Below are 144,179 nucleotides of genomic sequence, written 5' to 3' on the forward strand. Positions count from 1 at the left end.
AATATGTTAAAGGTTGATCTAGTGGGATAGATTGTGATTCTTCATTTTAACCACAAACCTAGGATCTTTACCTTTTAATGTTCACTATTTGAGTATCTCCTCTAGAGAAAGTGATGACTGGAGATTAGAGAGAGGAAAAAAAGAATCAAACTGACAGCATGTTTAGACTTGCAAAGCTACTGACTTTAAATGGAAAGGGAGCAGAAGGTGCATTCAAGCTTCTGTTGTTAAAGACAGGAGAAGTGCAGCAGCATGGTTATCCCAGCAGCACGCCTGCAGCTCGCAGCAAGCGCTGGAGAAGTATCAGGATGGCAGCCTGGACCATGCTAACTAGCTAGATAAGAGCAATGAGGAATTGCGAAGTCCAGAAGAGGAGCTTAACACTGTCTCAGTGGGGCTTGAAAAGAAACGCTGTTTAAAGTCTAACTTATCTCTGCTGACTTACATCTAGAAACTTGTCATCTGTACCTAGTAGTTTCAGAGCTTGTCATGAGAAGGTTTTGTATAGCAAGCTTTACTGGTCTTTTGCTTTGGTATGGCTGAGACAAAATCTGCTTCCTCAGATGGCTGCGCTTCCTATGGTAGACATGACCAAAATACCTCAGCTTCCTTTGCAATGGTATATTGATTTTTTTTCCCCTCAGTCTCTTTTTCCCTTAGGAATTGACTGCACTCGATCAAATTAAGAACAACATAAGCATTTAATAGGACTCCTTCAATAGAATGATGTTTGATTGCTTGAAGTTGAAGTTCATGATAATTATTTATACTGACAGCACCCTCAAAGGCAATAGACTGACCCTTTCCTGAAGGCATCAGCCTCTCCACGAGGAAATGGTTTGGTTCTGCTGCACTTATACATGACCACATATACTGTCAATTATTAAATATGAGGATGGTGATCATAAAATAAAGTATACCAAATATATAAGCAATTCTCTCTGCTAATTTAACAAGCCCCGTTATGGAAAATGCACCTTAGTTGGGCATAATGAAAACAATCCTCCAAGTCAGCATGTAGTTGTCGGTGCACATACAAATCTTGTAATTCCAGTTGCCTTTTTTCCTGTGGGTGCTTGTCAGTGTACAAAACACTACCATGTTTTCACCCATGTATAGAATGCACAAGGACTACACTACTAATGCTCCTGAGTCCTACAAAGGAGGCCTGTGTTGCATCTCCTTGAAGCCCTTGTCTTTCCCTTGAACGAGCAGTCCAGAAACGCCACTGTGACCATTCACACTTTCTTTTTATTCCAGGCAACTCTCTTCATCAACATTTGTAGACTTTCTGTATTACAGCTTTAAAATGCAGGAACAGTTAACTTGTGTTACTTAGTAATGCTCCAGTCAAGAGGCAAAGCAGAAAGTTTAGTCTCTTGTCTAAATTTAAAAAATGGTGTTATTAATGAAAGACTTTATACCAATTTAAAAAAAAAAAGTTGAGATTAAGATGTCTGAAGTCAGCGGGTCCTTCCCTGGATGGTGCTCACTTTCACAGAGTAGTAGCATATGCATTGGAACAGCATAACTTCATACCTACTTTGGATGGAAAGAAATGAAGCTGTTTAAGGCTGGCAGCTGATCAAGTTGGGAAAGGCTTATTTGAAGTAGTACCTTAGGCAATTCGGGTCTGTTCTTGGTTTGGCTTTCATTTATTAATAATGGTAACTTGTCCCTATCTTGGTTTACACAGTTCAGAAAGTCTGCAAAAATGCAACTTGTCTCAATGAGCTGCTCTGAAATGTAACACAGGATTGTTCCTAGATACCCCCAAATTGCCAGTCAAATAAAAAGGGAGCTCTTGCCATAGTACTGGACAGGGTTTGTAGCTGGGGAGAGGGTTCGTTATTTGGAGTGAGTTGGCATTTTTTCCTTTTGTTATTAAAGGAAAGGTTTCAAACCTGCTTCTCAAAAATGAAGTGCTCTGTTTCTTTAAACGAGGGACTCAGCCCAGGCTGCTCAGCAATTCATACCAGCACTGTAGTTTTTCAGTAATACTGAACTTTTCGTGACCCTCACAGACAATAATTGCTTTAGCATAGGTTTGACAACAACAGCAAGAAACTCTAAAAATAAGCACACGCTTAAAATAAATTTCAACCCTAGAGACCTGCACATGTAAAGAATCCAGTACATCTCCAGTGTTATTCTTGATTAACAACACAGTTCTTGGCAGTTGGAGAAATGACAGTTTTCAAAAGAGTTCAAATGTCTCATGCTCCAGTTTCTGAACTGGCAAAAAGCCAGCCAGCCACTGAAAATGGATGGCCCTTAAAGGGCCAGGACCTGCATTCATTTAGCCCCATAGCTAGCTTGTTTAAAGATGGAACATAGAATAAATCCAGGCTACTATAGTGAGGAAAATAAATGTATTTACTTGCTTTTTTGTTTCACCATTTAATTATGTTCAATACAACATTTAAATGTGTTCAGTTAAAATGTGTGCATCATAATGAGCAATGTGGAGTGCCCAATACAGCCACCTTTGTAGTGGATGGATGAATTGACTTACAGTCCATCAGTGCAAAAATGGCATCATTTACAAATTGCTATATTGATAAAGTGATGGATTAAAGTGCCACCAAAGAGATTTTTCAGATGTTCCTGGTAAGCTTAACATACGTAAAAATGTAGCCCTTTCCTTAATAGAAACATGAATCAAACTGAACATAAACCACCTGAATTTCATTTTTAAACTCATTTTGTGTATCTAGTATGATCAGGTATGAATAAGTTTATGTATTTTGTAGTTTAAGTCTACAGTAAATTCATATACTTTCTGTTTGAAGTTGCTCTGTTGATTAAAAGATCCTAGTCAACACAGTTTAGCTTGTCTTAGGAATTGCTACTCTCACAGTCCGAGCTGGGCTTCAGACAGATGTCTTGTAGTGTCAATACAATGGTCAAATATGCTGTCTCCACAATTCTCTATGAACCTCGTAACACCAAGCCAATAATGGCATGGTGTTACTGATAGAGCTGCAGACTGTATCTCACAGTAACATGAAGGAAGATTTTGTACCACCTTCAGGGCTTTTAAAGAATCTGTGCTAGTTCAACCTCTCTAAAGATCACAACTAAGTGTTTGCTTGATGAATAAAAAATATTTGAACACTTTAAGAGGATTGATAAAGGTGTATCTGTAATACAGCTTGCTTGTTCTTTTACTGAAAGAGTCTGATTTTATCTGTTTATCTCACTCTATTTTAACCTAATTAAAAATGCAGGAATTGTTCTCAGTCTAGCTGAAATTATCACCTATCATGAGCCAGTCTGTTCTAGGTTCTAGGGCTGATTTTCATGTCAGCTGTTTTGGGGGATAGAAAGGAATTAGTTGCTCCACTCATTTGCAGAACAAGTGTACAAAATGGGAAATTGTAATTAAAGAGCTAGGAGATGCAGGTTCAGTTTCTAGCATTGTGAGTTCTCTTGTGTACTTGGGCACTCCTCCTTCTCCTCTCCTTTTCATGATCCTGTTCCTTTAGGATTCAGCTGTATAGTGTGGTCATATAGGCTAATCAGATCTATGCTGACTTTGGGCAATACTATCTATATGATCATGTAACAAAAACAACAAAAAATGTTCTTCTCTTTCCCCCAACTGCAGAGTGACTCTCTGCTGACAGTAAAAATATTTCACTAAAATACTCAGTACAGTGAACACCGAGAAGGTTTGTGTATAAACTTGCATCAGTTTTTTGCTAAAAACTTAAAATTTGCCCATTAAATGGGTGAAATAGAAATGTGAGATGGAGAAAAATAAAATCTTTGACTGAAAACAGATTCAGTACACTAAAACTCACTCTGATTTCACTTGCATTTTCTCATGATGAAATTGAAAAATGTTTAAACTCACCTTTAGTCTTTGATGTTGCGTCTAGACCACACTGCTTTCTCAGAATCCTCTTCTTGGTGCTCCTGTAGGTCACATAGTTCTTTGGTGGCTGGGACGTGGCAAAAGCATGCATACGGTCTGGCTCCTATGAGGATTAACAGCTGGCTAAATGGTTGTGCAAGCCTAAATCATAAAGCAATTTTATCTGAGTCTCAGGGGAATGTAAATTAGCATCAGTACCGCTGTATTTATGTTTTTTTTTGCAAATGTAGGATGCTAGGATCTATAGCTCAAAATAAAGGAAGATTGTTGCAGCCTTCTTGTATCCAAATACTGCATTTTTCTTTTTATAAAAAGAACTTTATAATGTCAGGTAGGGAAAAAAGTGATTGTAAAGCGAGTAAATACGAAAAAAAAAAAAAAAAAAAAAAAAAGGAAAAAATCCAGGAGTATAATTCAGTGAGATGTGGTCAAAGTAAGGTCTCAGGAAAAGCCCTTGGGTAAATTTAGCACCCATATGGAAGGACTGCAGAGTCTAGAAGTCTCCCTGTGACCTAAATTATGGATGATTTCCAGGAGTTTCCTTAATAAAATTTGTCTAGGGAGAAAATATTGGTGTCAGTGAGAGGAAAAAAATCTGATTCATGGAAAATGGAAAAGAGAAAGGCAGTTTCAACCAGGAGTTAGTCATCAATCTATTTCTTAGACACCAGCTTGGCAAAACCCATTCTCCTGGTAGAACTTGCCTGCAGTAGACCAGATTGATTTGACAGTCTCTTAGCCTAATAAATGCTTGACCTCAAGGTCTGCTGAATTCACTAAATTGAGTATGCACAGAGAATTGGGAACCAATCACTTCTGAGGAACATTCTGTTCTGCAGTCCTCCCTTGATAAAGGCCTTGACTGCTTTCAGCCTTATCGAGACGACTAGATGAAAGCTGCTCTCGGAAGAAGAAAGGTTAATCGACTACACTACTGTTAATCAATCACTTGGAAAGATTCAGCACTTACAATAGGTAGGGCCTTCTTCCTGCCAAGAGTTTGTGCATGTTAACCAGGAACCATCTCCTCCAGCCTAAAGGATGAGTAATAGACAGAAACACGATCCAGATGCCAGGTGTCTGATCCAAAGCCAACTGAAGTCAATAGAAAGATTCCCAGTGAGTTCAGTGGGCTTGGAGCAGACGCCAGAGAAAGAATTATTATCTGGGGCTTACTCTGCATACAAATACTGAGCAATTTTAGCAGGGAAAGATCCTTGAGAAGCAGCAGATTCACCATGGTTTTGTCTCGCTGTGAAATCAAAGTTCTTCGAATCGTACCGCGTGTGGCTTGCACTACTTGTCAGATACAGCTGACATCTGGCAAAGGAAAAGTAACCACCTCTGACAGCAAGCAAAGCCGTGTTAAAACATTTCAAGACCTCTAAACAGTACAAAACCAAAACAAAACAAGAATGCAAAGCTTGCTCTGCTATACATCAAAATGCATACGCAGCAGACCGCTAACTTACCTCCTTAGAACTCTGTTCAAAGTTCTTAATGTTTTGTTCATATCTGTATTCTTTGTATCAAAATAGAATCAGTATCTCATTTTCATTTCAAGTAAGTTTAATTTAAGATGTCTGATTTTCTCAAGCATACAGCAGTAAGCCAACAGGTTTTACATTAGAAATGCATCTTTATAGTAGGAAAGAGAGTTAAGAATTCTCAAAAATATAGAAAAATATGGAATTTTTACAGGAGGATGATTCTGTAATATATTGTAATGGCTGAGCTAATTTTAAAAATATTTCCCATTATGTGGCATTTTTTATATGTTATAAAAAAAATCAGTATAGCATAACAATGACATTTCAGTATTATCAAGAAAATTTACAACTTGCTAAGATAAAGGGGTACAAGTTGGGGCTCTTGAGTTTTTGTTTCATGTTAGTATAGATCCATGAAAACACTGATTTCATGGCAATGTAGATCTTTCTGTGTTTCTGTAGATCTGTAGATAAAAGCCATATATAAGGCCGTAAGGTTTTTTGTTTTGATTTTTTTTAAGGGAATTACTGTTATTAAACACTGGACTGTAACCATGTGCCATTTTCTTGCCAGTAGTGGATTCTCTTTAGCCACAGAATTGATAATAGAACCAAATAAAATGTGATGTATTTCATCTATGATTACTAATTTCTTAACCTACAGTGGATGAGCATAAAGCACTTGTAGCTCAGTACTAATGAACAATTAAGGAAGTACAAAGGTTGCTCCTAATCAATTTTTTCTCACATCCTCTTGAACAGTACCCTACGAGGCATAAATGCACAAACTTGGCTGCACTGAATTTTAACATCTAAAGACCTCTTCTCTCTGAAAGGAATGGAAAGATAGATGGCAGAAAAGCGGAAGGAAAAGACTTGAGTGCTTTATCGACCCAACTGACATCCCTTGAATGGTAAGCAATAAAAACTTAATAAGAATTAGAAAAGAGGTTTCTTTTTGCTACCCTCCCTTCTCATATTGTTAATGCCATAGAAAAAAGCAAAATTCCCTTAAACCACATATTTAAAAATCTTGCAATTTTATTTGCATATAAAGGCCGCTAGATATAATATCACAATAAATTTAAAGAAACAACTGCTTTTCTAAATTCCATTAACAAGGTAACATAAAACAGAACAAAGCTCAATAGCATTTACAGTGGTGGAACAGAAATAACTATTTGCAACAATATTTGTGCTAGCAAGATTGCATTTACATACAGTGCAAAATAAGAAAAGGAAGTAAGACAAGAAGAATATTTAAATATAAAGGACAACTAAGCCTTATTTCAGCTAGGCTTGATTGTATCCATTTGACTCTATACATGTCTGAACTACAACAAAGATTTAACTCAGGCTCTTGAAGGCCTTGAGCACTTGGAAAATGTGTCACATCCTTCATAATTTAGATGTGCTGTACAGCATAGTTTTGCAAATGCTATACTGGCAATATTAAATTCCCAGTTTAGTTATAATGCACAAAAAATACATATATATATAAATTCATATTTAAAAGGAGTCCGCATTTACATTTTTTTTTACTGTGTGAAATACCTGCTCTTTGCAGCTTTCATCCCCAGTTTTTAAAGCTAAAATAATTTAAAAAAAAGGAAAAAAAAAAAAGTAGCTATGACATACAGGCTGCGGCTATCAAGTCTTTAACATATAAAAGTAGACAAACAGCTAAGAAGTTTATTCTCCCCTTGCTGCATATTACTGTTAACAGGAAGAATTTTAAGTACATGCACACATATCAAGAGGTAAATAGACCCCTAAATCATGTTTGTGCTACTAAGAAAGTTTGATATAAATGGAGAGATGAAAAGCTAACATTTAGACCTAGGGAAAACAAAGACACTTGAAAAACCCCGACAATAACAAGTTGTGCAAATTTGGGTGTTTTTAAACGCTGCTTATTTTTTAGCTTAAAATATAATATTAAAATAAGGTCTCTCAATTATTAAAAGAAAGCTTGGCTGTCCTTTTGAGAATACTATAACAATTTACAATGGCAAGTTATTGAAAAACAAAATTCATTTTACAAATCCACAATGCTTTATCAATTATAAATGAATGCTGCATTTCCAAAAAGCACAACCTCTAACTTCTTCCCGTTTTTCTTTTGTACCAGTAATTTACAAAAAACAAAACAAAACAAAACAACACCACACCCTCCCCAGACCCTCAAACAATGCCCCTACATAATTTTGAAATAAACAGGTAAGAGAATGCAAGTTTTATAATTAGAAAATGGCAGTTTATAGACCTTCCCAGTTCCAAATGTGCAGTGGTGCTTCATGATCCTTGTGGGGTTGGAAGGTCAAATATAATTGGCGGGTTGGTTGGTTGAAAGCTGACTGTACATGTTGAGGCATTGATGTACGTTGTGTAACCGTCTGTCATAATGCCATAACCTGTAGGGAGAAAATGTCACATTTACTGTAAAATAAACAAACGATGCTGCCCCTGGGCAGCTGCACTGGAAACTTGTTGTGGGATCAATGCTTTGGAATAAAATTAAATTAATCCCTTCAAAATGACATGCTGAAAGCTGAGAGAAAGACCTGTTTGAAAAAATACAATATACTGTATTTGAACCTAGAATAAATGGATGCAGATAGTCCTCTACTGCAACTGGATAAAGCAAAAAGAGACAAAATCACACATGTGCCTTTTGTAATTATGTAATTAGTTACTTGTAGTTTGGCCTTTCATTACCTGACTGACATTACAGCCCAGACAGAAAAATGGATGAAGTTAAATAGATGACTGCTTTTTATTGTTAAAGACAACTCCTACCCAAATAAAAGCAGCAGCATTGAATATCAATCACGGGTTACTATCAGAAGCTTTTCCAACAGGCCAAGAATTGGCCTCTCCAATAGCACCAAGGACTCAATTTCAGGATGATGAAGCCTGTTCTCAACCTAAACTTCTGATGAGCCTTTCTCACTCAGAGCAAATGTAAGTCGCTGTAAGGCCATTTCTGCTCTAGCTGCTGCCTTTTCTCCTACTTGCCATCAGAAATAGGATGGGAGAAGAAAAAGGGCTGTTTACTTCAACAAGTCTGGGCAGGGGGAGCATAGCATAGTAGCCCATGAAGTGAGTCATAGTTAACTCCAGGATGGAAGAAAAAGAATGATAATAAAAGCACAGAATTTATGGAGAAGGCATTTCTCAGAAACATTTCTTCAAGAAAGACAAGGAGATAGGGCTCCAATTCTGTGCAAATCTTTGCTGGTGTTTTCAGCTGACATCCACGGAAAGCTCGTGAAGAGTCCAGAAAAGTCCAGGAAAAACTGTGGCACCAAATCCTGTTGTTATTATTAAGAGTTTCATGAGGGAAGAGAACTTTCCTTTGCTAACAACCCACAGGAAAAAGATGTTTTTCTTTTAAACCATTATGATAAAGTACAGATCACTGCTGTCTGAAAGCTCAAATAAATACAGCTACCCACAGTGTCCACCAAAGAACAATCATTTCAGCACTGCTGCACTGTTTGCTTGTATTACTCTATTTAAACTGGCAATTTTGATTTAGATCATCTGACAGTGCAAAGACCTTGCTCTCCTTGTTTTTACTTATAAGCTGAGAAGAAAAGCTGCATGACCAATATGCGTGTATCACATCCGCTGATTTATGAGAACGTAGTGCATGCTCATTTAAGCTGGATGAGAATTAATTGTCCTATCATAAGATAATGTTTTTAAGAGAAACATTTGGCTATTTCTTTCTTGATGAAGAGAACCATTTCTTGGTCATCAGCGTAAGAGCCTGATCAGCATTCAGAATTTTTTTTTTTTGGTATTCTTGTAAGATTAGTTTTATGTGATCATTCTCTTTCAGTATGTGCGTCTCTCTCTGTAAGAGATTTAAATACAAACATGGCTGCAAATGGTTCCCCAGTACCTTCTTATATGGATCCTGTACATTAAAATACTTTTCTCACCCATGAATTTGACACTTTTAAGGCTAAATGCTTTGGCATCCAATGCGCCTACAAAAGCTATGGCCAATTTGTATGATTTAGATATAAATAAGTGAATACAGCAAGACACCCAGCTAAAGGATTAATATTCATACAAAATAATATTTTCCTGGATGCACTGAAGTGCTGCTATTCACGTCCTTGTACTTAAGGTTGTGTCATTATTTCCATTATAAACTCCTTACTTACAGATCTTTATAATGCAGACATAAAGTTCATTGCATGAAGTCATGAGGGTTTTGGAAAAAACAATACTAGTTGAGAAAGCTGGGCTTTTTTTTCTTTTTCTTGTACAAAGTTCTCCAAATCTGTGAGCCTATGGAGAACCTAATTAGAGTCAATGGAGAAACCTCCGGGGGGGAAATATAAAGCACTTAATGTATAATTTTGAGTTCTAAGGTCACAAAGTCTTGCTCTCTTTCAGGCAAAACTCCAAGTATTTTTCTCTTAAGCAAAATGAAAGCTGCAAAATTGTATTAAATATTTAAGTATTTCTAAAATATATTCAATCTTTCATTTCCTTCCACTAGCACAAACTGAGCTTATTTTTTCTGAAGTTTCACATTCTGCCCAATTTGGAACTGACACTGGGGAACTGACATCTGTTCTAAAATGAGACTGCTGGAAGCTACCCCACCACACACAGTAAGGAGCGTGTTACCGAATGCTTCCAGAAACGTATGCAAAGCGAGCTGTGGCAATCTCTCCTCCTGGCCTCTAACTCAAGATGCCCTCCATTATATATGGAGGGAGGTGAGATGAGACAGTAAGTCTCCCATTTTTTTTTTTTTTTCCTTCTAACACATTTCTTGGCTCCAGCATTTGGAATAATTTTCAATTTGGCAAGCAAGTGCTAGCAATCTCTGAACAAGTTTGTCAAAATTTGAATTGCTTTCAAATAACCTGTACAGAACAACCTTTGCCCAGTGAAAGATGTAGGTGGCTAAAAGTAGCACACACTCCTGATGCAGTCTGTCTTAATTCTGGCATAAATTTGCAAAGTGCTGTGCATGCAGTAGCCTCCCTCCATTCCCTCTCTGCTTCAGTCCAATATGCCATTATCAATTCACACCCTGAACACTGGAATGCTCCATCAAAATGCTCTTCCTTTGCCGAGCGGCTCCGATCAGAGGGGAGTAGCCTTGCTCCTTACCTTCGTGAATGCCACCAAAGACGTGGAGCTTGGGCCTTACTCGTCTCTGCACTGTGTTTAGCAGTTCCACACAACCAACTCGCTGCAGCTCCTTTGGGACCCAATCCCGAAAACCTGAGGGCAAAAGGTAATCAATACTCTTAATTTTCTCTATTCAGGTAAGATTTTCACATAGTCTTTCAGGAAGTCATAATTTACGGAAGGCTTATTACATTATCTCTTGTAGTAACCTCTCCATTAAAGCACCCACTGGCTTTTAAGAAACTTCTCACTGTCACCTTGTCTTCTGTAAGATTGCCCTCTTCCCACCTTACCTTGCATTAATATTTTTCTCTGTGTGATTTGGTTTTTAAATTATAGGCTCAAACTCATCTTCCACCTTGAAACCCTGCAAACTGCTGCTGCAGAACTTCCCTTTATCCTGGCATTCCGCTTCCCAAGTGAGCTAGGTACATACTCCAGAAACAAAATATATCAGGGCAGGATCAGCTGTTGCCTCTCCTGATAGCCCAAAGATTTAAAACACAGTTGTCAAAAGGACGATGGTCTGTAAGCAGAGGGGCTATTTCCATGCCCTCAGTCCGCAATAGGCAATACAGCTAAATAGCTCTCAGCAGGGTTGTGTTAATTGACTACCTTTAAAATAAAAGCCATTTAGTTCTGCAGATAATACAGAAAAATCCATAAAGCTTGACATCAGTTATTACAGAAATCTGACGTCTGGCCTAATGTGGAGAGGAGCAGAAGGGCAATAAGAAGAGTAGTATAAGGGAAATCAGGGACCAATCTACCTGTGAAATCATTCTTCTAACTTCAAATCAATTAAACCTTATGCCAGGTTCATCCCACGAAGTTAACATGTCAGGACATGAACTTGACTAAATTTTGGAGAGTACAAATAATTCAATATATAAAAATGTTAAGAGCTCTACTCCTGTAAATGTTTACGTTTGTGTGTGTATGTAAATATCAGCATGCAGGCTGAGATCCTGATTTTAGGCACAATACTAACACCTCACCTGTGTCTGTAGTTGAAAACATGAGGTTTTGAAGCTGAACTTAATAATCTCAACCAAAATCAAGACATACACTTATTCAATTAAAGCATACATTAGTGTCTGCAGCATCACAGTATTTCTGTATGAACCCAAACTGAGAGTGAATGGATTGGTAAAATGGAATTAGACCCATTTAAATTATATCTGTGAAACAATAAATATACTTGTTGTCACAGAAGTAATATGGGGATCAGTGGAGTTACTTATAAGGCAAGTAGAATCTAAATAAATAAAAAACTTCCAAGTAACTCATGAAAAAACATATACTTGCACTCATCTGTCATTAGTTTTGAGTAAGGAACACATTATCGAAGGGCATAATTTTATTCCTTCACAAACTTATTATAAGATAGTTAAACATTTAACAGTATTTCTAAAGGGAAAAAATTACGTAGTTTTTAAAATACTAAAACCTTAAAGAAATACACTATGGCAGAGGAAAAATGTTTTAGTCAATCTCTGAAAAATCACATGGGCTTGGAAACTGTTTGTAAGATGAATATGGTTCTTACATAAAATGTCAGAGTCTAATGGCTGTGGAATCGCCCTGTTTGGTTTTCCCTGGCTTGACTAAAACAGAAAATGTTAAAATTAAAAATACCTGGAAGTTCAGCAGATCTGCTAAGCCTAATCAACACCTTAGACTTCTGTCAGCCAGATCTTTTAATTCACAGTTTTGAGTTACTTCACTATGCAAATATTATACCCCTTATAGCATTACCAGCTTTCCTTATTTTGAAAGTAAAGCCCTTATGCAAAAACCACACGTAGTTTTCACTTAACTTACCAAGGGGAGGTCCGTGTGTCATGAGTATATCAATACCCTCAGGGATAAGGTTCCACTTGTCCAGCAAAGACTGACCTCTGGGTAGGTTAAAGCCCCATCCATTAAACCATGGTGTCCTTCCAGGGAAAAGACGACAAGAACCATATCATTCTAAATCAAAAAATCACTTCCCTTCTTTCATTTTATGAATTAAAATAATTTCTGCACTTCAGAAGCAGCATTTCTGAAAAGGATGTCTCCAAAACAAACTGGTTCAAATACATACATACACTACTCTGTATGTCTGAATTCCAGTTAGGATCCTCTCCTCTCTGTATTTCAAGAGTATTAGCCCCTGGGGCATTATCCATAACAGAGGAAAGGAAAAGCCAAAGTAAACCAGTCTAAATCCATAGTCGTTTTCAAAGATTGGGATTGTTCTAACATAAGAAACTGGGGGGAAGAGGGGGTAGAAGTAAAGGAGGGAGGAAAAAAAAAGGGGGGGACGGAAAGGGAAAATCAGGCAGGAAACAGAGCAGAAAGCATCTAACAGATCACAGTTTAACAGAAAAGTTGTATAATGCTGTCATTGTAAGCACTGTCTGTACCATGACATTTCAGTAGTTCTAATATCACAGCATTTTCATATGGCTTGGCCTTGAGTTCTTGAGCCTCCTAGAGGCATTAGATCATACACAGTTTGATCCTACTGTTAAAGGTTCTCAGTTCCCTCCAACATAGCAGAGCACTGTTCTGAGACATTTGTTTGTCCATTAACACAGACACATAGAGATGAAAACTAGTATGTTTTATAGGAATACTTTTACTAAGAGATTTTTGTTTCAGTGCTTAACAGCAAAAATGAGCAGTTCTTGATACAGGTATAATATAATAAAGCCTTTATAACCTATGACCTCTAGAGAGCAACCATTTCTAAAGAGATAACATAATATTTACACTTGTTATTGTAATATTTTTAACACTTTCCATCCATGTGTGTGTGTGTTTTCAAGAAGCTGGGCAAGAGAGTTAGGCTAGGTTGTTTAAAATGCTATGTAGTGTACTCCCTTTCTAGCCCTCGTTTTTAGTCTTCTCTGTCTCCTGCACCCTATAAGTCATGCATACGTGCAGCCGCAAGTAGACATTAAGTGAAAACATGTAAGTGAGAACACATCTTTTTCTTTTTTTCTTCTCCAATTACAGTATTTTCGTCATGGGAGACAATATGTGCAATGAAGACTTAACCCAGAGCTGTGTATATTCTAAATTCCTGACAACCATCAGTATGTGAAAGCAAAAGGCTCTATTAATAGGTGCAGTAAGGTCACTGGTGCTTCAGTAACAAATAATAAGCATACCATTCTTCTGTGCAGCCCCACAGAACTGGCACTACACGTACACGGGATCCCTTCAACTTATTAAATGTTCTGAATACTGGATAATGCTACCAAAATTGAGGAAAACAAAAATTCAGTATCAAACATTTTATCTAAGTATAGGTTGCATAAACATGATGAATAAAATTCAGCTCCTACTGTTGGCTTCCTTCTGAATTCACCGAAATATCTTTCAAAATAAAATCTTATGCTATAAAATAAGGCCAGTGATCCTCAGAGGAGGCTTAAATGTAACTGTATTAACACTGAAGCATGTGCCTTAACTTTACCTAAATCACAAGTGTTTTTGCTGTTCCCTAGTTCAACTTTCTGAAACACAGCTAGATTAGATACCAACTTCTCCCTTACAGTAATGTTCCTGGGTTTTAACATATCCAGATTGCTGTAATTCTCAGGGCTCCAGCTAAAAGCTAAAAAATGTTTTGGCTAAATATTCAGCTGCTTTAAAAAAACAAACACACAGCACATAGGCTGAACTTTTCACTATCAATTACTGATTCTTTCCCCACTTGCATTTCTCCTGCAAATAAGACTGTAGCTATTATACTGTAGTTAAACCTGAAATATGAAACCCCATCTATGATCTCACAGGAGCTCTTTGGAGACCACAGAGAGCCTGGACTTGTCTACAAGTTTTTTGTTTTATTCTTTAGCACTGAGAGAGAAGGGCAGGAATGTGAATTCCAATGTAGTCTTCATTTGCCGGCCTCACTAATTAGCTGTGACTAACAGAGACCATATGGGAATCCACTTGTGAGAAAACTTCAACAAAAAAACACTCATGTGTGTAGTACAGCATGTGCACAAGCACACACACAAAACAGTAAAATATTTTTTAATATACTAAATATAGTCACAAGAAATAAATTAATACTGTACACAGGGAGGAAAAGAGGATGTGGAATGAAAGAGCACCTGGAGTACAGATTGAGATTTCACTCTCTGAAACAGATATTTCAGTGTGAACCCATGGCAGGTATTCAAAGAGACAACTGCCCGCTGAGGGGAAAGGTGCATAGTTGAATGCCTTCTATATCACGTTCTTGAAGGAAGTGTCTATAGTCAGCTTTTGCCAAACCCACCGATCCCAAACTGCAATCCAGTGCAAAGGATTAGTGACGGCTACTAAGCCTGATGCGTTTTTTTCTTTTCCTGTAAATACTAATCCTGAAGGTTCTAAGTAAAATAGTTTAGAAAAAAAATGAAAATATTAAGAGCATAATTCATTTTTAACTACCTGACAAGAAAAGAAACAAATTGTTGAGTAATGCCAGAATGAAGACCTAGATATAAAAAAAATCACAAGGACAGGTGAGATGACAAATTATTTTGTCATTCTGTATTTGATGGACCAGCCCACTTCCTCACACATCATGTATAGCCTGCTGTGAGTCCTGCATGTCAGCCTACGGCCAAGAGATGCTAATTCAGGCCCTGCTAGCCAGAATCACACCGCACATGCCAGTGTCTTTCACATCCACGAAACTGCCCTGAGAGTTCCTGATCCGTGGCTCACCTGACAGCTCAACCTCCCACAACTTATCATTTCGGCAGAGCAGTCATCCTGGCACCAGATGTGGCACACACAATGCCCTACCAAACACAGACACCTGGCCAATTTTTACTCTCTACAGTTCCTCATTTCTACACAGGAATTCCCACTGATTCCCTTCCACCTGGCATTTTGGAAGATGCATTTTCTACAATTAAAAGAAGGCTTATGCAGTAAGCCACATGTTACCTTCACACCTCGTGCTGCAAGAGCTGCACACGTCACTCGACATGCTGCCGAGGAGGAGATCTTAAGCTTCATGACAACACGTGCCTCCCTGTGCAGGTGCATTATAAGATCTGAGTGACAAGAAAATTAAATCCATCACCTTTAATCAAAGACAGCACTGACTTCGACGGGGCATCAGACTTCCCTTTCTCCAGGTATCTTTACAGTGTATTTTTAATATGACACTTTTTTTTTTTAAGAAAGCGGAATAGCAGAACATTATTTTATGACACAAACGTCACAGTACAAAGGTCACAAGGGCTCGCTGGTGTAGGCATCTAAAAGCAACAGTCACATGGCTAAATAGAAGATACAAAACCACAGTCAAGTTCACCCAACTGACAGGAGAATTTCAACTTCATCTGGAACTTCAACATTTTTTTGAAAGACTGTCTGTCTCCTACCATCTGTTTGCCTTCTCTTTTTCGGACAAGCAGCTCGTGCATTTAATTACAGTGAAGTTCAGCATTCTGAATTCAGGTTTTCCTTTTATTTCCACTAGTTTCAGCTAGGAATAAATCCATTTGTGCTGATGGAATTACTTCTAAACAAAATTAGAATATATTCTCTATTTTTAGTCATGTGTATTTATTAATTTTCACTTATTTCAGGAAAGCCTCAGGTTTACCTTTAATCCAGCAAGTGCACAGGAGGCAGGAGTCTCCGTGTGTTCCCTTCTACAGGATAATGCTAGAGGGAATGCCCAGAATGTATCACAGCAGAAAGCACTTGCACACGACTAGCAACATCAAGGAAATGCTCTGTATTTTTGCCAGCATTTAAAGCATTCCCTGGAATGCTGGGGAAAAGGACAGTTCTGTCAGCAGAACAGCAATGGCAGGACACTAAATCCGTATTCCTGCAATCGTTCCGTTACACGACTAGCCTACAAACGTAGCCCCAGAGTATCTATTCAAGTAGCAGCACAGGGGACCTGGCACTGCACAAACTGCAAAGGAGGGAAGTGACCTCTGTGCACAGCAAAGCCTTTCAGGACAGCCCCTCAGCGCCAGCGCCGTGCCCCAGGGCTGGCCAGGCGGGAAGCACACGCGCCCGCCGCTCACTGAGCAGAGCTGCCGGCTGGGAAGGCACAAAAGGGACTGCAGCGTGGGGTGCGGGGCGAGGAGGAAACACTGTGTCATCATGGAATCAAGAGGTTGAGTAGGGCAAGTGCAGGATGGATTAAGTAAGCACATTTTACAAGCTAAAAGCTCTGTATAAAGGCTTTGAAACTTGCTTCCAGCTCAAAAGGCAATTTTGATTAAGTTCTTTCTTAAACTGAAACACTATTAAGACAAAGTTATATAAACTTATACAGTTATATTATAAACGTACAGTTTCTAATGTAACAAGAACAATGGAAACTTAAAGTCTAAATATATTTCCTAAATGTTCTTGTTACAGGTAATCCGCTGATACCGGTAAAGAACATGAGCAAGTGGTCCTACCTCTGTTTCATGTGCACCAGCATGTAGCTGCTGTGCCTCAGTGCCCCACTAGGGAAGCGACGGTAACAGTGCACAGCCTAAAGCAGCCTTGCAGGCGAGCTCCTTGAGGTTTTCTCTTACCCTGCATCTTCAAACAAGCTCTCAAGGGGAAGCTGTTGTGAGACGTGGGTGATGGGCACCAGGACTGTGCCAGCCATGTTACTTGTCGAAATCTGCCTATTACCCAAGTACAGAGAATCCAGGCCCATATGTAAGTCTCTAAAACAGAGTTCTGCTGTTTGCGTAACATTATGAAGAGCTGAGGCCTCAACAGCTAGTAATTTTTTGCAGGTATTAGCTGTGTCTTTCAACCTACATACTACAATCTCAAATTAAAAAATTTTATTTAGTACAAATAAAAAAAGCATTCAAGAAATCTAACTGCACCTTCGCTCTACAACAGTCCTCCACAGTGAAAGGTCTCATCTCTTACTCTCTGCACATCTCTGAATTTGCTGTCCCCAAACTGTCCCAAATTTTACTGATAGATGATCAACTTCTATTCCTCCATCTAGAGCCTCCTACTTCTGTCTCATTTGGCCTCTCAAATAACCCAGAGAGCCACCAGTGTTGGCTTTTCCATGTGAAGAACAGCAAAAGAAGCCCTCCACAGGAGGAGGGCAAAACACCTGGTGCTCCACTCACATGTTCTGTGTTAACAAGACCAGAGCACAAAAAAAAGTGTTGAGGACAACTATCTTCTTCAGCAAAGCATCTTCGGTGATGCTGAACATGTTTTCAAAAACCAAAAAGGAAGAAGAAAGAAGCTGTATACAGATTTCAGGAGCAAACAGGAGATTAAGATGTCCACAGTTGCATGGAGAAGGTCAACAGAAAGGGCCCCTGAAGACAGGAGGAAAGAACAGAGGAGACAATTATACGAAGCACACGGCTACTGGGAGGTGGAGGAAAGGAGAAGGAGGCTTTTTCAAGTTTGTGACTCAGGAAACCTTTGGTTAAGGTAAAGTGCTCATCACAGAAGAAACCCCTCATACCCGCACACTTGTGCTTACCCAGAAGAAGAAAGAAAAAAGGGTGAGCCCTTTGGCGTGGTTGAGCAGGCTGCACCAGATCATGGTTGGGTGAGGAGTGTGAAGAGGAGGAGGGCTGGCTGCCACAGCAGAGGGAAGGGAGCACCGCCTGCACAGACGACATACCCACAGCTGGGCTCCCCCATCTTGCCAAAGCTCAGCCTGAGGTCTGAATCCTTCACTGGTTTCATGTATTCATGCTGACTTCAACAGAAGGCCCAGGGGACAAGAAGTCTCCAGGATCATGCATGACTATATGAATAAAATTAACTCTGATTAACTTTATTTCTTCCCAAGAGCCCTGTCAATACAAGCTTTTGGGGAGAAAAAAAAAAAAAAGTCTGGAAAATTGTAAACACTGTGAGGCACTGGATGGTGCACACAGACATCTGTAAGGAGAGAGCAGTGAGACTTCTAGGGATCACTGATGAGGCATGTTCCTGGTGCCCTAGAAATGAGAGGTATTTTAAAAGTACGGAAGATCCGGGGCAACATGCTGGCTGACTGTAACAGAGGGAAGGAGCCACCTGCTAAAGACAGGGAACAGAGGGGTTCTGATGGATCAGCTGCTGTCCACACTAACATTTTATTTTATCCAGCAACCAATCAGTTTCCTCATTAAGCACATACCTGCATCACACAAACTCCAAGTCTTTACAACCTCTTTTCGAATGCCTTATAAATAATACAGACTTAAGCTTCAGAATGTTTTAGGTAGAATACTTCTTTAAAGATGTAAATCTAGGCTGAATGCAGCATAAAAACACCAGAATATGCTCCTAAATGACTTTAAAAGTGAATCAGGTGGGACAGATAGAATGTGCCCCTCTCCCCTTTTTTCACTATTAGTCTCTAGCAGTAAGTTGAGGATTCTTATCCAAGACTTTAAAATGCAATGCTGCAATTGCCTATTGCCAGATGGTTTACCTATAAATATAATGCCTTTTCCCCATCTCCTTGCCCAAATGCCACTTAGCATTCTTCCAAAGGAAACTGAAGCTTTCCAGAATGCTTGGTAGGAAAACCAATGCTTACATTAATTAGTCTTCAATGCACATATAACCACAGTACTGCACTGTAGAAACTCCTAACAAAATCTTCCAAACCTTTTTCAGAAAACAACTGAACCTGGCAGTTATCACTAGGCACCAGACACTACCAGTATTTTTGTTTCCCTTAAGTTTGCACTACCTTCCCTTTCAGCTTATTTAACCTGGATGTAAAGTTGCTCATCCATTCTAAGCAGATGATAATGACCAAAACCATCAGCAAGCTTCCAGCATCACAGGTTTAACTGGCATTTAGGTACTGCATGAAATAACACGACTAGTCTTTAAGCCGTAATATTGGATTACCATCCTAAATACAAGTGCTAGGAGATGGCATCTATTTCAAAGAACTATACAGATCTCCTTCATCTTACTGTTTTCTTGCAGTCTTTAATTTATAGTAAGTATCTGACCTATTCAAAATTTTATCTTTACAGAAAACTGCCATCCATCCAATTGGGAGCCTGCAGGAAGCAAAAGCCACCAGCTCCTGACTCATCTTTGTCCAAAAACACTGCTGTCTAATTTGGCAAATTGTGTCAACCGAAAAACTGCAAGAAGAGTTATCTGGAGAAATTAGTGTTTATGCATCTCTGCATGCGTATCTCATCCGCTCTCAACTCGGAGAACCTCCTGAAACTTGTAAGCAAGCAAAGTACACATGTTAAAAATCCTATGCTTGAAATTATATACTTATAGTATGTATTTTACACACACATACAGACACATATATATTAAAATGTATGTATCCTCTTGCTCTTAGGTCTGTGACCATGAGTCCAACAAATCACTTAAAGAAACACACAGGGTACCCCCAAACAATGAAAACAGCAACTCGTGCACCACTCAAGCACGAGCCCAGGAATATAAGCTAACACGTACAGGTTATTACCTGGAGGAGCTGCTTTATGTGTGAGCCAATTCAGCAAGTCAATTAAAATAACAGTTACCTGATCAACAGATGAGCACAAAAGAGAAAAAATATGACAAAAGAGGGCAAGAATAAAGCATATGTGGATCACAAAAGAGGCAGGAGCTGCTGCAAAGCCGTATGAACATTCAGCAATGCAGAGGTAAGAGGTTACTGTAATGGCAAAGGAGCTGGTTGAGCACGGCTTAATTCACCTGTGTTGGCTTCAACACCATTAAATGAAAAGCTTAGATTGTACATGGATGAATTTAGACAGCATTTAATTTTAGGCTCACCCACCCTTTTGATGCCCCTTCCAAGAGGTCTTTGGGAGACCCAGATTACTGCAGAATGAACAAGAATCAATTTGATTCTTCTAGCTAACATGGAAACTTGAATTAGAAAGCAATGTAGTAAAATTTTTAGAACAAGTTAACTCACTCCACTGGACAAAATGCTACTCATGCTCTATCCTGTTGTCACCTTAAGTGTGAGAGGAATTTGATTCCTTTCTTTCCAAGGCAACATGTAATTCTCTTCCAAAGGTGTGTTAATAGCCCTTAATTAAGTGCAAGCAAGGACCAGAAGCAGAGGGAAGATCTTCCAAATCGACCAAATAAAAACTCCAGGTGTTATAAAATGCCTCAGAGTTGCTGTAACCCTAGTTGGGATATATGGTAATTCAGTTTTTCTGGGTCTGTTTTCAAAATGTTTGTCCATGTGAGTGACCAAATGGCTCCTTGTCACATAGACCGGGTCGGGGCACAGCACGGCTGCTTGCGTGTTGGCATCATTGCGCCTCTGGACTGCTGTATTCACGATGATGTCAGGGAAGCCGGTCACACCACTTATTTTTCATTTATAGCACAAACCTAGCCTCACTTCAGTGGATAAGAGTAAGATTAAATCCTGAAACTTAGTATTTGTTGCTCTGGACCACATACACTGAATATTTTGAGGTAATACCACAAGCAAGTGAAGTTGTGAGCTTATATTCTAAGTTTCCATCTGCTGTAAATTTTTACTGATGAGTTACCAGCCTCTGCACTGGTGGTTTATAGCAGAAAAGCAGGCTGACATTTAAACACTGTGGCTCTGCAATAATGGCTTTACATTAGTATTTTATGGGAGGCTGAGTAACCACAGGGTTAACATACTGTAGTTTCTGGCAATAAAAAAAGTCGTTGAAAACAAAAGGTCATTTCATCTGATAACGTAAATGAACTAGATTTGTACTGTATGGTCAAGACCGTAGAGGAAAGATTAATCCTTAAGAGGAGAAGTCAATATATCAGGATGGCCAAGATTGTTTTGTTTTTAATTCTTTAACCATGTTGTAAAGCCTGCAGTTCGTAACCCACAGTCAAATACTGCTGTACCCTGTAGATTTTCATACAGGCCCGGACTTCAGTCTGATCTGATAAAATCTGAAGCTTACAGTAGGCCATTATGTGGGCAAACTATTCATTTTATATTCACCTCCTTGTTGTGTCAGTGCAGAGGTCATCGGAAGAGGGGGCCTAATTAATCAAGCTGTCAGAGCCAATGAGGAGGAGCATGTTAATAGGACTTTTATTTCACCCAGGAATGCAGCGCTCTGACAGCAACCAGGAAATATGGCCTTGGTGTTGCTGTTTATTAGCAATGCTGAGACCAGTAGTAATAGGTGCCAAGCAGCTTATGTTTGATAAAGTGCCGAATGTCAAGAAGCTGCAGCAACCAGAAATTAGACTGACAAGAGGCAAGATCCTCAGCATATTGATAGCTGGTGAAGCAAAGATAGGCTTTGGGTGTGACCACACAACTACAACCTGCACAGGCCACATACGTCTTTCTACAGATGTGAAGCAACAAAAGGAAAAAAAGAAACAGCCCTGCATGGTTATTTCTCCACATTTAATGATAAGTCTTCTCCATATTTAACTATTTGGCATCTATAAGCAAACACAGCCACACTGGCAGAGGAAATGTCTCTGTTATCCTATGACTGGCAGGATTTAAGAGTCAAACCAGTGGATTCACATAAAACTAAAGTGATCCAGACTGATGCAGGGGCTGCACCAGATCAAGGCAGGATACCATACATAGGCAGCAGTTAGGGCTTGCCCAGATTAGACTGGGCATTCGCCGAGTTAGATCCTGATAATGCTAAAATAAACATGATGAAGATTTCTTACCCAAAGCCCTTCTGCCAAATGAATGTTCTAACACAGACTGCATGCCCATAATAAAGAATACATGCATACCTAAGAGGGAGTGAGTGGGAGATACAAATGATGCTCACAGCTTTTGAAGGGCACTGGACACATTTCAGCAGCAGTCATGGTTATTTGCTACATGGGTGTTATGTATAAAATTTTAAATTATTTTAGTAATGCACCCTTATGTGTTTCTCAATCTGTAGTGTTTTATACTTCAGTACTTCAGGCTATAGTAGTTTTTATAATTAATTGCTTTCTGAAGCCATTTTAATTATGTTTATTTATTTATTTTTTTAACAAGCCCATTATTTCCAAATGAAGAGACAGCTAACTTTAGCCTCCGAACAACAAGCTGCAAGAATCTACTCTTGTGTAAGATAAAGTGCTCAGAATCATGCTGCTGCTAAAGGTTTTCCCGATGGGAAGGTTTAAGCAGAGAATGGAGCAGTGGAAAAGAAAAGCACTGCCAAAGGTGAACCTCAGACCTTCCTGGGACATAAAAGTAAGACTGGGAAAAGGAGCTAGCTCAGTTTAAATCTTTCTTGGTGAAAGAGGAAGGTTGTTGTATTTATGGCTGCTACCATGGATCCAAATATCCTCATCCTGAATGATCTTGGCTTTTTTCCCTGACAATATTGTCTGCATCTTCCTCTTAAAGCCAGCAACACTAAAATTGGAATCAAAGGAAGCAGAAGTGGAATCTGCAGGCTCACACTCTCGTGCGTCAACCTCATCAGCAGCTGCGCTCAACCCTTGAGCTCTCATGAGTCTGTCAAAGGGTCCAAGCCCCTGCCCAGCCTTGCCTGCGCTGCCGCAAACGGCTCTCCACGTGAAGCAGCACTGTTCCCGCAGCAAACACCAGAGCCATCAGCGGCAAGAAGGTTAGCTCTGGAGTCTGGATGTCTTAGCTTCAAGGTATAACACAATGTTTTAACATACTTCTTAAAAACTTATTTCACATACAATATTTTAACATATGTATAGTTAACAATCTTTTCTCAAGTGACAAAATCATTTCCAAAACTTCCTGCTTCTCTCCTTAGCCCTCCTTGCTGCTCTGCACCACCAGCACTGTTCCCTATTGCTGCACTGATGGGTTAGATTTTGGTTTGAGTCACTGATACAATCCAGGCTTTAAAACGGGAAGATCTTTATCACGATAAGAAGTGGCGCAAAAATCAGGAATCACATTAACTATGTACCTTGTCTAAAACTACTGAAGTGTTTTATTATTATTATTATTATTTTTCTGTTAATAACTTGTTTTTACTAGTGTTTAGTATTTTATTACCAAGCCAGTAGTGTCACTTTTGGGGGTCCTCTCTGCTTTTCTATAGTATCACTCTTTCATTTACTATCACTGTCTAGTCTGAGTGTGACCAAGCAACAGGTTCTTCAAAGGTTTTGTGAAAACTGCTTTCTTCAGCCAGCCTACCCAACGTCAGAGATATTGCTGTTACTCTGAAACAAAGGGAGATCTGCACGTTAATCCCAATGACATTGCTACAGGAACCTTATTTACAGTACGATAAAAAAAAGTTCCTTTCTTATAGCCTCATTAAATCCAAGCCTCATTTAACTAGTGGGACATTTTTACAATGGGTTTACTGACATCCCGTGATAAATGTCTGTGCAACATCCTTCAACAATAGCCAACGACTCTAGCCATAACCACAATGTGTATAAACACTGCATTAGTTTTAACAATGTGCCGTCCTGAATAGTAGGAAGTGAAGTAACACTGAGCACAGTTTTACTAACCCCCACATGTTCAAACCTGCTTTTTGCATTAGGTTTTTTGGTTGCTTTCTGTCTTGCTTTGGTAGGTTCTCTCATTTTGTCTTCTCAGTGAGAACAGAAACATTTTCCTTAAAATTGTGAGCATTAAAAAGTAAAATTTTATAAGTCTTACAGGATCTCTTTGAAATTCTGACCTAGGCGGAAAGGTTTCCTGAAATTTGATTCTTTAGAGATAAAAGGGCTGGCAGCAGGATGAAAGCAGCCCTACCCTTTTTTCCATGTCACAGAAATAAATGGTGTAGTTTATGAATACATGCAACTCAGCCACTCAGGAGTCATGCTGCTGCCTATCTATCCTGAAGTACCAGGGTTTTGGTTACTGTGCAAATCAAAACAACCTTGATCCTCAAGAGCGACAGAACCAGAACAAGAGTTTTAAAGAGTCTTAATGAACTTTTCAAAGGTAATGCAAGACTTAAAAGACAGTTCTATGGGAGGGTGCTTCCAAAACACCAGGCACCTTCACAGATCCTTTCCTGCTATAACCTACTTTAGGAAGAGGTCAGGAATACCAGAATGGTCCTATGAACTCAAGTTTAGCAGGCTCAGGTGCTTTCTCGTTCATGGCTGGCCTCTGATTTAATTTCACATAAAATGATATCGCAAAGCTGGACATGGTAAAGCTACAGTATGCACACTGGAGACTGAGGTCTGACATTCTGTCTAAATGAAATTTCCCAGTTGTCCCAAACACTTTTTATCTTGTTTCCATGCTAGTGGTTTGAAATGTCACTACATATTGCCACAATGACAGATGAGCAGAAGCAAAAGAGAGCAACATAGCTGGTTCCCCCACTGAACTATGCCTGGCAAATGAAAAAATTTATTTTTGTCCCCGGCTCCTGCTCCACACCCAGATAATGTTAATAGTAATGCATTAAAGGTCTAAAATGGGACTTCATACAGACTGGATTACAGATCAGTGGTTAAGAAAACTTCATACATGCATGCATGTGTTCACATGCATATGCATATACACACATAATTTCAAAAAGCACCACTAATGGCCACAAGTTGCAAGTACATTTTACCTTACTCCCCTGCCTTATCTCAGGTTAATGTGAGACTTACAGTAATAAAATCCTGTACTATAAGGATTGAGACACGTGGCCAGAATACATGTTTTATGCAGATTAACAGACTGAGGTTCGGATGGTAATAATGAGGAAAGAAAACTTCCTTCAGGAACCTTCTGCTTAAGGACTGGATGCATCCATTCACTGAGATTTTAGGACCAACAGACTTCCCTGTCAGTGCCAGAAGGGTGAAGCCCCATGGTGACCTTATCACAACCAACACACAGATGGCTTCAAGATTGATTTCTGAACTTGGATTTTGCATTTTCAAACCTCTTTTCCATGTCATACAGAAAGAATCCTCTACTGCCTTGCAAAAAACAGTCTGGCTGCATAGGTTTCTACTTATCATAGAGGTAGTAACCGCTAGAAGAAACATAGATGTGTTAATTTTGCTAATTAATACCTCAATACTACTTAATCTCTCCCTCCCAATTGAGGAGCTACTCTTTCTCTGAGTAAACTCCAGTTTACTACAAAGGGACAGGGAGACTTGATATTTACAGCCATAACTTTTTGTGAGCGATCTTTAAAAAAGGATCAGTGAACACTTATATGCAGCAGCCTCCACCTAGAAACATCCAGCAACTGTATCAGAATGCGTGAAATGGGGGTCTCCTGGAAATTAAGTTCAGGATTTCATCCACGGTCTGTTTTTTCACTAGGTCACCTCTCAATGTTATGCTCTTATATACTGCTTTCTTTCTGAAAATACCAAAGATAAGAAAAGGGGCATTCCTAATAGCAACATTCACTTTAAAAGCTTCACATTTCACCCTCTTTATAAGGCTATGCTGCCATCTGCTCTCCAATACTGTAACAAGCTGTTACTTGGCTTTTATCTGCCTGTATCCTAACAATAAATCAATTTGCCTATCGCAGTATCTCCTTTGTAAAAACAAAAAAACAACTAAACCACAGGTCATAGTGGTCTCTCTTTATAAGCAATAGGAAATTTATAACTTTCATAGCTTATAAAAAGTTATAATTTATAACTTTATAACAAAAAAATAACTTTTGAGTGGAACAGGCATGGTAGAAAATATATCATATTCTTGATAAAAACTCCTGAAAAGGTAAATCCATACAACTATTCACTTCACCAGTGTATAAGGGAAACCCCAAAGGAGAGAAAGCTTCCATGAGCGAGATACAACATGACTGAGACATACCGTATTTTTGGGATATATTTTCAGAGCTTAATTTTAGAATGCATCTGCATTCCATTCTTTCTGACATGCAGGAGTCTACCTACCCCCACGAGATCCACAGTCTGAAATAATTCTCTTCACTTAGTGAATGAGCCACTCCTCTGCTACGGTTGAGAGAAGGGAGGAAGGAGGAACAAAGCCTAGGCATGATGCTGTCAACTTATGTAATACTCCTAGAACAAACCAACCACCAAAGCCAAACCAGAAGAGCCCCAAGACCCTACAGTGCGACTAGCCTCGTCACCCCTCTACAGACGAAGTCACTAAGTCTGTAGCGTGCATGCGCACACGCACATTAAGCTATGCTGTGTTATATGTTAGCCATGTATGATCAAGAAAAAAAGGACAGGGGAAATGAATAGGATTTTCCATGTTAAAGCATATTACTGTTAAAAGAGAGAAGCCTTTACAGTTTTTGGTTCATGAAACATTAGTACAACTTCAGCCTGTAATACTATGCGCTCTCACCAAAATCATAGTTCCTGTTTAAATGAACAATTTCCCTTACTGCAGCCTGTTCTTCTGAGATCAATTTGCAAAATGATTAAAACACCAGCTATAGTTGGCTGTCATCAGGAAGGAGTTTCCTAGAATTCCTAATGCTCTTCAGCTCCTGAATCACTTACATGATATACTTACTAAGTTTATCCCTGCTGTGCCTTTCTTCCAGCATAGCAGAACAAGCATGACCTGTTATTATTACGTAAAACAAATGCCCTCTTACTAAGCTACACTTCCACTCAGGCCGAAGTTAAACACTCCGGCCACACAAGTTTCCTGCAATCCTCTGTGGACAACAGGCAAAGCCAGGCAAGCACATTTCAGCCTGGTGCACGCTGATGTTTAAGGCAACTGGGATGGGTCTAAGTGCCACCTTCTCTCTCCATCAACTATATAAGAGCAGCCGAACCGATCAGCTTAGCATACACTTTGAGCTTTAAAATACCAAAATCACTCATCTGCTATACCTTAAGGAACATCATGCATATATAAGCAAAATTTTGTGGGGGAAAAAGTGATGAGAAAAAGTGTTTATTCCCATCAGAGTGCATGCATATACACAATACCTAAAATTTGACAAAAAAAAATATATACAACTTCTGGCAATTCTGCAAACCCTTCAGCATGTTTCTTCTTTGAAAGTGTGCAATGCTTGTAAGTAGGCAACCATGATGCTTTTAAGCTATTTTAGTAAGAGCCCTTGACAAGATTCACATAAAATATTCAGCACTGATGCTTTCAAGTCTACATGAATTTAACTTTAAAAGCTGTCTTCAGTTCACATTATAGAGGGTAAGTACAAAGGTGGTATGTGGATTAGATGTTTTCCCCAGCCCTTCCCATCTGCCTTTCTGAATCATGATAGCATTGGACTGCATCACAAACACAAGATAACAGAGAAAACAAGTTTATTTACTAAAAATCGTAGTAGCTTTTAAGAAAATTTAGAAGAATTGTTTCAAATACACACTGTGTTTATATCTTTAACACAGAAATGGTAGAACTGAAAAAGAGCAGGAGGCGTATAATGGATTTATTTGGTCCTCTAGTATCAAACCTTTTTGGCAAAGTCTTTCATGGCAAAGGCTTTTGTTGTTCAAACTGACTTCTGAAATGAAGCCCTGGCTTCACAGGACTAAGAAGTCAGTGCTGCTTATTTCAGAGGGACTAGGATTTCATCCCTCATCTCGTGTTATCTGTATAATGAACTGGCTATTTACTCTATGTAAAGAACTTTCCAGTTCTCGGAACTGAAATATTGGGAAATAACCCACATTTCTGTATGTATTTGATTTTTTTTTCCACACTACAGTTGCAATGAAGGACTCTGTAGGCAGAAAATGAATGGCAATCAAATTGTTATGAGTTTTGGAGACTTCACTGCATTTCTGCAGATAGTGATAACTGTATTTTCAGTGAGTGTTTTCAGCATGGGTTTCAAGAACAGATTCTCAGCTGAACTGCTCCAATGTTAGTAGCTCAGTATCAAAGCTCTTTTTCTTCACAATCATGTTAATCCTATGAACTTTTCTACATTCACATTTCAAACTACAGCACTTTGGTATTTCTTTATTCTTTGTCTCTTTGGAAATCTGGTGCCTCTTTTTTGCCTTTTCCTTTCTTTTTGTACACTTTCCTTTCTGTTTGTACACTAGAGAATTTTCTCCTTGGCAGTGGAACTTTATGATAAGAAACAGAAACTAGTAACACATTTAACTTCTATTTGTGCTATGCAAAGCTATTTTAACTTTTGTTGAACTCAAGTTATAGGAAATGGTGACTTTAAACTGGACTCGACACATGATATGGCCACTAAAGTATTTCCTATATTCAAATGGTAATTCTATTCTTTCTAAAGAGAAAATGACTCAATTGCCAGAGTCTTTTACTAATTCATGAAAACAGATACGCTTTTGTAGCATATTTAAAGGTATCAAATTATGGAAATCAATTCCCACAGGGTAACTATCAGAGATAATTATTTGACAGTTCATTGTCATGGCTTTATATATATATATAAATTTAATATAAAATTTAAATTTATTTATAGGTGCTGTATGTTAAAATGACATATCAAAAGCAGATACTTCTTCCTTTATATCAAAGTCTATTTTGTTGCTAGGAGGTTAAAAATCACTATAACTCTGCCAGCCATGATCGTACAGATATATGGTTAAAAACAGACACTTTTCTTTGCTGCATCAATATTGCACTTCCACTGGCTTAACCTGCTGATTTACAAGAGCTATGCCTTCCTCTATGTAAATACAATTTGTGATTTTTTCTCCTTATATTCTACAATTTATCCTTTAAGCATAAGGTTGCCAAGAACCCCTTCAAGCCCCAAGTTCAGCTGGAGAGCACAGGGCAAGCTCTCTACATAGTAACTTCAGCTTGGCTACAAAGTACGTTTGTGCCAGTGAATCCACCCTGGGAGGTACAATGGGTGCTCAGAGGCACAGAAGCACCCACAGGGGGACCTGCCTCTTCTCATCACAGATCTGGCACTCATTACAGCAAGTCAAACCCTGGCCCCACTGTAGTTAGGAAAATTAAGCCACTTGATTTCAACTGCATCAGAACTTAGCTCCAGCTGGCTGCTGCTGACATGCACGTTGCATTTCTTTGTGTTCATCTATGTACAGACTAGGCACAATCATTTACTGCAGAATTACTGTAAAACATGTTTTATTACTGTTAATAAAATATTTGAAATCAATGAAAGAGCAATTGAAAGGAGCAGAACAAAGCTCTGAATCACACCATGATTCTTTGCAAATAACAGAATTTTAAATATAAAATCAGATGCATGTTACCTGATCATAAACATAAAATCCCTACAGAATAAAGCGTAAATGAGAAGATCTGCAAAAATCTCAGTTTCTGGAACAGAGTATCAAGAACAAGCCGTTTCTATACATTTACTGAGTTTGCCCTTTCTTGTCAGCATTTACTGGATTAAAAAGAATTCACCTGAAGCATCACCATCAGGGTGGGATGAAAGTGCAATGTAATTTCAAGTGAAAGCCTTACCTGAAAGTTATGATGTGAAACACACACACATCTCCTCCCCAGCACACTTTATTGCGACTAGAATAACATCCTTCTGTCTTTCACTCACACCGCGATTTACCTCCTAATCATTTAAGGAGGAAAAAAATGCTGTCAGATGCACTTTTAATCACCTCACCAACTAAGCCACTAGAAATGACTACTTCTTCAAGGAATAGCTCAAACAGCAACAGAAGAAAATCCTGGGCCACTGTAACTATGCACATTTCTCCTAGAGCTGTACTGCAATCAGCTCAAGCCCCAAGCAGCAAGATTTAGTTACCCTTGATGTAAGGCATATTGCTACAAAAATGCAATTATCTAAGATTTTTACCACACAATTCAGCATGAGGCCTCTCTACAACCAGGCTGAAAAACACGAAAAAATTCCAATACAGTAACAACAAGAACAAAAGCCAATAAGAGCTAGCTGCAGTTAGGCGTAAGCTCACCAACTTCAACTTGAGTTTTGTTAGGTATATTTGGCAAAGCATCTCACAAGTCAACACCTACACATCTGCCCCAACCCCCTGGGAATACTGATATTTAGCTTATTGGCTATATAACCTGTTTTAGGTTGCAATGAGTGGGATGATTTCTAATTATTTGTTGCTATTTCTCACTATTTATGACAGGAAGATGTTGATGCTTTAAAGGTCTTTCATGACTTGCAAAAGGCATTCAGTTTTCCAAAACTGATTACTGATTAATTTTCCATGGGAAAGGATATTTTTGAATAAAAAATTTGAATAAACAACTAAAATTAAAATAAAAAGTGGAATGCAATTCAGGCTTCAAAAACACTGTAAGCATAAAGCTTTTCTCCTGTCATGTACCTGGACATAAACCTAGATATGATAAAGCAGCTGCATCTCAGTTCCATGGAGAAAGGAAAACAAGACTCTACTAAACCAGCAAGATCTTGCCAACATGTTTGGCGGCTTCTCTCCAGTAAGCTTATCACAAACAAACTTGCAGTAGAAAGTGCTAGAATCCAACAAACGAAATTTAAAATTAAGTTTTATTCTGTTATTTTAAATGGAGTTTTAATTTATATTAAAAACATTACTGCTATTTTACACAGGTAATTATTTTAAACATTTATGCTCAATCTATAACTACATGAGGTCTATGCTTAAAATGAAATATTAAAATAATGAATGTCCTAAGAGGTAGGCAATATTTAATTACTCCAAAAGTTACAAATCTCAGAATTGGAAAAACCCAGATGCCTTTTGCAGTCTGAATAAAAACCAAAGGTGGAGACAAGGTCTATTATCGCTATGATCTTGAACAACTAGCTCCTCTAGGAACAAGAGCTCCCTTTAGAAACTACAGGTAATATTTTGTCTAAGCCATGAGCAAAATTGGTTGTGGTAAACTTACCTGTTCTTTGTGTATCTAGCATGCAAGGTAGTTTAACTCTACTAAGAAATGAAAAATGTGCAGCGTATTCATTAAAGAATTCTCATATCCAGGGACTGCTTGTCATAAACCTCCAATGTGAGTAAAGAATGTAATTTTTTATTTCATAAACAGAAAATTTAACAATTAAGAGCCTAATGTTTAGTAAGCTATCCTGCTATTTAAGCAAGAGTAAATAGTATTTGGTCACAAGTTAGCAAAATTGAATACTGCCAATCAATGAAAATCAAAGACTCAAAGATTATTACAAAGTACAACAGTAAAATAAGATTAAAGCTAATTATAAAAATCACTTAGACATAATTCAGCCCACTCTAAGGGAAACAAACACTTCCTTTTGCCAGGAGATATTTCTGCTATCGTTTATTTTTCATCTGCTCCCCAGGCTTTCCCGTCAGTAAGACCGCCTGCCTAATCTTTCTCCAGCTCCTCTGCAGGGCCATGCAGTGCTCTACTTTTCAGCACCTGCCCCCTTTCTACACCTTGCCACTGTTTATCTACCTTATCAGCTCAGGAAGAAATTTCAGCAAAACTCTTCCTCTGGTCACTGATATCTCTGGGAACCAAATCCATTAAGATATTTCTGACCCCACTCATGCTATTTTAACTGTCTGCTGTACAGGAAGGAACTGATAAAAATAGGATTACAATGGCCTCACAGACAAACTAGCAGAAGGCTTGATTGTGATTGATGCCTGAATAAATATACAGTCACAGGCCCTACATTTCAACAGTGCTTTTGAGAGAAGGTAAGAAGAAGGGTCAATTTTCACTACTTCAATTGCAGCATTCTTTTTTGAAATATCTGGGAAATGCCCATCCACGAAGGGATCTTCTATGTTATAGCTATATCTTGAACAGCTGGGCATGGCTAGCAAGGAGTGGATATCAGTATCATTTTGTGAAGTATAAAGGTTAATTCTTCCTGCAGATGTCTGTTGCCTCCTTCAAGCTCTGTACCAAGGTCTTAATTCCTCGGAAGACTTAAATTCTTCTGCTGCTGCTTGGAGTCAAGGAGAGTCTACCAGAAAAATAAGCTACAGGTCTGTGAAAACAAGTGGGTTGGACCAAACGCTTGGGGTTCAGAGAGCAAGATTAAGATATATTTTTTTGCTAATTGATGAAGCCTTTTGGAAAGAAGTTCTCAGTGGACACGTGGGGTCTGTCGCTCCTCTGGGCAGCAGCTCAGAAGACAGCAGCAGCCTGCAACACCCACCAGCTCCGTCCTTTTGAATTAATTATTTTTGCATGTAACACCCCACATGGAAACTTCGGGAGGTCAGTGCACTTCTTTTATTCACTTTCGTTTTTTTGGAGCAGAGTGATTCAAGTACCCTGAAATCAGGACCATTACGAGGTCCCACTTCAAGTACAACACCTATACAGCCCACTCGACAGCATCTCAAACGGACCTTTTCTTATCCTGCAAAAACAGGCATCTAGGAAGCTATGCAGCTTTCCAATTCCGTGACCCAGCAGAGTACACAAACTTCTACTACGCAAATATCATGCCTGGCTCCTTCAAAGTCATTCATGAAAACAGCAGTGCAATACTTGGCACACTACTTCACATGTTGAAACTATTGTCCTCATGACAAGTAGTTAATTAACCTCATAATATCCCCATGAGGTAAGTACCTAACTACGATAACCTCATTTTGCAGATGAGGAAATGAAGGCAAAGAAACAAGTACCTCAGGTTAGTCATGCAGTGAGACAGAGTCAGAGCGGGGGCTTCCTTTCAGCATTTCCTTATCCATGTGCTCCATCCTCCCGCCATCTGATGGCTTTTTAAATGGACACCCAGTTAGCATATGTAAAAGCTGCCTGGCAATATGCAATTGTACAAATAAACTTTAGAAATTCTGTATCATTGATTACCACCATTTGCAACAGTTAATATAGATCAAATACTGAAAATCTGGATTAATATAGATCAAATCTGAAAAATAAGTCATCATTAAAATGTAATCCATTTCAACATGGCATTGTTAAAGAAACAGTCTTTTAAAATGTGTCCTTTTACTGCACTAATTTATTTTCAGAGGCATTTCAAGAATTTTGTAGGTTGCAAAAGTTTCTCGTATGGTTGTGGCAGCACCAGAGCCAGGATACCACCATTTAAACCTGCAATATGTGGATGCTGAGTGCTATTAACTCACCACAGCATAAACCCAAATATTTTGCTAAAACAACATACGTCTATTTCCTGGAAAACATCCTGGTTCCCAGCACTGCAGGAACCATGAGGTCCTGAACTGAGCTCTGAGACGACTTTGCACAAATTACTGACCCCATTCTAAAGCTGTCTCTGTTCTCTACACCAAGAACCTACGACCTGACAGTTTACCTCCTGAATAAACCAACGTGCTGAATCTCCTTTTCCTCTTACCTTTCTGAAAACTCTGTGAATTAAAATTATTTCATAGAGCGACCTATGTGAAATTGGCTTCCAGGTACAATTCTTTGTGGGGGATGCAGTACTCCCAGCCCAGCACCAACAAGTGCTTGGGGTTTATGTTACTCTAGTTCTGGATTAGCACAGCCATAAATCAGGGCTATGATCCAAATTGTAATACCCTTTCTTCTCCTCATTATTATGATTCAGCTATGATTTGAAGAGCACGCCATTCCACCAAGCTATGATAAACTCTCCACACCACACTTTATAATGTAAAAATCAATATTTGCATTGAGCTTGTAAAAATCACACCTAACGTACACAAGAGGAAGCTGAACTTCCCCAAGACTGTTCTTATTCAACTCTTGATGACAGAGTTTGCTACTGAAGTTCATACAAATACATGCACTGTAAATGGGAAAAGTTAGGAAGCAAAAGATTTTCTTACTGAAATTTAAAATATCTTTTGAATTCAAAAGGAACATGAATTCAGTGGACTACTAACCAAGTGATTCTCCCACAAGCTCCAGAGTAAGAAAGTACTTAAGCAAACACGTGAAGCCTACAAATTTCATAAGGATAATTCAAAATGCACCTTATACTAAGGCAGGAACTTTTACTCAGCATGAACAGATACTTCCTTATCACTACCTGTCAGTTTTTTTGCCAAGTATTTCTGGCAAATCTGATTGAAACTCAGGAATAGTTCGGGGACAACCCACTATTTTTCAGCAGATCACCAGTCCCCTCTGAAGAAAGAGAAGATACAAATACTAACATGCTTTAGTTACTGAGCTGTTTTTCCAAGCAGGTGAATGAAAACTCAGATCAACTTACAAAATAACAAAACTCTGGCCATCATTAACTGCTGTTAAACAGTTACAGTAAATTTGGGAGAGTCAGTAAATCCTGTATAATCAACATACTGTTCAATACTTTAAATATCGGCCTTTTTTTTTCCTAAACGAGAGTACTTTATTTTCTTAAAAATGACATCCCGGAGAAGTGAGAAATGTGATGCAGATTCATACACTGTGAATTAAAGAATAGTACCAAGAATTATCTTCAGTAAGTCTAAATCCAACAATGAATAAAATTATGGTGCAAACTAGGCAGGGAAGAGGGAGAAAGAAGGAGTCGGAATTGCTGTAAGAAAGGCGAATTATAGATAGTCTACAACTAAGATTGCGAAGTGCTCAAAAAACACTAACTTTATTTCATTACTTCTTAGTTTTTGTAAATATAGTACACATTCAGTCAGTGAATGGAAAGAATTCAGTAGACTGTGTGATCCCAGACTTTGGCAAAATGTGACAAATCTCTTAAAAACTAACTCCCCTTGGCTTGCCTGTGGGAGCTGTCACACCGGCTGAACAGTGGCTGAAGGGCTCTAAGCAAATAGAGGCAGTTGCACAAGGGAGAAGCTAGTAGATTGCTACAGGGACTGGTATTAAGATCAGCTTTATTTAACATCTTTATTAATTATCTGGAAGAAGACGTAAACAGTACATTAATTAAATTCACTGATTTCAGTATAATGAGGTGTTATAAACATGACAGTGGGAAAGAAATTATTCAAAGGGTGGTTAGAAACACAGAAAGAAAGCGAGATTCAATCTGGAAAAAGACAAGTTAAACATCTAAGAAGAACAGAATAAAATGTAAATAATAAGCAAGATGAAGGAACCTGAAAGCTGTTAAGCAAAAAGAAAATACCTTAGGGCAGTAGTTGACAGCAAATTACATATGAGTTTGCAGTATGAATAGGAAAAAATAGAATGATTTGGGCTACAGATATGGAAGCATTGTATCAAAAGACGTCATGCAAGCCTAGAGTTCCCACAGACGCCGTGCGACTGAAGAGTTCCCACAGCAAAGCTGCATTTCAACTAACAAAGTAAGTGATATCCATGCAGAATAGTACGGGTCTGGTTTTGAGCCTCTTCTGAAGACAGTGTGTTTCTGTGTGGGCGTAAATACATTTATGTAAGTTTTTAAAGAAAGAAATACGAAAGCGCAAAACAGATAAACTTGTAAGGATCACCAAAATTAAATATGTGCAGTGATTGAGACAAGCTTTGAAGGGTAACGAGTATAAACATGATACATGAAGGTAAAAGAAACTAGACTCAAATAGGGTGCTATGCAGATTTTTAAAAACCAGAACAAATGTGGAGAGAATGTAAGTGAAGTAGTAGTTCCTGCTGGAAAAAACCTATAGAGCTAAGGAAAAAAAATCTCTGAAGGAATTAGTTTAAATCCCTTTTCTTCATTTATTAACAATGAGCAAAACATTCAAAAATGCACTACAGGAAGCAATCCTGCAGTGGTAGGATTACTAAGTATTTTCTATTTCTATTTTCAGTGAGTCTGTAAGAGACAATAAGCAGAGAGACAACCCTCTGCAAAATTAAATCAGAATCAACCAGAGAATGGAAATTAAATCATAGTAAAGTATTTTCTTCTTTGTAAGCATTAGCATTAATCACATGCAAAAGTAAAATATTAGTTAATTTGATTCTCTGTGCCTGCCAGACTCCGGTCGAAATGAATCAATGCAGAAAGAGTGATTTCCCTCATAGATGGCGAAATGATTAAAAAAAAAATCAGTAGAAACAGCTAGCACAAATGAAATTATCACAAAGGTAATACAGAAAACCAGGGTTACTGGGTCTCTCTAAGATTCATAATAAGAGCAAAAAAAAAAAAAAAAGAAAAACTTTACACTGGTGGGTTTAAAGCAGCATTATCCAAAGAGGGTTATAATCGGAAAGCAAAACACCCTGGATGGGACAAACCACTAGTACTTTGTTTGTTTAAATGACTATTATTGTTAGTCGGCAAAGCTGCAAAAAATGGCCCTCTTGTAAATGGCACCCAAGCCTCCAAATGTTTACCTGCTGTAACATGTGCAAATTGCCACAGGAGAAAAAATACAACAGAACCTGGAATCCCCCAAACTCCTCCTTAACCAAAGCAAAAAAATAAATAATGGATGAGATGAATTTAAAAAGCGCAAGACACCGTTTGCCTTCACTGCAGTGACGCAGGTTCCTTGGGTGCACGCGAGCCACACGCTCAGCTACTCGTGCCAGGATCCCGGCAGTGCTGAGAGGCACCCGGCAAGAACTACCCCCGCGGCACCGCGCCAAGGGACACAGCAGGAAGGCCCGCGGTTAGCCGCGCTCGACAGGTCGGGTGAACAACACATGGCCCAATGAAGCAATTTGTAACTGGGGGGCGAACAGCACGAAGCCTTGCAAATTAGCAGCTAAGTCACGGCAGCCAGCGATAATGGGGCCAGCCCTTACCATAGCCAACAAGAATTGAGATGGGGACTGTCCTGGAAGTCGAGTTTGGTCCAGTTTTGTGAAGGGCGCTAATTTAAGCTTCCCTACAAACACGACTGAAAATAGAGGAAGAGCAGCCATGCAGGAGCAAGCAACGCAGCACAAGCTCCAAACAAACCCCATGGCCAAGTTTCTTTCCAGACAACAACCGTAAGTTCTTTAGTTCAGTGACAGACTTGATTGAACTGACAAAGAAATATGCACTAAAAATAACAAAAATTTTAAAAAAGAAAACCCACTCACAAAGGAACAATATAGAAAAAAATAACTAGGAGCCCATTTTGTCTCTTCTGATACGTTTTTAAAATAGATACTTTCCTCGTGCAGGGAGGGAATACTATAATTGAAAGTATAAATCGCTAAGCTTTTTTAGTTACTAATACTTCACATAATGAAATTAAATTTCTCACCACATACAATGTTTGCTGTTTCAATTTTACAATTACTTCAAACAATATAAGTTTTACAGCTCTGCTTATATTCCACCAATTCCTTGTCTTTTCTGTAAAACACTGCCTGCCTCCTCCAAGCTGCAGGAACATACACGCTACCTGAAATAACCTTCTGAATGTTGAGGGGATAAATGTATCTTTAAAATGTAACTCTTTTTTAATCAAAGCTGAAATTTGGTTTCACAAACTTGAACATGGGGCAGGTTCTGTTTACCCCAAACACATCTGAACAAGCACCTTGCTGCGATCTGACACTTCCCGCAGCTCCTGGGAGGCGGCTATCAACACAAGCTGCACATGTCACTAACTTGAACAATTTTCTATGGGCCTCCAATTATTTCCCTCTTTCTACTCTCCCCATCCTACAGCAACACAATCAAGCTCTAAAACCGAAGAAAGTGTGGCAGACACATCACTGATTTCATTGCCATTTAAGCCAAAGCGAGCAGCCCTGTGCTGCAGGCTGATGAGGGAACACATTAAGCACTTGCAGCACAACATCCAAGCAGACCTGCTTTGCAGCCTGATTAATAGAAACAGCCTCTGAGGACTAATCACAAGTCGAGCTCTGTTTTGTAGATTAATAGAACAAAGGCACAAGAGAATAGGGAAGGTTACAGGAGCAGAATATAAATAAGACAAGGTGCACGCTCACAGCACTTGCACTGCTGGCAGTTAGCAGCTAAAGGCACAGCCCTGTGGTCTTCGGCTCCGTGCTGAGGCAGCTCGCTTCCACATGGACAGCCACAACCTCTGCATGTTTTATCCAATACTTAAGACAACAAAACAAACTCATTTTCAGAAACAGAGCATACTTTCAGCTCACTGCAAGTATCACTTAAAATTTCTGTTGAGATTAGCTGAGGACAGAACTATTCTTTCCAGCGAAGCCAACAGCAGCACACAACGGGTGCCAACTGCTCCCCATGCTGCTGCCACTGCAACATGGCAGCAGACGCCAAGAGCCCAGCCCATCCGAGCCAGAGAGGCCGTGTCCCATCCCGGCCGGCTGCCTCTGCTGGCCCCAGCAAGACGCCACCTCACTATGTGAAGGAACTAAGAGGTCACACAGAGGGAAGTTCTACGGATAAATCCCTTGGAGACAAAATGCAAAGTAACATGTCTCTCTCCACTACCTGGATTTCTGTAATGTTAATCAAAAATTAAAAGGTATGCAGAAACTACATTCAGTGCCTACACAAACACTGTAAATATCTTTTTTCATGCCTCCAAGGAAGGCACACGTCGCTGCTTTTGAAAAGTTCTTACTGGTCACAACAGAAAATTTAGTAAAGATAAAGGGAATATGAAACACTATTTCCATGTTCCGTGCTAGAAGCAGTACAGGTACAAATCAGAGTGCTTCATTGAGCATGCAGAATCTGCTAAGCAAGCTGCTCAGCTCTACCACTGTCATTTATACATACCTGCTTTCTGTGGTTTCCAACCACTCCCAAAAACTCAACCTCTTCCAGAGCTACAAGAGTACATTTCTGGAACCTTCTATATCCAGAGGTTTTTAAAACAAGGTTTTCAGGTTAGGTAATGGAGGCTGCTCTTCCCCAATTTACTTTTTTCTTGGTTTCTCAACAAATGCAAAAAAATTTTCTATTTGCAAGCAGAACATGGAGCCAAACATACTAAGAACCCACCATCAAATTCAGGTGCTTATAACCCTGGCCTGCACTGGAAACAGAACCCCTTTAGGAGCCCAGTTTCCAAGTGAGCTCTCAGCCTGCCTTTCTCCTACATTTTTTTCTGCTATGCAGAATATGGAACTGTCCCAAACAGACCAGATGGAAAACCAAGAGGTGTTAAGGAGAACACCTTTCTTGCAGTTTCTTTTTATTACATTCCCTCTTTTGGAAACGAGAAGCATTAAAATCCATGCCAGGAAAAGGATAGTGAAAGATTCACCCTTCTTACATAAAAAGCCTACCTTTGAGGAGGAACACAGTTATCTTCTTTGAGTACAAACTTACACACTTTCTCAAGAGGGCAATGCACTATCAGTGACACCACTTTTTTAGCAAGATTTTTAATGGGCAAGACACCTGACGTGCACCGCTCACGCAGCATCTGCGGGACCTCCAGTGCCTCAAAAGTCCTCTACACCACACACTCCTCAGGAAAATGTGGCATCAGACATGAGAACTGCTTTTCCTGGTTCAAGCAGATGTAAAACACAGTAACCCCCAGCTCATTTTCGAGGAAGTACTATTACCCTTGTCAAAGTAAATCTCAGCACAGGGTTCCCAAACGTGGTGTGTACGTCGGCAGGAAAGGCAAACAGGGAGGCACAGATATTAAAAGGACACCAGGCTGTGCTGAATCCTTTATCCATAACCCTGAAGGAGAGGAACAGAGAACACTTCCCAGCTGGCAACTCCCAACTTCCTCCCCAGTGGAGTGTGCATTCAAGCTGTAAAATGATGCTCTAGTTTGTGCAAAATTACCACACAAACTGTAACTTCTCATGAAGCCTTCAGTAGGGGCACCCACTACCCAGGCACATCCACAGAGGCAGGGTGATGAGCTGCTGTCACTGCCTTCTTGTAAACTTCAGATCTTAGGCTTGCTCCCCAACAGGCATGGCACACAAAGCAGAGCTGTCAGCTACACAAACATTTTCCTACTTAACTAACAGAGTCAGGAATATTGGCAACTCCTATACTTTAGATATGCAAATGAGCTAAATCTAGACTAGCACTTCAACGTTTCAGAGATAGTGAATACCCAGCAGTCTCATTGATTTTCAGCTGAAATCATGAGTGTTGAACACTTCTGAAGTTAGGTGTCAAGTCTACTCTACTGCAGAAACTTCCAGGAAAATGTGATGAATTTAGCTGTCACTCTTGACCTTCTGCGCTCAGATTCATGATTGCATTCTCTTAGTTGAAGTATCTGTGTGACTTTTTGCTTTATTTCATAGTCTCTGTGACTTATGTTAAGTATCTTGTAGATATCAGCCTGAGAGGCAAACTGAACATACCAGCAGCAGAGTTGAAAATTCCAGAATTTTTGCAATACACTAGGCAATCTCTTCCCAACACCTGGATGGCTGCAAATGCTTCCCTGACTGCTCAGGCAGAAGCTACAGCCTGCACAGAACACCACATGAGCACTGAGTGCTGCAGTGCTCAGCAAAAGGAAGGCAGGTATCTCCATCGTACGCAGTTGCCAAATGAAGAAAAAAAAAAAAATCTGAGAACACATAATGTGCAGCTTTTGTAGGGATAACCTTATTTCCAAAGGACTCTGCTCTTTAGCAGACTGTACCTCCACTTGGGAACAGGAGACCACCTTAAGCACCTCGCCTCTCGAACCCTGCAGCTAACGCTCGTTTTGACTCCTTCTGCAGCACTTACTGAACTCCAGGAAAACAGTGAGGGAATTAGAGACATATGGCACGTTAACTCAATCATTTCAACGCCCAGTGAACCAGAGAGTTCAGATGCCTCATTCTACATTAGGATAAATGCAAAAGAGTAGAAAGAGCTGTCTTTTTGTGTGCTTAACTGGCTAGACTTCACCTACGAGCAGCCCCAGTTTGTGCACTAAGCTAGTAAGACATACTCTGCAAGCTCTTCCCCTCGCTGAAAGAAATCCAGCTTTGTGCTTACGCTGAGACGCAGAGCTTTCCGAAACAACTGGCTAGCACAGGTTAGCATCACAGTAGGAAAGTCACTTAGGAGATAACATATCTAAATTACAAGCATTCCAGTATCTTCCAGTGTTCTTAAGGGAAAAGTGAGAAAAAGGGGGAAGAAAAAAAAAAAAAAGAGAACCTTTAGCAAGTTTAAATGTTCCTTTAACAGGAACATTTTTAACTTAGAAGTGAATCTGAAATCAATGAGACTGAAGACAGATCAGAGGCATTCCCCAAAAAAGGCAAAAAGATAAAACTGCAATTCTAGACCTGCAGGAATACATTCTTCTATCTTAAAACACGACAGCTGAAAGACCTGTTCCAAGAAAAATGAAACAGAAGCCGGCACCTTTAAACACAAGCGCACTCCGGCAGCGGCTTGTTTGTTTAGCACACACACACTGACGAGACTTCAGTCTCTGCCAATCCGTTTCTTGACTGCCGACTTCTACTGAAGAGCTGCCGGAATTCCTGAAAAACTCGGACGCTACCAATATTCCTTTCCAAGCTCACTCTGGTTTTCTTGCTGCTAAATAGCACTGAAAAACATTTTTGCTGAGTAGTGCAATTTCTGTTCCTCCCTTTTTTTAGGCACAAGTTAATTGCCAACTCAGACTATGAAAATAAAAGAAATGAGATGCACCCTAACCCACCAGTGTATCTGAATCCCATCATGTGAGTTGTCAATTGGTTTTCCAGTCCTCACACTCAATATCTGCTGTTAATTTGCTTGCTATTTCAAGAACTTGAAGACTGTCAGCAAAATCTATGATGCATTACGAAACTTATAATTGAAAAGAACAACATCTGATGCTTTTCTGACAGGGTAAACAAGGTCTAAAAAGGGATCAGGGTAAGGGAGATGTACTAACTTATAGCTACTTGCATTAATGTATAATTGCAAATGAAGTAGAGAAAGCAACAGTTACAGAAACTGATGCAAAATTCTGCAAAATCATTTGATGAATCCGCAAAATTTACCCTGGATTAGAAACAAAGGAAGGAAGGAAGTTGCAAACCACATTTATTTTAAAAGGAGATAGCTGAACCTCTATGTGCTTTCTTAAGGTTGCCCTATCTATGCCAATTAAAATTTTGCTTCTGAAAAAGAGTTAAGGCACTTCCTCTGGAGTTACTAAAAAAAGCCAATGAAAGCCTCGGCGCCCGCGAGGTGAGCCATAGTGAGCCGTTTGTTCTTGACCTCTGCATCACCCTACACATCAAATTCCTGGACATAGGAAAAACCCACTAGTATTCATTAAAAGCAACTGGGAGGCCAGCTTTGTGCCTCTGTTCCTGAGACCCGAGCAAGCTGCAACTTGACGAACACGCAGGATGTTGCTGAACAATGCGCTGCGTTCCTGCCAGGAGGGACATGCTTTATTCCCAGCTTCATTGAGGATGCATTGATTTTAATCACAATGATGCAAATCGCAGATTTTAGTCATTATTTAAATAATCAATTTTAATCTCCTTTCACTTTTATGCTTCTCAGTTATTTCCATAAAGCTGATTTTAATTAACCATTGAAATACATTGATTCATATCAAATTCAGCTTCCATATAAGCTCCAAACATTTCTACTCTTCGTAAAGATTTATCTATCTACAGTTATTTAAACAAATACACAGGTTGAGAGTCCGCTACATATGTGTGAATGTTGCCCTTGCATCAGCAGTTTAAACCAATGTGGATGATTGGCTTAGTACATTATTTTATACTTATGGTTTGTGACATTTTTGTGTCATTCTTATGAAGAGCAGAATTTAAAAATCATAAATAAACCTACTTGTTACCCACGAAATAAACTCTCATTAATTGTTAGGTACACAAAATGCTTGCATGTTTCAACTTTTTTTTTTTTTTTCATTTCTGAACAATCCAAAAGCTACTGCAGAGCTTACTGAATGGCAGAACTGAATACTATACAGAAAATATTACCCCTGCACCAGCATTTCCCTCAAAACCTTATTTAAACAAATTCTGGCTCCAGTTAACTGCAGTTCTCTGGTGGTTTGAATGCTTTTAAAGCTCCATCAGGAAACAGGCACTGCTGGAATATTTGTATCCAAATGTAATGCATGCAAGTAAATTAAATCCTTATTATGGATGAACAGTTTCAAATATAATTTAAATACATGTATTTTAAAATAAAAACATTTTAATTTAAATAAAAGTTACACACACTCACAGATGCTTAGCTGAAGAGATGGAATAAAAACAGATCCTCCCTCCCTACAGATACATCCTCCCTCTACAGATGCATCAGTACCCAAGTTACAGCTGCGCACGTGGAATAGAAGGGATTTTAAGATTTTCAAAATCTACATACCCCTTACTGGTGCTATTGCTTGTCCTATTCAGAACAAACCTGGCCTCTTAATCTCAAATATCCAAAGAAGGAAACGTGGCCATTGCAGTCTTCAAGAGGTTGGGCTGCATAAACTGTCAATTATTTCTCCAACAAACGAGCTGGGTTCATAGGGCAAAGGCAGAAGGAAGAGAAAGGAGGGACATGTTCTTATGGATTGTTATCTATGGACTAAATGGAAAATCTTCAGCCGTTTTATTCCTTCAAGGTACATTAAAGAATTTCCTAGCCCAGGTGTGAAAATGTCAGTGGCACCCTGCACCTCTGAAGGCAAGCGCGGCGCAGAGCGACTCCCGGCCCAGCCTGGCTCCTTCTGCTCCAAGGGGCTGCGCTTCTGCTTTCAGCTCCTCGCAGCTAATGCCATTTAATACTCCTAGACCTATTAGGCTAAATTCAAATTTTCTGCTCCTTAGAGGCTGTTGATATGCACCACTGCACACTTCAATTGCAAATACTCATGAATGCTCCTGTGGATTGCACGTTATTTTCTACATACAAATTCTACTAAATCCTAAGTTAGGAGGCACTACTTGAATTCTCCCAGGTCTTTAGAAAGCTTTCAGTTGTACGAAGAGTAATAACACGTAATGAATATGGACTGATATTTCTCTTCTGTAGCTACACTGCGTTAGCAATTTACATTTTCTAAATAGATAGATGACTAATAGTCAGTTTTTGCAGTCTTCTGGCAATTGCTGCTTAGAAACCTCTGACAGGCTGAATGCCCTGAATCTCAGCTGTTATTCTTGGTTTGATCCTTCTTTTTAAATTAAAACTAGTAGCTTTATCAGCAAATGAGACTTTTCCCCCCCCCCCTCTGGAAATACTTACAAAAATGCACATAAATTGAACTTGCCAACTTATTTCCTTTTAAGGATGGAGCATCTTCTGGGCTAACGACCCGACATCCTTCTTTTTAAAACCCGAGCTGACGTAAGGATGCCACTAACACATACAAACCCCCCACAATTTCCCTTTCTTTAGAGGTAATCTGGAGATTCACAGTAGCGGCATGAGATGCGGTTGGAAGAGAAGGAGAAACAACCCTGGAGGTGCTAACAGGCACAGACAGATCATTCTGCCTTAGCTTCCGTGCACAGGACAGAAAGGGAACAGATTTTTCCAGTACCTGGTGACATTTCCTTCCTCTCAAGGATCAACTAAAATGCAGGCAACTAGCTGAATTTTCACATTTTACAGGAACTGTAATTTTACAGGAACAGTTTTCCACTAAGCACAAATGAATTATCTTCCAAGAGACAGTAGAAGTCTGCTCTTGTTTGGAAAGCTCATGATAAATGCTCAAAAGTCAGGCTGAAGTGGTAAAACAGAGTCACTCGTGGATTACAGGGAGGAATAATTAAGATTTCTCTCTCACAACAAGATCACATAATATATGTTCCTCATTTCTTGTGACTAAAAACAGCCCTTTTCCTTGATACTGAGTCCCTTAATATGTCACATCAAAGATCCTAATTTCATGGGTATATCTTCAAAATGGTGCAGCTGGAGACAAAAGGGTAAGAGATTGCTATTATGCACTCAGGATATATATCAAAACAAACAAACAACAAAAAAAAAAAAACAGTACATTTTGCCAGTGCAGACGAATGCCTGTACCAGGATGGGTGCTCCATTTCCGAATGGAGTTAATCAAGTTCTCTGTTCTGCAGGAATGCATTTCCCAAGACCTGGATTCCAAGTTCTCCTCCAGACTTCTCCAGCAGCTCTGCCAGAGCAGCTTAAGTAAATCTGTCCTAAATAAATTTGAAAACGTACCTACAAATTGAGAACATCAGTGAGGGCCTGCAGACTGCAAGCCCTCTGGCTGATACACACCCACGGATGAAGCTCAACACAATCTTAGCAGCCAATGCTGCACTTAGCAGCCTTAAGAGTCGCTGTCACATCCACCTCACACTACACCCAAGGGTCTGTATGTGCCCGTGTTATTCAACTTCTTATGCTGCTACAGTGTAAAGATTATTTTCAAAGGTCTTTAAGAGACAGTTCTTAACCTGAATGAAGACCATCTTTCCCAATTAGTTGATACTGTAGGTTTTAGAGTAATTTTTAGCTAGGCAATGTTAGATTGATTTAAGCTTCAAGCAAAAAGTGATGATTTTTAAATAGGAAAAATCAGTAGCTTTAGTCAAGAGTGCTACGTAAGTGTTAGCTTGTTGTTTCTGGCCAACACAAGCATACATACATAGATTACAAAAAACAATGTCAGAAGTGTACTGATTCATAAACCACCTGTGTGTGAGCTAAGAGAGCTATCAGAAGGGATGAGAGGAAGGGAAGTGTGAGAACAGGAAAGTTTCCCATATGTCTTGGTCCCATTTTTCAGTACAAACCCTGCCCTTCCCCTCCTCTGCCACTTTCACATTTAAAACAAGCCTGACATCAAAAATATTAAGTTATAAGCTTATAATAAAACCTTATTACAGGTGTGCATAAATTAGCATTTAAGCACTTCAGCTGACAATTGAGAATGCCAAGCAACACAATGTTTATCGCTATCACAGAGCTTCAGTTTGCCAGTGGAGGCCCAACGGGTTACTCTCAGTAGCAGTATTTTTTTGTGTGAGAATTTAAAACAAGTAATCCTCAAGATTCCACACCTAGATATCAGGCAACGTAATTTAACTACATGTGGAGAAACCAAGAAAGCACTAAACTGTGGACAGCACTTGTTCTGCAAATGGTTGCCTTGGATAGGGGGGAGAAAGGAGGTCAAAACGAGCTTGAAATCACACCTTTAAGAGAAAGGGAAAATTATGTTTATATCTGATCAGAAATAAACAGGAAAGATCCTGTTGCCTTGAAAGTTGGGTGTTAAGTGGTACCACACTAACCTAATAGCAAAGCAGGCATAAATATCAAAACAGGACCAAATGTAATGGAATGAATCCATATCCTAGTATGTCCTAAGACGCTGCTACAGTGAATCCATTCCATAAGCACAGAGCAAATATCGGGTGGTCTTTTTTTTTTTTTTTTTTTTGGACGCTCAGCAGGCAGAAGGGACATAGATTACAATCTTCTTCTCTTACTTCACACACATGCCTAAACTCAGCATATTTATCTTATTGCAAAAAAATACAGTTTCATCATGGCTCAATACTGTTCTTCAGGGCAAAGCAACAAAGCAACTCCATGCATTTTCTGCAGCAATCATTCCTGCAGCGGCTTAAGGAACAAAAATAGCAAAGAAAGTTTAAACTGAGACTTACCAAGGGGCACCGTATATTCGGAATCCTTTAACTGTTACCTCTGAATCTTGCAAGTAAATACTATTTGTCAGGAGTGACTGAACATTGTCAAAGTCCTCTGGTTTCAATTTGGACACAGAGGGAAAGCGGTAGTAATCTTGTTTAACAAGGTCTGCCATGAATTCCTTATCAAATGTCAGTTCATGATTCCCAGCAATCACTATTTTATATTCATATGGCAGGTTTCCTGAAATAACAAAAAAAGAGGACTTAATTAGCACATTTTCCTCCCACACCAAAACTGCCGGCACAATAAACAGACAGTTGGAATGAAATACCTGAGGTCTACCTGTATCTCTGTGCCGAGCATAGGTTACTAATATTGTTTCTTTCCCATTTAATGGAATTGTAAATTGTAAGCAATGCCACGTAAGAAATGCCAAAAAGAAAAAGCACATATTGCAGAATTAAACAAAAGGAGCTGCTGGGACTGAACTAGCTCCTAAGGTGGTTTCAATTGCTCACACTGCGATTTATACCAGCCAAATATGTGACCCAGTCTGGACACTTCGCTCACGGGACTGGTCAGAGGCAGCAGGCTGAGTCCTAACCCTCAGAAGTGACCTGCTGCAGGATTCCTCAGGCATGGGGCACCAAGTTGAGAGCTAGTGCTGCTGTCCAAATTACTCAATGTTATTCAGATTAACTCATAAAGAATCCAAAGTCCCCAACGAGTGACTTTTACTGCCACATCTAGCTTGTTCTCCAAAGCCCCACATCACCCATAATGCACTTTCACATTGTTACTACTTGATTTATGGTAGTACCTCATTCCTGTAAGAACACACATAGAAGGAAGCCTGAAACCCAAATACTAAGGCATAAGGTAGGAGAACAGAAACGCAGTTAGCTCACTTATAGGGAGGGTCAGAGAACTGAGCACAGGCTTCAGCATGTGAAATATCAGGACTTCTGACTGGGACACGGCGTAAATCAGGCCCGTGGAGCCAGACCCATTTCTGAGTTCAGACACCAATTTTCAAGCACTTAATACCAACAACCAGTGCCAGATACTATAGATAAACACACTGGGCTCTGAGCTCCCTTAAAAATATGGTCCCTACTGTGGTCTCTTCTCAGAAGTTAAGCTCTTTTACAACTCTGTCCCACTGCGACTTGTCAGCAATCACACGTAAGTCCACCTCAAAGCTGAAAATGGACTCCCCGCTGCTGCCTTTGTCATAATCCCAATTTGCTGGTTTTATACCAACTGATTCATCTTAGTGTCTATTCCTAACATTAACTTAAAATATTTTTTCATAAAAGTGGTAAGAATTCTACAGAAACACAGATTAAGTAAATCACTGCATGTTCACCTTTCTATACTGCTCATGAACCTTCTGTTATTTACACAGCCCATGAAGACAAGTGACACTCTGTTAATGTTGGTGGCATTAGCCCAGATGGCTCTGGGATCCACACACCCATGATTGGGAGTGCAGTGCCTGTCTTCAGAGGGCACATGGGAATCTGTGCGGAGCACCTCTGAACCTGCAACAGCCACCACTTGCCCCAAATTAACATAGAAATGGGTGCTACATATTCTGCAGGAATACGGTTTTCCTAAATACATACAGTTTTAAAAATTTCTCTGCAAATTTTCAGAACTGTTTTTTTTTTCTGGTAAAGAGTAAATTTCAAACCAAAGCAGTAAATATTTGCAAGATTAACTTTGCTCTAACTAGAGGTTATGCGAAATTGGTCAAAAGCCTTTGCTTTTCAATACAGTATGAAAATGGGAATTAATCAAGATCCAAATATAAGCATTTTATCTGCAAAATTAGTTAATTCTGTATAAAAAAATTAAAAGCTGTAAATCCCTGAGAAAAAAAGGTACCTTTATAGATTTCTCACATGAGCTGATCATACATATTCATACATATTCATAACTCACTCTGCTGCTGCATTAGATTAAAAGCTGGAGAAGATGCTCAAGACGCTACTTGGCATTTATTTATCTATAGCCTACACCCCACTCCCCTTTTCCCATCTCTGCCACACGCTGCTTTCCTAAATTTTTATTTAGAAATAGAAGTGGCAAATACCTACAGTTCCTGCTCTCTGACTTCTGGGCATGAGATAAAACTTCTATTTTCTCTCTCTCAGGAAACAAAAAAGACTCCACTAGCACAAAATCTGATGCACTTGTCATAATTATCAATCCTCTTGAACAAGCTTGGTGTGATTAAATTCTCAGAGACATTAAATTCTGCTACCTGTCAAGTTACCAGTATTTGCTCATTTTAGCAGAGAAAGACTTGTCGTCTTACTGGATTAAAGTCCAGATTTTACTTTCCTCCCTTTATTTCTATGAAAAAAAAATTGAAGATCAGCACATTTTGCCAATATAACGTCCAATTAAATCTGGAATATTTTGTTGTAAGCCCATACATAGATATTTCTTCATCTTGCCAGACACTTGGAAAGGCTGCTCACTCTGCAGTCACACAAGACATCCAAAGTTAATGGTGGCATCAGTGATTACTGAAACATAGAAATGTAACCTTTATACATGTTATATATATCTGAAAACCATGGGGCAGTATCTAACAGTATTTACTACAATCTATGCCATGCTCAGATTGTATCCTTGATTTTGCTGGGATTAAGGAAAGGCTCTGTCTGGTCGGTCAGAGAGAGTCAGTAACTCGGGGGGAGGCTCGGGGCCACCAGAAGAGAATGGATTCCTCCCAGAGGTACTCAGGGAGCTCAGCCCAGTGCCCCATCGACGAAACCCGAGGACCACCACCAAAGACAGAGCAGCAGGTTGAAACAGAGCACTGAGGAGAAAAACTCCAGAGGCAGCAAAACATGTCAACATCTTCCTTTAAGCCACAGCTCTGCGATACTGCACACAGTGAATATTTGTTCTCAATTGATGAAATATTTTGGTATCTTTTGTTTGGGTAGTCCCGCCCTTTTTCCATAATCTGCTAACCTTCTATGTTTTATATGGAAATGCAAATGGTCTCATTCAAAATCTCCTACTCAATTTTAGTTTTCATCTCAAGCAGATCAATCTCTATGCAGACACATTCAAAACACCTGTGCATAAAGAGAGCCTCTGCAGCACAATGAAAATTACTAAACATCTTTCCCAGCAAGTAAGGTTTCCATCATCAACCAGTGATGATACTGAATAATCTGAATCTTTTTCAGAATAGAAAAAGTTGGATGTGTTCGTTGGGATAAGTACTTCAGAACCTCAAACTACCAACTGCCAAAGGAATAATCTAGTTTAGTTTAAAAACACTTACTCATTTTTCAAGTAAGCTCAAAAGGCTACACTTACAGCTAATGATAACAATTAGAAAAAAAGATAATCGTGAAGGGTGCTGTGTGGACAAACAAGCACCGAGTCTGTGAGTAGACAGACTTATAGCGAGTATCTGAAATCCAGAAGAAAGATTATATTTATTTCCATATATATATATACATATATATATATACACACACACATATATATGCGCATCCATGGGGAAAGTTTCTTCTACATATATATGTATTTTTCTTGGCCAATGTGTTTTTCAACATCTGCCAAAATAGCAGTGACAAGGACAAAATGTAGCCAGTGATTAAGAAAAAACTGTAAGTCTTGTCCAGAGAAGAGCACATGAACTCAGGTGTAAAAAACTATAAAAAATAAAATGCTTATATAAAGACATGAACCTGGGGCTCTCAAAAAAGCTTTCTCCAGTTATCAGTTGATCCTCAAGCTACCCACGTCCCTCAACAACTGGTCTCAATCCTGAGCCACTGCCTCTCTTTGCCAACATAAGACTTGGTGGCCAGAGCACGGAGCATCAGGAAACCGCTTCTGCTTAAAACTGCCATAGCAAAAAAAAAAAAAAAAAAGCACTGAGCCACTGGGTAAGCTCATACTGCAGAACTTCCTCTGCTGACAGCAACCATTTTAAAGCATCAACCTAACTTAAAATGCACAAGTTACATGTTTTTCTGTTATAGGTGTTGCATTATTTTATTTGCAGCATTTTATTTTCCCTTTAAAGCATTTGCTCCTAGGAGTTTACAGTTTGGTGAAGCAGTCATTCCTGTTTCAATGGCATGTTTCATAAGAGCGTGACATAGTCACACAACCAAAGTTCAGTAGAGTTGTCACACACAAAGCTGTCTGGCCATCAGTGTTACCTGTTAACTAAAACTCTTGAATCTCAGTCCCTTCAAAAAGCTGGAATATCTGTACAAGCAGGAAACGCGTGCAAGTGAATCATTTGTGATGTACACAATACCATATGTACTTCAAAGGTGCAAGACTGGCCATTCGCCTATAAGCAGAGAGAAGGACACAGCTAAACACCAGAGGAACAGATCTGGTGCCATTCCTAGGGACTTCCAGCCAGTGCAGCAGGGCTGCTGCCAGAAGGGTGGCTGCAGCAGAGGACAACTGGCAAACGCCACCAAACAGAACTTATTGCTGTAGAGCAAAATCATAACTCTTTGAAAGCCCATCGAAACCTAAGGCAGTGACTGTGCTACCTCGCATGTGCTTTCAGTACTCTACTGAGGCACTGAATACACAGGCCACCTTCAGCATTTTAAGAGATGAGAGTATCTCCAAAATTCTATTTTCTCTTCTGCAGCAACAAGTGAGTTAGACTGCATAAAAACAGTGGACAGGCTCCAGCTTTTATGCGACGTGCTGGACTTCTCATGCCACGAAGGAAAACAAGCCACTTTGGGTACTGAGATCCAGAGCAGGCTAGGAGAAATAAGGGTCTTCTTTCTAGGATAAGATAAACTGTGAAAATGTTTCAGCTGTTTTAGCCGACCAGCCTTCACAAAAAACTCTCAGTGGAAAAACTATAGCTGAAACCAACCAACATACTGGCCCAAAGCCCAACACATGTATTTCTACACGTCTGCCCTCCATGTCTGCAGGAATCTAAAGAATGAAATAAAACACAAGAATGCAGGCAGGTGACAGATAGCACACGCACAAAACCAGAAGAAGCTTCTGAAGAAGTAAAAAGAGCTGAAGAGAATTCTCAAAACTTTGATGGGAACTATTCGCCAGCTCCTGTAAGTATTAGAGTTGAGCTGCTTCTAAGTCCTCCCTCTCTGCCCATAAGCAACTTTGGAGAAAGAATAATAAAAGCCAAACAACACATGGGAACTACAGCAAGATGGACAGATGAATGGAAGTTTAACTGTTTTGCCTTTATGCAAAGAAAACATCAGACCACAGCGGCGGGAGAAGCAAAGGCTGAGACCCCTGAATTCCTGCGATAAATCTGAAGGTTGTACATTAGAGTTCCCCTTTGTTGAAAATGCTGTTAGACACAACAAAACAGAAATGTTACGTAAATGCAAGCTCTGCCTCTGACCTTTCACTCTGTAACCGTCAGGCTTCATTAATTTTCACAAGGCCTGACAGCTCTAGCATTAATACTCACACTTGCTGATCGAGCCACACAGCAGGTTCAGACTGCTACCTTCTCCTCTGAAACGCATGCATTAGGATTTCTTCCATGCTGGCAATGGAAAACCAAGTCTAAGAAACATTAAACACAAAAAACTACGTTACAATAATGCCAAGGTTGAGCCATAAACCCATGAAAGCAAGGAAGTATTGAGCAAATCTTGCCTCAGCACCTACAACTCTGCTGTGTACTGCCAAATATTGCAGCATATATGGTCCTCTGGGAATGACCACAGATACCAGAGACACTACTTAACCTATATGGTCACTTCTGAGCTGTACTGCCGCGTGTACAGCAGTACCTAACACCAAGTACTTATTTTCATTACCTCACCCATAGGTAAATCGAGCGAATTTTGCTTGAGCCAAGGCCATACCACCGCCACGTGCGGTGTGATCCCTCAAACTGCACCATATATACCGCAGACCCTAGCTGCCGCTGGGTCTGATTTCACGATGCTGTGACACTTGGCAGCAATTCCTTGCTTTCATGTCTCAACCGTAACATTATTCTAAAGTAACTGTTTGTGATTAATATTATATTCCTCTCTGTTAATAGAGGCACCACAACCTAAGTGATAATCTTTTGTTTCACTTCACGGTGTTCCGCAGCCTCATCAAAACTATTCTGACATGACACTTTTTTGTTTTGATCTTTCTAAATTGCTTTGAATTTCATTAGGTTAATCTTATTGAAACTGTTTCTTGAAACTTAGGTTTTGCCAAGTTTTATCAATTAATATATAGCATATATAGCATTTATTTGTCCTGAAGCAGGAGATTTTTTAGTTTGACTCAAAAAAAAAAAAAAAAAAAAAAAGAGAGAGAGGCAGAGAGATTTTGAGCCTTGGCAGCTGACATTACTGCCAATTTTAAGTACAAAAAGCTCCCCCAAACTGACTTCAAATTTAAAAAGCGTAAGGAGCACAAATGGCCTGCTAGCCCTTTTTCTTCAGACTTGTAATTATGTAACTCAAGAAATAGGACTTCTAAGAAAAAAAAATTACATGACTTACATACAATGAAAAAAGCTAGCAGCTATGAAATTTCCCTTTGAATTTAGCAAATTCTGCAGACAACACTCTTACTGCAAACTACAGCAGTCATCTTTTATTTTTAAAAATGATTCTTGCAGGAAGGGTAGTTCCTGTTACTCTTGGGTTTCCTATAAACAAAGCAATACATAAAGGACCAGTATGACAGCTTTGGAGCTATATGAGCACTTTTGAAGCGCTCCATTAAGTGAAAGAGCATTCACTTGGGATAATACATAAGGTTTTCAAAAAAAAATGGCTCATCTTTTGTCTGATAAAGTGGAATAGTGTTCCTCTAAACAGAATTACTCCATATTTAAACCTATAACTAGGCTAGCACTTAATTCTCTGTACTTCAGGGTCTAACCACATTTAGATACACAGAATTTTAATTTCTCTTGCAATCAAGAACATCAAACACTAATACATTAAGATCTAATGCATTAGGGCTGGCAATTTTAACTGATCTCAGCTCAGGGTGGTTTCAAATGACTCAGATTGTGAACTCTGAATACCAACGCTGAGGATGAAACATCCTCATAGGGCCAGTGGAGTAGAAATGCTCTCCCGGAACTTGATGTAAGAGTAAATTGAAAAGGAACATTTCTGCTTACTATTATATTAGGCTAGAATATAGAAATGAACCCTAATACTATCTAAATCTAATAAGATAAAGCCATCTCTATTTCAAAATTTTCAAAGCATTCTATATAAATGCATCATAGATCAATTTACATGGTACTTTTGCCAATAAGCAAAACGAAATCACAGGTTCCAATTGGCTTAACTCATATTGGAAAGTGCAAAAACAAATGCTAGAAAATGCAATTATTGCAAGCAAACTCTATTTTCTCCACTCAGGAGGGGATTTGAGGGAACGTTTTATTGCCCGCAAATAATATTTCTAAAGGCATCAATACACAATTCCATTTTCTTTTTGGAGTCCCCCCCCACACACTATTTAACTTAATCTTTTATAAAGAAACTCACCTGATTTTGAAATAATATATTGGAAGGTAGCTGATATTACTTCTGTATGCACTTAGAGTGTCTATTTAAATGATTTTTCTCTTTAAATCTTAAGAATATCACAAACCCAAGGGTCCCTGTCTCACACAGTTCCAGACCGACTTCTCAGATTTCATCCTTTGTCTCCATAATTTACAATTCCAATTAAGTCCTTTTTTTTTTTTCCCTCCCCTAAAAGAAATGAATAAAAGACATCAAAAAGATGGTCATCTTGAGAAACAATTATATAGAAAGTAATTTGAGCTAATCATAATCATCATGAACAATATCTTGGTATTTTCATATACATGTATTTTCACATGGAAAAAGGCCAGTAAATGCTAAGGACAAGGTTTACCAGAAAAAGTAAAATCTTCTTTAAAAGAAAAACAAGTCTGGAAACCAATTCTTCCCTATCTATTAAAAGAAAACTCACCCCAAATTGATGAAAATTTTAAACACAGCACCCACATCTAGATTTTGCCCTTCAAATTTTTCTGCCTTCCTAACAGGGACCTTTATGCCAGAAGCAAGACTTCCTTTTCTGTCCATGAAGTTAAAAACTAGACCTGTATCAGCCTCCTTCCACTATTTTCCAAATACAAGTAAGAAACTGGAGATGTGTAATTGCCAGAAAGATTCTCTTGTTGTTCTCCTGTCTCAATTTGTTCCCGTTATTTGGTTTCTCATTTTAAAACAAAGCAGCAGAGTCTTTGTTGCTTCTTATGCACTGAGCAGGAGGCACTCATTGCCCTCAGTCTTGCAGACAAAGTGTAGGCAGGATTTCCAAAAAGATACTCCCCAAATACCTCTCTCTCTCTCTCTGCATCCTAGGAAGGTGATAGGAACCTTTCTTACTTTTCTTACCTTTCTTACTGCTAAGAAACAAAACGAAAAAAAAACCCTCAAATATATACATGAATGAGACTTTTTATGATAACTATTTTGATTTTCCTTCTGTGACATCCTTAAGAACTTCCCAATTTGCACACAGAACCCAAATCTTGGGAATATGCTGTGGGTAAGCTGCAAAGCATAGCAGGGCCCAGACTTAACTGCTCAGCAAACACTAATATACTGTGCTTGAATTCCAAAAACAAATGAAAAATAATAAGCAGGGCTACGTAGCAAAAATAATGACAATAAATAAAAAGAAAAAGAAGGAATAGGATAGAATATATTTTTTAAATGTCTTAAAACTCTGAAGAATATGGAGTGCTGCCTAGAAACAGTACTCCAGTTTTTTAACCACTCTGTAATTGTGACTTTCTAACTCTAATTGTGACAGCTCTACTTACTGTATTTCTGATTTACCTTCATGGTTCCCTCCCAGACACTCACAGTGGGGAAAAAAAGAAAAAAAGAGAGAGAACATACACAAAGAAGACAAACAGAAACTATAGTCAATCAAAAATATGCAGATAGAGGCCTTTGTGAACCTCCAGAGCACCTTTTCTGAAGCATGTGTTTAAATTTACTATTATGCCACATAAACATAAACATTCCATTACAGTCTTTCAAGATGAACTTGGATATGAGGAATCTCCTGAGCCTGCTAAGGAAATTCCTTTTAATACCTCAACCCACAAGAGAGGTTTCTTAGCTACTAATAGAGAGAACCAAATCATTCCAGCTGTATCATGTTATTACAAGGAACTGAATTCCTCTTATACACTTTTTTTTTCCTAGCTGTTTGAAATTGTCTGAGCAGAGTAACATGTGTCCTCAGATATTTTTCTTCCAAGTTTAAACACATATACTAAACCTAGACATCCGAAGGAAAAAAAAATCCTATATGAAAAACCTGAAGCCTAAAGAAAGGACTAAGGCTATAACTACCAAAATCAGAACTAGGGATTTCTGAGCTCAAATCTTGCTTCTGCTACTGTTTTTGGCCACCTCCTCTGCCCTGGGCAAACCATTTTAATTATCAAATTATTTATGTGTTACATCACCCCAGCATCTCATGATAGAAAGTTCAGAATGAAATCCCTTAAAAATGCAAGGCACAGCTCTGACTTGTGGTGGGCAATCATATGTAGCTGAGCTACTCCCAAATGTCCTTCCAAAGCAGGTGATCAGAAAATACTGTATGCAGTATGAACTGTATCCTATAGCTATTAGGGTTTGCATGTTTCATTGGTAATGGATTTCAGTGGAGACTCCTATCCTTGATATCCTTGGTACTATTAAGTATAGAGGCCATCTGCCACAGCTGCCTGCCTTCCTTACTAAAATGAGGGTATTGTTAAGCACCCTAGCAAGGTATAAATAAATATTTCTGAAGAAAGTTCAAGGGTTATATGTAATTATATCCACGCACTTGAGTTTACAGCAGAATTTTCCTTAGATGCATATGATGCAGCATCTATTTCCTTTTGTGCATAGAAACACAGCGAAGTTTCTGGTGCCTGATCAGATATTTCTCTTCAATTAAATGCCATTCGTAAGCTGTTGTGGAATGCAACACTTGGCTCATCGTCTGTGCTTTCGGCAAGTTCGGGGTGTCTCTGTTGAATTGCTCATTTTAGCCATCATTTCTTATCTAAAGAAGGTAAAAGTCACCACAGAATGGTATGACTTGCACACCCTAAGTTTTGCAGAATATAGAGATGCCTATATTTAATCAGAGCCAGTCACTAAGACAAAGCTACTACAGTCCCTTACAAAAAGGTAACAATTTATATTTTTATTCCTTTCTGCTAAGGTTTTGCCCTTTCACCTCCAAGGCAGCATCACTGCTTTTACAGCTGGCTTCACGGAAGCATCTGTTTATGAATGGCTATATTGCTTCCACTTGAACTGCACGCACATCTCCTCCAGTCACTCAGGCAAATGCCAGAGCTCATTTCAAATACACAGCCAGAACTGCCAGTCATCAGAGCAGGGACTCTGCCCTCCGTCTGCCCCAGAACCATCCACCGGGCAGGCCAGGCCACTCGTCCAGCACCCAGCATCTTCCGACCCATCCCTGCTCCTTCCATTTCCTCCTCCTCTGCCACTCACAAAATGGCAGGCAAACGGGCCCTGCAACGTTTCTGTTCTTCCCTCAGCAGTGACTGCAAATACAAAATGCTGCTGAGAGACTTAACAGGCATGTACGAGGGAGACTGGCTCTGAAAAACATAAGGAAGTGTGGCCCACTTTCTAGCATTCGTACCCATGTTTTAAATTCAAATTTGCTATGCGTCTGTGGTTGGCTGGACTGAAAAAATAAAGAGCAGCATTCAGCAGAAAAGGAGCTACTCAGCTGTCCAGCCCAGCCTGGAACAGCAGAAAGACCCTGGTTCATCTCAAAACACAGAACTCTGGGGTCTTGTGAGGTTCCCTCACCAACGGCTCCAGGGAATTCAAAGTACAGGGAGCTCCTGAACTCTCATTTGTCTATTAGCTTGGTAAGAAACTATGCTCTGGAAAAAGCAAGTGAATCTCCAGTTGCCTCCTTTATGTCCCTGCGCTGTCTCGTTTGTCTCTCTCTTTTCTGTAGCCTCTGTCCCTCAATCAGTTTAATATTATTTTGTGCACTTCGATGTTACCTTTGCATCTTCTTGCCTCTCTCCTGGTGGAGCTGTCCCCTGTTACGCTGCTTTGTACCTTCTTCACTAACTATATCACTGATAGTGAGGTTTCAGTAACCGCCACCTCCCAGCTGGTGCAGAGTGAGAAACGGGAAGCTCTGGTGAGCATCACAAGCGAGGGAAGTGAAGCCCTGCAGGGACCCGTGCCGCTGAGCGCTGCCACGTCCCGCCAAAGGCACCTTCCAGGGCAGCGCAAGGAGAGCCACCAACTGCAGCGCACGTACACGGATACACACAGGGACTGGCCTGGCTCCATGCAGCCCAGCACCTCCCCACCCCAGCAATAACCAGCTCCTCTCTGCACACGCAACGCTACTGAAATGACTGTGCTCTGGATGACAGCGCAGGACGAAGGAAACAGAAATCCTGAAGCTAAGCTGAGGGAGAAGGAATGTTGCCTCCCTACCAGCATGCCATGCCCAGTCTCAACCAGTGCGCTCCCTAAGCAGAGTCACGGGAGATTTCAAGATCTTCTCCTGAAGGGAGAGAGGGCATGGATGGGGGAAGACAGATGCCCATTTTTTTCCTGCCCTGCCCCTTGTGTGTGCTCAATCCCTCCTGACGTATTACAGGGTCAAATCCCAAATCCTGCACTCTAACCCACTGAGATAAGAGGTTAGCAAACAAGCTACACAGGCTGCTCACAGCCAGTAAAAAGCAGCAATCTACTTCTTTTTAATAAAAAGGAAAAAAAAAAAAAAAAAAAAGTAATTCTTGGAGCATTTATTAGCCTCCTCTTATAGGTGATTAATCTAAGATAAAGGTCTGCCACCCTTGCATTAACATAAACTCTTTCCAATATTTTTAGCAGATTTTCACTCACAGTGGTTATTTGGCCATGAAAAAGTCATTTTATACAAATCAGAAATGCAAACCAACATTTCTGTGGCTCTGTTTAAGGTAATCTCACACATTTCTCCATATGCAAAACCAAAAAGAGCAAGGGAATGCGGGGAGAGTGCAAAACCCTCAGACCATTCCTGTTGTCTGCTGCTTCTGTACTTGTATACGATATAAAAGAGTAGTGATTAAAAAAAAAAAAAAAAAAAAAAAAAAAAAAGGCTGTAGTAGACAGGACATTGCCAAGCAGCTTTAAATTGAATTACACAGCCTGCTAATCTTTACGATGAGATAAAATTTCTCTGAGCGCTACACATGATAGTAAAATCTGCAGCTCTTTCTCCCTCTCGCCTCCCATCTCTCCCCTGCAACTACTGCTCTTCTCCTAAGCAGCATAGTGAGGCCCTACCAACTGAAAGGCCCTTTTCAGAATTAGATAGTATTAATATGGGATGTGTTGTGAAAAATTTAAGAGATATTTTTGTACTCTATTTTTGATGCAACATTTAATTTGTGACAGAATAAATCAAAGGTGTACAAAGAATACATACTTCGACTGCCTTCCATTGGAATCGTTCTCCTATTATGAGACATAGCTGCTGCTGCAGCAAGTCTTGAGGAAAAATCTGATGACACTGTCTATAAAATTTTCTGTCTGGGTAGTACTACTTGTTTCATGCCTACTCAATGCAATGATTGTAAATCTTTGTTCTGTTTTAAAGGAGGTTTGCTGAAAAAAGGGAAGTGAAAAAAAATTATTTGGGTTGTTTTCTACATTTGTCTTGGTTATGATTTTCTATTTGAAACCCAATCTCCCTTCAAGTCAACAGTAGTACAGGGAAGCAGACCCAAGAAATGACAGAACAATTACTGTGATTAGAAGTCCGGTCCAAGAATTGTGCAATACTTGCCAGTGCTCATTGGCTCTCTTTTTTTCATTGAAAATTACCAAACATGTTAGATTTAAACATATAAGGAAACACATCAGTTTGGAACATTATTCTTTCTGAAGGCAAATTTAACCTGAGCCAAGTATTCTAATGGCTTTCAAAGGCCACTTTAAATTATAATTTGATTGATCATGGCAAGTTGCGTAGAGAATATTGCATTGCACTTCTATTAAGTTATAGTGACTGCAGCTAAGATACAAACTTATAGCTTCGCTGCATTCTACCAAGTAATAGTAAAAAACAGTTTCTTCTGAAATTTCTTTATGAAGAAAATTACCAGGAAAACCAAAAGCAAAACCAAGAAACAACTCATCAGGGCTCCACGATTCTCCAGCTCGGACCATCTCCCAAGGAAAAAGCCGGCAAGGATTGTGCGCAGCAAATCACACTAACGCCCTGAGGGAACGAGTGGGATCACAGAGTGCCGACACCAAGAGAGGAAGCAGCAGCTTGAGCTCTTGGTAAAATAAGTGTATCCCGTCTCAGTGCCTGCAGCCAGGTGCACTCCCCGCAAGAATCACTCACAGAAGACACGGCTAATTTCAAAATGAGCCTGAGCACTTTTTCAGGAAGTTGCTCTCTGAGCAGCTGTGCAAAACTCATACATGCTTACCGGATTAAAGCCATGTCAGCATTTTCTTTCACTTTCAGTAAATGCAAATTTTTTCAAGAGTTGAGAGCTTTGCTCATCAAAACGTTATTTTATGTTTAGTCACTTAATTATTCATTCTAGTTATAACAAGTGGAGCAATGCAGGGTTCAAAATATGCTCCAGATGGTAAGAACAGAAATCAGAAATAAATCAGTTTATTAAAAATAGGAACAGATTTGTTTTTATTGCCATAATTTTCCTTTAAAATATTCAGAAGCTTCCTTTTGGTTCTGATTTAGTCCGGAATGCGCTGAGCTAATATTCATTCCTCTGAAGGTAGAGTGCTTCAGAGCTTACGGCTTTGTTTTGATAAAAAAGATTCATGTCAGATGCTAAAATAACTCACATGAGAAAGATACTTGGAAGGAACAAAAGAGTAACAAGCTCTGGAAGACACACAGTTGGTCACAATGAAATTCTCTGCAACATACATAAGCAAGAGGAAGACACAGGGACAAACACCCTCAATACAACACTCCTGGGTAGGAGATGTGGCTGGACCTCCTAGGCAACTACACCCTGTTCGCCCTCTTGCCCATTTTGCCGTCTCTTACATACTACAGGCAGCAATTCCAGTGCAAAGGAGCTACCTGCAATAATCAAATGTCTCACAAAATAAGGCCCATTGAAACATCAATCCCTACTAACACTAAAATGTATCTAATAGAGCTGAAATTTTGGGGGACTACAGACATATATGCAACCTGTCAAGTTAAATGAGCTTAAACTTTCTTTTCCTCTGATTTTAAAGGAGTATAACGTTGGGGAAAAAGAAAACACAGAACAAAAAGGAAATTTTTACTTTAGCTTCATCAACACCTTTTCTAATAATAGAAGGGTATATTACAGATAAGGAGAAATTTGTGCTGATCCAAGACCATATACATTTAATTATTGGACTATTCACAATGTTACTCGGTATCTCACAGAAATACTGCAGTAATAGGATAAAAACTAAAAGAAACATGCATTCGGAACAAAAGCGAGACACGAAGAAAGCACAGAAGAGTGATACTGCCAAATCCCAATATGACTCAGAAGAAAAAAAAAAAAAAAAAAGCTCAGCTCCACTGCTGTAAACTGACAGTGCTTTCATCTACTGGATTAATCCATCTCAATTTTGCTCAGTTTCTCCAGTGCATTACAATATCTTACCATAACCTTTGCATGAATAATGAAAAAGATCAAGAAAGTCAGGCTATTAGTCAGGACACCATTAAACAAAAAAAGAGGCTAAGAGAGATGCAAATCATTCACATACAATAAACATATCATCACTCATTAAAGACGCATCTGTCTGAATCTGTCTTCGCTTTTTCTTCAATTCTTTGAAGTCACTTCCCATCACACAAAAAGGAAGTATTAATTATGAAAACAGAGCTCTCTATAGATACTCTGTATTTTAACCCCATATATGACCAAATGAGAATGGATGGGAAAAATATGAACAGTGATAATATGCTAAGTACATTCAGTAACAAATATATTGGGCAGCATCTTATTTCTTTATTGGTTCCTAGTGCTGTGTTTGCTCTAAGGTCAGTTAAGTTACTATAAGAGATTTTTAATGAAAACAATTATAAATTTAAAATAACTGTATTTAAAGCATTTAACAGTCAGTAAGGTCAAGTGATTATGACAGTTACAAGACCCAAGGGACATGTTCACACCAAAACAAAGTGAACAAATTACCTCAGCCAGCACATGCAATCTCTAAGTGACCACAGAGGTTACTCAAGAGTATAAGCCCATCCAACTTTCATGCAAAACCAATAATGAAAATTTATCAGCCAAGGGGGGAAAAAAGCACCAGAACCAGTAAACGTTCTAGAAGAAGCTGAGAGCTAGGAGGAGCAGGAGAAAGGATGCAGGAAGCTTTATTTGTGACTAAGGGAGACTTCATGTCATGGAATGGACAGGCAAGATACTGAATAGGCTGCACTGAGGCACAGAGGCAAAAGATGCAAAATACTAAGCTACAGTGTTATCAGAAGTGCTCTCAGTCCTGCAGCACACTGGCATGTAAAACACCCAGTGAAGTAAAGTTTAGGCAGTAGTTCAGAATACTCATCTTCTACCTTTTGTTTTGGCTTTCTGTCAAGAAAATTCTGCCAAGAAAAACAGCAAGAATTCTTTAAGATTCTTTAATAGGACAGTTACCGTGTCTTAGTTATCCCATCACATGTCCCAGTGCAGGCATAAGGTAAGTAAGATCAGCTCTTGCTTTGATCCCTCGAAGTATGAAAGACCTAGACGCCGTATCTTCATTTCTGTTTTGTAACAGGATTGCCTGTAAAGAAAACCATCCACCCAAAAGACACAAAACCCACATCTACAAGAGCAGCATATTCTTTGATGGGAATTCTAGGTGCTTTGCTTTCGAGTATGGTCCTATCAAATATGATGCAAAAGATGCAACCTAGCACATGGCAAAGCAGGATGCTGTTCTTTGCCCCTGCCTGCCACTGGGAATATTACTATCTAGGTGGGTCATCATCTCACAACCATCAGAGTATTCATTTTCACAACACCCATAGGAAATAGCAAAATGTAGTCACTCCCATCTCATAAATGGTATCAGTATGAAGTCAGACATAGAATTGATAAAGGACATGCTTAAATACAGTGTTTTGAGATCCATGCTTAAATCCACAGAGGAAAAAGTGAGCAAAGGAGCGAACAGTACCCAATGCAGACAAGACTCCACAGGGGAGCGCGTCTGCAGTCTTACTTTGGCTGGAACCTAATACCTGCTACTGTTTTATATACAAAATACGAATGCAGTGCATTTGAAAAGGAATGAAAGACCAAAAGAGAATATCTCTGTATCTGAGAGGTAATACAAAAGTTTCAGGCCTAAGTTGTTAAGTTCTCTCCCTCAAATCTTCCAGGCAATTTCAATGGCACTAACTGTCAAAGAACGCAGTTACCTTTCTTATCATACAGACGTCTACACAGACTATGTATTTGCTAAGAAAGCCCTATGATTAAGTACTGAGGCTGGAAGAAAGCCTATTCCAAGGTTTATAATTTAAATGTTTATATGCAAACATTAAATCAAGCATGCACATGACAGAATAATGCCACCATGAAATATCTTTTAAAAACAAGAAATGCCAAGTGGCTGCTTGTATGCTAAAAATCCCCATGGAAAGATTAAAGTAACAGCAGCAACGTACTTGGAGTTGTCATTGTCAAACACAAGGCACTGGACACAGACTCTGGCTCTAACAAATAACACTGGTGTGACGATCCAAAGCGCAGAGAGGAACTTCAGCAGCCACACACTGCTGTTTACAGTGCTCAAGGTAGATTTTGGAAGTCTCCTGTCTCCGGAAGGCAACTTCTCTACTGGAGCTGCCTGCTGTAAAAAGCATCTGTTTAGACTGAACCTGCTTGAACAGTAATACTGCCTAGGTTCTCTGCGAGGCCTGGACTCACTCGCAGGGAAGCAGTGCAGCCTCGAGCTGCCCTTCGCTTGCTCGTCTCCCCATCCCATTTCCCAACACTAGGTCCTTGCTGAGAATGCACAGAAGTTGGTGAATGTGATTTCTATTGTGCTTTTGTCTTTTCACAACCAAAAAGACCAAGGATGTGAAATCTCTTATTTTAATAATTACTTTTCTAAATCTGAATTGTCTTCATTCATCTATGAAGCATCAGCCAAGGAGCTCCAACAGAATAAAGCAAAGCCATGAACACCTTGCAGAGATGCGGCCAGCATACAGTGGGCAGGAGAGGGTGCAGCATGATTTCCAAAGCTGTTATATAACGCTGTAGCCTCACTCCAGGAAGAAAACATTTCTGGAAGCTGAGCTGCTTGAGTCACCTTCACCTTCTGAGTATTTCTAGCATAAGCAGTGCCATGGCAGTACGCAGACAGCCCACCGGTAACAGGAACACTCTGAAGAGATTTCCCTCCTTCATTCTGGTCTTCTGCTGTTGCACCCTAGCTGCCTTGATCTGAAGTCACACATCATCAAGGAACAGCTAGCAAATTTGACAGACTAAGTAATGCTTCTGCCTAAGAAGCTCTGTGTGCCTGTGCTCTAACTCAGAGGGGCAATTCTCCTCATTCCCCTCATCCAAACAGTATTTTTGATGTTGCCACTCTCAACCACAGGGCAAAAAAGAAAAAGAAAAAGAAAAAAAAAAAAAAAAGGACTTCCATCAAAACATGCTATAGCTTTCACCACCATTCTAAAAGAAGATAAACATGAAATTCAGTGGATAGTACCTTCGGTTGTGGACATATAGCTATGCAACACCGTACGTGTTAGTACCAGGCGACACCACCCCTTTGCGCACACAGAAGGCTACAGGGTCCTTGTATCAGAATGATAGTATTTTTCCCCTCAAGACAGGGCAGAAATAAAGTCAGATCTCTGGATTTGTCTTAATTGACAGAATCATACTGAAGTTAGAAACAGCACATCACATGAGGGCAAGTGAAGCAAAGGTAGGGGGGATTTCCAAGTTCTCTGATTCAATTAGGAGGCGGTGACTGACACTTGGACAGGAGAGGTTAATTGGGGTCACCAAAACGCAGTAATTCCTTACCTAACCAGTCATTAAACTTCTTAACCTCTGAGGGCAGTCCCAGTTCGGTGAAATCACCCGTGTGGAGAAGGATGTCCCCATAAGGCATCTGGATGCCATCTGTTCTGGAGTGCGTGTCTGAGACGCAGACAAATCGCGTGTGGCCCGCTGGTTTTGGAGTGTCATACGGAATAGGGTCGACCCTAAAGCAGACACATAAAGATCTCATAACAGTTACAAGATTAAATTCCTCACATCTCATATTTCAAACATCAACACAAATCTATCCATACGTAATTACACATGAACATACACACACATTTATACACACAACACGCTGAAAGGAAAGACTCCATAATGCAACACTGTCAAAAACCCAGAAGGGACCACAACACTTATCAAAAACTTACCTGTCAAGGAAGTATGTTAAAGGAATTTCCATATGATATAGCCAGTTTCTGACCATTTAAACATTGGTGGGTGTTTAGAAAATTGATTAAATATGGATGAAAACAAGTTTTCAGAAACTTTGACCTCAGCCACACTTTCCTCCATCACCTGCATGCTACATGAGCAGGTGGCATGAGCCCCTCTAGCAGGTGGCTGGTCCCTCCCTTCACCTGAGCAGCTCCCAGAGCCGAATACATTCAGTGCTGCAATGAGGAATGGAAACTGCAGAACTGAGCATGCTCATAACTCCTCACGCATACAAAAACTTGAGCCTATCTTCCAAGATCTATAAAATCAAGAAATGATGCAACAGAACATTGGGTAACCCTGGATAAAAAGCATTTCTTAATTAATATTAACAACTTAGTTCAAATGGCTCTTTGCAAGCTACACTTCATTGAAATGATCTTACCAACTGCAGTAAGTGACCCAGCATAGAAACTTGTGTTTTTTACTTCATTTAGGCAGAACAGAGGAAGATAACAGGGAAGAGACAAGTGGTTTAGGCATACTTAGTGGTTAGATGTTCTAGTTTGTATGAAACGACCTTAAAGTACAAAAGGTGAGCCACCATCAAGTCCAGGACAGCTATTATTTCACTGCAGAGTCACCATGTTTTGGTTTGCTCAATTTTTCTCCTCTGGAGACTGATGTATCAGGTTGTAAATCGACACCTCAGTAACATAACATCTGGATTAAAACCACAGAAAAGCCCATCCTAACTGCATAAAATTTCAACCCATCCCAGTGATGGGCTACTTTATTTATGATTAGAGCTTAGAATGAGCTAGAAATTTTGTGGTATGCAAAAGATGCACTGGAACAACGGTCCAGTTATGTCTCAAACCACCACAGCAATGAAAATTAGCTCCATATATTTTCAAGTACCAAAAATAACAGTTCTCTAAGACTTACTGGGATGAACTGGCACAACAACAGACATTCAAGAATTGTTGTCTGAAAGCAAAGAAGAAAATTCAACTCTCTAGCAGCTCTCTAGGAGCTCTAGGAGCTTTGCTTTCCACACTGAATGAAAAGCATGTATGCAGCACAAGCAAACTGGGAATCTGTTTTCCTTAAATACTCAGATTTTTAATGAGAAAATACAGACCACAGAAGCGTTCCATTATCTTTCCTAACACAAATGCATCCTCATTTACATGCTGAACTATATGGAAACTTACATCGATGTCTTAACTTTGGCTCCTCACATAGGTGAGAGAGGCCAAAGGATCCTCCAGGGACTGATTCAGCTTCCTGAACTGGGAATAGTTTAGAATGCTTCAGGAAACTGAAGCCCTATGGGGACTGTTCTGCAATGGAAAAAATATTCAATTTAACACAAAAAAATGTTTTACTGTTTTTTTTTTTTTTTAATTTGGCAGAGTATTTACTAATAGCTTTAATTTCAGGCATACATGGAGGATCTTATTTCTTAGACTGCATTTTCCAGGTAGCAGAAGTTTTTCCAATCAAGATGTATTTGATTGCTCTGATCCACTGAGCTAACTTGCAAAATTCAGGCTCTACAAGATTTAATATGGCCTTTATTTTACAAACAAGTGTTTTCTGTGAGATATAATAAATAGGAAATGAGGCACTTGCATAGATTCTTATTTTTGCCTTCTCATTTTTTAGTATAGGACCTCCTTTTTCTTTCAAAGCATCAGGTATTGTTAGTTGAGGCATACAACTGGTTACTTCTACAGAAAACCAGTACAAAACCTGAACTCCCACCAGAAACAGAGCTTTCTCCTGCTGTTAAATCAGAATTTAACAAAGCTGCTGCCATACAGAAACTTCACTTACCCATCAAGGGTAAGCTAGGCAGGCCATAGGGCTTTCTTATCTGGTCCTTCAACATAGATTCTAAAGGTAACTTGATACTTTTTACGAATATGCCTCGGAGTAAACACAGGGGACTCAACATCTCTGCACTTTGGAGCACATTTTCTCGAGACACACAAAAACTGAATCACTAGCACTTTCCATCACCCCACATGCCTCGTTCAGACTCTCCCCACACGAGTGATGACTGGCACTGGCTGCCTTTGTGGAGACCCTTCTGTTCCTGCATAGCCATAATGTTTTTCCAATCCCTGCCATTTCTTCTCAACTGTTCCACTTTACACAATCCCTACTAGTGTCTGACACTGAAATCTGGTTTAGGATCTCTTCTATTCACGCAATGACTTGACTTACAGAAAATTCCATGATCTAAATATCATAAAGTTTCTGATTCCTCTTTCTCCTCTTCACATACACTACAATGTTGCTGAGTAACCCTTCTTCTATATCTAAACTTAATTTCTTCCCTATTCAGTCGTGCTTGACTAGTAAGTATTTGAAAGTGAGATGCTGAAGGTTATTGTGTCCAGTCCATCAATTTTATCTTATTCAAAACAGTCCTTCAATAGAAACTTAATAAAAGTGGTGTTATTGCTAATCCTAAAGATTCACATTTCTTTTTATCCATAGGAAAGCGTCTTGCCAGATTTTCATTTAGCAGTGTATCACAAAAGGAGCGGGCAAGTTAACCTCCACACACAGCGGGCATCCTCCCGCCCAGGGCCGTCTATCCTGCCGGGCCTCTGCTCCCCCCGCAGCCGCGCTCCGGGCACTGCACGCCGGCACCTCCAGCAGCTCCAGCGCGAGCAGGTGTCTCTCACGTGTCTGTCTCTCCTCACGGTTCAACACGAAATAACTTCAGCCCTGCTCACCATGAGCCTCTGCCAAATCACAGTATGTACCAGGTAACTGAGTGGCTCCTTTACCAGTTGCTTCAGACACAGCACACCCAGCCAACTCTGACAGACTCCACCACCGCCGAAGCTCTGTTTTTTCAGTCTTCCTGAGCTGGCAGACTGAAGCACTTTGCAGATTATCCTACCACTGCATTTGGGCAAGCATGTTCATGGAATGATACAGTAAACATAACACCAGCATGATTTAAATGTTCATGTTTGGATTAATGCAGTAATCAGAAAATGGAAAACATAACAAAATATTCAGTATTACCAAAGTATCAAAGTGAAAAGAGAAGCTTTTGCTTTCTATGTTAGCAATTAGACACCTAACTTTCACTTAAGTCCACTGGGGACAGATAAACATCTATCCTAAGACACCTTGTACCTTAGTAAGACCAGCCACTTAACTATTTTTTCAAAAGTTTATGTAAGGCCCAGGGTAAAATCGCATTGGGCAGCTGAGCAACACTGCCTCCCTAAGATCATGACAGTAATGATCTGTCACAATTAAAGCATTGTTGACAGGGGTTCAGGAATCAAAAAGGACAATATAATCCCTGTAAAACTCTATAAGGATCTTGCTTATCAGGTAATTACTTGGCTGAACAGTATTGAATAAGAGTCCTTCAGAGGCAAACCCCAATTTCACAATTCTTCAAAGCAGCAACCTTCTCATGGTGCGTATTCTGCTCAAGCTTCAACTAGATTCTTGTAGTGTTGTCTTATAAATGAACAGCACTAGCAAACTACCTCAAAGACAAAATAGCAGCCTGATGCTCCAAGAGACTAACCTGTAGGCAGAATTACACTGGGTTCCTGTTTTCAAAGAGAGCTTAGAAAAAAACACAAGCATCCTTTTTTTGAAAGAAGTGTAAATTTTGATTCCAAAGCATAATTCTGTGCAGATGACTTCAGCAGCTGCAATTCTAAGCTCTAGCTCTGCTAGCTGGTCCCATGCAAAGCTTCTGCTTAGGGAGATCAACACACAGCCTTTGACTTCCCTACTCACTTGGGGTTTGAGATAAGCAGGTCAACCCCCACATTTTCTCTTATAGCAGGATTCCCAAGAAACCAATTCATCCATGAAGATAAAATAAAAATCTTAAACTTCATCCAGGAAGAATTTCCTGTTCCTAAGGAAGAATATATCAACTTCGATGAATGCAGCACCTATGCTGAACAAAAACACTTAACAGATGCACAAATATTTCTACCCTCAGTACATTGCAAAAGCAGTAGTACTATTTACAGTCCACTATTTTTTAAACTGGACTGGTTGTTCTTCCTGCAAGTTAGCAGAGGCAACTGCAGAAGATCACATAATTTTACCCTTCCTCAAACTCACCAGACATATGGAGAGTCCTGAAACATATGGGCCCATGTCTCTCCCAGATTTTATCAAAATATATACCTTTTTTCATCTTTTAAAAGCATTTCAATTAGGTTATAAATATACATGCTTCCATTCTTAGGTTTGTTTTTATGACATCTAAATTAGCATTCGTTCTTGGTCAATTTAAAAACAGGCTTTTGTTTACCATGGAAAATCTGTGCGTATTGCTCCACTTCCTCTACTGTTTTAGGGGTCATTTGGAGACACATTATCCAGTTAATTTTCTCTTATTAAAAGCATATATCTGTTATTAACACTCTTTAAAAATAACCTATTCAACTTTCAAAGCTTTTAGTACGCATAGTGATGGTTTTATTTATTTGCAATTTAGCTTACTCTTGCAAAATATTCAAACTCTTCCTGCTAACCCTATGTTCAAAATTTGTAAACCAAATACCTTTTGAAATAGCTCAGTATATTTATTTTAGAATCAAAATACAAACATTTTCTGCAAAAACACTTACAAAAAGTTTGGTTTTAAGCACTGTTAGTTCCCTTGGGAGCTATGGCAACGAAAGATAATTTTGCCTGAATTGGAAAATGAAAGCAATATACTTTCTGTATGTTCATGTTTTCCTTTCTCTCAATGCAAACATCTGCCTCTACACATACCCCCTCTGGCATATGAAGTTCATGAGAAGAGAATGGGAATTTCTGTGAAAACGTCTTGTTACTGTGCTGACAGCATTTGCTGCTCTAGCCAAATCACACGACTTTGTTTTTCCTCTCAGATTCACAAGTCCTGAAACTCGGTGATCATGCGAGAACTGGGGCTTTATTTTCTTTTCCCCAAATACATCAATAGCTCTCTCAGTTGAAGAAATATGCATGAAATGCACAAGTATGTGTTGCACAAGTTCAAGACATGGAATAGAAACAGAAAAGGTTTATAATCCTTCTTATTAAAATAATCTCATCAAGATTTGCTACACCATCACATGAGAAACCCAAACTACAGCATGGAACATGAAGAGCTATGACATTCCTATTCCTCATTAAATATTAAAACTCCCTCAAAATCTTTTGAGAGCTGCTGCACTCCGACAGCGGCCTATGTGGCTCTGCAGCTCCCAAGGTTGGCCAGCAGCCTCCCCGTTAATCCTGCCTCCGCCCTCTTCTGCTTTCCAAACTTTCAAGTCATGCCCTCCGCATGGTTCCCTGCCTTGCCCATTCCCAGGCTCCGCAGCCCCAGTGCATGGAGCTGGCTGTCCTCAGCCCGTTCCACGCTGCTGCCTTTGCTCACTACACTACGGCCCCAACCCCAGCTCAAACACCTACAGTCTGGGCCACCTTGACGAGCCACTAACATCTTTACATCCTTAATGTCATCTCTGTATGCCAGGCTGCCCCTCAAACACAGGGCAGCTCTTGGGTTTCCCAAGCGCAGCTGTGGACCCCAGTTCTACACAACACTGTCCGGGAATGAGAGATTTCAAAACAAGGATGCACCTGACAAAGGTGGTGGTTCTGTGGTACCATGTGCTGAACGACACAAAGCCAGATACTTATTTCCTTTCAATAAACACATGGAACATGACATATGTATTGCTTTAATAGACTGCCATCAGCCACCTTTTTAAACCATCTCTATTACTGCTTCTGTTACCTTGACCCCCTCTTCTAGCATGGTCAAACCCCAATAAAACACCTCCTTTCCTCTCTGCCTAACAAGCCAACGACACAGGACCTTTCACCACTCTGTCTGGTAAAGCTTATATGTACATGCACATGCACCTAAGAACAAACAACCTCAGGTTAGTTATAACTTCTTCCAGAAATCTCCATGCACATGTGTCTCCCATCAAAACCTCTGAAAGAGCTCTGGAAACTCTAAAACCAAGATCTGATGCTTATTTCAGAGATGCCATTAATTGTGTCAATGCAAAGGGAAAACACCTCCACATTTACAAACCCACATGAGAATTCAATGCACCACTCAGTTTACTGTTAATGTTTCCAATACTTATAGCTGCAGGGAAATGATGGATCTTTTCATTACAGGTTCTGGAGCTGCTTTGCTTTCAGCGAAATTTGTAGGATTGCAACGGAAAAGATCTATACCATTCACTGTCACAATTTGGGCAAACTGGAAAACCTGCATTATGAGGCAGCTAGAGGAATGTATCATCTTCTCAGCCCACCACAAACCTCAGCTTATTAAGACTCCAAATTCCCAATTCTGCTGAGTAATAAAAGCAGAAAAGGGTAAAATCCAGATTTTCTATGATGCTTTGGGGAGTAGCTAATAGCCACATGCTGGTTTTCTGAAGCACCTAACCTTCTCTGATATTAATGGGAATTCAGAAACTGAATTGTTTGATTGCTTTTGAAAATTCTCTTAATCATTACCTTACAGATGAAATTTCTTTCCAGTCAATGAAGTACCTTTCAAAATTTGGGTGTCTGTGGCTTTCCAAAGCTCACAAAAGCAAACCAGTACTGAAAACAATGGCAACATCAGTATCACAGTCACTCTAATGTTCAGGCAAAAGTTTCTGGTTTAAATAAAAGAGTAAAACACTGTTTTTGTGCTAGGATGGTTTCAATTAAAAGCCATTAAAAAATACTTTTCCCAAATTCTTTCCCTCTGTTGACAGACTCAGGAGCAGCTATAAATTATACCCCAAAAAATTCTTCTGCTAACAAAACTTCGCCTGTTAAGAAGGTATGTCAATAAGCTCTGTATACTGAAGGAAATATTTTATTTCCTCACTATAAGCTCTACAGACACTGACTCATTAAATCTATTTGGAATGTGAAATCAGGAATCACAGAGCCAGCAGAGACAGAAATTTAGAATCCAATTTCCAAGACAATGAGATTTGCGAGATTCACGTTTTATATCTCAGCTAGAGTGAGGCTAAATTAATGTGTCGCATCTCTCCAATTACTTCAATTGCATGAGGCATAAAATAAGGAGGGCTTATTTCTAGGGTAGAAACAACCGAGAAGGTTTTTATAACGGGAAAAAATAGTATTTAAAGGAAGTAAACATGTAGGCATTATTTCCTGGAAGATCCATTTCTGAATGTGAACCAGTACAGCATGCATGCCATGATACACACACTCACAATACACATCTCTCTGGAGAAAACTCATGGGTAGGATGAGGTTCTTAAGGAAAAAAAACTGTCTTTACTAGGCTGTGTATTTTCTCCTGCATCTAAACCCAGCAGACTTTTTAAAGATTTTAGTAGCAAAATGCTTCTCCATCTAAACCTGAGCATCATACACTGTGCTCCTACTACATATAAATACAACTCTTCACAATAGTCATGCAGTCTTAAAAGGCTTGCATTTTTGCCATTCACTTATGTGCGTATGAAGCATTTCATCCACTGTCAAAGATTTCTGCCTCTAGCACCTCTTAACACTCATCTCTGAACTTAAACAAAACCAAGGCTGAAGCTATTATTCTAGGTTTAGAGTGGCAAGTAATCCAAAGCAGTATTTATTTCCAAAGTATTTATTTCATATATATACATACATTTATATATATATTTAGCGGGAAGAAAATGCCAGTATTAAGTTTTCTCTCAAAATTTCGCTTTGGGCATCAAATGCTCCTGTATAGAATTTTGCACTTTTATCTACCCGTTACCTTTCTAGTGCTACTGTCTTTGCTACAGCTCATACCATCTCCCTGGCATACATTTTTAACATGAAGCCTAGCCAAAGAACTGGATTCAATCAATGAAATACTACAATTCCTTGGTGACTGGAACGGAGAGGGCTGTAGGACACTGCACTGCAGATACTGAAAGGAAGTTCTTTTATTTGTGAAAGATTGTGCCAAACACATTCCCAGCTAAAAAAGATGGTATCAGATTGCTTTGTCTCTCTTTTCTCTCTCTTCTGTACCAAAAACTTAGGACTAGGAAACCACAGGTCGAATGGTATACATTCCAAAATATTTCAAAATACAAACATTAGTCTGGGGGGGCACTTGCAGATAAAGCTGTAACAGGGAAAGAAAAAATCTAGCATCTGCGCACCAGCAGAACACTGCATCAGCTCAGCTTCAGCTGGAGACTCCTCAGATCTGCACAATTCATTTGAACTTGGTTTCTTTCATTCCCCCACTGTTTTTTTTTTTTGCCTTTTTTTTAATCTCTCCCATTACTTGGTGTTCTCATGTAGTTTCTCCTAAGGCAGTGATTACTTATCACTCCTGATAGATCTACTATTGATAGGCTGCTAAACCCTTCTAGCACAATTGCATCCTTAAAAAAAAAAAGATAACAAAATAGCAATGACTATTTTCATTGCACCATCATCATGACTTGTCTATGGCATTTATTTGATGCATGAATCACATTTAGGCAAGCAATATTATGAAAAACACTTGCTGCATATACATCAGGAGATTTTATCAATAATGTAGTTAACAGAGACTTTGTGGGCAACCACAGTGCTACAGGTTATCAAAGAACATTTCATTTTGCTTATAATTCTATCTTAAAAATTAATTAATTCAGAATCCTCAGTGGGAATATCTAGGGCATTCACCCTTGTCAGCAGTGTTACTGACTCCTGCAGTCGGCAGTTATCCTTGCTGTCCATTATTTTCAAAGAAGTATCCCCCCAAAAATCAAATTCAAAAATTATAGTCAAGATAGAAAACTGCCTTAGGGATACTTTTCAAAAATTCAATTTAAAAAATGTACTTACCTTCACTTCTATAGCAGTAAAAAAGGAGAGGGGGAAGGACTGAAAGATTTTGATTTCACTATTATCTAGAAGTCAATTCCAAAGCCAAATAAGCTGAAACCCTCCAGGATGCTACTACTCGCCAGTAACAGTTGCAAGGTATCACCATGCATGACTCGGGGATTGCTGCTCATTACACCAAGGTGCTTAGGCAGCACTCGCTGCGCAACAGAACACAAGACCTTGCAAACTACAAATCAGTGTGCTGCGCAGCATCAAAACCTTGGTTCTTGTGGCAGACAGGGAAGTGCATCGCAGAAAGGTATTTCCAGGCCAGGTATAAAAGACAGATGCTTTGTAGCTTTCAAATTTAGAAAAAAAGAATATTACCATGAAAGACCCTGGGAAGGAGGGAAACAAGCTGTATCACATAACATTTTATAATATGAAGAGATGGAGGCAATGTAATTTTACTTATGTGATTCAGTTGCAAGCAATGCAAATGCAATATCACTGATTACACTTTGAAACAAAAGAAGAAATTTCATGATTTCCATCACTGCATCAGACATGCAAAAATCATGCAATGCCCTAACTGTATTAGGGCAAGCAGAAACCATCACTCAAATTTAGATGAGAATCACTTAGGTGAGTGAAATTAATCCCAATGCACTGGGTGCAGGTAAGGCGTACACTGAGTAGCACTCCTCCTACTCTCACAGAAGAGCAGTACAGAAGGTCTCCCGCACAGAGGTGAATTCCACTCCACTTTGCTAGTAACTGAACACTGAGAAATTACATCTTAGATCCCATACATCACAAAGTAGAAATAATTTGCAAAAGGACCTTACTCGTTTTTATTTACCGTCTTGTTTCTTAAAGCTTGAGAATATGAAAAGCTTATTCTAATAAGACAGACTGCGTGATGAGTTGTAAGTACCCTAGCTCTTCCTATACGGCTCACCAGGGAGTCTATTTATTACCAAGAGTCCTGTTTTTTGGTTTAGCTTAAGCACTTCTCCTAGAGAACAGGGGTGTTCCCCACCAAGAGAAATTCCTCAGCACTAGCTGCACAGTACCTTTTCTGAACTACTTGAATCTGTTTTCCCTTGTATGGACACATCTTTACGCTTGATTTCTATTTTCACACTTCACTCTTTAGAAGAAAGTGAACTTAAATCTTTCTTTATATGTATTTTGATAATAAACTACTGTAACTACGGCACAATTTGCAATAAACTGTAGAGCTGGCAAGAACAGAATGTGTAAAGACATGAAGTAGTAGGGTACAATCATCACTTTCGCTAACTTGTGCACATTTTTTACTTTTGCTTCTAACTAGGAACATTTGTAAAATTGCACTCATCTACTCACTCATAGTAATTTTTCTGAACAGGCAAGCGAAATGCCTGTTCTGTTGTCACTGTGGAGCAGGGACAGATGCATTTGGGGAACCAGGACAAAATTTTACGAGAGCTTTGCAAGATTGTAAGGAATTTTTTTAAATAAGTTTTCTATGAGTTTTCATCAAAAAATTCATTACTGAACATTCCGTAAAAACTAACTAAAATTTCCCAGCTTTCCTGTGAGGCTGATAACTGTTTTGGTAATTTTAAAGTGAGGAAACAGAGAGGCTAATTCAGTAAATTGCTTGAGGAGACCAAAAAAAAAAAAAAAAAGCTGTTAAAACCTGGGAACAGCTGTCTTTTAACTATTTCTTACTCTACATCTGGATCCATTTGGTTTTTAGCTTTCCTTACATTTCTGCATTCTCACATTGCCACTAATATCACCTGTTGGACAGTACAAAGGGCGTGAAGGGCTTGGACTTGTGCTCACTCAAGTCAAATGATGGGAGGGCATAATGAATACTGTCCTCCAGGTCAAAACAAGCAAGGTTTTCAGAATGCTCTTCTGCTATCCATTTTCCTATCTAGCTCTACTATAGTGTTTTTTGACCTACAAAATCCTGACCTGCTTCATCTCCTGCTGCCTCCAAAACACTTGAGAATAACTACACCCTTAAAGAGTAAGACTTGCTCCTTCTAGAATTAAGAGGCTTTGGTCAATTCACCTTCCAGGCTCAAGCATGGCTTTGTCTGAGGGCTGCTGTAGAAGTTACAACACGCTCAGTAGCTTTCCAGAAGTAACTGCTTTCATGTAAGATATCATCTTTAGTTGTTTTTTTCGCTAGCAGAATAACCTACAGTAAAGAGGATCTCCAAGTCAAAGTCCCCTTCTCCTCCGTCCCCTCCCATCCCCAATGAATAGTAAAATTTGGTGGATTTTTGTAATTTTTTTAAAAACTAATAACAAGAGTATCGGGCAGTTGGGGCATCATGGGAAAAGAGAATTCAGCCTCGGTATGTTTAGTATGACCTCTCACCAGTTTATTAACAAGATCTCAAAGCTACAATTGAGGGTAATACAAAGTACAACCACCATTTAGAAGGAACTGCAAGGAAGTGCTGTTAATGCACACACTGTGCTGCCAATTTCCTACCAGAGGAAACAACTACCTGAGGACCTGTTTCCTCCTGGATTTTCTCTGGTGGTTCCCAACCTGTGACACTATTTCACACACACCCCACTGTAGAGCTCTGTTTCATGCAAAATGACAAGTTGTGTTAGGAAGCCCATCAAGATTACGGCCTTCACCATCAAGCCCATTAGAAGATCTGGCATAGGGCAGAACTCAGAGCAGAACTCATTTTATAACTGCACAAGCATGGATATTTCGGCCTTCCCCAAAGTCAGTGTAGAAGTAAAGCAGGATCTGCATCATGAGTATCCACAATGAAGAACACAAAAAGGGCGTTCTCGCTCTCCCACTAATCCAGAAGCTACACTGCCAGCCCACAGGCAGTCCTAGTCACCTCTCCCAATTGCTCATTTCTAGGTTTTCAGACAAACCTCCTCCCAAACCAGGTCCCAGCAAAGCTGCACGAACATCTGCACCAGCAGAATTAAAATAAAAGCACAAAGCAGTGACAGCACACAGCAGGAGCAACATCTTGAGCAAGGACCACAAATAAAAACTTCGCATTTGGAAACCACAGCCTAGAAAGCAGTTTTCACTAGACAGTCCAGCAGGCGTTGGCCTTGATGCAGTGGACTGCTCCCCTTTCAACAAAAGCTCCACGATGGAACAACACGGCAAATCCCCCAATTGTTAATCAAGTATTTTTTCTTCCTATTAAGAAAAAAATTAAAAACTCCTTCGTCTAATGAGCATTTGTACTATTTCCAAACAGAGTTTGATCCTGCATTGTATATTTGAATCTTAGATGACTCATTTTGTTAGAGAAAGTATTAAGCTTGGATAAGAAGCAGGCTTCCTAAACAGACAAAATTAAAAGCAAACAAACAAAATGAGTTAATAAAGAAAAAATAAAAGCAAATTATTTCAGTATAATGAGACAATCAGAGAACTGATTGGAGCTTACTGTGCTGTGTTTTGCAACCTTCTTCATACATTTCCTTCCTAATGTCTCCCAGTCCTAATCACCTATGATTTTCTGCTGCTCCACTTTAGTATTTCCTGCGAAAAGCATCTCCTCACACGCTCAGATTTTTAACTTTTAAACAGCACATGTAAACACTGAATGTGAAAAACATAGTTATTCTCAGCACAACTCTGCAGCTTTTACTTTTTTTTTTTCCCTTCCTACCACCACTTGACTTTTTCCTGAGGGACACACTGACATGAATACCACATGCACTGCCAACTCTACGACAGAAACATTTCAATCAATTGTTACAACTATGAATTAGACTTCGAAAGTCCAATGGCCAGATGTTATTTCATGCCCTTCCAGTAACCCTACAGCATGGCTATCACTGCCACTTCTTATCACCCTTTCAAACACTGTCTGCTCTGGTCGGCCCCAGCGTCAGTGCCAAACAGTAATGTTAAACGAACACTTCCTCCCAACTCACTCTTGAACTTACAATGAGACAAATCCCTCCTCCGCATCTTAAGGAACCACTCTGGCATTGCCCTAGCTTTAGAAAGGAAGCCAAAAAGTGTCAAAATGAAGCAGGCTTGCAACACTATTATTGCATACAAACCTCCTCTCTTGGCAACAGGTAAGCATTACTTGTATTATACATATGCATATGTAAACACTTTATGTATTCTTTTACACTCTCACAAACATTTAAATATACACATACATTACATGAGCCCGAACTATACACCGTACTGGGTGAGTTTTTCTGATTCTTTCGTTTTTATAACAGAAAAATAAAGGTGGTTCAAATCTTCATATGTGACAGCTGGTGAGCAGAGTAAAGCTATGCAGCGCATTACATTGTAAAAGGCAGGTGAGGTGGCTGGAAGTTTTCCAGAGTGAAAAACTCAGGTTTGAGAATTCTTTTAAAATTCAGACAATGCAGCACTATAAAGTTAGAGAAAGTTATTTCTGTAATGTTTTTGTGACAGCAAAATGTCTGGTAAACATTAAACAAAATGAAACAAAACAAAAACCCAAACCAGGAAGGAGTAAGATTTTTCTCTATCCAGCTGCTTGCTATCAGAGCATAAGCTTTTTTACCCTCTTTTACTGTGTCCTCTTTAGTGGATTTGTTAATATGACTAAGATTAGAGCTATAGTAGCAAACTACTATAATAATTTTGGCCTCTGTTCAGACTGACTGTCCATTCCTCCGGAGAGCCATGGACAAGACCTCTAGATGAGGATTACAAAAGGTTTTCAAAGCGAAAAGAACATCCTCTCCAAGGGTCCACGTTACGAAGAGAGTTTTTCATTCATTGTTTCCTGTTGGGTCAGCTTTAAGTGACTGACCTCACAGCTCCCCCCGAGGTCTCCAAAACAGAGGATATCTAGTGAAATGATTTTACAGTTCCAAATGGGATTTTTCTTTTCAATCACGGCACTGGTTTGTGTTGTCACTCATTATATGTCAGGGCAACCAGAAGCTCAGAACGCTCCATGCTCTGAAGCACTAGCCTAGTCCTGCAGAAAGCCCAGGTCAAAACTCCCACTGATCTCCACCAGCATACTTAGGCCCTTAAGGATGCAGTAATTATCTAAGAGTATTCCTGTAGCTGTGAACAATGCTGTGAAATTCTCTACTTCTTGTTCATGCAACAATTTCGTGTGGATTAATTTCAGCTTTGCAATTCACTTACTGAACTCCAAAGAGCTTCATAACTGCCCAATACCATAAGCTACCTAGACCAGGAACTTCTTAGATGTCTCCTAAGTATTTCTGCAAACAAAGTGCCAGCTCAGCCATACATTAAAGATGAGGCCACAGTGGTCAGTGTGGGCATTTACTTTGATGCTGTTTCTTTGAATAGCAGTGCCAGCCTCTCACTGCAAGGGGTTCCTGCCTGCGCCCTCTCCCCTGTTGTGCCGGGCACTGTTGGCAGGGACAGACAGTGAACAGGGCTGGAGAACCAAACTGGGCTACGTACAGCCTCTCTCTCCCTCACACCACGGGATTATTCTGAATTCCCCATTATATTAAGTCACGACAGTGACCCAAGTAGGAGAACACAATAACCGTGCGAAAGGAATACCACAATCACTACCATCATCACCAGAAAACAGGGGGACAAAAAGCCCTCATAACACCACACCTCGATTTATCCACTGCTGTTATGGATTCAGCAAGCAACAGCTTAAATCAGCTCTCAAACTACAGTTATCTAATGAGGATAGTTAATTCTAACAGCTTAAAGCTTCCCAAGCTGCACTCCCATGGCACAGCTCCTTGTGAAACTGCAGTTGCAAATCAGACTGCTGAACACACGGGAGTTTAACACCATCTGCAGAAAATGGGGAACCCTCACTAGGTGTGGGAAGACAAGACTAGCCAATGCTTTCCTCATGTGGCTTCACGGTCGTAGCTAGCGTTAGGTGGAACTGTCTCGCTTTTGCAGCTCAGTCTAAGAAAGCACTTCACAGCACATTCCTGTTTCTGTAAGGATGATAAAGACTTACGCCTAAATCTTAATCTCACTAAAACTGCTAATAAAATTTGCATACACAGAAGTTGCACTTCACAGTCTCCAACAAACAATAACAAACTGGCCTCTTGAATGCGTATGACAGGGTGCATGGTATAGTCTAAGCGCAAGTAAACAAAATTCTACACCATTATTTGTTTTCATAAATATCTAGGTCAAATGCTACTACAAAGCAGCACCACAAAAAGCTCCTTCTTGCTTCTCTTTCTTACTCGCAACTGTGGGTAGCAGAGGAACGAGAGGGCAGGTAAAGCTCTTAATACAGGGCTGTCTATATTCTTCCTCTGTAAAACTACAAGCACTGTAGAACCTTAAAAGCCCTTTCTAGTCCTGGTGTCACTACTTTCAGCTAATGCAATAGGAAAATTTAAGTCAAATAGTATATTAGCCAAAATAACACCAATAAATTGCAAAGTTGCAAGGCTTAGCATAAAAATGAAAAACACTAATGGAGCACAGCGCAGTTTGTTCATACCACGTGCAGGCTAGGATCATGCATAATGTAACAGTGCAACTGCTAACAGCAGGCTCGCAGAAGATAATTTACACTTGTTTTTATGGACATGAGGAACTGATCTTTGAAGTTATCCCTAATGAGATTCTGCTTGGCCCTAACAGCATCCTGAGAGAATGTGCTGGTTTCTCCCCTGCATCCAGTGCATATTCATAAAGCCAAATACAGACTTATTTAAATTGCACATGTGGACCGATGTTCCCCCATCCCGTCTGAAAGTATAATTCTCATAGTGGGGGAAATATCTACTAATGTATCTCACTTTATCTTCAAGTGTTTTTGTAATTATCCATACTACCTTTGCTAATTACCAAAAGACTCCTGGAAGATAATGAATGAGGTTCCTTTTTCCTTCGTCTGGTTGAACTCCTAAGTAGATTAAGCCATAGGGTCACAATGACATCACAGCAGCATCAGACGCCATGAAAGATATGCTCAAAACACAGTTGTAAGCGCCTCCTCAGACAGCATAGAAACCTCAGGGTGCAACAGATCATAAAACTCTCACTCAAAAAATACAGGCAGAAACACCGGCACATTAGAAATACAAATATAAAACATTATTTTGTATGACTTTAACAGCTGCTTTATACTTTACCTATCTGTTTATGCATGTCCTCCCAATTGCGAGACCTGCAAGAACCATTTCATTCAATAACATAAAATTTCAAGTCACAACTAGCACAGCAACCGAAATGCCCTTCTGCATCTAGGACACACTGAGGTGTAACTATTGCAAAATAGCAACTGGTGGGACACATAATGCTCTTAGCATGTAGGGTAAGAGAATAGACCTTAACATAGGCGTGCCGCACATGTAATCCCATCTGGTACCATAACGCTTCTACAGACCAAAAAGGTGACAAGAAATCCAAAATACTTGTTTAACTAATAAATCATGTTACCACTGCATGTGAGTATTCGGAACATTTGTGTCACTCTGACCACTCTGAGGTAGCCGTTATCTGTTCACTCACTTTCCATTTAAAACAAAACTCCACTTAATAAAACAAACATGACAGGACCATCCTTGCTTTGGGAAAAGAGGAAGCCAAAATCACCATATAATAAACACAGAGAACCAAAAAGCTTAAGGAAAATCTCTGGTTGTACTATCGCTTCCTGTAGCTGCAATTAATCAATATGGAGGGTCTACTGGACATCTATTCAACATACTCCTTTTGATACCACATCTCAAAACTCCGTATCTCTAATACCATGCATCAATCTCTAAACCTTTGAGAAAGGACCAGAAGTCACAGCTATATCTTATCACAAGAAAAGACCATGGCAGATCAAAATGCCTTCAATAATTTTAAAAAGCAAACAATCTGTCCTAGGAAGGCAGGCAAAAAGTCTGCTCTCCTATTCTGTCCCTGCCACAGCCTAGGTATTGAACCATGTCGGCAACACATTAAATGAGGACTATCCTAGTTACTCTCTCTTCTACATCTCTCCCAAATACTGCCACCCCCTAAACCAAGGTTCTGGACTATCACAATTTAAGATTAATGAATTCCAGTAAACCAGAACTGATTTTCATTTAGAGTAATATACTGGAGTATAACCTAAGTCAGGCCAGAAACCTTCTCACACCCCATTCTACTGCTCCTTCTGCAAGGAAATAGTCTTCAGGAGGCTGCAAAAATCCGACAGCTGGGACAGTAGCTCCCATAGCCATTCACGATAGCTATACTTAATATACTTACATTTTACCATCAGCAAGTTCAACATTTTAACTCTTAGTCCTCTGCCTTTTGCTTCCTTGAGAACAGAGGGAAACATTCATGAATTCTTCGGACATACTTGTCAGCAAGTTCATGCCCTGCAAACATACAGTGCACTGTTTATGATTAGATGACTCAAGGGACAGATAGTCTGGGATGTGCCTTTTCCTTTACAGCTCATTGCCTAATCTGACCCTAAACAAACAAAGAAATTCTGTAACCTGACAGCTGTTTAGTGCCTTAAGTAAAATAAAAAAGACTGTGCTCTACTTCCTATAAAGATGATCACGTAACAAAGCAAGCCACTGTAACTGGTGTTATCTGAAAAAACTCTAGTTTTTATGGATGTAGAGACTAATCTACCCTCTTGCTTCCACAGGAAGTCCCTACAGGTAAGAGACGACAGTCATTTGTGGGGACTTATGAGGGAAGCTTTAACTGCAACTACAATAGCTCTGTGCGCATACGTGCAGAAAAAATTTGTTCCCAGTGCAAACTGTTTGACACTTCTCACAAGCACGCTAAGCCCAACAGAAGAAAAACGAAAGAAGAAAGAAAAGTGTGTCTTTAAAGCCGTTAGGCTCTGGGCACAGCACTGAAAGGTTCAAATGACCTTGTCGCAGCATGCTAACGTACAACCTCTTGGTCAGCATTACGAGACTCCCTTGTGAAGAACTACAAGGCATAAGACTAGAAGCTCAAAAGCTAAAAAAGCTTTTTATTAGGGAAATAATAAAACACACATAAAACTTAAAGACAAGCTCTGATACCAATGCTGGAGCAATAATGCATCCTATACTATTGCTGGAGTTCATATGAGAACAAGATTGCCTTTAAACATATGCAGGCATTAAAGCCGTAACAAACACAGCTGCAGATGTAAGGTGCAGTGAGAACTATACTTTAAGTCAATACCTTATTTCTGATTATTTCTAAGTGCTTGTTATTAATTTCTCATCTTTCACTTATTCCTTCTTATAGCTACTGTATTAGTCACCTCCCATACAATCTTCACAGTTTATTAGATAGGGGTCTGGATTCTGAAGAAATTATACTCTTTATAACTAGATGCCCAGAAAATTGCTAATTCTTGTATCAATTCCTCTATGGACCTCCAATAATTTGAACTAACCAATCGAAAAAACTTCCACCAGCTTCCTGACTGAAGTCCCAATTCACTTCTGTTAAGTCTACACTGAATGAAAAGATTCCTAAGAGGTCTCTTTCATTCTGGAGGATGTCCTCCTTAAACCGTCTAAAAGAAGCACTCATTGACTGTCTCTTGCCTATCTTCATGTTAAATGATGGTCATTAGCAGACTATTAAGGAAGCCAGGTGATCCAAAATTATTTTTTACTTAAACTCATATTTCTCTTCACAGTCTAGACTGAATGCGATTCTTTTCGGGAAAGCATGTTTGTACTATTGATATCAGAATGAATGAGTCTAAAAACAAAACAAAGCTATTCCTAACACAGAACATTTAATTTCTTTGAAACTGGTACCTGGATTTCCTTTCTCCTCTAGATCAGGGGAAACGCTCTGCTCTTCTTGCATACATTTTAAAAATAGCCTGTTTTCTTGAAGGCACAGAAATTATGGTAATAAATAACTAACAACAAATGCTGAAAACCCAAAGAGTTAAAGGTCTTCATTTTGTTGCCAAGATGATGCACCAAGTTCTGAGACAAACAGCATGTGTGATCCTTCCATTACCAGAGTGGCACAGTCAAGACGCAGCAATACAAAGCAGACTAGCAAAACACTGTGAAAGGTTACAATGCAAAAAACACAGATACCATCCCAGGAGAATTACCATCATCACTGTAATTCTCAGAGGGTCTGTTTGAAACTGGTAATACAGCATTTGATCTGTGCAGCCTCATTATACTGACAGCATTGCTAGCAAACACACCATTCAAGAACTTTGAACAATTAAAACACCCTCCAAAAGCTCTAAGAAGTTGCAGTGAGTCACAATTCTTCCCTAGTGAGTCAAAAAGCCATCGAAGTTGAAATACTTATAGTTTCAAGGTGCAGAATAATAGTAATATCAAAACAAAAGCAGTTCTTCTATATAGATAAGCCTTCCCCTGCAAGCTGCAGGGGAAAGCTGCAAATCTCACTGTTTAACAAACAAAAGATGAAGGAAGATCAAGCTACTGTTGAAAAATATATAATCAGAATGAAAACTATTTATTTAAATACCTTTCATTTACTTTCAAAGACAAAACCTGTCTGAAGTCTATACACAATTTTTATAATTACGTATTTATTTAGCTTTAATTCATTCACTCCTTTCCACCAGCATATCTGCCACTGAGTGAGACTGGAAGAAAAGGTGGATATACTGGCTGCCTGGAATTTTACTACTAATAAAGAAGTCTTTAATTCCCATAAGCATAGGTGTAGTACATTGTTAACAGACGCAGGAAAGACATGCCTGTAAGAATCACCACTTAAAGCTGAAGAAGCCACTTAACTTGGCATCTCTAAGGGACATGAACTGTCCCACTGGAGGCAGTAAGAACATCATCCCTATATTTAGTAAGCACAGGGCAGGGCTATCATTTATTAAATACAGTGAAACACATTAAATTAGAATTCTGAACACTGACTTTCCCCAAAACTACCACTTTGCCATTTACAAAAGAGAAAATAACACTTAGGTAATCCTATATGCCACCCAAGAGCAAGTGCGCTTTAAAAAACATAAACATCTGGAGTAATTAAAAAAATAATGATTTTTTCTTTGTGCTCCCCCTGTATCAGTGAGCACAAGGGAAGATACACTGGACTAACACCTCTTCCTTCCCATAAACTTATACAATAGCTAAACAGTTAGGAGTAACGTACTGCTAATGCTCCCTAATGCTCCCCGTCACTACACTCAATTCCTTATACCTGAGAAATTGTAAACGTGTAAATAGCAAGTCTGCTAGCTCACAAATACATCAGCTGAAGTCCCCCTCTCATACTCCTTTCTCTTTCCCTCCCCCATTCCCTCTCCATCTGCTGCCCTCCTGGGAAGGGAGTGCTACACTTAACGGCTGTGTGCTTTTAAGTCTAATGTGCTGGATATAAGTTAATGCCCAGTGCAGTAAGTGGGGACTCTGCTGTGAGGAAGCCTCTTGTACTGCTTCTTCTTGTCACTATCTGTTGGAATCTTTGCAGCACTAACATCAAGCAGCATGCAAAAAGAGAGGCCTTCGAACACAAAATTCCAAACCTGTGACAAAAGCAAGTCTTACAAGATACCACAGCATAATCCTTTAAATATTCTTCTTGGTAAAAACAGAGTACTGATCTAACTTCCTTCTCATCTTTCCCCTCAGTATAGGGATTTATATTTAGAAAATATATTCGTTATTAAAAAAAAAAAAAGCATAAAGTACTCTCCCTGTTAGTGGACTGTACAAAGGACAACAGCATCAGCAGACCCAAGGTCCAGCCAGGAAATCTTCTTTCACCCCCATGTACATTATTCTCTTCAACCACTCTTTGAAAAGATTTGGCTTTTACAGTAGTGATTACAGCACAGGCACCTCTGTTGGTAGTACTCTAATTTACAGGATAAGAAAAAAAAAAAAAAAAACATGGTTCCAGGCAAGTTGTGAAGATGACGACCAACCATACCATAGGATTATGGTTGCCTTCTTGGTATCCCCTCTTTCTCCTCCACTTCTATTCACATTCCTGTAGTGGCACATATCACCAGTGCTCATCCACCAACATTCTGCCTTGGCCAACCTTATACAGCAGATCCTGCAGGATTTACACTGTTGACGTGCCACAGGAAACCTCCAGCTTTATGAGGATTAAGATCAAGCTTTATGGTCAATTATACAGGAGATAGAGAATTGCAGTTCTAGAGGAGTTCACAGCTAGGAATCCAGACTTGCACTTTTCTGCCCTAACTATTTGGTACTGCACTTGGCATGTTGCCAGTTGCTGTGCATACCAGTATGCACAAAATGACCACATACCACCTCTTGGTTTGAAAAAGAGGCTACCAAAACAAACTAACCCAAGTCTCGTCACAATCATTACACAATTACGCTTTTTGTCTTCAGTGTTTTAACTACATACAAAGGTTTTGGTCACAATTTCATCATCATCATTCTCTAATGAAACATAACCAAACGCAGAAACACATAAAACTGGCTTTTTGCAATAGGCTAAACTGAAAAACAGCCCTCTTACTGGTTTACATGGAGGGGAAAAATAAACAGACAATACTTGAATCTCTAAATTAACAGTTCTCTGAAACGGATGCATATTTTAAAGAAACCTCTCTGCCTTGCTGTTTTTCTGCTATGCCTAGTTACATTTATTTCTTCAAGACAAGTTATGCCAGCTGAGGTATTTTACAAAATTCAAACCCAAACAAAACACTGTCTCTGTAGGAGGGAAACATATTGGTCCTCCATTTCTCAGTTTTTCCACAAACACCTGTGCTAGGCAACTTGCTGGCAGCTGAGCCACCTCTGGTAGCTCATGATCAGAAACATAAGTGTGCAACAAACATACAGTACAAAAATCAATGTTCATCACCAACACTTCAGCAATTCTGCTATAGTCCTGCATCAATCATAATGAGCAAGTAGGTTACATAAAATCATACAGTTACATAAAATAGGCATCTAAATCCACACCATAACAACAACGACAAAAAAGTTACAGAAAATCTGCCGCCTCCACAACTATGTTCCTCCTATCCTGCTACTTTTAAGAAAGAAACAACAAGCATCCAGCAACAATGCATGGCCTGATTACAAAGTATTGTCATCTTTTCTGCCAGACCACATCACAGCAAGAAATCCCCTTTAGTGAGCAATTTCACTCAAGGCGCAAAGTACTCTGGCAGGGGCCACTGGTATAAAATGAGCCCTTGGTCTGGTCCATCACAAACCTCCCATGAGATAAGAACACACGACATATTGTATATAGAGATTTATCCACAAAAAACAATCCTCATTCAGTATGACTGAACCCTGAAGAAACTGGACAGATAATACTGTAAGGTGGAATGAGATCTTGTAATGAAAACGTTCCTTCATGGTTCTCTACTACTAGAAAGGTGAGAAAAAGGGAAGCAGAACAGGTATTTTTAACCTAAACCATTTGAGCAGTAAGACTGGTAGTGTAGCCCCACAAAAGACCCTGCCAGCACTACTGGGAGGTTGGCAAGTGGGTGAGCATGGCAAGAGCAATGAGCAGCTGGGGAAGGCAGGCTCAGCCCTCCAGCCCACACAAACAGGTGATAGGGAACGTTTATACAAACCATGGTAACTGCTCAAGACCTGCACCTTAATGCTGAGGGATTCATTCACATGTTCATTTTGCTAAGTATGAAAACTATTTGGTCAGCCTGTCCCGTTACCAGCAGAAGTAAAAGGTTTAATCACCAACTTGCACCAAATCTAGCTTCCAAACGAGAGCAGTGCAATACAGCAATATAGTAACTAACGGAGAACAGTGACAAAACAGTATTTGAAACCTGTTCTACATTATAATAATAGTATTAGCCCATTGACAGATCAGTCTTTCAAATATATCTTTTTTTTTTTTTTTTTTTTTTTTTTTTTTTTTTTTAAGTAATAGGCTGGTACGACTGCTTTTTACAGATGACAAAAAGAGAGGTCAGAAACAACTCATTCTTCAAGACCGACTACAACAGTATGCCTGCTACACTGGCATAACAAAATACATACAGGGGCCTGAATCTGAGTTTTAATTACTGAAGCAATACACAACCACTGTACAAACATTTTCCATTTTAGTAGGTTGCACTTAAGGAACTCAAAATGCTTAAAATAAAAAGTATAACCTTGTGAATAAAAAACCCTGCTTTTATTCTCACATTACAGGTTAAAGTTCAGGCTTATTTTATATTTTGATTTTGCAAAATAACTGATACAAAAATCACTGATTCACAAGTGATTCTGATTAGGGATTTCACTAAGATTGTTTAAATAATGAAAGATTTCCACCAAGCACACATAGACAGACACATACATACATACACTCCAGTAAAGCAGTTTTTCTTAATGAAAAGTACCATTAGCATCTTTGCACCACAGCATCCATTGTTCTCCTGTGTAAGAAGCAGAAGATGCAATCAGCTAATGAACGGCCCTGTTCTTGAGTGGTGCCTGTTTACTTGAGGACAGCTGTGTGGGTCCTCACCTACAGCTGTCCTTACCTCCTTTCCGATGGAATCCCAGCTCCTGCTGCACGGAGAGCTCAGCTGCTTCAGGGGCAGCTGCAGAATGGCTGTTGCTGCTGCTTAGCGCGCCAGGAAAGCCGCATTTGTTTGGCTTACGCACTAGAGTTGTAAACTGCTGCATTTCAGCAGCCACCCAGGCCACTGAGGGACCAGTGAGACAAGGAAGGCTACATATGCACAAACTGATCTTGCTTTTCTGTCTGGGTCCTAAATAAATATCCCGCATGCAGAAGTAAGACTCCAGTTATTAACTACACTTGCTCAATGTATTCTTGTTTTCAAGAGCAGAACTTAAAGCAGAACTCTACAGGGAGTAGTTATTTTTATATTTTATTTAGAAAAAAACACATAGTAGAGAGCAAATTAAGTACTTATTACCCACACACATTTTTACAAGAACACACAAAGCAACAACTGTGTCAAAATGATGATGTTTCCTACATCAATATCACCTAAAATAAGCTCTCCAGTTACACTACATATAGCCAGTTTAGGCCTGCAATGTCTGCAGTCACTCGGCTTACATTACATGGATGAAGTGCATAAGTCTGCATGCATCAAGGGAGTCCATATTTTACTAATGACAATTCCTTCCCTCCCTGCCCAGTATCACATGCTTTTTCTGAAGCAATGGTAGAGAAAAATACGAAGTAAATACATAAATTTCCCACCAATTTCACTGCAACCTTCCCAAATTCATTCCATACAAGATAGTTTTCTGAAAAAAACAAAAAAGTATGCAAGATCCTATTTCTCAAAGTTAATAGTCTAATTAGGACTCTGGACTTTAACAATTTAGGATTTCATCACACTTATAAGTTTTTTTTTTCCTATGACTATACAGCTATATTTTTATATTATTTTTCTTATTACATACACACACTCAAGCATTTATTCAACAACACATACACATGCCTATACCCTTTTAAAATATTAACAGGGGGATTATTCCAGCATAGCAAGATCAGTAAAATTACATAAGAGAGATTGCCTCATGCACGAGAGAACACCCTAAATAACCAGTTCACATACTTGATGAATTCAACCAGCCTGACCCAAGACTTGGTCATTCTATTTTTTTTCCTGCCATGGCCTTATGGAAGTAGCAATTTTCTCTACCCTTTCTACTTGGGAGCGGCAGCTGCAGAACACAAGGGCTTGAATGGCTGGAAGCCACAGCTGCAGGATGCTTCTCAGAGCCTCCTGCGGGCCCCCAGCTCCTCCCACAGGTGCTTTGCCCCAACGCTGCATCCTGCTGCTCCTGGGTGGCAGTGTGGACTATGTGGCCTCATGCAGAACACTTCAGGGTCTAAACACACATACAAGAACTTTTTTTTTTAAAACTGAATTATTTGGTAGGACTTTATTTTTAAGTCACGCTGGTCTTAGATCAGTCACACTAAAGCCAAAAACAAAAACAAAACATCAGTTGTGCAGAACTTGCAGAAACAGCAAGAAACATTAGCACCTAATAGTATACTTGCTATACTTGCCTCTTAAAGCTACAGTTCCTAATACAAAAAAAGGAAAAGTACAAAAAACATGCAGCAACTAAAACAAAGAAATGCAAAATTTTACTACTATTATTATTATTTTGTAGTTGTCCTTCAAAACAGGCAATACAGGTAAATCAGTTAACTAAAATTAAATGAAAATAAATTGAATTGTACAAAATTTTCAGATATAAATATTTAATAATATTTTCAGAGAAGCTGAGAAGGAGAGGGGAAGTTGCTACAAAATGGTGCAAACTAAACACAGTATCCCTTTATCCAAAAGAACTGGACAATGAATATTTTCTTTAGAACACCAGCTCAAACGTTTATTTTTTTTAATGAAGAAACTGCTATAAAATGTGTACAGTACTTGAGCCTAAGTAATGGACAAAACTGCTACTACAATCACCCTAAAAGAGGGTGTTTCGATATAGTGTTATTTACCTTATGATACCTTAAACAAATTTTTAAGTAATTCTAGCATAAAAATAAACACAATAAAAGAATTGTGTCCCTACTGATTAAAATACATGACACTATAACGTGGAAGGCACGCTATAAGATAGTGGGGAAGAGAAGGAGCTGTCTCAAGGAACAGGAAGCATAATAGCAGTATTCCTCTATACATCAGGGTTATATTGGTGAGATGATGCAAGCTTTCAGTCTACGCTACTGTCAGATGAGCATCAAGCCCACTGAACACAAGAAACAGAAAAGGCTCAGTATATGCTCACTAACCCATTTTCTTTAAATCCAGTTCTCACCTTTGCAAATGAAGATGCATATTCATAAAGAAATTACTTTACAAAAACATTCAGTAGAGAACACTGCTCCCTAACTGCCACCCACCACTGAATTATGGTATGCAGCAGTGCCCTGTAGCAATATATTGTCCTGCTATTCACATACATGTCATATTGCTCAAGGTTTCTGTGATGCTTTTTATCCATTTCTCAATATTCCACCTTTTTAAAAATAAAATTTTCATTAGAATACAACTCCTCAAACTCCTTATCTTTATAGAAATGCATGCATTACTTTAAGAAAACAAAAAAGAAAAGCAAAACTGTAAAACCAAACCAAAGCAAACAATCTTGGTACCTGCAACAACGTGGCATTAACTGAGTAAAAGGATTGTGTTTCTTGGCTATTACTGGTTTAATTTTTTTTTTTTTCAGGATTTCTCACTTGATGATACCCTGTTTTAGATGCACAATGCTCCCATTATAAAACCTCAGGATGACTAACAAGTCCCCTCCCCAAACTACAACATGCTCTCTCATTTTCACCTCCCAAGAAATGAGTCCTGTTCTTACAGCCACACAAACATACAGCCTTAGTCTCATACTCCCATCTTTCTTTTCCTTCACCCAAACTTTAGACAGCTGCTAGGATCTTAGCTTTTCCCCTTAACAGGTTTACCAAAATCCATCATTAATTATCCAAGCCTACACTTAAAACCTATCCCCTTCACTGCCACATCCTTTTCTTCGCTTCTGTTGTAATTCTCTGAGACTAACCCTCATCCTTAAATAAATAAATAAATAAATCTTTGATGCAAGAGATTTCTCCCTCTTCTGTGATCTTCCTTTCAACAAGCCACACCCTTCTTTCAAACAGACTTCTTAAACTTAGGCAGTTTTAGACGAAAATATTGTAAAGAACTGTCACCATGTTATGCTTTACTAGACTGAAGTAATTGTACAATTGAAATGCATACTGAAACTAAAGCACCTTCTAGGACATCTATTAAGTTAATATCATTTATGAGATAAATGATTAGAAAAGTTTATGCTATAATTAGCATGAGTAACTTTTAAAATGTTAAAAACTATACTTGTTCTGGCCTTAATTCAGGTCCCACAGGAATTAATGCCAATAAGAAGGGGGCCCTTAAATCTGCTTTCTAAATCTTTATTATTCATTCGGCTTGCTCTATACATAGAATTTCTACTTAGCGCCAGGCACAAGTGCAGTCTGAGTGCAAAATAATGCAGCAGAAATTCCCTGACAGAAGATGTGAACAGTGGATCAAGCAATGAACTATCATTTCTAAATGCACGGTTACACAAATAAAGCAATCAATCACACAGAATTAATGCTAATTTTTCCAGCAATTAGAAGTCCCATGCACAAAAAATATTCTTCAGTATCCTTCCTCAGGGAAGTTCTTTTAGGAAGACTGCAGCCACATGTGGAATCCCATTAAAAGGTGCTAAACTCCCAGAATTGTGACTCTTCCTGTGAGATTCTACATAACAAAATGCAATGAAGTACTATAAAACCTTTTCCACTCTTACGCAAAATCCTCATCAAACTCAATAATGTGACAACATCCAAAACCCTGACCAACAATGTTACACAGGAGGTCAACAGATGTCCCCCTTTGTTATAGTTTCATATGCTTCTCAGACTATTATCATTTAAATAGAAAGAACCTTAACAGGAATAACTGATAAGATCAAAATTAACTCAACAATGGAAAGGAAATTCAGGGTAAAAGCTAGTACTAAGCTCTTAACCCAAACCATTGTGACCAGGTACTATGCTGTAGAATGATCTTACAAGTCATACAATATCCAAAAATAACAAGGTGAGGTAAGGAGCTTGTAGCTCCATATTTCCAAAGCTTTTCTTGGTAGAAGTTCAGGCTACATTTAACAGAATATTTGTATTTCTTGGGACTAACTGTTGAGCAGTCTCTGATTCCTTTGTCCTCCTGGTCACAAGTGGAATGCAGCATGCCGCACACGTTCCACTCACAAGGAAGGACAAAGGATTCAGTGATTTGGGGGGGGGGGGGGAGGGGGGACAATTAGTCCCAATTAGGCCTATTTCGCAGCTTACTGTAAAGGGTGGGGGATGGGTGTTAAATTTTACAGCAATAGGTCCCTGAGGCAAGTCACAGTGAGATCACTACAAGTGACAAGTGTCAGAAAAAGCACACTACTGCACATCACAGCAAGCTTCACCAAGCCAGTGGCCATGCTCCCAAGACATAGTCATATCCCACACACGATGGAGTGCTCTGTCTCATACACGCTACGTAACAAATCTAGAAGCCATTTTGCCTGTTTGATAATGACTAGCATTTTTTCCAGTTTTCAACCCATTCCTTCATTATCAATTCTCAATTTAAACGCACACGCGCACACACACACACACACAGAGGAAGACAATACTAGTAATACTTACATATGCACATGTGGAGGCTGGAACCGGCTCTGATTAATATTGTAGTGTGTAAAAGCCTGTGTTGGATTGGAGCTGTATTCATCCACCGTTATGGTAACTTTGCCTTGTGAAGGAATTCCATGAGCCATCCTTCCTCCTTATGGACATGAGCATTCACAACTTCCAAAGGTCGACAGCAGAGTAGGGCATTGTGTTCCAGGCAGCTGCGGAGTCCAAGCACCTCCTCATCCACTCTGTGGACCTCTACAAAGAGAAAAACATCAGAATTCGCTGAAGGTATGAAGGAGACAGTTAACCTATACAACCATGTTAGCCTACCCTGTCTTGATTTGCATTCAAAGATCTTTTCTAACCTTTTAGGTACCAACACCAGACTATCTAACCACTGCTCTTGACACTTCTTTCTTTTCTCTTTTTTTTTTCCTCAACTACATCATCATTTAACTCCAGCATGATTAAATACATCTAAAGGATGAATACTTTAAAAAAAAGGTTTTATCTTCTACAACATAATCTGCATGGGAAGCCCCATTGCTCCATATTGATTATTCTTATTTCAAAAAACAACTTATGCTAATTATTACCATGAAATTTAGAAAGCAGGCCTGACTTCCTGAAGGACAAACAGACAAATTTCCATAAATTATATACTTGTTTTCAAGGCACTATTTCAGCCCTGCAAAACAAGTTACATTAGGGAAACTTTCGGAAATTGATGAAAGGTAGAAAATTTCACAACCGCATGACAAAAGGTAAATTCAGATACCTTTCAATCAAGGTATTTGTCTTGAGAAAGACTATTTTTTAAACAACTTTGCTGAAAGCCCATGTTATAATATCCCATCAATTAAACAGTTTTGTATTCCTCAAACACTAATGATCTGCTATATTTAACAGTATCACGCCATGAGTAAGCACTTCTGCATTTATACACCCTTCCATCTATACGCTTACTGCCTAAAGGTCTGCAATTCTCTAAAAGAAAGCATCACTGCTCACTTAGTACAAATGGTTTCCACGTGTTGAACATAATTTTGTATATAGATTGTACATGTCCTACGATACGAGCACAAGGCTAACAGGCACTTCTCATATTTATCTCTGTGGAGTCTCCTGCACAGAATTTGAGTTTCAATTTCTCCAGTAAATAAAATGAAGATAACATGGCTACCCTCCTTCAGAGGGGATCTGTGAACACTGAAGAATTCTTTCAACATGAGAAGTTCTATAAAACACTACTCATGACAGAAACCCTCAGCCATGGCACACTGTCATAGCTTCAGTGACTTAAACAAAATTATGACAACTTCCATCAGCCCATCTGCTCTTAACTGCTATAGACAATAGCAGATTTTTCATATCGGTGTGCAATTCACAAACGCAGACCTGCACTTGCTGGGAAGAAGAGCAGGTAAGAAAGAGAAGAGAATGATCTGAGCCCCAGGCATGTAACTAAGCAGTATTTTTTCCAGTGGGATGTTCCTGGATTTCTCTTCGCTCCCAGATAGAAATGTGTTTGCCATGTGTAATGTTCCACATTTGGAATCTTTGATTTGTACTCAAAATATATAAAGACTAATTTCCAGTTTGGCACAAAGTACAATAAGAATGCCCTGCAAATGGCAGATGGCCTGCTATAGGCCATTTATTTTATTATTTTATAACCTCAGGCCTATGTAGGCTTCCATATGTTAGCTGGGTTAAGACATTCTGCAACCTTCATTCCGTTCTATTCTTCACCCTCCTTATCAGCAAAAGTAGGCAAGATGGAACTAAACCATGAAACCATCCGAAAATTGAATTATTTGTGACATGATACAGAGTAACTAAGATTATGGTTTGTTCTTTATGCTGACCTGCTCTTAAAAGCACCGGAGTTTCAGGTGTAAAACTAAGCAAGGTGGGCTTTTAATTATTAAATCTTTTACTGTCTTAGTAAGACAGTAAGTAAGGTGTGTACATCAATTGCTTAGGAATCACAATATAGTGGTTACCATACCAAGTTTGCAGCTGTTTCCATAATTTCCCTTACAAATATATTTTATTGTTATTTTGCATAACAGTAAAATGCAACACCTGCTTCAAATAGCAGTCCTGTTCCAAGTACTGTAATTCTTTTGAGATACAAACTGTGAAAAGTGTGCAGCACAGAACACTATAATTGCCCTGCACTGAAAAGTAAATACAAATGAAAGCATCTTTCTGATAGAGATATGACTGTCATTAACAAAAATGGCAACCATCAAAGCTCCAAAGAACAAAAAATCAACTTTTTTTTTTTTTTTAACACAGCAAGAACTTTAATGCTTGCATAAATTGAGGAGTAGTATGAAAATTGTACTGCTTTTTTTAGTTCAATTAAAAAGCTACTATATAAAAAAGAAAGCACTAAACTAACAAAAAAATCCTTGAGTTTTAGAAAAACTAAATCACACTAGTTTCAGTAACCTGGCACAAGGCAGGTCAGAAGATTAAATTTCATATCACAGTTTACTTAGAAGAAAAAAAAAACACACAATTTCTTGATGACTGAATTTCACATAAAGATAACAATAAGCATTTTATAAAGCTTACAACAATCTGTTACAGAAAAATTTCAGCTAGCATGAAAGAGACGATACAAGGATACTAAACTAGCTATACATTAGAGTGGACTTTCAATATAATATTAAGTATAGATACTGTAATTGCTTCCCACTATTCTCATCTTTAATCCTAAACAAGTCTCTACACTTAAATAGGACAAAGCCAAACAAAGCATCCCAAGAAAACGAAATTCAACAAAAAATACCAATCTGGAGAAAAAAAAAAGCTGACTCAGGAGTCCATTTGTTCATTTCCTTTTACTACAGCTCACCTCCCAAAAGCATCTCATCTTCTCTAATATGACCTTCTTTGAAGGAAATGCCAAACAAGAAAACACTTCAGAACTTCCAAAACTTTTTAAATAAATTTATTTTAGGCTCATGAAAAAAGGCTACTTTTCATCACTACTATTCTTCCTTCTCCGACTGTAATCACTCTTTGAAGATTACAAAGGGACAAGCACAAAAATATAGAATTTGCATGATTTTTCATTAGTGTCAAGTTCAATAATGTGCAATACTTTACAATCCTTATGTGGCAATTCTAAGTATTAAAAAGCTTAATAAAGAATTTAACATTAAATTTCCCCAAATACAGCAGTATTCCCAGAAATAACGAGTATTTTCCAGAGAGAATTCATACCAACAAGATATGTGCTACTGTATGTTTTTGTCCAGTTTTTAAGGGATAAAAGTAAAGGTACAAAGCTGTGATTTCTCCCCCAAAGGAGCAGATATGAATTTATACAAAAAAAATATACTACTGCTTTAAAATATGCTCCTGTTTTAAATCAGAACAGTCAAATAAGTCATATAATAAAGCTTATTGAGAAACATCATAAAATATACATAAGAGGCAACGTTTAAACAGTATTAATTTTCACGGAAAACTATACATACAAGCATTACATATGTGCACACAACCATGCATATGAAAATTATATTTTCCTCAAATCAAATATTTAGACCTTCCTAATCAGAATGGAAAAAAAAATTCTAACTAGTGTTGCATTATTAAAAAAAAGAAAAAAAAAAGCGAATGAAAGGGTTAATTTGGTGTCAACACCTTCTGTTGATAAATCCACTATTCCGACACTGTTAGAACAACAAAACGTGCTAAATAAATAGGAAAGGCCAGCCCCGGCGGCTGCGATACCCTCTCAAAGAAGGCTCCCTCCTCCCCTGCTTTCTCACAGCTTATTACCACTCGCTTCGGTGATTATTTAGCAACTGCCCCAATAGTCCCAACGATGCCGCGCTACAGTTTGCAGGCAACTCCAGGCTTCATCCAAACCACCTAAGCGCAGCGCATTGGGAGGGGGAGGCGGAACGCCGGTACCTGGGCGGCCCCCCCGACCCTCGTCGCCGCTGGCCTCGGTGCGGCGTGTGCCGCAGCCCCCGGCCCGCCGCCCCGCTGCGCCGCAGTTTTTGCTCTAGATCTCGTTTTACGCACAAAGTTTATACCGGGCTTTCCCCCTTCCCGCAATTACAACAAAACTCGTTTTTTTTTTTGGGGGGGGGGGGTGGGGGGGTCGTGCAGAATAGAATAAACTCCGGAGGAGCGAGGGCGAGCGCGGCTAGAGAGCGAGGGCGGGGTTATCCCCGCAGTATCAATCACACTATTGCTCCCCCGCACCTCGCCCGCCCTCCCCCCGCTCCCTTTCCCAGTGCTTTAGGCCTCCGGGATCGGGGTTGCCAAGCGGGCTGTGAAAGGCAGCCCTGTCGCATGGGAAAGAAAGGGGAAACTCCGCCGGGGGACGGCAAAGCAGCCCGTTTGCCATCGCTACTTCGGCGGCGTCCCCCCCGGAGCCCCGTCCCCGGGGCTGAAGCCATGGCCGCCCCCCTCTCGCCCGCCCCAGCCAGCACAAAGCTCTCGGCCTAGCACCCTGCCCTGCTCAGCCCATCACCCCCGGTGCCGCGGCCAGGCCACTGAGCAGGCGGGCAGCGGCGGCGACCGAGGGCAGCGAGGGCACGGCCTGCGGGAGGAGGGCACGGCCCGGGCGGTTGGCGCGGCGCCGCCGGCCACCGCCGCTCTCCCCCGACCGCGGCCCCGGCGCCGCCGCGCACAGCCGCCACGCGGGGCTGCAGGCGGGCACGGCGGGAAGGCAGGCGGAGCGGGCAGCCCGTTTTATCGTTATTATTGTTCGGAGGAGGCTGGCCCCGGCGGCGCCGCCGGAGCGCTGCCCGCTCCGCCCGCGCTTGCCCGTGACACGGCACCTCTAACCCGCCGCTTTGTGCGCCGCCGCTGCCGCCCGTCGGACCCCCCCCCCCGGCGCCGCTCACCTCCCCTTTTCCCTCGGCCGCCTCTCGCTGCGGGTCGGCGACGCCTTCAGCGCGGGCAGCGGGGCAGCTCCATGGGGCTGCGGGGGCGCGGCCGGGGCAGAGGCTGCGCCCGACCCCGCGGCGGTGCCCGGCGGCCTGGGAGCGGGGCGGCGGCGGTGGCGGGCGCGGTGCAGTGAGCGGGGCTGCCACTGGGGTCAGGGAGCAGGCACCGGGAAGCAGGGCGCGCTGCTCGCACACACCCCCGCGCGCACACCCCGCACGCGGCTCCTCCCGCCGCCTCGCACTTCACCCCCCCGGGCAGGGAGGGAGGAAGGGAGCGGGGAAGCGCTGCTGCATTTCCCCGGTGCCGCAACGCTCCCCCGCCGAGGCGGCACGAGAGGCCGCCCCGAGCCAGCCGCCGCGCCAGGGTCAAGGTGGCGACATGGGCCGCCACAAAGCCGGGCAAGGGGCAGCGCCCGCGGGGAGGGGCCGGCCCGCACACCATAACGTTCCTCGGGGCTTCTCCGCGGGCCAGCACGCTCCGTTCCGATATGCAGCCGCTCACAAGTATAACCAGACGCGTGGGTGTAGGGGAAAATCTCCACACCGGTTTCCCCGTCCCGCACATTTCAGCACGAGATACATATTAAGGAGCACGAGCTCCATGCTCCTGTCAAGAAGGCAAACTTTGTCCCCAAGGACACCAGAAACAGGAGCATACCGGCATCATTTAGAGCTGAACCCTGTTTCAGGGCACTTCTTTTTAAAGGGACAAAATGACATTTTCCTTACAAAATGACCTCCAGCAATTGTGACAGCAGCCCCACCAGTAACAAAGTAAAGCTCAGACCTGGCTGTTCTTAGAGGACAACAACGGGCAGGGGGACTGCCACAAGCCTACACTCGCAGCACAAGGAAAACAGGGAGACATTTCCAAAGAATTATGAAAATCAAACTGACAGAGAAATTAAAGCTGCCAGCAGGCCTCTAAGAATGATAACCTGCAGTGTACTACAGATTTTAAAATAATGTTGATTCTGGCCGACCTTTGGCCATGCATGGCAACGAGACAGGTCTTTCTTTGTTGCTGAAAACAATGAGAAGGAGCCAGGGTACTGCAGAGCGAAACTAGGCAGGAGCCACAGGGCCGCGCACAAGCAGGGCCAATTAACAAGAAGAAAAATCACCCCTAAAATTAAATTGTATAACTTTTCCAGTGTTTGACAGAAGACTGTCCTGTGTCATTTTTTAGTATTTTTGTTTTCCCTCTTAATAGAAGTACTGTGAACCACCAAAAGAAAATCCTTGTTTTAGACTAAGTGGTCCACAGAGAAGTTTTCCTCACCAAAACCACCTTTTCAAAGGCTGTTTGCCTGAAAGGGAGGGAAGGAAAATGATGAAGAGGGAACAAGTCTGCCCCAGAAAGGTACTGTATTACCTGCTGCTGCATCAGGAGGACTTCTCTGGTATTTGTGCCTCTGTACCACATCTAAATAAAGTCTGCACACTACAGAAATGAGCTTCTGGAACAGGAAAAACAGGGTAGAAAATCTGGGCAGGTAATAGGTTTGGGAATTAGAAAGCTCAAAGACTTTATCTGCAATACACTGTATGGCAAGAGACAAATCAGACCCTAGTGTCTCAGTTTTCTAATACTGAAATAAGCATTTGACTAAGCAGCAAGCCTTCTTATAAAATAACTGCCTTAGAAGCTACTTTACTTGGTTTAGTGGAGCTATTCCCAAAATATTATCCTTTGTGACTCAGAAGTAGGACCTGATCCTAAGGCCACCTCTTTTCAGAATACTAAATGCTCACCACAACACCAAGGGGCTGGTACAGTCATCAGAAGCACTGCTTTTATGGGACTCGGAAAACTCAGAAGCACAGAATGGAACTGCTTTAACAGACTACGTGCTTCCTGTCTCCCCTGAGAACTGAACATTTTCTAAAGGAGTACTCACTTTCAGAAATGTGCTGGCCCCACAGTTGCTACTTGAGGGAAAAATACTTTTCCTAAACTGGTCAATGGGTTTTCTGAGGAAGAGTTTCATTTCTTGGCTTTCTTTTCTAAATTACAGTAGCAACATCAGCAGGCAGGTATGAAAGCACAGAAAACTAATACATGTCTTTATTGTGCCTAGAATTAATATATACTTGACATGAAAATCTCCAAGATTAACTTGAAGACTAAGTAAATAAGCTGTGTCACAGGTCTGATTTTTCTCATTGTAACAAACTGAACAAGCAGCTTTTGTTTTAATATTTTCTATTTGTAATGGTAAAAGCATACACTATATGTGTTTTTAAATCTTAGTCATGTTCTCAGTTGGGTTTCTTGCTATTTTTTTTTCCACTTAAATAAAAAATTGCAAGTCGCTTATCAAAAAAATCCATCTGATGCAGGTCAAAACCATACAGCATTAGAGTTTCACGGTAAACATACATATTCCTCAATACCCATCATCTCTAGAACCCTTCCCAGGTACCACTATTTCAGCTTTAAGCCAAACACAAGAACAAACAAAAACTTCCGGGACACTTCCCTAAGTACCAGTAAAGCCATATAATAAGAAAGGCATCATTTAAAGTCTGTCTCCGGGCGGTTATTCCCTGAACACTTAAAAGTTCTGAGTGATCTCTTGCGCAGAAAGGAAGGAAGAAAAATCCTTTCAAACATATGATACTGATCGGCAGCTACAGTGCTGACCTGAGACAAATGTTGCTCAGCAATCCTACATCATACACCATTATCGTCCACCACAATTTCCTCTGTGTCCTTCACGGAGATTTCTGAGAGTAAGGTACTATCCCATCTGACCAAAACAGGCAAGACCAGATTATAAGGCTATATTTCACAATATAAAGCAATCTACTTTGTCACTTCAAGTATGTAAGTATGTTTTCTCAAATCCCTCTCTTACTGCTGTTACTTATTTCCCCTCCTACTTCTCAAAGGGATGCAAACCACGCAGAAGCAACAAACTCACTTAAAAAAAAAAAAAAAAGGTTTTAAGGCAAATAAAGGCAAATAAGTGAGATCAGTTCCTCAGACTGGTTCCCAGTACGGTCTGACAAACACTCATGCTGACATACTACTGATGGTAGTAGTCTGTAGTGCAGAACCAAGACTGGCACAGAACACGCTACACTTTCCAAAACACCACCACCACCACTCAGGTCTCACACTATCTTATAGTTCGGAGACAGTATAAGAGATTTTGCTCCCTTTTTTTTTAAAAAAAAGAAAAAAACAAACAAAAAACAAAAACCAAAAAAAAACACTCAAGCATTTCCTGGATGTTCGGCCATTTTAAGACCAGAGTGATGAGGCTTCTCACTTGTGCTGCAGGAACAAATAGATTTTATCCCACAGAGGCAGGGACATGCCACTGCGTTACAATGTGTGCTTTGCTTTGCTATATTACAAAAGGTGAGTTTTATGCGGTGGCCTGGACTTCAGCTAATTGAAGCCAATGGATTCACCATGTTTCAATGCAGATCATAGATTAACAGGTCCCTTTGCCTCATTAAAGTAGATACTCTTCATAACTGTGGAACAGAAGACAACTGGAAGAAACTGTACTGTGTTGGTTCACACCTTATATCCCATGAAGCAGACATGACATTCCAAATTTGCAGAACATAGTTGGGTGGATGAAAAGTTTCCTTGGTCTCTTTGGCCATCCATATTCTGACAGTTGCTGAACATTTGGTGTGCAATCTGGATAAGAATACAACAGAAAACAGTGCAGGATTAAAGAAAAACAAAAAAAATCACACACAGAAGATTCGAGCTTTGAAGATTCAGGCTATCTTTTTTTAGCTCTCAAAGCTCCTCTCCCTTAAAGAATACAGCAGAGGATCTAGCAGCTAATGAAACCCTAAAAACTGAATTCAAATGGCAATGGATCGTTGCTTTTGAATATTTACACTACATCTTCTTCCCTTTCCATATAAGTGCACTAGCTTTCTGTGAAAAGGACAATTCGTACAAGCAAGTGAAACTCAGACTTCTGTCAGAATCTCCAGACAAAGAGGAAGAGATCATTGTAATGCTGATAGAGCATCAAGTAAGACTACTGAAGGAACTATCACCAGATGTCCTCTGGGCATTCTTTTTATATTTGATGGACCAAAACACTGTCACAGGAAAATGGTTGTCTGCTGCCTTGCCCGATTAAATTAAATTAAATATTTGACTGGAACATCCCCATTTGCTCTCTGAAGACATAAAAAGTGATGCAAAAAAGCTGCAGGTGAATCACTCGCCCTTCTAAGAAATTCCCAGTGTTCCTGCTAGTCAGTGTACTTGGAAACTGTTCCTTCTGAATTTTTGGTTTTGAGCAGTCTACAATACATTCTGTTTACAAAATTCAGAAGGAAGTCTGGATGATTTATTCCCTCATAGCAGAGCGGTGACTGCAGTTTTGTATATACATTAAAATGCAAATACTGTTTGATGCATGGTAGTTATTGCAGAGACATTACAGCCAGAACATTTAGGTTTACTCACAGACACTGAAGACGCAAGATCTGCTTCACAGAAAAGTTATGCAAATGACAAGCTCCATGAACTGAAATCCCCACGGAAAAGAGTAAATTTTTCCTCTCTATTCCCATGAGAAGCTCCCTACTGTACTTACTAAACTTAGGCATGAAATTCTCCTCACCACCAGTCAAAAATCCACATAGAAAAACTGCAAAACTGAAGCAAGCCTTACCTCATAGTAAAAATATATTTACATGGTGGTATAAAAGAGAGAATATTACTATTTCATCTTAAAAATTTATTGAAAGCTGCAGATGTAACTGAAAATTCACCTGCTGGCAACTGCTGGCTAGAGTTAACCTTTTATATCCAAACAAATAGGCACCTGAGTTTCATTTCATGCTGTGCATAATTAAATCTATGCTTTCGACAGACAAGAGAGACAAGGTATGTCTCTAACGTATCTGCATCTAGTTCCAGTTTACAGACTTCAAATTACCTTTGAGCCAGGGATGTGCTCCCTTTATAGAAGAGAGTAAGGAACTGTAGAATAATATGAAAAGCTTTCCAAGGGGGTCAAGCATTCCAACATGGAGATCTCTGCAATTTGAACACAAAGTTAAGAATATGCCTCCCTAAAAGCAGGAAAAGATTTCTGCAGTCATTTACTAGAGTTTTGTTACTCTGGATCAGTAACACCACTGATCTAAAGATATATTTCAGCGAGAGCCTCAAGGCAAAAACGTTTGTTAACTAGCATAATTATCAAACTATCATAAAGAAAACACAATGCAAGATAATCAAGAAGCCCACATCATATGGCAAGAGAAATAAGCTTCAATTCAGTGCAGTGCTCTCTAATGTAAGATAGAGTTCTGTAAAAAAAAAAAAAATGGATAAAATCTGATGGTGTATTCTCTGGCTGAGGTTCATTTTTATCTCATGATTTGACATTTTAAAAATCAATATTCTGTAGCAGTTATTGTCTAGATTTTCAATGCATGCAAGCTGAAACCACTTGCTAAGAATTGAGCGATTCTATGTTGTCTCAGACACTCTAGGAAAAAAAAAATCCTCCATTCCAGGATTGTCTAGCATTTGAGTTCAGTATTGGCAAACTGGTCCCTGCATGTCTTTGAGGCATATGGAAATTGATGATGAAAGTGTCTAGTGTAACTAGAAGTATAATTTGATGAAAACTGAAGCAGTGAACTGTGAGAAACTGCTAAATCAGTGTCATCAAACTCTGCTTGAAAAATAATGAAACAGAAATACTACCAGCATATGAGAAAAGCAGGGAAAGAGCTGTAGAACTAGAGAGTAAATCCAAAAAGAGAAACATGTAATGTATTACTTTAATTGTTATTACTGAAACACGTGCCCAAAATACTATGCAACATTCCTGTCCAGATTCGCTTTACGGAGATGGTGACATCATGTCTCCTCCAAATTGTTCAAAAGCAAAGCTTGGCACAAGCTCTTCCAAAAGAGCACCATGTTGGTCCTGGCACTCCAGTCTACCTGTAATCATATGCTGAATAAGAACAACATCCTGCTCAATACAAATCCTAGTTACAACTCACGTCCCTTGAGGCAGCAGAAAAAGACCAAAGCAGAAAACATAGTATTAAAGTAATGAGATTGCTAAGGAAAATAAACAAATGTAACCTCAGAAATAAGATGGCATTTTTTACTTAAAAATTAACAATTCCTAAAGCTGTAAAAGCACTCTATAAATAAGATTTGAAGATGGCAAGGAAAAGATCGCAGTATTGCTTTAGTCATATGTTGAATGAATGAAAACAAACCAGACAAACTTGCACAGAAATCTAGAAGCAATTGAGAAGATACTTTATGTTTTAATAATTTGCCTGAATCAGTAAATACACTGGAATTACTAAAATAATAATAATAATATGTATCTATTCAGTTATACCTGTGTCTTATGAATGACATATATACACACACCCACACACTCAAGAAAGGGGTATAAGCTTGTATATTCAAAGACTTGCCAGAAAATTTGTACAGAAAAAGATCACAGGGAGACAGAGACAGCTGGAAAATTTGGAGCAGGGGCTCCAATTTTCATGCCAGTGCTACACCTAATACAAAGGGAATGCAGATGATGGACTGCAAACTATACGTTATTCCTCCTACCACTTAGCCATGTACTTGCTGTAGTAAACAAATCACGATGCTAAAAAAAAAAAAATTAGAAAATGTGCTAGTGTGGATCAGCGTATTTAGGTCAAGATATTTATTACAGTATTCTCAACATTTTTATGCACAAATGGAAACCATCAAAATCAAGCAGTGGTCAAGGATACCAAGCACCAATTTCTTTACAGTGTCATCCAATTTGTAAATTTAACTGAATTATAACCATAATGTCATAATGGCATGTACACAGCAGAGAATATGAAACAGAGAAGTTCTATTAAGCAATTTCTCTTAACGGTCATATATCATGCTTTACAAGAGTAACAAGAAATTTCGGTATGTGGATTTATGCTACTTAACTATCAATATGCCTAATTAGAAAGCTGAATTAATAAACAACAACTTTCTGTTAGAGGATATGCAGATAGGATACTCACTAGAAAGAACAGAATTCTGAGAGAATTTTCTAGTAAGGCACTTAAGTTTCTAAATTCCACCTTTTGTAGTGTCATTCAAACCTGTGATCTTATTTTCAAAATATGCCTTTTTAAAAATAGAAGCAGTTTATAAAACTCAAAATTTAATCAGGGTACCTTTGCAGCTGTCTAGAAGTCCCAGTGATTCCTGTTGTTCTTTCACACTTGCAGACACCATAGCCTTTGACAGTGGCCACAAGGCACAGTAAAGTTCCAGTGTCTCTTCGTAGCACCCCCATGATCACAAATGCTTATCCAGTGAGACACCTCAGCCCTGGAGAAGAGGAGCAGAAAGGGAAAAAAAAATGTCAAAATGGTGAAGTAGAGGACAAAAGAGAAAGCAGAGATTCATTGATGTTTGCTTCATTAAGTACTTTCTCTTCTCTCAAGTCCAGACTATCATATTCACACTGCAATCTTAAAAATAAAATACAGCACACGGTATTTTCTACAATAGGCTGTTCTACAACAGGTAAATTATTTCATATTCACGGTTCTCTATTCTTAATAATGACAGCTAACAGGAGAAACCATCACTGGCAGCCCACACCTCAGTACCTTTGGTTCAAAAATCTGAAAAACTATCCACACGTGTGTTTTGAAACATTCACCTATCTCCTGATCGATTTATCAACCTGTTCATTTTTATGTTTCTGTCAGGACAGAACACTGAAGTTATCTATTTTCAATACTTCCAAATTAATAAGGTAAAAATTAATTATTAAAGCCCACAAGACTGCCATAGTCTACAAACTACGCGATTTTCTAAAGACATTGCTTTCTAAGAATCCCCATCCTGGTATTATATACTTATACAGGAACGCATGGATCTATAGCATATGTATTTACAAAACATTCAATAGCTGATAGACTTCAGTCTGTCAAAGCAATCAGTGTGACCAAAATGCTACACCCACAGGAAGCTGACTGACTTCTCCTTCAAGTGCAGGTTTCGGGACTTGTTGACTGAAGAGAATTCCAAGTTTTTGAACACTGGACTCTGCACATCTTGTAATCAAATATTTATTTTTGTGACTCATAGGAAAAAGAATTAGGCTTCCAAGATTTTTGAAGTCTGGATTCAAAGATGAAAACAACAGAAAATTATGCTTTTAAACTGTCCAAGATCTAATCCAACAGTCAGCATCTCAAATTACCCAGATATCTCCATTTTTTACTGTTCAGGACTTCTGGGTCACAACATAAGATGGGAAGGAAATAACATATGACATATTTCATCAAATTTATCAAATTCTCATGTTTTGCAACAACAAACTTTTAACAAGAGAACAAAAGAGTTCTAACATGCTCAGGAGATCTCAATCATCTAGGCAGCCACTTCACAATCTCCATCTTCCCCTCTTTTAAGGTTTGAAAGTGAGTTACAAGATGCTGAAACACAGGCTGCTATAAGTACCGAAAAGTCTGTTCAGTTCTAGCACAAATACACTTTTTCAGTAGGACTGGAGCAACATTGTAAGAAAGACAATCTTGATTCATATCCAATGCCTTAAGCACCACTTTCAACAGGCAGTTGCCATCTCACCATAAACGAGACCTTAATCTTAGACTTCCTTCCTCCCACCGCATACCACTGCATTCAGAGACATTTTGGGATTCGCAAGAAATGCAGAATTAGTTTCCTTTGAGTTACTAACTACTAATAGAATAACTGAAAGTAAATTTGCTTCTACTGAGAGGCATGTGTTTTACCATTAGTTTAAACAGAAGTGAGATCATGCTGCAGATTTACAAACTTGCAAATTTTTTAAAGCTTGAAATTTTATATACAGTAAGGTCACTTTAAAAGCAAACTCAAAATGCAATTTATTTCTAACTTAAAGGCTCCTTAACATTGATGGAGTAGAAGTGTCACACTACAACAAAGATGTTGGTAACTGTCATCTAGGTTGTACAAATCTACACAGATTCTCCTTATAACAGCTGCTCGTACTAAATTAAATGCAAGTTAAAGGCATTCTCCACCAGCACTAAATGATTTATGCTGCCCACTCCAGAAGACCTGCAGCTTCCGAATTTTTTCTTCCTCTTTAAAACTCCTATTCCCACACCAGTTGGGATGTCCCACCTCCCTCCAACACATATAAAGGCAATTACAGACAGCAGTTCAGAGCTGCACAGCCACCCTTACTGAAGCCAGTTAAAAGACATTTTCAGTTTTGTATTTTCTGCTTTAAGAACCACCATAATGAAATAACGGGCCTAGACATGTTTTAGTCTTTGTTTTTAGTAACTCACCTGCTAGTATTCTCAATTTTGTCTCTGATAACATTTATTTGGAATAGAAGCTTGATATATGCTACATTTTAAATACCTATGGTAAAGGGAGTATTAGAAAATTCTATATTGTGTTTTACCTGCCAAAGGTCATCAGAAGCTATATTTCAAGAAAATTGAAGGCAATAGATATAGTTTACCCAGTAGATTAATACTGAGCTATGAACTTTCATCCTCTGCAGCAAGATTTCCATCCAACTGACATAGAACTGACATGCAGTAACACTTACAACCAGGGGGATCCAATTTAGACAGAGTTCAAATAGTTTCAAGCTATTCATAGGTCACAGAGGTAAAGTATGCACAAGAGAACCGTCTTTAATCAGAAGGGTTTCAGTAATGTCACGCTGGAAGTTATAGGCCAGATTGAAAATGAACTGGATGCAAGGCTTGAAAATTAAATTACTGACTATATTTAAGTTTGCTCAATATATTCTTTATTTTTCACATGGTTATAAATGTATTTTTCAAAAAACAGAAGAAAGCACAGGATATGAAAATACTTCTTTCCTATATAACATCAGATCTTCAGGAACCTTTTGTAAAGAAACAAAATCCAGAAGAAAAAAAAAGTAGCTCCATCATGGGTGATAGAGAAAAAAACAAAATTCTAGAAACATGAAACTTTCTCCACAATTGAGTATTAGAACATAGGAAAATTGAGAGGTACAGCAAGGATTGCACTGAGAGAGAGGACGTAGGAAAGGCCAATTTTAATACAGTTATAAAATGCTGATCTACTTGTGAAACAGGCAGGTGGCAACTCCACTTAACATTTCCTCTGAAAGATGATCATGAAAATGAGAGGACTTACTGAAAGACAAAGCGCTATTCCCTTGAGAGACTTTTAAAGGCTATATTCCCATCTAGAAAATCGCTAATCTGTAAACTCTTCTTATTTCAAGCTTCCTGGATAATTTTTTCATCAGTCTTAAGTTCCCTTTTTCATGCTGATAGGCTGAGGTTTGTCTCTTAGCCCAGTATCTAACCTGCTCATTTGCAGTCACTTCAGGTAGCACTTTCCACAGCTCCGAGATGTGTCATTCTGGCAAAACTCTAAACAGTAGGCTATCTGAAACGTCCTCCACTAGGTCAGTTAAATTAAAAAACGAACAAGAAACCTCCACAAAACGCAATACCACACACATACAAACTGGAAGGCTTCTAATGACCAATCCATCACTTTTTAAGCCAGCACTCATTCTTCCTCATGCTGAACAAACCGTGGTTTAAACGTGGTTTGCTCACATGTCAAAAATCTTTCCATTTCACAAAGTGATATCTTTCATTTCTTACTTCTCACTTAACTAGATTAGTGCCACAAAACTACATGCACTATTCCTCAACTGTAATCATATTCCACAGCTTAATTTTCTACACTCTGAAAATACCTACTGGATGAACAGCCTACGGAAGTCAAACATTAAGAGACTTTCTCTATCCCCTTCTTTCAGCCTACCATGGTCAGACAATTCTTAAATTATGAAAAAGTTGATATTCTTACTTACACTGTCACATTAACTAGTAAGAATCTAAACTTACAATAAGTAGTACATGTTAAATTGTTCCAAGTCCACCATACGCTACATTCAGCCCTTCCTCCATTTGCTCTGTGTTTATTACCTATATTTGCATTTCCATGTGCAACTGTAGTATTCCAAGCTGAACGGAGGGCCTAAGAGCACCAGGTCTGCACCTAAGCAGATACAAAGCATGCTCCAGCAACTTTTTGTAACTCTTTTAACTTTTTTTGTACATAGATTTCCATCTCCATTTCTGCTGGGGGAGGCTGCTTTTTTGTTTTTAGTATGTCCTAGCAGCTCGTGACATTTTAAACGGAGTTAAATAATTTTTCTTAACACAGCTGTATATATTTTATTTTGCATTTGCCAAATTCCTCACACACTCTTCCAACCATTACAGTTTTCTTTTCATATTTTTAATTTATGTTTTATGGAACTATGAAGAATAAAAGTTGCTGAAATCTAAGCTCACTGCTAGAAGCACCTGTCTACTTGACATCATACGTACATCCGAATCTTGTACATGTTTTGAACGCCCACCTTTTTGGTGTCTTTTCAAAAGCTGTCCAGCTGGCTAGTATCAGACCTTTAGCAGCAATCCTCTTCCTCGCTTCCCTGAGGAAGCTCCATTATAAAATCCTAACCGAGGCCCTACCAACTCCTTTCAGTACTTACAAGTTTTATTCGCTTTCTTCGCAAACGCAAATATCCCACGGCAATTGGAGAACTTGAGCAGCAGACTAGCAGGTCTTAATACCAGAGAACAGATGATGCATCTGAGCTTTCCATTCTCTTTGCATGATTGTATTCATTTTTTAAGCAGTGAAATAGGGGAAAATAATACACTGTTGGGTATTTTGCATCAGCTGAATATGAAGGGGTCAGTATATTTAGTAATACTCTTGAAATCCTTGCCAGCAATATATTCTCATGTAGCAATGAGTAGGGTTCCCCTCAATCTGGTGCTAAGTGACTCCATCCTACCTTAGTTGTTAATGGTCTGGCTTCAATTATTCATTTTTCTTACCAATGCAATACATTTGGCATTGACTATTTTGTGCTAAAGAAAATCCAATCAGTGCAGAATGCGTCAACAACACAGACTACCATGACCTTACCATCACATTCTCTGCTCCTGACATTGGAAATCCAGTGAATCCTAAGGCTTTAGAGTGAACAACTTTCCTACTTTAGTAAAACTAAATCTTTAAACAACAAGCGAGGGTTCCTCAGTAAAAACAGCAAAGTTTTTCACAGAGCTGATCTATACCTGTGGAATGAATTGCCTTAGAAAAAAAAGCATCTCTCTTCCCACCATTTGCTTCAAAACATATATTCTGAACTTGTTTCATATTTAATCTTAAAAAGGTATCTACATACATGCTTAAAATCCAAGAAAAATGAAAATAAAAGCACATATCTGATCAAATTTTTTATCTGTAAGTACTTCTCTTACTGAATAATCAAATGGGGAGAATATTCAGGTAAAACTACGAGAATAAAAAACTACTTCAATGATTCCCTTCCTCCCCTCAAAAAAGCACTAGAACAAGGACGTAAAATGAAGAGCTCTAACCCTCTGAAGGCCAGATCAGAGTAAGGATTTTTTTTTTCCACATCATGGAGCAGTAATTGCATTGCAGAAATAAAGATGACAGAATGAAACTATGCTAACATACGCACCAAACATTTCCTCAGCAAGCATTTGCTACATCTTTCTCCTCGCATTGCTTTTCATTTGTTCCTTTCCAGGTTCTGTTCAGTGCTCACACTTCTCTCAAACAAATTACCCAAACTATTTTATGTGAGCTGGAAAAATTCTGTTGATCAAGAAAAATGTTCTTCTCATTAAATGAATAAAGAAATGCATAGTATCAATTTCCATCACACTGACACTGCATAGCCGTGCTATATAAGTTCAAGGTGTTTCCTGTTTTACAATTCATTGTACCAATATTTATACCAACATTTATACATAAACGTAGTGAAAACTGAGAGTTAAGCTAGCTCATCTTTGAGTCTGCACAAGTCTTTTAAAAGAAGATGCTTATTGTAGTTCCTAAATATGGTTTATCTATTTATTCCTCAGCATTCCTATTTCAATAGCACCAAAACCATTTCAGCTCTCCCATGATATATATCTCTAATCCTAGAACACCTAAATTTCCCAAACATCAAACAGTGGATTTGAACATTCTGGTTAGCTGAATCATAGCAATCAGAGCCGATCACCAGGGAAATGATATGAACTATAAGGGTTAACTCCTGGACTACCTCAAAACACATTTTTGTTCTTTTGTGATAACGCACCAGACATAATGACCATCATATAATGGTTGTATGATCTGAGATTTGGAAAACCTAGATGCATTCAATTGCTTTCTCTGATGAGGTCTGTACTTATTTGGCATTACCAGAGATATCTCAATCCCTAAATAATTAACCTGCAACCAATATGTATGAAATTGCCTTACTAAGCTTGCTATCCAGGACTGTTTGCTGTTAAATTAGTAGAATAAATAATTTACACCAAAAAAATGCACACAAGATAGTGCCAATAAACCTGAGGGAACTTGTTCATTATTTCAAAGAAAATTGGATGAAACAATCCCCCAAGTACGAGCCATCTTGTAGAGTAAAAGGTATATTAGTATTATTGCAGCATGCACTGAACAAATGAAGCCTCGTGACTGTTCACAGAGCATACACTCTTCATTAGCCTTTTCTCTAGAGCTATGATACATGTGATATACCATACATATTAGAACAAAAAGTATACTTTTGTGTATGAAATACAGTAAGTACATTCCACAGGAAAAAAAGTGACAAAAATATTGTGAACCTGTCATTCATTGCAGCTCTGGTAAGTAGCTAAAGGTATAGTAACACAGTGTTAAAGTGTTTAACACTGAAGTGGAAGCGGTATATCTTTTGGAAAATCCATGAATCATCCCTTTCAGAGCCAAATGCTATGATTAATTCCTAGCTCCGGCTGAAGAGATTGTTTTGTAAATATGCAATTCACTTTTTTTTTTAAGCATTTAAAGATTATTCTAAAATATACTATTGGTAAAATTTATCTTCAAGGTTCTGTATGGTTATCCATATGCCACTCGGTCCACCATGCAATGAAGCCAGCAAGTCTTTCCAGTAACATCAGTGGGAATTGGCACAGGCCCTACCATCAGACAAAAATAATACTGACTCTTGCCAAACGCTCAGAAATACTTCAAAAATGATTTTACTAAAGCTATATTCAGAACTTGAAACTAAAAATTTAAGATCAAACAGTTAGTAAAAAATACTGAAAAATACTGGCGTGGAAACTACTGCTCAGGCTAAAAGAGAGTTCATGACTGTCTTCGGCTCATCTCTAGTTGGGTTCCTGAAAACAGTCAGTTTCTGTAGCCTTCCCTTCACAGCAAGGTACAAGAGAAACAAACTGTCTACTGTGACTTGAGCTTTTGTTACTGAAGTACCACTTTACTAACCTCCATGGGATAATAAAATGCTGTAAGATATCCTTGGACAGGGAATGCCCTAATCTCCTCCCCACAAAATACACATGGGACATGTTTCATGACCTTGTTCCGCATATATGCTGAAACACAACTATTTTACATATATATGTACATATTTTGTGAATACGTGTGTGCATATGTATTTTCCCTTGATCATGATTCACATAATTGCTTGACCTGGGTTCCAATGCTTCCCGCAATCCAGCTAATTTAATACTGAAAGAAATTACAGATGTGAATGCAAGGCTACCTGCTCTTTTAGGAAACTTTCCTTTTAGGAATGTTGGGGATGCCAATTTCACTCACCTTTATTCCAAAAGAAGAGAGTAAAAAACACAGCATAAAAGGTATACCAATGACATTGTTACATGCAAGGATCAGATTAGCACCTGGTTTGCTCTGTCTATGAAGACGGCTTTATCCAAATAAGGCATAATGCATTCTATCATTCTATAATGGAAAAGACCTGTCACTCTTTGAATACCATCATATGGTCGGTGGCCGGCAGATAATGGACTGTTAAGTGTCAAGGTGACTGGCTTTGAATGTGCACAAAACTAAAAATTATAGACCTGTCATTCCATAGGCAGGCCACAATTAGCTGTCTATGCAACTTGAAATTTCCATTTTGCCACTGAATAATCAGTTGGTTACAGTTTCTCAATATAGATGCATTTTTAAGCTCTTTTGCATTCAGGATTTTATCTTTTTTTATAAGCAGTTTTTAAATAACTGTGTAGTGCACTTAAGCAGATGGGGTAACAAGTGAACTGTACAGTTACCTCCTCCCCAAACACATACACAAAGGCATTCACAATATTTTATAATCAACACTTTTTACATCACTTTTCTCAACCATGCTCTATTGTATAATACTTCTGCCAGGAATCTTATGCTAAGTATCAGAAACTACACACAAATCTCAGCTCCAGACTCCTTTTCTTTCTATTAACTATTTAATAGCATTTTGCTATATTTTGATATTATTTCACCCTTCTTGTAAGTGCAACATGACTTAGAAGCAGACAACTGATAAATGGAAAAGATTTTATTTCTAAAAGAAAAGAAAAAAAAAAGTAGTAACAAATGACCCATCTTTCTGCACAGTTTCCTAACAAAATTGTTAGCTGCTCGAGTCTATTTGCATTTGAGAAAGAAATTGCTCAAAGCTGTGTCTGCTACGTCAGAGTAGGTTAATACACTGTGGAGCTCAGGCAAGTTTTAGGTTTATAAATAGCGCAATACCAGGTGCTGCCTTAATGTCTTTCCAACATGAATAAAGTCATTGAAAGATATGCTACTGCAACTCTCAGTTTTTGTTTCTGTAAGCTCAGCCTGATTTGCAATATGTGATAAACAAACAAAAAATCCAATCATGTACAACAGAAATGCTACATGTAGGCTCTGGTCCGAGGCCATTTGGAATAAACATGTACAATATGTAGCCTTGTACTTTATAGTACTATTTACTTTGAAAAAGCCTTTACAACAAGTCATGGGAGGGATATAGTGATACTTCAGTAATCTAAGTAAGGTTGCTGATCAAAAAAAGCCTATGACCAAGTCTGCAGTTGCAACACACAATGGTTTTAGTGAAGATTGGCTGAAGTGATACTGGCTTAAGGAGCTCCTGGGCCTCTCGGTCTTCTCTCACAGACCCACATTCATTTCCTTTCTCACAGCACAATTTCCTCTTTCCTCATTGCAGTATTCCAGGCCTTCTTCCCTCTCCTACTCTTTGATGATCATTTCTAACATTAGTTATTTGAATTGTCCATATCACAGAAAGACACAGAATTGACTGTGTTAATCCGAGTGTCTTCTGAAGAAAGAAAGCAGGAACAAGTGGCTTCAGGGAACTAAGGGAGAACTCCTTAACTTCACATTGCAGAACAACACTAGTTGTTAGTCTGAATTTCCTTCCCGATTTTTCTCCTCTTTCTCTCCAGAAATAGAAGGTTAGACTGCTGGAGAATTCAACTGGTTCCACATGGACCCTTAAACGAGCTCTTCTAATAAAAACATTTTCCTGTTAAACAGCCTGTGTCACAAGACATAGATGAAATTCATCTTTAGTACACCTCCACAGAAGCCTAGAGAGCTAAACCAGACAGAGTATCTCTATTACAAATACAAAAGGATTATGTAACAATGATTTATTATCTCACAATTAGGCAGTAATAATTACAGAACAAATACCGTAACAGACATGCAATTCTCTAGAAAAAAATTAAAATATAACATCTGACGATAGGACTCCTAAATCATCTCTTCCACAGACTATGACCATTGTGCTTAACAAATTTTATTTCTATTTTCAAAACATAACTGAGTCAATTTTGCTTGCACAAAAAAAAAATCTTGTTTTCTTATCAGACCACACTCCTCCTTACAAAAATCCAACATCCACAAAATAAAAACTTTTACTGTTCTAGAATAACCTCTGACAAAATAGAGTGACCTGTGATTTCACATTCAATAGGAGGAGATCGCTTAAGTAGCTCCCAATCTTCTCCCCTTTGCGGCAGCCTTCATTCTGTTCCAGCACTGTGGGTGACAGACATTTGTGTTGCCCTAAAGTCAATACGTGTTTTATCTTTTACCCGCTAGATCTACTCCTTGATCAAGTGCGCTGTGCTGCTGAGCAAACAGTTATGACAACACAAATGCAGAAGCTGGGAACAATCCATAAGAAGCTAGGGGAGATGCCTGGGCTGCTTGAACTACAACTGCTGCTGCATAAATGCTTGCAGTACCACAGCCTTTGCAGCCCGACCATCCTAGATCCTTAAAAAACTTCTGTTTCTTTGCAATACTTTGCAATATACTTTTCAAGTATATTTACTCACACATCACCTTCATGAAAGGTGTTGTGACTCCCAATTTACAGCTCTGGAACTGACCTGCAACATCATTTTCAAAAGTTTTTCGATGAGATTGAGATTTCAATACCTTCGAAAACAGCTTTTAATTGATCTAGATGCTTTGGCAATTCATTGCCCAAAAATGCAATCGAGAAATGGGTTCTAGGCTAGCATCTTAACTGACAAAGTGTTGTATCGCTGTGGCGGGATGCTTTTGCTTCCACTTCCCCATGCAAGGTGACTGTGGTATAACTTACTATAATCATGACGCTGATAACACGTGCTTAAGTCAGCAGATCTACCTTAGCCTAACACTGTCCATCAGTGCAATCACTGTACGTTCACAGAGCGATCTGTCTTTGCAATTACTAGGGAGGGATGGCAAGTTACTTGACTCAGATTCCTCTCCCACCTCACAACAAACACATGCATTAGGTCAAAGAGGTTCTCCTACTGTTCTGTTACTTTTGAAGCTTGAAGACCAGAATAATTGGTTTTAGTTCATTCTAGAAATTAAGTATTTAAAAAGTCACGCGTACTGAATTTTCTCAGGAAGAAGCTAACTGGCAAAATCAACACAAGACATTTGCATAAAGAGATGGATTATCTAATACAGATATTAAAATGCTTCCACTCTTTCAATATTATCATTGCTTTCAGTAACGCTGCTCATGTAGCCCTCTTTGCAATTCATTTTCCTTTTTGTAGTGGTAGGCCTTTCAACTCGGGAGGAATAATACTGTCATGTAAGGCATTAATCAGGGTAACTGTTGTTCTTTTTGATGAAGACACAAGAAAAACAGCCACAACAGCATCCCCCTGTCGCTCTCGGAGGGTATGAGACACATTGTAACAGCACTGTACTTTATATAAAGCTGCAGGGATAGTTGGAGAAATTACCATGACATCAAATCACCGCTCCCATCACTTCCCTACATTTACATCTCGCTTAGAGGTGACAACAGAGAAAGCAACAAACACAGAGCAAAACATGCCTAGACCCATCCTGGCTCCATCTGAAGCTTGGCCACTGGCTTCTCTAGAGCAAGAACAAGCCCTTTACCTGTACGGTGAACAACGTAACTTGGAACAAGAAGTAACACATGGTGACTCCTAACTGCTAAGGTTGAATTCGAGCCAATTAATTCCCAAAGCAGTAATACTGTCAAGACATCTAGCTGCTAAATGAGGTATGGGCTAAAGATTTTCCTTAATTTCTGAGAACTAAGGAAGTATCTGCTGAGAACTACAACACTAAATTCTGTTATTTCACCTCAAGAGCACTAGGTCTCCAAAAGCCAATTGCTAAGAAGAATGTGATATGGTTTCTTAAAAGCAAAGGTATATTTAAATTCTATATTAAAATAACCATATATAATGACTACATGTGTGAAGCTAATATTAAAAATGCAGTTGCAAGATGCATACCAGGTAGCAGTGCTGTCCAACTATACAATAAAATAATAGCGGGTTTTGAAACTGGGAAATTCACACCATTTCTTCTGAGAGGAAAGTGCAGGAAGAGTCTTTCCTGAAAACTATTCTGTCACATCAGGCGCACACGGCTGTCAGTCTGCCAGAGCCACTGCCAAATTACTGCTTCAGCAACGCTTCCCATAACTGGTTTTTCAAAAAAGCTGCAATTCCTAACGTTTCAGGCCTGCAGTGGCTTCGTACTACTTCTGTTTGCGTGCACTGCTGTACTTTAAATGCAACCTGAAGCCCTGCACGCTGACAGACTCCATTAGCATTAATGCTGCTCTCTTATCTCCTGGTGGCCGGCCCGGCTGACGGCTGCCTGACACCGCCGCCAAGGCTGACACCGCCAATCGGCTCCTGCTCAGCAAGGTCACCGCGCAGGCCGCGCTCGCCATTGGCTCCGGCGCCGCGCCGTGTTATTACTGTCTGATTTGATCGGAGGCAGGGGGTGGTCTCCAATCAAACAGAGAAAAGGTCCTGGAGAAGGTAATTAAATCCTGTCAGAGGCAATTATCGGTTCCAGGGCCACGACTCTGGCACTGAATGCAGATGATCTGAAGCTCTATTCTTGTAGAAATTCAAGAGGGCTTCTGGCACAGATCAGTTAGACATAAAGGAAAGAGCAGGCTTTCTACAAACAATGCAGTTCTGTATTTTGAAGCTTTTTGCACATCTTTTTTCCTTCCTATTCTCAGAGTTTGGTTACCACTGATCAAAAATATTTTTATCCTCAGATTCTCATTAATTTAATAGGTAAGATTATTAGAGTATAATATACCCTATATATGAGGGTTTGGGTATAAGGTATTATACCCATAATGAGAAGTTATGTACAAGAAATTTTGTTTCAAAATGCTGCCTAGTTAAAATGTCTTTCAGCAAAACAAAACAGCTTTGGACAATGAAAATATATCAAATTATTGATGTTTTACTGCAAAAAATAAAAGCATCAAATAGGATTATACATTCAGAAGGTTAATATCTAATCTCTAAAATCCTATGGGTATCAAAAGGAAATAACAAATAAATGACTTCCTCCTAATACAGGTTAACGATGCCAGCATTAAGTGGACCAGAAGGGTCCTGACAAATTGAAAAAGGCATCTTGATAGTAGCATGTATTCACTGATATAAACACTATGTTATTGAGATTTAGATCTACAAAGTCTGAAATATTACATGGATTTTCATTTTATTCTGATGCAACAAATGAGCCAACAGCTAGAATTTACGTCAGTTTTCTTTAAATATATATATATACACACATCTCCATTTTTAATAAAAAGTGCTTCCCTGTTTTTTCCTCAAGTGTGCACCAGCTTATTATTTAAGAGCCATATTCCAATCTCAGTTATATGACAGTAAATCAGGATTGACACCTTTAAATTAAGTGGAACTATGTTAGCTCTTACAGAGATCAGAATCCAGACCTCTGTCTAACTCCTGAGGTCAAGGCTGCAAATAGCTCTTGCATCGATACACATGGAGCAGAAGGGAAAAAGAGCCGGCATGTGTGAAAGGCCATGCTGTGAAATGCACCACAGACTAAATACAGCTGTAGGTTTTCCTGAACAAGCTTCATTCACTAGTAACGTACTCTGTTTGGAATTAGTTTTAATAGTCTCAAAATGCAACACATTCAGGAAATGAAAAAATAAGTTTTTAGGTTAACCCTGAATTTCTGAACTGCAAAAAGAGAATGAAAACACGATGTAAACTGCTTTTATATTACATTGCTGGTGGTGAAATGTTTTAAAAAAGTATTAGTATTACTTCTCTATCATTTTTATCAGGAGATTTTTTTTTGGTTTGTTCACTGCTTTCCCTACATACAGATCACAGTATTTGCACAGAATCATTTTATTTCAGATCAAAACAGACATGAGGAGACTACAGCTCCAGTTTCACATTTTCCCATGCAGAGAGCTGGTTGATAAGCAAACATCAATTTCTCCACAGTATTTCAATCACTTTGTGGCATTGGAAAGGGTGTATGGACGGTGCAGTAATGAAGAAGCAACAAATTACTTGGACTCATGAGCAAGCATGGCAGAGGAAAAGACCTTTCTCTCTTCAGAGGTAAGGACTATGCCTGGAGGCAGATTCTTTTTGTCAACCTGACTCTCAGGGTCCTGGCTCCTGCGTTCACAGGGAGCCTTGACTATAAGAACTTCTTATAGTCAATAAGCCCACAGTAGTAAAATTGAGGAAATACACAGTGACGGGGAAAAAAAAAAAAAAAAGTGACAATAGCCCTAAACATTTCCAAAAAGCTTTTGGCACCCACCACCAAACACAAACACACCTACAGGAATTACTGACAAGTTCATGTTACTAAATTTTATTTGTGAAAAGGAAAATTTTATTTCAGACATGGACCAAATCCTAGGTATAATTTTTGCCAGTTTTGTTCAAGAATACTTGAGGAACATTAAATGGCATAAATAAGCATCAGCATTGTCTTCCACATCACAGTCCCATCTCTGGCACTGTGACAGCAGACACCCTCATTAATCAATGACCCCCAGTCATTTGAAAACCCTACTCTTGTCAACATAACAACACTGCATTCACTTTCTTGAGCCATTCTGAAAAAGCCTTAGAGGATTTGCAAACAAATTTACTGCTTACACAGAACTGTACATGATTGAGAGAGCAAGTTATCTACAGAACCCCTCTGCACCTTCATTATTGCATACACTCGTATTTTTCTATAAAAGCATATCGAAACTGGGAGACTCATATCGCTCTTTTGGCTAGCTGTATAACCATATATCTCTTTTGAGGTTTATGTGATCACGATTATGCAGAATGCTTGGCTACTAGAAAACAAGCACAACGCTTTAAATTGTAGCTGTATTTTAAAATATGCTCATCCACCATTTGACTCTCCTCATGTATGTATTTGTGTACACAGAAGTGTATTTTTGTACGTTCTTTTATACACAAACATTACATACTTTAGCCTCAGTGAATAGCAGTTACAAGAAATACTATTCACCATTTTTACATAAAAATACACATTTGACTTTTGTTTCTCTAGTATGGTGTGTGGTTAGCTTCTATCTGTATAAAAGTCAATCTTTATTACCTCTATAAATTCAATTTTCTGTTTATGATGCAAAAAGGTACTGTTCAACGCATGCTCTACAACTTTCAGTTAAATCCTACCATTTCACTTACCTGCAAATTTTAACAAGTATGATAATCAAACATTGAAAAGCAGATATTGTGAAGACTGTTTGATAAAATTCCAGTATCTCTTAGGCTTTTTTTTAAACCGTATCTGTCATTGTCCATTTAATATGTTTCTAAAAAATTAAATCGGGAAGGTCAATAAAATAGTTGATTCTAACCAATCCTGAAAAGCTAGATTCTTTCAGACGATCCATAATCAACATATTACACACAAATTTCAAGGAGCCAATATCCAATTTTCTTTGCTTTCCTTCTTCCCACACATGTCAAACTTCAAATTCGACAACTAAACAATGCTTCCTTTATTTAATAATAATTCCCTTATCTAGAGTCAAAGGTTCATGACAATTTTATAGAAAGAAACCTGAAAATTCTTCCTAGTAGATAGGTTTCTTATTTAAAAGATTTCTTACAAAGATGCACTGATGAACAATCTGTCTGCACGGGTGTTTGAAAGTAATATCTAGTTCCTACCCTATCTCACAAATCCCATTAAAGTCACATTATCTTTCGTTACCTACTTTCTGTGTTTTTTTGAAGCTGAACCATCTGTGTTAATATTATTCTACTATCAGCCTGTTTATGTATAGCTGGCACTACTACTTCCCCACTGGGTCACTGTTTTACCAACACTGAATCATTTTAGTTCCAAGTCACTTGTTTTAGTCATTCTATTCTACTATAAAAGACTAGACTCATTTGCACACAAAAATCATTAATCTATCATTAGATCATCTACCTTTCTTAAAGAAACATACTGTACAATACTCAGGTTTAAGTCACCATGCATTTACGCACCTTGCTATTACAATCCCTCTAGTATCTGGTCCACAGCATTTCGACCTACTTGACCATTGAGGTCCTTGGCATTCATTAGTCCATAATCCTTTGAAATGTTCCCCAAGTCCTCTGTAAGTTTCCTAAGCAAATTAGATGGTTCTCTTATTTATCCTGCCACAAACCACATTACTGCTATCATCACTATTATGCCTAAATGCTCACAGCAAGGGCAACACAGCTACACAGTGCTACCATTAATTCTCATGAAGTTTCATTTTCTTGCAAAAATAGATTAATAGTTTCTTAGTTTCCATTTAAAGAATGCAATTCTTTCACACAATTGTCAATAGTTCTTTGCATCACTATCAATTAACACACTCAGGTAACCTGGTATAGTTATCACAGACAATTTTTTGTGCATCATTTCCTTTTTTTAATAGAGGAGCATCTATAACTGTCACTATCATGCTTGAAAACAAGCAATACGGCTGATACTGATTAGTTCAGTCTGAACACTGACAGTAATGCAGCCCATGACCACCGACAACAAAGGGGCCAAGATTTAATTCTTAGTGGTGCTATAGTAGATTAATTTCAAGCTTGAGATTAAAAAAAAAAAGTTATTAATTTAGCTGGCATCTTGTGGAACTCAAAAATTGTGCTATTAAGTCCCACTTCTGCAGAATATCTTGGTATTTTAACTATTCCTTAAAAAGGAATCTCTAGTAGTATCTCATCAAATTGATTTGGAAGAGGAGACTGAACCAAACAGTCAAGTAGAGAAAAACAAATCACTTTCATCACGGACTTTATACTAATCTTATTTCCCAACACAGACTTCAAAGGAGACAGCAGAATTAAGAACTTTGTATCTGTTCTGTATTTGATACTATTTTATTTTTTTCAAATTTATTCCAGGGTAGAAATACCTCATTTTGAAGTATTTTATTTCTTCTGCAGGAAGCAAAAACAGTATATAGTCATAGCAAGGGCTAAGGGCTGGAGCTTTTGAAGAAATCTTTTTCTGTGATGCTTCATGACCCTTTTTCCTTGCAAGACCCCATCAAATGACTCAGGCTGTCAAAAGTATGCTAGAAAGTTTGATTTTTCCAGGAAAAAAGGAAAAAAGTTAATTGCAGACCGCATGCCTTTTAAGAAACTGTAATATCTCTGGATTAAGGGGAAGAAGAAAAAAAAGCTACAAGAAGCTATTTTTAGAGTTTCAGAAAATGAGCAAGGATGTTAAAAAGAAGTCTCATTAGACAGACCTGGTCTTCCTACCATTGAACTTTTCACGTAATATACATGAAACCATCCAGGTTTGACAGAGACCACATTAAAAACAGTATACTTTGAATATACACAACAACAAAAATCAAAGCATTTTTGCTGTCCTCTATCAGAACAAGAAAGCCCAATCTACTTCTGCGTTACTTGAACTGTCACAGTCTATAGTGCTAAAGGCCTTTCATTACTAAAAAATGATGGGAAATTCTGCAGTACTTACTGTTCTGCCATAACATAGGTATTCATCCTCACACACAAAACCTAAACCCAGAGGAGGATGGGAAAAGATATAGCAGCTTTCCTGCTTTGTTCTGTACTGACACTCATTTCTGCCTGATCTAAATCTGTATCATAAAGGCTGACAGCAGTTAAAATAACATTTGATGAGTGATTAAAGAGTATTAAAGGTTATTTAGATATTCTGCACTATCTCAGAAAATATTTTTAAATAAAAAGTTTAATACAGGGCTAGTTTTGTGTCGATTGATTGATACTTTGAAAAGCATGCAAGATACAGGTAGATGCAAGTATAATTTCATTCACTGCTCATATTCACTGCAGGCTAGAAGTATTTTATAGATGACTCCTTGAAACAGCATAGAGAATAAAGTAAGAATGTGCTTACCCAAAAGTCAAAATAATGCAGGAAAATTACAGCCATGAATCTAAAAACACTATTCAGATTTAAGCCTTAATCCTAAGGCAGTAACACAACTACAAAACTCATTCCCATTCCACTACAAGTAAAAACAGTCTCAAACTACTGCAGAAAATATTTTCCTGTGATTTTCAGAAAAGAAGAAAAAATATTTCAAGTATTATACACCCCTTCTCTAATGGCCATATAAAAATTGAGCAGAAGGTAACCCAAACAAAGTGAGAACAGCCTATTTTTTATTGCTGTGTCACCTATGTTGGCTTCTTTTCCATCTTTTCATCTGAGAATGGTCTGAAAGTTAAAGAAGCTCGACTAGGAGAAAATTCTAAAAATTTATATGAAAAAGTACCATAGTTTTTTGGTAATGTGTTTTTAAGGAAAGTGGGAAGAAATCACAGAGAAATCAGCGCTCTCCATGAGAGCAAAGCACTGCAGAGAAAAGGTTTTAGCAACGAGCTGCACTTTTTCTACTTTTCATTTAGATGAATACCTGTTTTGTGCGAACAAATCCAATAGAAACATTTCAGCCTCAGGGAGAGGGGGAAAACCTAACCAGACCATGGGCAGAAAAAAGGGAAAATTCTCTTTGAAACACACATGAAAGCTCCCAGCGTGCGTTCTCCAAATGAAGTATTGCTTTAACTCTATAATATTGTATCAAATTTCATTAGTTATGCTGCTTCCTACAACCAATATGGAAGAATTTGAGATATTTAAAATTCAAATCATTTTGAATATTTAGATGACATACTCATACCATCCAGAATATTATTGTTAGCCATGCTCAAGTAACTGATCTGAAGAGGTGTAAACTGATAACACAGCTTTAACCAGAACTCTAGATAAATATTAAATTAATATTTAAAGAAAATAATGAAAAGTTTATGAAATGTAGGTGCTTTTTCTGGCAATGTAGTTTTGTTCCTAATGTTATCATGAAATAGAACAGAAATAGTTTTTTACTGGATGTCTTTCAACAGAAAGTGAAGTTGTGCATTTTCTGTCGCTATAATGTGGTGACTAAAACCTTCCCTTTGCAAGTAAGCAATGCTAGCATGTATCATCTTGTTTAAATGCAGTACATATACATCATAATAGCACTCATCAGAGAGTTGTAGAGAAATCCCAGCTAGTACTCTTGAAAACACAGAAAGCTGCTGAAATTTAGAAGAGATGTAAGTTCTTTTCATACTTGTAGTATTACAAAGCCATGGAATACTTCTAACAGCACTAGTATCCATGTGGACAATAGCTCATTCCTAGCCAGCTGTTTCATTTAGAAAGAACACATTAATATTGTCCAGCACAGCATAATGATAAGTCATAACATTACTTGTGCAAGACTGACCATGATAAGGAGATTATATGAGCTTGGCAATGTGACAAGCCTCTGTGGGCTGAGTAATTTCAGAAGCTTGGAAAGACTCAAAGAATTTAGGCTATTGGGAATTGCACAGAATGCAAAGATAGGGATCAATCCCTGAACCAAGATTGAATACACTACCTTCAGAAGGAGGAACAGAGAAGTCACAGTGTAATGCTATTTCATGCTTAACTACTCCCTCTGTGAGAAGAGGTTAAGTCATCTGAGAGGGGAAGTGTTCCAAAGCTGGTATTTTGCTCCAAGGATCTGAACACGTGGTTCTGTATAATACAAAAACAAAGCACATGATTTCTTGATTTCTAGATTTATGATGCATATAACTGCTTAGTAGTTTACCATCTACCATTCCACTCTTACCAACAGACAGATGTTAGTGTCACTGAGCAAAATATTACTGTTTTGTTAGGGAGAACACCGTCTTGTTGGTAGTGTTTATTAGTAAGGAACATAAAAGCAGTTGACAGGCAGAGGTTAAGCAGTAAGCAATTTTTTTTGTTTGTTTTAAGCAAGCTAAGAGCCTGACTTCAGATTCTTGGATTAGAGGTTGGAGCAAGCCATTAGATACATGTTCAGGAGATGGAATTACTTGATACGTCTCTCCAAAATGAATTCAAACTCTGCAATTCCATGAAAGATTTATGTCCAACAAACCTGAATTCTTTGAACAGACAAAAACTCAGTTTCATTCAGCCAGTGCATACCAGTTTCAGAAATGCTGAGGTTTCAGAGAAACACAAACTGAAAGGAGACATCAAAGTAAAATTACAAAGTTCCAAAGCCAAACGCTGAAGTTCTCCAGTCAAAAATATCTGAACTCCGACAGGAGTATAGACTGAACAAAAATCCCCCGAGTACCTCATATTTACAGAGCAACAATGTTAAGTTTTTTTTCTCCTTTGGAACTCACTCTAATTACTCAGAAGGCGAAAACAAACATCCATAGGCAATGTGGAATAAAGCACAAAAACCAAATGTACTGGAAAAAAAAAATCCCAGAAAACTCACCCTGATCATCTAGTTACAATTCATTGGAAAAATCTTCTAACATGTTTGCAACTTTACCCAATTTACTCTTTGTGAAAAGAGCAAAACGTTGGTTAGGCAGACACATTAAGATAGTGATTTATAAAGCCACATACAAATGTCAGAATCTACATCAGCTATTTGTGACTACTGTTGAAGAAATTAGAAATAATCGTAACCTTTCATTACATTTAGTAGCATGTCATTTAGTATCTGCAAGCAATTTGGTGTAAGACTAACCTTGATGACTGAGTCATTGCCAAAACTAATAATTTGTTGCATAAACTTTACACTACATAATTGGTCAAGGTGAATGCAATAATCTGTAACATTACCTGTGAGTGGAAGAAGGCCCAGTCATAGAGCCCTTGACTCCAAAAAATTTGGACTGTAGGATCAGGTCCTTAATTAGCTTTTCCTCTTTGAATACATTAGGAATTAATATACAATTGAATTGCAAAAATTACCAGTGAAAGTAAGATTTCTATTTAGCAGTCTTACTTTGGATTAACCATGTGAAACCCCAGACCATGTAACCATGTACCCCTAGGCACCAGTACAGATTAGGGCTTGACCTGCTGGAAAGCAGCTCTGTGGAGAGGGCTTTGGGAGTCCTGGTTGACAAGTTACCCATGAGTCAGCAATGTGCCCTCGTGGCCAAGAAGGCCAATGGGATCCTGGCTGCATCAGCAGGAGGGAGCGTTGCCAGCAGGAGGAGGGAGGGGATCCTGCCTCTCTGCTCAGCTCTGGTGAGGCCGCACCTGGAGCACTGGGTGCAGTTGTGGGCTCCCCAGTGCAAGAAGGACATTGGGCTTCTAGAGAGGGTCCAGTGGAAAGCCACGAAGATGATTAAGGGACTGGAGCATCTATCGTATGAGAAAACAATAAGCAAGCTGGGCTGAGAGGAGATTTGATTAACATGTTCAAGTACCTGAGGGATGACTGTAGGGAGGATGGGACCAGGCTCTTCTCTGGCGGCCAGTGACAGGATGAGGGGTAACAGGTATAAGTTGAAACACAGGAAGTTCCACCTCCATGTGAGGAAGAACTTCTTTACTGTGAGGGTGACAGAGCCCTGGCACAGGCTGCCCAGAGAGGTTGTGGAGTCTCCTTCTGTGGAGAGCTTCCAAACCTGCCTGGATGCCACCCTGTGCCATATGCTTTAGGTGTCCCTGCTGGGTCAGGGGGGTTGGACTAGATCATCTATAGAGGTCCCTTCCAGCCTTAACCATTCTGTGATTCTGTGGTGTGAACTACTGAATTTACAAAATTGTTCTAACTAGGATCCAGCTTTTTACAAACTTAAACAAAAAATGCACACAGAAAAATACAGGAAGTAAAAAATCTACACATCAGATGAAATTCATTAGTTGTTTTTCCAATATACAGAATGTGGATTAATCCAATTTTAGATTACTCATCCATAACACAACATAAAAAATGGTTATTCTTGGAGTGTACATCCCACATTGCTTTCTAAACAGCTGGCTAAACCAACATTTCTCTTTGCTATACAAAGACGCATCTCTTACTGTATCGTGTATTGTGTATACTGTATTCTATCTGGAAGGGTTCCTATCCCTTCAACACTAAAAAATATCGATTTTTTTATCACTTTGAAATATCAATTCATATCAGAAACTAATTACAGGTGTGCCCCTGCAACAACACATTTTGAGTTTGGAAACTTTCATCAGTTTCTCATAAACTTGACACAAAACCAGTATTTTTCAGTACTGTCTGTCATGAACACAATTTAAGAAAGCTCCTTTTGCAGCTTATTTGGCTATGCTTGATGACTAGTTTTGCTATGTATCACTACTATAAAATAGTTATTGTATGTACCTGTTTTTGTATTATGTCGATACATGCGCATCCTGTTTTCTTTCATTTTGTTTCAAGGATCTAGCAAGTAACATGGAGTGGAAAGGATTTAAGATGCTCCCACGGCATACTAAAATACAGTTCAAATCACAGCAACATGCAAAAGAATTGTTACTGGAAGAGAAAAAGAAATAATTCTGCCACACAATGTGTTACAAGCTTCCAAACAGAAGAGATAATTCAGAAAATTCATTTGAGGTAAACCAGTTTTTTGAAGGAAGTGGTAGCAAAGAACCGCATTACAAAAATGCTTTCAAGCAAGAGTTACATTATTTTGCTTTTATAAGTATCCCCTTCTCCAAGAAAAAAAAAGCAAAAAAAACCCAGAGCACCAGCTGTTGAATAACATGTATATTTCATTTGCCAACAAAACCAGAACCTAGCAGTTTCTTCTAAACATAAAATAATTAAAAGAAAAAGAATTTTTATTGTTAGTACTGAGTAAGAAATATATTAAACTAACAGGCAAACTTATAAGGATTCCTTAAAATACTGTATCTTTTCCACATCTCAAGGAGCCTTGAAACATGAAATGTTAAAATTAATTCTATCATTTCTACCCTGTATACACAGGATCAGATATGCCCTGTGAACTTAATTGGTAATGTTACAAGATCTTAGAAGCTAAATAGAGTTCCCTCCTCCCCTTCTCCTACACTCCTGCTCAAGTAGGTCTGAATCCAACACTCAACAGTGGCATTGTTGAAATCAAAAGATCAGCTTACACAACAGAAAACAGTTTTAGATGCAACAATCTCCTTGACATCTCCTAGCAGGTACTATCTCAGCACTCTTAGCTCATTACATTGGCTACTGTAAACTCCAAATGCACCACTTAACTCTCCATTGCAAGATGAGTGAAAGGTCAAAAATGGGCAGAGCCTTCAGCCTTTTGGTACTAGATCATTGAGTAAACTTAAGTTTCATTAGGGATGGGGAGAGTGAGGCAAAAGAAGAGGAGAGAAAGTAACCTTTTCTTTAAGAGATGTGAGGACAACTTAGAAGTTCACCAGCAGGTAAAACACACACACTTCCAGCATAAGTATGAGATCTTTTAAAATGAGCCTGCATTGCACTACAGTGGGATGTGTATGCATATGTAACAATGACGCCATGCATTAGTTTGAGTGAAAGAACAAGGTGTTTGCAAATTAATAATTGAAAATTATTTTGACTGTGATCCTGTGAAGCAAAACTTAAAGGATAAATATATACATATATATATTTGTTTTGCTGTGAAATAACAAATGGAATTAGAACTCAGATTTTTTTACTCCTACAAGCCTCAGAGCCTATAAATGATAGAACTACATTAGCTACAATTAAGACGTCTCTGGAGACAAAAGGAGTAATTTGTTATATACTGCAATTGTGCCTACATTCAACCAAACCAACAGAAGATTTCATTTAGCTCAAGCATTTCCAGCACAACTGACCTCTGTATACAACCAGACACCTACATCAACTGTAAAGTTAACTCTGCTAATGCAAACAAGTTACTGATCTACTACAGTGAAGATTTGAGCATGGACATTAAAATAACAAGGGAAAAAAGAAAATCAAGTTCACACACACAAAACACAAGCATTTTTTGGTATTATTGTTTGTCAGAGCTCACTAACCTCAAAGGCCACTAAATTTCACATAAAAGTAAAAATCCTAAGTCATTCTCCTCTTCATCATGCTTATCCCAAGTATTCTAAAGTACAAATGACTGAAACAAAAATGACTGACACAGAAGAACAACAGAAAAATTCCAGCGCAGAACTGAAGTTTTGTCTCATTGAAGTTATTCAAAGGAATTATTTTTCTCATTGAACAAAGTGCTGTGAATGCAGTGAACAGGCAGTTGTGGAAAGACTGTGTCATGCAAGTAGTAATGAGCTATTTGTTTGAGATAAGAATGCATATGAAGTTAAAAAGGGAATCATCATCAAGTAAATCAGTTAAACCCACAGGATCAGCATGACCAGTTCAAACTAGGTACAACCATTTTTATGGAGCTTTGCTGGTATTTTCTATACAACCTGGAATACTAATAAGGATGTGGGGCAGATCTACATCACAGGCCTGGTATCCATGCTGGATATAGACACACAGCACATACTTCTGAAGTAAATGCAAGCTAAGGTTTGCCTATTTCTTTGGTAAATCAAAAAAAACTACATTGCCATGCTGCAATCAGTTTCAAGTTTATTTGGATATTCCCTTTGAGCATGCTATATGTTTAACACAAATTGACTTTGGCTCTTGGTCCCCAAAAAAGTATAGCTGTTCACTAACATTTCTTGAGACTCCTCGTTGGGCCTTAAGATTATATATAGGGAGTACACCCCCTAAATATAGGTATTTAGGGGGGTTGGATGGTCACCTAGAATCAGGCAAGTTCTATCTCAGATAGAACAGGCACCTGCCCACAATGCAATTCATTTGGTGAAGGAAATCCAAATTTTAGTCCCATTCTAACCAAACTCATTACTCCATTTAATCGTAAAAATGAAAACTTGTGGGACATCTGAAATATTTTCCTCACTGCTAATAAGGAGAGCAAAAAGTCTGCTAAATTTATATATAAGAAAAAAAGAAAAACATCTGGAAAAGGTGATCTATACTCAAAATTACTGTAGTTTAGTCTTACAAAAGTCCACTTTCGCAAATGAACAGTGCACTCAGTTGCTAGTATACACAGAAATGAGCTTCAAAATTTGTATGGAACTTCAGAACCTCGGAAGACAGGGAGAAAGACATCTCCCTTGCATTTGAGACAGATTACATTTGCACAGATTTCCTGCCAATAAAGCATACAGAAAGCAAAAACCCAGCTAGTAAAAGGAGCCTCAAAATACTTACGATATAAATATTAAAATCATTCCAATTAAACTCCTGGAAGTTCAATCTAACTCTTTTTTTTTTCTTTTTTTCTTTTTTTTTTTAATGTATCTGGCATTGGACTTCAACTGTTGAATTCCTTAGTTTCCTAGAGCAGACTTGCAGAGATGCTGTACTGTTTGGTTTGGCACTATTCACAAGCCTTGGCACATGATCAAATAGAGGGCACAGAAAAGCAGGAAAAGCCTTAAGAAACTGTCTGGGCTGCTGTTTTTATGACCTTCGTGGAGAAAAAAAAAGAAAAAACAACTTACTGGTAAGTACCAATTAGCTTTATGTGTTACTCTAATTTTACACTTTTTCTGAATATATATAGACAAAATAAATATTGGCATTTCTTCAATATACTCCAACTTGTGATTAGCTTATGCCTTGCACCTCTCAAAACCAGCAGATAATTTTTTTATTATTTTAATATTTTGTAATATATGAATCACTCATGTGGAAAAGGAACAAAACTCAAGATAAACTTACAAAAGGTAGGAGGAAGGAATCTAGACAGTCTAAAGGGGATTTTAAAGAAAGCTACAAATTACTATAAGATTAAGAACTGGAATAAGTAAAATACCATATTTATAAATGTCAGAGAGACAAAAACGTATTTTCACATGAGGATTTAGATTCACACCTGTGTTTTTAATTTTAGAAGGATATGAAAATAAGATGGGGGCAGTCCTGAAAAGCTGCCAAGAAAATTCTGCTCACATACAATACTTTGGGGTGTTTGTGGAGCGGAGGTCCAAGTCACCCTAAGGCATCAGAAAGTAATACCGAGATTCTTCCACATCACTGAAAATTCAGGGCACACCCTGCACTTAAACACCATATACTAATGTGTTTATTGATATATATGTGTGATGTGAATATTGGTACCATCACAGAAAGCTTTTACAAGCTTTTAACTCCTCATAACCAAAGGCCACACCAAGTGACAGGGGCAGGGAAGACAAAAGGGTGCCAACATCGCCATCCTTCTGTTCTTTCCATCAGGCACCCAATTTTAGAGACAATCACTCTGCATAGCAACATCTTCCCCCACACGACTGCCATTGAGAGCCCTCAAAAACTGGCCATTAGAGGCCTCTACTTTTGCAGAGCACTGCTCCAGCAGAAAGAAAGGAGAGAGTAGCCTAGACACTAGGGGCGGAATTTATGCTTCAAGCAGTTAAACTTCTATTCAGATTTCTACTTGGAGAGCTGCCAGGTTACCAGGGAAGCAAGTCATACAGAGCAGCTGTTGCCCAGTTTTCATCTTATCTCTCCCCAGGCTTCCTCCTCATACACACAGCAGATCCTTGTCCACAAGCAGGGGCTTCTTAAGAACCCCACAGAAGAGCTGGATCTCTTCACTTGTTGTAACTTCAGCTTCGTTTGCCTAGTGGAGAGCAGCATATTACACTTTGGACTGTATGGCAATGCTGGGTAAAATTGCCCTTAGGGGAAGCTGCAGTGGGGATGAAACCTACATAAGCCTTTTTAGTCTGTTCAAGAAATAAACAGCCTCTTTTGGCTCAGCATTTATCAATCAGATGACTTGCAACATATGGTTCAGCCACCAGCAGATACAGAGTTGCCCTATGTAAATTGAGCATCACAGTCTTAAATAGCTTAACATTGTCTTTACACACATTAAATTAACACTTCCAACAGAAGATTATATAATGCTACTATCTTCCTTGTTTCCTACGATTCTGAAATTACTCTTCCCTTCTTCCCCATCTGCCACCCATTCTTCATGTTCCCCGCCTGGAGACAGGCATTGTATCTTACCCGGCACATACACAGAAGAACAAATATTTTCCTGAATGACATTTTCACCTTTTTATTTCAAAACTTCCAAGTTATTTTTGGTTACCTATACTTACATTTGCCATAACAGACTGACTTGAAGCTTCCTAAAATCAGGTGTTTTATCTCATGCCCTACTTGTGCAAGTAAAGCAAGCCTGAAGCATCTACTGCTAAAATTTCTATTTGCATATGCACCTCTACACAAACGCATTAAACTGAAGTCCTCAATCTGAACATTAATGTATGAGTGTTACACTAATTTGACAAGTATTCTTGTGACAGTTTAAAAATATAATATATTCAATATGCACAGTTTATACTCATTTCCTGGACTTTCTTATAGCACAGTGCACTTTATTACTACTGGCTTTATTGTTCTGAACTATCCGAGTGAGCATCATCCAAAAGTAATGCATGTCTGTACACCTGCTTTAGACAAAAATTTCATCTAGTAACCAAATTCCAGTCTCAGTTATGGTCCCTTAACAAAATTACATCTTAATGAAATTGACTTACCTGTACATTAAGACTACTGTCACCAAAGTATAACCCAGATGGAAACATAGCCTTTGTCATTTTAGCTGCAGTTTGCAATATGGATTCTAACCCCAGACCAGAACTTGATCTAGCTAAGTGCACTGTGAATCCAAAAATCCTGACCTCCACACAACGTATTTGTTTTTTTATCATAAGCACAAGCAGACCACTTCGCATTTGCGTTACTGATATAACCCCAATCTATCAGCTAAAGGGCATGGTTCAGAGAGCGACTCTGCTGCACACAACTTGATTATTGCAAAAGCTATACAAGAGTCCTTACTGGTACTTCTAGTTCTCAGTGACACCAAGAACTGTCAGGGTATTGTCTCATGAAAAAGAAAAAAGGAATCTAGACATCAATGTAACAATCTGCAATCAAGAAATATCTGATTCCTTTATACTTTAGAATGGAGAATCCTTTTTTTGGTTTTGTTTCCCTTCTACATAATGAAGCATCCAACCTCCCACCACAAGGTCATTTACCTGATTTTGGACATTATTCAAAGACTTATTCATTGGCAGTACACAAAAACATCCAATGATTTATAATACAATTATTTATAAACCATATTTCCCTATAATAACTGAAATCCAGAGCTTGCGAAGAAATGCAGGTGTCCATATCTTGGTGATTTAAATGAGCAACTATATTCCTTTGAATCTATTTACGCTTCACCCAGTAATTGCAGTTAATACCATCTCCCTGCTAAAAAGAAGGTTCACAGAACAAACTTAAAAATACCAAGGTCATTTCCAAATTTTCAAAGTCATCTAATTTTGAGGACTTGAATGTCAGAGACTATAGGAACATTTGTATATAAACCCCATACATGGTTATCAGCTCACTACCTACCATGCATGAGATTTTGAAATGTATAACTTCATGACAGCAAGATCTTATAAAAAGGAAACTGTCTGTAAATCTCCTGCATGTAGAGAGGATAGAGTCTCTAATTCTCCTCTATGCCTTTCAAATCTCTCTCTAGCAAATGATTACCCCCCCCCTTTTATGAAATTGACTCCACATCTAAACTGTGGGGCGTATCATATATAATGGGTGCTTTCTATCCAAAGGAGTTTCTACATGACTAGATAGATGCTCTTTAGACCGATCTCCTGTTTAGTTTTATGGGCACACACTAAATATTCATCCATCTTTGTTCGTACACCACTAAGGAAACAGTACTGCCTCAGGACGCATACTCTGAATACTATTTTACATCAAATGGTTAGGAAGAAGTAGAAGATGGGAAGGACAATAGGATTCATTCATGTATGGCACATTCCTGGAAAATTCTCACATTATTTGCCAGAAGCATAGCTAAATATTTTGCAGTGCTTCAGCCTTCATTTCACAGAAGTGAATTCATAAATACACATAGACAGAGAGCCATACACACCAGTGCTGACAGTGGTTCAGCTGTTAGAATCAAAGCAGTGTGATCTGGGAAGAACTAGGATTAAAAATGTATTTCCTAAATTGCCAACAATTCCAAACTATAAGTGAAAATACAAACTATTACAACTATAACAAGCTTTAGAGGATTACCCAAAATTGTAATAGATACAGGAAATATTAAAGAGGAGACATGAAATTAACTTATTACTTAACAGCATATATTTTCAAAATGACAAATGTGAGGAGCATTATCCTTTCTGACTTGGCATGCAACCTTGAATCAGTCATTTAACTCAGAAATAATGGGCCAAGGGTTATGTGCATTTACATACTACTGTGTTGCATGGAATTAACCAACTGCTGAAGTAGCTCAAAGCTCAGTATGGACTGGAATCCTTCGCACTGGGTGTCTGATCTCAGGAAATCATGCTAAAAGATAAAATGTATCTTTACTGCTACAAAAACCAGTTAAGAGTTCAAAATCCTGAACTCCTCAACTATTTTTGTTTGCCCCACTAAGTCTTCAGAGTAAATCTCGAAGAAAGACTTTTTTTCAGTAAAAGATTTCAAAATGGTAAAGAAAGAAAATGTTATGTAAGAGAGAAGGAGGGAAAAAGGAAGAAGGTAACATCTCCTAGAAAAACGTTATGATGGTTACACAAGAATTTGCCCTAATGTGCAATAATTCACTCTATGCCTATACAATGCCTTCATTTCTGAACAGGCTGTTCAAAACAAAGCTGTTCTTGCTGAGGTATCTCCTTCAATGGTACAGGTAAGATTAGAAAAATCTCAACTTTAATAACAGGAAACACATTCATCCTCCAAATATCTAAAAGGAAAAAAATAATAGCTTGGAAACAGCTAAATATATTTCAAGAGTGCCACGCACAAAGGAATAGTCTAAAGAACACACTGCTATTATATAATCAAGCAAACAAACTTTCTGAACAGACTGAGCCAGAAAGATTTGAGATCTTCAACATCACCAACCATACAAGCAATCTTAAATGTCCCAATAAACACTTCCCTCCCCTGCTCTCCCCGCCTCCCAAAAATAGCAGACAAAAAAAAAAAAAATGCAAGATTGCATGCTTACCAGTACAGAGAGGCAGAAAAGCTCTCTTTTTTTCTTAGAAGAAACATTAACAAAAGAAACCTGACCCACAGACCAGGAAAAAAAAAAAAAAAAAAAAACCTATGTTTTGCATGACATGCAGCTCACTGTGACCGTGCTTTGTAAGATCCCCTGTACACAGAACACATGTAGTTACCATGTTCCCTGATAGGCGAAGCGTGCTTGCTTTCTCTCACAGACTTCCTTTTAGTATTTCTTAATGTCTTCTCTGTTGATTTGGGGGTTATAGTGAAATTATTTCACAGGCATATTTATTTGCTATTAGTAGTAGCCTTAACACACAACATGCAATTTTTGAGTTATATACTTAAGCCCTCCTTTTTCAATATTTACCTGCTTTAAGAAAGAGGGAGACTGTTTCATGTAGTAAAGTGTAAACAGTATGGCTTCCTTATATCCTAAACAGGAACTCTATTTTGCTAATGTGATAATTTCTTCTTACATCAATCTTTAGACAAAGAACCTTAAAAGCACAGACAGAAGCTGCCTGGAAAGCATCCAACATGCTGTGGGTATTGCCCCCATGAAAAAAACTAACAAAACAAAAAAGGCTTTGACTCACTGAGAATTAGTTTAACTATCATAAAGCACATGAAACAACAGAGATGGTCTCGCTTGATTTTGCAAAGATGAGATACAGTGAAACTTTGGATTAAATGATAATGCCAAAGGAAAAATTCTTCATTGCTGTCAAAATGTTCAGAAAACGTTAGCATGTTTCATTCATTTTCAGCTGCAATACCACACTGGAAGCATATTTTTGCTGGTCTGCAGTTGATTGATGTATATTACTCATATCAGACTAATGGCACTTTATTTTCCAACAGTAGCAAGTAATGAGTGACCTTGAGTGCATATTGTTTTGCTGAAAGGTTTTGTTGCTCCATGTAACTCCATGAGCACTCCCAAGGAAATGAGGGCCCTGTATTGGTATTTTTCAGCAAACCTAATTTCTTTCATGGCTTTCTGTAAAAGAATTTGATACAGGGATAGAAGCTAACCTCAGTGAGTAAATGAAATATTGATCCACGCTACTCTGGCCTTGCCTTCACCTTGTCCCAGGGCTGTGAGTTACTGACTTTTCCGTTTGGGCTGTAATAGGAATTATTACAACAGGTCTGTGCAAGTAATTACTTGGCATGGCAAAAAGGAGGGTCCATCATATATTTCTGTAGAGACGTTAGTTTCCATCAGCCCAGCAGTCCGCTTTTTTTGGCCCTGTCTTTCCTACTCTTGATTCAGTTCTTTTAACCACCATTAATCAAGTCTCTTGTCACTAGAAGTTTATCAAAAGTATTAAGTGACCAAGGTTGCATGGCCTCCTTAAAAAAAAAAAAAAAAAAAAAAAAGCTAAGAAAAAAGAAGTACCAATGCAAGACACTAAATTTCAAAATATGGAAGGCTGGCTCTGTGATATATATGGATGTCTCTTCAGCTAGAATGAGCAGTTTGTTTTAGTGATAGATGTTGTAGTTTGAGCTGTGATAGAATCCTTCTCAAGTTTATGTCATAGACTATCATTTATGAGAGACCATGTGTTTCTAAATGGTGAAGGTCATGGCTGATGGCAAAAGTAAAAGCAGTGGTGATTCATTAAAAATACTTAATAGGGCCTGCTGTTGACAGGGATAAATAACCACCCACTGCTTTTTCAACCTACAAGCAACTAGTTTAGGCAATGTTTCTTCTGTTTTCCACCACTTCTGATTGCCAGATAGCTGCGACCATACATACAGACATAAGCAAGATTGTTTCCATCATGCTAGTAATAGATTTAGGATGGCTTTCCAGCATGAATTGCCCGATGCAGGTTTTCTAACCAGCAGCTTTGGTACACTCGCTAAACACTTGCCTCTTGGAGGTCAGTCTGCTAATAATCAAGTTTATGTACACTTAATTCTTAGAGACTAAACATTGATTTGCTACTTCAGTTGGGCTAACCATATTGCTGGGCTCCCATGTCCCATTAAGAGCCTACATAACATCAATGGAAGCCTTGCTTGCATAAAGGACGCTAGGATGGGATCTCACAGCACTGGAAAGGCTAAAGTACTAACAACCATTATCACATGAACAATGAGGGGAAAAAAAAGTAATTTCCTTAGACAATTTTTATTCTATTCAGAAAACAAACTCCTAAAATCCTATAAAAAGAAAAAAACATTGGTTGTGGCGGTGCTATTCAATATTTTACTTTTAAAGAAACAAACCACAACCTTCATTTAAATGGATGGCAAGTGCTCTCCCACAGAAAGAATTCTGCAATATATACAAAAAGAACAACCTAGGTGGGTTTTTTTGTTTGTTTGTTTTTTAAGGCAGAAGGCTAAGCTAGTACTATGATTTACAGGTAACAGCAACTTCTACATTTATCACACCTGAGCATTCTGGGTCTAGTGGAAAAACTAGTCAATACCGGACACTCAATTATATCACGCACAGGTTCCTGGCTATCGCTACAGTAAAATGATGCAATTCCACTGAAGTCAATGAACCTAAACCATTTGCTAAAATTGAAATGCCAATTTCCTGGTCTTTTAGCTTCATCAAAGAGGGAAGTTTCTGTCCCAAGAGATTCTCATCCTGCAGAGACATAGTATCTTATGAATCTCACTGCAGCAATTATATGATATAATAAGGCTCCCCGTACTCATGTCTAGATACTGATCAAACACAGTGGAAAGCTGGCAGAGGAGGAGGTTAGGGAAGGTTCCTCATCCTGCACCTTGTCTGCACGGCTCCTGCCAGTCTGTATATGCAAACTGTAATGTCTAGAGAAGCCAGTAACAAATTCATTTTTTAAAATTTATTTTCAGAAATAGTATTTTTAGAATTGCTATGCACGTTTTATTTCCTATCCTCCTTTGATAATTGGCCAGTTTGCTCCCTCTCTTCTGAACAGACTGTCTCTATCCTTCTACCTAGCTAACATGAGCACAGAGGAACGTAAGTCTTCTTCACTTTTTGTAAAAGAGTATTTATCTTTCTGCTCAAGTGCTTTGTGATTTCCTCCACGATTTTAGTCTCAGCTAGGGAACTCCAATTCTTAGCTGAGCTTGAAGCACTATCAAAATGAGTACGATAAACAACTTCCCTAGGAGTTGACCGTGCTCTGCCTGTGTGGACTTCGGAGCAATGAAAATTCCTAAGTAGGAAATCTACTGGTTAACTAAGAATAGTAGCAAAAAGAGATAGGGAGTAAATCCATCGATGTTGGTCAATTCTGCAGTGTTTGGTCTTCTGTTTTTCATGTACATATGCTTTGCAGCTGCCAGATAGAGCTGAAATTTCATAATTACAGGTGCTCCCTCACTTTCCCACTCCTTCCCCTACACACACAATGAAGCCAGAGAAAGGAGGATTTTTTTTGTACTTGCTAGCCTAACACAACTACTTTTTTAGGCAACCTTCAAAAATAGCCCATTGTGTCAAGGTGACATTCCTTTCTCAAATATAGTTTCATCTCCAATGATTTTCTTTCTTCAAGCACTAATCAAATACCACTTCTGTTGGTCAATCATTTCTGGAAACTCCATCAGCCTCTAAAGAAACATGCAGTGAAAAATATTTACTACGTAGAAGGTTTGTTGTGATTATGTTCAAGTTTGTATGTTGATACTGCTTTAAAATGATCAGTTATCCTAACATAGTCATTTTGAGAAGGACAGTCTGCAGCAGTTACAAATTGACTTTTTATGGAGAAAATAAGACCGTTCCTAACCTATTGCACAGATGTTATATTTTGTTAATATTTTATGAAATAAAAGTCCTCCCATTACGGTTGGTGAATTGCTTTATAATTGTAACATTTCCCACAGTAGAATGACTACTTCATTTTATAGAGAAAACAGCTCAAAATACAATTTCATTATAATCAGGTGTCTTTTCATCTTTCTAAAGGTTTTAGCAGAAAGCACTGTTACATGCGCCTCAAACCTTCCTTCTCCAAATGTTAGTTCATTTTTTAAAAAGACAGTTGAGATAGCTGTTCTATCAACAGTGAGCATCATGGAACAGGTATGTACAGTGAACACTTATGCATGAGATCTAGATGAATCAAGTGAACAATGATAAAATATGGACCCTTTTAACTTCTACATGTAAAGGCTGATTTATATACAGCACGAGCACCAGGTTAACTCAAGTGACTTAGAAACAGATTTAGTTAAATCTTTGCAACTCCCTGGTGCAGTCTCTCCTAAATCAGTTTAAGAGAATCTTAAATCTATTTAGCTTGATGTGGTTATAGACCTGAATTGGTTTCTAAATCAATTCAGTTAAAATTAGTACCCAGGTTATATTCAGACAACCTCCAAGTCAATCACTGTGAACTTAACCCGAATCAGCACAGTTTTGCAGTTCTCAGTTTACAAATAATTTGCAGTACTGAAGACTTTCTTTTTTATCTTTCAAAGCCTTCGATTTTGAACATTTTGGTATGACCACCAAATTCTTCTTTGCAAAACATTAATATTCTTGCTTTTGTACAACACTCTTCCCCACTCGAGCACAGTTCTGGTGCCTCGGACTGTAAACTCAAAGGTTATTTCACATCCAATAAAGTGCTTTTTTTATTTGCTAGCAGGTCATCCTTGCAACACTATTTTGTTTCACTACCTGTGTAACAAAACCTAATTAACTATACTACTGAAAAATGATGTCTAAAATATGCCACTTCTAGAGGCATTAATTTAAATATAATCTCCTTAGACAAAATGTAGAAACAAATGTCATTAAAAAAAAAGGGGGAGATTGTTTGTGGGATGATGTCTACAGACAATATTGACTCAATATTCATATGAAAACAAACTAACAAACAGAAAATCACTAAGAAATCGACCCCAAGCAGAAGTGCCATAGAAGGCCTCCCAAACAGCGAACAGTCTGAAAGGTAACCTCCACACCAAAGACCTGTGCCAATTTAAAGCCAAACTAGTAATGATAAACTGTCTTTAGATAAGCCAGGGACCTGGGGACAGAAAAAGAATCAAGAAATGGTGATCCTTCAGGACTGTAAACATGAACCCTTCTACATGTTTAGCTGTTGTCTTCTGCAATCACTCATTGCAATTCATTTTACCATTTACTTCTCCCTTCCCTCCCTGATCACTGCCACAGCACTTTGTCTTACAGTTTCTTGTTTCAGAACTTCAGTTTCTAGCACCAATGCAGTTCAGTGTCTCTTGAAAGCACAGCATCTCATCTCCACCTGCAGGATGACAGCCATTTCCTATAGAGGACATGGACCCTGCAGCCATTATATTTAACACAAGCAAGCACTTATTTGTGATGCAAGGTAAGTGCCCTTAAATCTTCTACTGCGGTGGAGTTCAGCCCTCTGTAGCCATCTCATTATACAGAAATACTTGGTTTGTTTAAAAAAGTAAAAATCTTACCTCAGCATTATTTTTAAGATCAGGGACTCTGAAGAAAACATGTCATTATTTCTGCTATCTATATATATATATAAAATATTTTTCACCTAATGGATTTTTATTTAAATACCTTCTTGAGTTTAAAAAATAGGAAACGAAAGGAGTTCTGAACACTGACCGACGGATATGAAAAACTATACATTTGCCTCTCTACAAACAGAAAGTACTTGGAGCTTTTTGTTAAAATGAATAACTAAAATATTACCCTATCAGCACTTTAAGCCTATTCTTCTGTGCTAATCATTTTATTATTAAATATTCACACAATTGCACAAGAATTATTCTGGGATGACATTGTTCATGTCCTAATTTTTGCCTGACAGAACTTGGCATGAGACTGTCAGTCTTCGGTTTAAGAGATTTCAGAGAAGCAGCGTGAGGGGTTTTGAAAGAACAATCAAGACACTTACTTAACAGAGAGAACATGCAGAGAGAGTAAATACATTTGTATGAATCCTGCCACTTCTTGTGCATGAAACAAGTTACGCCAGTCTCATTTATTTTAAACAACTGGTAACCCTCAGGGACAGATTCCAGTGCATTTCTGATACCGATTAGCATTGCCAGGATACAGCCCTACTTTGTGTGGAAGGGACATTAATGAAGATAGCCTTATTCCTCATTAGTATTACTGAATCCAAACCAAAACAGTATTTTGGTCTAAATATCTCCTACTGAACAGGACAGATTGAGTCCCTGTGGTAATAGCTGAAATGGAGGGGAGGAGGGAAAAAGGGAGAGGGGAGGTTGTTTTTTTTCCCCTCAGTCTCACGAATGTTAAGACGTTCTAGTCTGCAAACTCCTTCTCATACTTTGTCCAAGCTCTGGAATGACATCACTGCACCATGAAGCCAGAGCTTTCCCTCATTCCCAAATTTTATTAAATACTGCAATTTTTACACATAGGGACCCTTCTATTATTTCTGCTTTGGCTTTGCACCAATATAAGCACTTCCAAAAATTCAAATACAATTTCCCTTGAAAAAGTTTAAGCATGCTGAGATCTATAAAGATTATTTCCCTATTTGAATTACCCTTCAGATTCTTACTGCCCAAGATAATGCTGCAGAAGTTTACAAAACATTCTGACTAACCTTTAACAATTTTTTCTTTCAGGCACACACATACCGGCCATACAGTAGGAAGCAGGCCAACCAGGCAGGTATATAGTTTTCTTTTTCCCTTCCCTTTTATGATTTCAAAAATAAAAGGTTTTTTTGCAAGCCAGTATTTCTGCAGGCTGTTCTAAGGCTTCATCAACCTTGTACTGCATCATATTGCACCGCATCAAACTTTGTAGCTTGTATGGTCCCTCCCCAAGAGCTACAGAAAAATGTTGGATGGCCTATCACCAACTAGACCCAAAGTGGGAATACTGCTATTAAGCTGGTCAGTCTTCCTTCTTTTACAGCTTCATAGTCTTTTACGGATAACTTACGTAGATCCTAGCTCTAATTCGATACCAAGAATTTAGGAATCATTCATTAGTGCATACTTAATGCAAAAGGTAAGAGTATTTCCAGCATTTTGGGGGGAATGGTAAATCTACTACCTGTGCCCAGTTAACTTTTAAAGTGTTTGCGTCTTGGACCAAAATGCACTTAGCGTTACATACAAGTAAAACATACACTTCTTGTCCAAACAAGCCTTAATTTAATCTTATTAGTTTTCTAACTAATGCTGGAATACATTCAATCTGACTCATTTTGGTCAAGTACATTTTGTTTCATGATACAAAGCACAGATAACAAAACTAAATAAATACGTCTAATTTCAATATGGGGACCACCTATGAGGCATCAGGGTTTTTTTTATTTATTTTTTATTACAGTGCTATAGCTTTTACTAGTATAAATCAAACTTGCCACAACTGCTTATTTATGTCACTTTACGTTTCTTGGTTCCTCCTAATAGTGTAGTATTTCCAAATATTACTAAACAGCTATTATGAACAGTCCCTTTCCTACAGTAGCACAAGAGCAGCTTGTGCTGCTCAGTAGAACAAGAGCAGCTACTGTCACTAAATTTGGCAAACATCTGTTTTACCTTTATGACCCATTAGTTATATTCTATTTCAAAGCCACTGCAACGTAAATATTTTTAATTTTTGGTAGTTGTGCATACCAAAATATCAATAGTGTGACATAGGGGGTTTCTCCTCCCCCTTCTGCTTCCTGTTCTCTTTCAAGTATTTTTTTAAAATTAAAACGTCATTGGCATCCCACATCCCTTCACCCACAGCCAACCCTCAAGATACTCATTATGCTGATTTCTGAGATAAATGCTAGTCTAAGAAGACAAAATACTTTTTTCCCCTTAAAAGAACTTGTATAGTTTAAAATAATATGCAAAAAAACCCAGAAACCTCATCAGCAAAACCCAATCATTTCATTCTTTCAAATATTCTAGTATTAATTAAATAACGCAAAATCACAACAGTCACTTAACTTTGTTACATTCAATTTTTTTTTAAGTACACAAGTTTGCAGTTGGAAAGCAACCTTTGTTTAATAAACAGAACAGACCATGGAATGAGAAAAGCAAAGGGTTTTAATTCAAAAATGTGATTAAAGATTAATTAGAACTAGATGTAGAAAAACGCAGATTCACAGAACAAAAATAAACATAGGAAATCAAAGGCCTGTAAATCTAATGTTGATAGCCAACACTCTGAACCTGTTTAATTAGTACTATTCAAATCAACATCATTCCTAAATGACCTGCCACAGCAGTTGTTGATCCCTGGATAAAAAATTAGCACACATACAAACATACTCCTTCTAATCAAAACATTTGTGCAATAGAAAATTGAAAGCATGAAAGGATAAACAACAGAAGCTGGTTGAATTCTTGGAACTTTAGGTTTTAAACCCTAAGTCTACAGCCAGCTAAGCCTTAAAAAAAATGCAACTTCTTCCATCCAAAACATGGGACACCATACCTAAAAGAAGGCTGAAGTACTTGAAGGCAACTCCACTGTTATAGAAAGAGTCAAGCACAATAAAGCCTTGTTGTCTTGTTTGAATCCTGGCATGCACGTGTTATGTTAGCTCATGCAAAACCAGCAACAAGCTGACAGTAACATTCAGGATTTGAGACAATATTTTCATTGTTTTTATTTTAAAATACCTGCATTTATGAAGATGTTTGCTTTCAAAAACCCTTCAGAAAATACATTGGTTCCTACCTTAACTGTAAGTTTTCTTTTCAGAGTCAAGCACCTGGCTCCTGTCGCTTGCTAACATGCGTATTTTGGGGGAAATCCCTCCAATATTTTTTACTAATTTTGTCAGTAGTCTCCCACATATGCATGTTCAGAAATAGCAAGCAAAAAGAATTCTCTTTTTGTTGCAATATTCACAGCAAGAAAACAGAACTTTCTTAGAACAGCAAATTATTTAAAGTAACACTGTAAACTCACCCATAAGAAAAAAATAAGTCAGATAGTTTTTGAAACCTATAAAAACTCAAAAGATTTTCAGGTCATGGTAAGCTTGAACCAAAATAAAGTTACAGGTAGGTTATGAAATAGAGACTTGAACTTTGATGCCATCTTTCTAGCACAACACATTTTTTCCCCCCGGTGTTTTCCTTTAGGCCAAGTCATCAGCGTTTTATGAGAGATCTAATAATAAAACTAAAATTCCAGCTGTTCCTGTTCATATAAATTACATATCTAATCATATATTATTAGAAGTCCGAATGAGAAAAATATACTTCGTATTTCATGTGTTGCATGTTCCCGTATTTCGTTGCTTGTATATCTGCAAACCATTTTGTTTACAAAATTTTAAGAAAGATATTGCCAAAATAGAGCCAATGCTTCCAGATATGGTTCCAAATTATAACCAAAATACAAGTATTAAACCTTTCAAGATCAGTCTATCCTAATTGGTATTTACTCTAGCTTTTACTTCC

The 144,179-nt window shown here is 38.9% G+C and overlaps 1 protein-coding gene across 1 annotated transcript; it reads right to left on the reverse strand.

Annotated features, from left to right (window-relative positions):
* Positions 1–7,349: 7,349 nt before the first annotated feature.
* Positions 7,350–93,436, reverse strand: MPPED2 (metallophosphoesterase domain containing 2). Its single transcript, XM_010226631.2, has 6 exons — positions 93,194–93,436; positions 64,816–64,997; positions 46,715–46,940; positions 12,358–12,473; positions 10,513–10,626; positions 7,350–7,784 (listed from the first exon to the last, which is right to left on the reverse strand). Exons 1-6 carry the CDS (start codon positions 93,319–93,321, stop codon positions 7,666–7,668), a joined length of 885 nt encoding a protein of 294 aa, XP_010224933.1. The 5' UTR covers positions 93,322–93,436; the 3' UTR covers positions 7,350–7,665.
* Between the last annotated feature and the right edge of the window lie 50,743 nt (positions 93,437–144,179).

Source organism: Tinamus guttatus, unplaced genomic scaffold (assembly GCF_059628265.1).
Source record: "Tinamus guttatus ecotype Peru unplaced genomic scaffold, ASM5962826v1 Tinamus_guttatus_pri_ptg000240l, whole genome shotgun sequence".
Classification (NCBI taxonomy): Eukaryota; Metazoa; Chordata; class Aves; order Tinamiformes; family Tinamidae; genus Tinamus; species Tinamus guttatus.

Bases quoted from the DNA above. Each gene is read 5' to 3' on its own strand.
- MPPED2 (XM_010226631.2), bottom strand. From the start codon at position 93,321: ATGGCTCATGGAATTCCTTCACAAGGCAAAGTTACCATAACGGTGGAT. The intron at 64,998-93,193 runs GTAAGTATTACT...TGTCTGCTTTAG, and splicing joins CAGCCTCCACATGTGCATAT to GGTCGACCCTATTCCGTATG. The intron at 46,941-64,815 runs GTAAGGAATTAC...TTGTTATTTCAG, and splicing joins GAAGTTTAATGACTGGTTAG to GAAACCTGCCATATGAATAT.